This window comes from Lissotriton helveticus, chromosome 7 (assembly GCF_964261635.1).
Source record: "Lissotriton helveticus chromosome 7, aLisHel1.1, whole genome shotgun sequence".
Classification (NCBI taxonomy): Eukaryota; Metazoa; Chordata; class Amphibia; order Caudata; family Salamandridae; genus Lissotriton; species Lissotriton helveticus.
Genome location: NC_136068.1, coordinates 3,353,905 through 3,496,336, shown reverse-complemented (window position 1 = coordinate 3,496,336; position 142,432 = coordinate 3,353,905). Strand labels below are relative to the sequence as shown.

Below are 142,432 nucleotides of genomic sequence, written 5' to 3'. Positions count from 1 at the left end.
AAGACCACGCACACTGCTACTGCCGGCTGCGACCCACCCCAGGGACCCCTCACCAAGACCACGCACACTGCCACTGCCGGCTGCGACCCACCCCAGGGACCCCTCACCAAGACCACGCACACTGCTACTGCCGGCTGCGACTCACCCCAGGGACCCCTCACCAAGACCACGCACACTGCCATTGACGGCTGCGACCTTCCCCAGGGACCGCTCACCAAGACCACGCACACTGCTACTGCCGGCTGCGACCCACCCCAGGGACCCCTCACCAAGACTACGCACACTGCCATTGCCGGCTGCGACCCACCCCAGGGACCCCTCACCAAGGCCACGCACACTGCCATTGGCGGCTGCGACCCACCCCAGGGACCTCTCACCAAGGCCACGCACACTGCCATTGACGGCTGCGACCCACCCCAGGGACCCCTCACCAAGGCCACGCACACTGCCATTGACGGCTGCGACCCACCCCAGGGACCGCTCACCAAGACCACGCACACTGCCACTGCCGGCTGCGACCCACCCCAGGGACCCCTCACCAAGACCATCCACACTGCCACTGCCGGCTGCGACCCACCCCAGGGACCCCTCACCAAGACCACGCACACTGCCATTGACGGCTGCGACCCACCCCAGGGACCGCTCACCAAGACCACGCACACTGCCACTGCCGGCTGCGACCCACCCCAGGGACCCCTCACCAAGACCACGCACACTGCCACTGCCGGCTGCGACCCACCCCAGGGACCGCTCACCAAGACCACGCACACTGCCATTGCCGGCTGCGACCCACCCCAGGGACCCCTCACCAAGACCACGCACACTGCCATTGACGGCTGCGACCCACCCCAGGGACCCCTCACCAAGACCACGCACACTGCCATTGACGGCTGCGACCCACCCCAGGGACCACTCACCAAGACCACGCACACTGCCACTGCTGGCTGCGACCCACCCCAGGGACCGCTCACCAAGACCACGCACACTGCCACTGCCGGCTGCGACCCACCCCAGGGACCCCTCACCAAGACCACGCACACTGCCACTGCCGGCTGCGACTCACCCCAGGGACCCCTCACCAAGACCACGCACACTGCCATCGACGGCTGCAACCCACCCCAGGGACCCCTCACCAAGACCACGCACATTGCCATTGCCGGCTGCGACCCACCCCAGAGACCCCTCACCAAGACCACGCACACTGCCACTGCTGGCTGCGACCCACCCCAGGGACCCCTCACCAAGGTCACGCACACTGCCACTGCCGGCTGCGACCCACCCCAGGGACCCCTCACCAAGACCACGCACACTGCTACTGCCGGCTGCGACCCACCCCAGGGACCCCTCACCAAGACCACGCACACTGCCACTGCCGGCTGCGACCCACCCCAGGGACCCCTCACCAAGACCACGCACACTGCTACTGCCGGCTGCGACTGACCCCAGGGACCCCTCACCAAGACCACGCACACTGCCATTGACGGCTGCGACCTTCCCCAGGGACCGCTCACCAAGACCACGCACACTGCTACTGCCGGCTGCGACCCACCCCAGGGACCCCTCACCAAGACTACGCACACTGCCATTGCCGGCTGCGACCCACCCCAGGGACCCCTCACCAAGGCCACGCACACTGCCACTGCCGGCTGCGACCCACCCCAGGGACCCCTCACCAAGACCACGCACACTGCTACTGCCGGCTGCGACCCACCCCAGGGACCCCTCACCAAGACCACGCACACTGCCACTGCCGGCTGCGACCCACCCCAGGGACCCCTCACCAAGACCACGCACACTGCTACTGCCGGCTGCGACTCACCCCAGGGACCCCTCACCAAGACCACGCACACTGCCATTGACGGCTGCGACCTTCCCCAGGGACCGCTCACCAAGACCACGCACACTGCTACTGCCGGCTGCGACCCACCCCAGGGACCCCTCACCAAGACTACGCACACTGCCATTGCCGGCTGCGACCCACCCCAGGGACCCCTCACCAAGGCCACGCACACTGCCATTGGCGGCTGCGACCCACCCCAGGGACCTCTCACCAAGGCCACGCACACTGCCATTGACGGCTGCGACCCACCCCAGGGACCCCTCACCAAGGCCACGCACACTGCCATTGACGGCTGCGACCCACCCCAGGGACCGCTCACCAAGACCACGCACACTGCCACTGCCGGCTGCGACCCACCCCAGGGACCCCTCACCAAGACCATCCACACTGCCACTGCCGGCTGCGACCCACCCCAGGGACCCCTCACCAAGACCACGCACACTGCCATTGACGGCTGCGACCCACCCCAGGGACCGCTCACCAAGACCACGCACACTGCCACTGCCGGCTGCGACCCACCCCAGGGACCCCTCACCAAGACCACGCACACTGCCACTGCCGGCTGCGACCCACCCCAGGGACCCCTCACCGAGACCTCGCACACTGCCACTGCCGGCTGCGACCCACCCCAGGGACCCCTCACCAAGACCACGCACACTGCCATTGACGGCTGCGACCCACCCCAGGGACCCCTCACCAAGACCACACACACTGCCACTGCCGGCTGCGACCCACCCCAGGGACCCCTCACCAAGGCCACGCACACTGCCACTGCCGGCTGCGACCCACCCCAGGGACCCCTCACCAAGACCACACACACTGCCACTGCCGGCTGCGACTCACCCCAGGGACCGCTCACCAAGACCACGCACACTGCCACTGCCGGCTGCAACCCACCCCAGGGACCCCTCACCAAGACCACCCACACTGCCACTGCCGGCTGCGACCCACCCCACGGACCCCTCACCGAGACCTCACACACTGCCACTGCCGGCTGCGACCCACCCCAGGGACCCCTCACCAAGACCACGCACACTGCCATTGACGGCTGCGACCCACCCCAGGGACCCCTCACCAAGGCCACGCACACTGCCATTGCCAGCTGCGACCCACCCCAGGGACCCCTCACCAAGACCACGCACGCTGCCACTGCTGGCTGCGACCCACCCCAGGGACCCCTCACCAAGACCACGCACACTGCCATTGCCGGCTGCGACCCACCCCAGGGACCCCTCACCTAGACCACGCACACTGCCATTGCCAGCTTCGACCCACCCCAGGGACCCCTCACCAAGGCCACGCACACTGCCACTGCCGGCTGCGACCCACCCCAGGGACCCCTCACCAAGGCCACGCACACTGCCATTGCCAGCTGCGACCCACCCCAGGGACCCCTCACTAAGGCCATGCACACTGCCATTGCCGGCTGCGACCCACCCCAGGGACCCCTCACCAAGACCACACACACTGCCATTGCCAGCTGAGACCCACCCCAGGGACCCCTCACCAAGGCCACGCACACTGCCATTGCCAGCTGCGACCCACCCCAGGGACCCCTCACCAAGGCCACGCACACTGCCACTGCCGGCTGCGACCCACCCCAGGGACCCCTCACCTAGACCACGCACACTGCCACTGCTGGCTGCGACCCACCCCAGGGACCCCTCACCAAGGCCACGCACACTGCCACTGCCGCCTGCGACCCACCCCAGGGACCCCTCACCAAGGCCACGCACACTGCCATTGCCAGCTGCGACCCACCCCAGGGACCCCTCACCAAGGCCACGCACACTGCCACTGCCGGCTGCGACCCACCCCAGGGACCCCTCACCTAGACCACGCACACTGCCACTGCTGGCTGCGACCCACCCCAGGGACCCCTCACCAAGGCCACGCACACTGCCATTGCCGGCTGCGACCCACCCCAGGGACCCCTCACCAAGGCCACGCACACTGCCATTGCCGGCTGCGACCCACCCCTGGGACCCCTCACCAAGACCACGCACACTGCCATTGCAAGCTGCGACCCACCCCAGGGACCCCTCACCAAGACCACGCACACTGCCATTGCTGGCTGCGACCCACCCCAGGGACCCCTCACCAAGACCACGCACACTGCCAGTGCCGGCTGCGACCCACCCCAGGGACCCCTCACCAAGACCACGCACGCTGCCACTGCCGCCTGCGACCCACCCCAGGGACCCCTCACCAAGGCCACGCACGCTGCCACTGCCGCCTGCGACCCACCCCAGGGACCCCTCACCAAGACCACGCACACTGCCACTGCCGGCTGCGACCCACCCCAGGGACCCCTCACCAAGGCCACGCACACTGCCATTGCCGGCTGCGACCCACCCCAGGGACCCCTCACCAAGACCACGCACACTGCCATTGCAAGCTGCGACCCACCCCAGGGACCCCTCACCAAGACCACGCACACTGCCACTGCCGGCTGCGACCCACCCCAGGGACCCCTCACCAAGACCACGCACACTGCCACTGCCGGCTGCGACCCACCCCAGGGACCCCTCACCAAGACCACATACACTGCCATTGCCGGCTGCGACCCACCCCAGGGACCCCTCACCAAGACCACACACACTGCCATTGCCGGCTGCGACCCACCCCAGGGACCCCTCACCAAGACCACGCACACTTCCGGCTGCGACCCACCCCAGGGACCCCTCACCAAGACCACGCACACTGCCACTGCTGGCTGCGACCCACCCCAGGGACCCCTCACCAAGGCCACGCACACTGCCACTGCCGCCTGCGACCCACCCCAGGGACCCCTCACCAAGGCCACGCACACTGCCATTGCCAGCTGCGACCCACCCCAGGGACCCCTCACCAAGGCCACGCACACTGCCACTGCCGGCTGCGACCCACCCCAGGGACCCCTCACCTAGACCACGCACACTGCCACTGCTGGCTGCGACCCACCCCAGGGACCCCTCACCAAGACCACGCAAACTGCCATTGCCGGCTGCGACCCACCCCAGGGACCCCTCACCAAGGCCACGCACACTGCCATTGCCGGCTGCGACCCACCCCAGGGACCCCTCACCAAGACCACGCACACTGCCATTGCAAGCTGCGACCCACCCCAGGGACCCCTCACCAAGACCACGCACACTGCCATTGCTGGCTGCGACCCACCCCAGGGACCCCTCACCAAGACCACGCACACTGCCAGTGCCGGCTGCGACCCACCCCAGGGACCCCTCACCAAGACCACGCACGCTGCCACTGCCGCCTGCGACCCACCCCAGGGACCCCTCACCAAGGCCACGCACGCTGCCACTGCCGCCTGCGACCCACCCCAGGGACCCCTCACCAAGACCACGCACACTGCCACTGCCGGCTGCGACCCACCCCAGGGACCCCTCACCAAGGCCACGCACACTGCCATTGCCGGCTGCGACCCACCCCAGGGACCCCTCACCAAGACCACGCACACTGCCATTGCCGGCTGCGACCCACCCCAGGGACCCCTCACCTAGACCACGCACACTGCCACTGCTGGCTGCGACCCACCCCAGGGACCCCTCACCAAGGCCACGCACACTGCCATTGCCGGCTGCGACCCACCCCAGAGACCCCTCACCAAGACCACGCACACTGCCACTGCCGGCTGCGACCCACCCCAGGGACCCCTCACCAAGACCACGCACACTGCCACTGCCGGCTGCGACCCACCCCAGGGACCCCTCACCAAGACCACGCACATTGCCATTGCCGGCTGCGACCCACCCCAGAGACCCCTCACCAAGACCACGCACACTGCCATTGCCGGCTGCGACCCACCCCAGAGACCCCTCACCAAGACCACACACACTGCCATTGCCGGCTGCGACCCACCCCAGAGACCCCTCACCAAGACCACGCACACTGCCATTGCCGGCTGCGACCCACCCCAGAGACCCCTCACCAAGACCACGCACACTGCCACTGCCGGCTGCGACCCACCCCAGGGACCCCTCACCAAGACCACGCACACTGCCACTGCCGGCTGCGACCCACCCCAGGGACCCCTCACCAAGACCACACACACTGCCATTGCCGGCTGCGACCCACCCCAGGGACCCCTCACCAAGACCACGCACACTGCCGGCTGCGACCCACCCCAGGGACCCCTCACCAAGACCACGCACACTGCCACTGCCGGCTGCGACCCGCCCCAGGGACCCGTCACCAAGACCACGCACACTGCCACTGCCGGCTGCGTGTGTTGAAGCAGAAAAAATGGAAGAGTTGACATGGCACCCACCCCTGTGTGCCATGGCCTCAGGCCCTGCGTGAGTTATAAGTAAGCCACCTCTACAGCAGGCCTTACACCATAAAGCCTGCTTCACGATATCTCATGAGTAGATATGACCCTACGGTCCCCAAGTACATTCTTAGGAATTGTCAGTGCACAGGGAAGACAGAGAGAGGCCATGGGCTGGACACTCGTCATTACGAGTTACGTAGCTTCATGCTGGCTTCACTGCACCCACAGATGTTTCGAACCAAACATCTCGTCTTAATAAACACACACTTGTGCCATTTAATAATTGCATACAGTGGGCAACATAGAGGTGCTCCCTGAAAACCTACAGACTACTAGTGGTTACAGAGAGGTCTCAGTCAGCCTGCCACCACCAGACATGCTTCTGGCCTCCTGGGGCCCGGAGCAGGGTCTGCTCTGGTCAGAGGTGTCCACACCTCCTCCAAGCAGGAGTTGCATTCCAGGACAGGAACCTTCAAAAGGACAGGCTGCTTTTGAAATGCGACTCGGGGGTCCCCAGTTATTGGAAGATGCAAACCCCCCTGTCCAGACCCCACTTTTGACAGGAGGACAGGTGGGAAAACTAGTAAGATTAGGAGTGTCTTGGTGATACACTTTAGGACATAATAACTCGTCTTGAACCCTGATGAAGTCCAGTTGTAACTCAACTGACAAAATGTGTGTTGGCTTGGCTTGAAGTTGCTGTCGACCAAGAATTTTGTACAGATGAAATAATAGAGGAAAAGGAACATTTGTCTGAATAAAAGACACTGGACATTCATTTACGAAATTACACTTGTTGTTGTTCTGTTGAGTGGTTGGAGCTTAAGCAAAAGATTAGGAGCATGTCCACATTCAGCCAGGACCACTCCTAAGTTGGGGTCGATGATGTGCACCCCACTTTTCAGACTCCTCTATCTTGTGTTGAAGGGAATTAGCCGATCAGGTTCAGGGTTCGGCTTACTTTACACAGGAAGGGCCCGATTCACAGAACTAACTTAAGGCAAAATCCTAAACTTACTACCATTTTGGTATTCACAGAAGTTAGGAGTCCTAAGTGCCTTCTGTGAATACCAAAAGTCTTAAAGTTAGGAATTTCTCAGTTTAGGAGTAGTAAAGTTAGGAGTCCTAGCTTTACTACTTCTAAACTGAGAAAAATCACATTTTTAAGACTTTCGGTATTCACAGAAGGCACTTAGGAGTCCTAACTTCTGTGAATACCAAAATGAGTAAGCGCCTTCTGTGAATACCAAAATGAGTAAGTGCCTTCTGTGAATACCAAAATGAGTAAGTGCCTTCTGTGAATACCAAAATTAGTAAGTGCCTTCTGTGAATACCAAAATGGCAGTAAGTTTAGGATTTTGTCCTAAGCTAGTTTTGTGAATCGGGCCTGAAGTGGCCGTAGAGAGAGTGTAGACACTCTAAGGGTAGGTAGCCTATTGGCTACTACCTGTCACTCCAGTTACCACCCCTAAAGTGAATCTTTTGGTGGCACCCTCGACCCAGAATTTCAGATTCGACAGACCTAAAGAGGACGAGGACAAAGAGGAGCTGCCGGTCCCAAGAACTGAGTGCCTGCTGTGAAGCTTTGGCTCACAATCTTGCCTGCTGCTTCAAGCCTCGGCAATCGAGGCGAAGGGTCTCAACCTGCTGCTTTGAGGCCTCTAAGAACCCCAGAGGACCTCCAGCCCTTCGCAAATCACCCAGGAGCTCCCTTGGAGAAGAGGAGCTACTCTCCTGCAGCCCACAGGCACCGAACCGCAGACGCCAGTCACCGACTTACAGCTCCCTGGCACCTGTGACGCAGCAACCGACCAAGAAGACATACTCATGCTGTGAAGTCAGATCTGTCTCCCCACTGAGTGTGGAGGCTCCAGGACTGACCGGAGCTGAGCCGCACCAACCCCCGGGGACCTGGACGCCTTGCAACCAACCTCGACAGTAAAGAGTCCAGTCAGGACTCCAACCGCCCAGGAAGCAAGCACCCATCGAGGGACGTCAGCACCCACGAGGGACGTCAGCACCCATCGAGGGACGTCAGCACCCATCGAGGGACGTCAGCACCCACGAGGGACGTCAGCACCCATCGAGGGACGTCAGCACCCATCGAGGGACGTCAGCACCCATCGAGGGACGTCAGCACCCACGAGGGACGTCAGCACCCATCGAGGGACGTCAGCACCCATCGAGGGACGTCAGCACCCACGAGGGACATCAGCACCCATCGAGGGACGTCAGCACCCATCGAGGGACGTCAGCACCCACGAGGGACGTCAGCACCCATCGAGGGACGTCAGCACCCATCGAGGGACGTCAGCACCCACGAGGGACGTCAGCACCCATCGAGGGACGTCAGCACCCATCGAGGGACGTCAGCACCCATCGAGGGACGTCAGCACCCATCGAGGGACGTCAGCACCCACGAGGGACGTCAGCACCCATCGAGGGACGTCAGCACCCATCGAGGGACGTCAGCACCCATCGAGGGACGTCAGCACCCATCGAGGGACGTCAGCACCCATCGAGGGACGTCAGCACCCATCGAGGGGCGCCAGCATCCACGAGGGACGTCAGCACCCACGTGACCTGCTCCATGAGTTGCCGAGCACTCCTGAAATCATCCCTGCAAGCTTTTTGCTCTTGACCGCGAGGAGCACCTTTGCGCACAGAGCCCAGCCGACCTACCTGCTCGGTACTCAGCCCTTCCAGCCTGGGGAACACCGAACCGGCTGTGCTCCCTTTTCCCTAAGGCCCTGGTAACCCAAGCTCCAGTTTGGGAGCTCTCGAACTTGCCTAAAAGTCCCCCTGTGCAGCCAGTTTTTAGGTGGCACCGTGTTAATGTCGGTGATTGCGATGTCAACATACACCGGAATATATGTACATGTAACAACGCCAATAACGGTAAATACGATGTGAATGTACGCCATAATATTTACATGTAACAATGTCAATATCGGTAAAAATAAAGCCGATATATGTCATAAAATATATATATATACATATATATATATATATATATATATATATATATATATATATATATATATATATATATATATATTACCTACTGGCGGTCGCCAGTAGGTATATATAGTTAGGATTTTTTCCCTATGGGATTTTTGAAAATTCTATGTCTAATAACTTTGGCGTTTGTGGACGGAATTGGCTGAAATTTTCAGGAAAATGGCACATTTTGTTTCTGAGCAGCCCCTGAAAATTTTGGGGGGGTTCGTCAAGGGGGGGCCGAGAAAAAAGGGGGGTCCCAAAACGCGTTTTTCCCATGTTAATTTCCATAGGGCGGTTGGCCTCACTTTTAGCCCGAACGGCTGAATGGATTTGCACGAAACTTGGCAAAATTGTAGGGACTGGTAGCCCGATGTGCCTTTTGTAGGTCTCAATATATGTGCTCCAGTGGATTTTGAGAAATTAACGTTTAAAAAAAGATATATATCTGTAACAGCGGACCGGGCAGCGGCCCAGGACGCGTACTTTTCGCGCAACGGAGCTTTGTGAAGCGAAGCTGATTGGTTCTCTGGCGTCTGTCAACATTCCAAACAGTCCGTAGCGGCCGCCATCTTGTCTCTCGGTAGGATCGAGAGACAAGAGGAGGCCAAAGCGAAGGGGCAAATGACCATAAGGGGGAATAGTAGATCCTCGCTGACCCCCTAGGTTTGATGTGGAGGTTTTAAAAGGGCCCCCGCGGGGCAAAAAAAATAATAATAATAATCGAACGGCTGAATGGATTTGCACGAAACTTGGCAAAATTGTAGGGACTGGTAGCCCGATGTGCCTTTGCTAGGTCTCAATATATGTGCTTCAGTGGATTTTGAGAAATTAACGTTCAAAAAAAGATATATATCTGTAACAGCGCACCGCTTCGCGTACTTTTCGCGTTACGGAGCTTTGCGAAGCGAAGCTGATTGGCTCTCCGGTGTCTGTAAACATTCCAAACAGTACGTAGCGGCCGCCATCTTGTCTCTCGGTAGGATCGAGAGACAAGAGGAGGCCAAAGCGAAGGGGCAAATGACCATAAGGGGGCATAGTAGATCCTCGCTGACCCCCTAGGTTTGATGTGGAGGTTTTAAAAGGGCCCCGCGGGGCAAAAAAAAAAAAAATAATAATAATCGAACGGCTGAATGGATTTGCACGAAACTTGGTAAAATATTAGGGACTGGTAGCCCGATGTGCCTTTGCTATGTCTCAATATATGTGCTTCAGTGCATTTTGAGAAATTAACGTTCAAAAACAAGATATATATCTGTAACAGCGCTCCGCTTCGCGGAGATAAAATTATATCTGTATTACCTAGCTGTTGCTAACACCAGTTAGCGACGGCTAGTAGGAGATAGCGACCATCTTGGGTCCCACTTTGCATGTGAGTGATATTTATCACTAATGACATGCAAAGTGGGCATGCCAAGATGTTAGCGACTGGAAACAGTCGCTAACATCGCTATCTCCTAGGGACTGGTAGCCCGATGTGCCTTTGCTATGTCTCAATATATGTGCTTCAGTGCATTTTGAGAAATTAACGTTCAAAAACAAGATATATATCTGTAACAGCGCTCCGCTTCGCGGATATAAAATTATATCTGTATTACCTAGCTGTTGCTAACACCAGTTAGCGACGGCTAGTAGGAGATAGCGACCATCTTGGGTCCCACTTTGCATGTGAGTGATATTTATCACTAATGACATGCAAAGTGGGCATGCCAAGATGTTAGCGACTGGAAACAGTCGCTAACATCGCTATCTCCTATTATCAACTTTTGGAAATATTCGAGATAAGCGCGAATATCTCCAAAAAGTAACAGCTGCCCTGAGCAGCTCTTAGCCATGTTATCCAATGGGAGGTGGATAACATGGCTAAGAGCATTAGCTCGGTAATGCATGAATATCGCTGAGTTTTCAGCGATATTAATGCATTGCGGTCGTTTTTTATCGTATTTGCGATAAACCTTGATAATAGCAAGGTTTATCTGCGATAATTTCTGACGGTAAAAAAATCTTTGCAATGCATCGTTAGGGATAAATATCGCTTAACTTTGGTAATATGCCCCAACGTCTGTTAACGTTCGATTCGAAGGAAATCAGGAATTGTTGAAAAACATTGTGTGCGCCATCTTGTCTTTTTTCAAATGCCACACTTTTGTCGTGCACGGCAGCCATTTTAGATGCCTTGACCAGACCCACTCTGTGCACGCTGTCGATCCTTAGCATGGCTCCCCACCCTCGCAAGCATCTCACCCAGGCAGTGGTCACCCCCGCTCTCTGTCTTATGCATGGGTAATAAACCTCCCCCTATCTGCGCTGCTCTTCCCTGAGAATCACACCCTGTGCCCGCCCGACACCTCCCTTTCGCCCTATTCACTACCGCACCCTCTGACACTCCTTTTCCTCTGTGTCCGATTGTCCAGGCCGGTCCTAGGCTATCAGCTAGCCCTGCAGATGTAGTTTATGGCCACAGCTGTAAAGAATCACCCCTCTTCAAAGGAGTTATAGTAGATCAAGGCCCACACTCGATGAGATCCGTCACAGCAGAAGCGTTGCTATTATCTGAAAACCATCCTGTATTGTGATTGGGGAGGGGACCGAGCGTGAAGCGGAAGATTCCAGGGATGACTCTTTGTACATCAAAGTTTTTACAATTATGTGTCACATTAAAAATATATAGCACTCCGACAAAGTAGTAAGATTATAAAACTTTAATAATTTATAAATATATACAAGAAAACAAAAATAGTAATAACATATAAACATTTTTAGGGAAAAACAACGAAGTAGCGGTCGGCTGTGCGAATAGTCCCAACGCAGCACAACGTCCAGATTTCCGGCGTGGGGCGTCGCGGGGGGTGGGTCATCAGTAGCAAACTGTTGTGCGAATAGTTCCAAGGCAGCAGAACGCGCCGAAATCTAGATGACACGAAAGTGATGTCTAGTAAGTTGCCACCCAGCAAATAACGGCGTGGGGCGTCGCGGGGGGTGGGTCATCAGTAGCAAACTGTTGTGCGAATAGTTCCAAGGCAGCAGAACGATGGCACCAAGGTGATGTCCAGTAAGTTGCCGCACTGGTTTTGGTATCCTACAATGCTGCTCCGAATAACGGCGTGGGGCGCCCCGGGGGAGGCGGCGTGAACGGGCCTCTCCAGGTGGAGTCTCATCTGTTTTAGTGGGGCGCCCCTTTACCGTTTCAGTTGCCATTCCGTCCGCTTTTGGTCCACTGTGTCAAAATCCGCCATTCAGCTGAGTTGCGCCCACTCTTGCGGTGCAGCGATAGGCGGCTGCCACAGGACTCTCAAAATGGCGGCAGGCTCTTTCCTTTTTGGGCGTGGTCCACTGAAATGGCCCTGGGACACCTTGGAAATCGGACGCTTGTCTGCTAGGTCTTGGACCCCATTCTCGAAAGCGTCCCCTCCGCCTTGAGAATTCATCAAAAGTTTTGGGGGCCCTGACTCCTGCAGGCTTCTGGTGGGGAGCGGCTGCCATGATTGCTCGCGGAATGACCACGACGGAGCTACGAGATGGTGGTGCTCTCATGCTGACGCCAGTTTAGTCTGAAACATCCAGAAACAAGGTGGGGCTTTCATCGTTTGGGGGAAAAAAAAAGTTTTCATCCAATGAAAAGTGTTGTTTTTAGGTCATATGATCAAGCCTTCCATCATTAGGAAACCAAAAGTAAAATGAACCAATGAAAAGTTTTATAAACAAGTCACATGACCTGTTATGCGGCATAGGGTATAAAATGCGGAGAAAATACGTTGGCACGTGAGGCGGCGTCAGTAGCGGACCGATGTGCGAATAGGCCGAAGGCAATACAACGCGCCAAGATCCGGATGGCACCGAGGTGGTGTCCAGCAAGTTGCAGCACTGGTGTGGCCATCCTACAATGCTGAAAGTCGGCGTGGGGCGCCCCGTTGGCCTGTGAGTTTGCGTCAGTAGCGGACCGATGTGCGAATAGGCCGAAGGCAGCACAACGCGCCAAGATCCGGATGGCACCGAGGTGGTGTCTAGTAAGTTGTCGCACTTCTGTGGCCATCCTACAATGTTGAAAGTCGGCGTGGGGCGCCCCGTTGGCCTGTGAGATGGCGTCAGTAGCGGACCGATGTGCGAATGGGGCCAAAGGCAGCGCAACAATATTTTCTGACTGACACCACAAGACGCTGAGATGCCAAGATCCGGATGGCACCGAGGTGATGTCTAAGTTGCGGACTGATGTGCGAATGGGGCCAAAGGCAGCGTAACAATATTTTTTGTATGGAAGATACCACTAGGCGTTGAGATGCCAAGATTCGGATGGCACTGAGGTGATGTCTAGCAAGTTGCTGTACTGGTGTGGTCATCCTACAATGCTGAAACTCGGCGTGTGTCGCCCCATTAGCCTGTGAGATGGCGTCAGTAGCGGACCGATGTGCGAATAGGCCGAAGGCAGCACAACGCGCCAAGATCCGGATGTCACCGTGGTGGTTTCATAGTTGAGGGGGACTTCATCTGCAGTGGGGCGCCGAGATCCGGATGGCACCGAGGTGATGTCTAGCAAGTTGCTGTACTGGTGTGGTTATTCTACAATGCTGAAACTCGGCGTGGGGCGCCCCATTAGCCTGTGAGATGGCGTCAGTAGCGGACCGATGTGCGAATGGGGCCAAAGGCAGCGCAACAATATTTTCTGAAGAGAAGACACCAAAAGGTGCTGACATTCCAAGATCCGGATGGCACCGAGGTGGTGTCTAGCAAGCTATGCAGTTGAGTTGTGTGCGCACTTGCGGCGAATAGGTCGAAGGCAGCATAACAATGTTTTCTGAATAGGAGACACCACAAGGCGTTGAGATTCGGTTACCACCGAGGTGATGTCTAGCAAGTTGCCGCACTGGTGTGGCCATCCTACAATACTGCTCCGAATAACGGCGTGGGGTGCCCGAAGGGGGGGGAGCCGGCGTGAATGGGCCTTCCTAGGTGGAGGCTCGTCTGCTGTAGTGGGGCGCCCCTTTACCGTTTCAGTTGCCATTCAGCTGAGTTTCGGCTGCTCTTGATGCTACAGCGACAGGCGGCTGCAAGAGAACTCTCAAAATGGCGGCCTGTTCTTTGGATTTGGGCCTGGTCCACTAAAATGGCCCTGGGACACCTTAGAACTCGGACGCTCGATTTTTTTTTCCTTTCCTGTACATGCAAAAAAAGGTAAATGCCCGGTACGTTACACGCTTCATCTGCCACGATGAACTCTCCAGAGGAACCAAAAAAAAATATAGTTGTGGTAACTATACCATGCATCGTCATATGGAGAGGTGACACCAATTAATTATAGTGCTGCATAAAAGAGAGATTTGGAGGAGAACCCCTGACCTGCTAGTACATTCATCAAAGAAGTGGCACTGAGAGCTTCAGAGGCAAGGGAAACGGTCCCAAATATTTAGAAGAACTTTGGAAAGATTAAAATGACATGTTTAGATTGTGGCAAATTAATTTCATGTGGACAGATGAGTGTTACTCTAATAAATACAGCATATGAACATCATCATAGTCGATGGTTGGTAGAGACATTTTGACTATATCCTGGACCTGCCCGTCCTCGCCCAAAATGGAGCCGGAATAAATGGGACTCGTAACTCCTTGTTGTGTACTGGTTGCAGAACCTTGAAATCACGAGATACGTATGCAGTTTTGAAGCACATGGCGGGCGGGGACGAGAATTGATTGAATATTTCGACATCCCTATTGATATTAAGTTCTGATGTGTTATTGATTACTGTACTGTTGAAAGTTCGAATTAACGTCACCCATGGTACTTGCCCGCAAATGTATATCTAGATAATTTTATTGTAACTGGCCCTGTCGTATTTTAATTATAAAATGTACGTCCACCGATTCCGTAACTGTTAGACACCTTAGTTCTTGCAACCTAATGGCCCGCCCGTTACGTTCCTCTACAGTGTAAATGTCTATTCATCATATACGATTACAGTTTGCTCTGTGGCAGGCCCACGTGGTTATAGGCTCGTATTTGTATAATGAAATTTTCACAATAAAGGTTTTTAAAAGAAAACATGGTAGTAGTATATACATTGGTAAAGTTTTTAATAATAGTGACTGTTTTAGAATCATTAAAAGGCAAGTGAAATAAAGCAGACCAATTACATGAAGGGTAAAAGGTATAATACGAAGGAACGCAGTAAAGATAAATGGTCAAGGGCTGTTGTGTTTTCTATTCCTGCAACATAAAGTGATCGATAAGAATCTCATATTCAGGCGTATCGGCGACTAAGACAGCAGGTCGACCCTCTTTTGCTCAACGGCTCCGTCATGGGACGAAGAAACGCTCTTTTTCTCGAAAAAAGAATATATTTTACTTGCAGGACAGTTGTAAAATTTCCGGGAAAGTACATTAGCCTGGAACATTATAACATATATTTAAGAAAAAATAATGTTCGGAAGTAATGAAAAGCGTAATTTTTAGGTCATATGACCAAGCCTTTCATCATTACAATAAGAAAAGTAAAATGAACCAATGAAAAGTTTTATTAACAAGTCACATGACTTGTTATGCTTACGTTACGCGCTGCGCGCCCCGGATGACTTCCGGATGCGCTAACGCGGCGCGTCATATGACGCATTACGCGACAACGCAGGTACAGAATATAGTCAAAATGTCTCCACCAACCAGCGGTCGGAACACAACCCCTTTCAGCAGGCTAAATAGTTCTGTTAATGACAACAGAAGGGACAGGCAACAAGAACCATCAGTCAAAGAGGGGAGGGCTAGTTCTTCTCTACCGGGTTACATTGGGGCGCTACCGGAACTGATCGAATTGGTAGTCTACAGTGTTTCTGGATGTTTCAGACTGAAGCTGGGGTTAGCATGAGAGCAGCACCATTTCGTAGCTCCGTCGTGGTCATTCCGCAACCAATCATGGCAGCCGTTCTTTATCGTTATTTTGGGCGGGGTGGGTGGCGGAGCCGAGCTGTTTTGCAGCCATCATTGTGTGGAGTTCAGTTCATCTCACTAGTTTTGTATTTGTCATGAGGGGTTGTTCCTAATGTTTCTATTTTAGCGAGGTCAAAAAGAGATCCCATTAGTGGCCTACTGATTTTGCTCGATTCCTTTTCTTTTTTTTTACACGATTTTTCGTTATCTGCAAAGACTAAACAGAGTATTGCGACTCTGTGTTTGTTTGTAAATAGAGAATGAACCAAAGAGAACTAATTCTAAAACAGTAAATACTTGGATAACAATCAATCAAATGGAGAGAGAAGCAGGCACGACGGATTACAATGGGGGCAAAGGCCTGCGTTAACTACCTTTCACTATCTGCAAAGAGAGAGTACTCCTAATAGAAATGAGGGGGGGGGGCACCATTCAAAGCAGATCAGTGTGCATAAACACGAAAATGTTTTCACTTACCACGTACTTGACATTCGACAGCTTATGATATTTGCTATTAAAAAACCATTGAAATTCACTGAAAAAACCATAGGTTATAGACCATATATAGTTAGGAATTAGCATTTAAAAAACCTTATTTTACTCACACAAAACCATTGAAATTCCATATATAGTTAGTTGCACTAACTATATATCGCGCACCCGCAATCCACTGCTGATCATGTCACATATTACATCATTCATGACATGGTCAGTGACATCACTGATGACATCACTGATGACATCTCAAATGACATCTCTGATGACATCACTGATGACATCTCATTTGACATCATTCTTGTGCTAATACGATAAACCTCTTCAGACTCTAATATAACCTTAGATACACTCAGTGTATACAGACACTCACACACTGCCACTCATCCATGGAGTTACTCACACACCCAGTCAGTCATGCAAAGAAACAATCTCACCTCCATTTCTTCAACTATACAGTTAAACACACCTTACTTATTGAAACATATACTAACACATATTTACTCTCTTATACAATCCCTGATACAAGTTCACAATGATCGATACAACTACTCACTCATTCAGTGGCTCTCATGCACAGTTATTTATATATGCCAACTCTCACATGTACTGTGTTTTACATATGTACTTACTATGACATGTAGCATTGAGATATCCATTCACTCATCAATACACTCATGCACACAGTCAACTGCCCATGTAGCTGTTTCCACATGCACTCTTGAACTCATACACCTAGTGAATAAACTGCTCACACATCTATGCATAGAGTCACACACCTTCCAGCCACCCCTACACAAACTCAATCTCCCATAGAAATACTTGGGCAACCAATTAATAACACATATAGCCTCTCGTATAGCTAATGATCAACACATGCAGCAGTTTACAGAACAACAGACATAATGATGCACAAATTAAGACAGTTTAGTCACTAACCCATGCATTCAGTGAGACACATTTAATCACTCACTCATACAGTCAGTCACGCAGCTACTAAATCCTTCATCCAGACACTTATACATCCACTCATTCTTCAATATGTAAAACATATTTAAACTTTACAAAAACACACAGACACTAGATGATGTCATCAGTGATGTCATTTGAGATGTCATCAGTGATGTCATTTGAGATGTCATCAGTGATGTCATCAGTGATGTCACTGACCATGTCATGAATGATGTAATATGTGACATGATCAGCAGTGGATTGCGGGTGCGCGATATATAGTTAGTGCAACTAACTATATATGGAATTTCAATGGTTTTGTGTGAGTAAAATAAGGTTTTTTAAATGCTAATTCCTAACTATATATGGTCTATAACCTATGGTTTTTTCAGTGAATATATATATATATATATATATATATATACATAACTATGTCAATATCGGTAAATACAATGTCGGTGTACACCATATAATATGTATTCATAACTATGTCAATATCGGTAGATACAATGTCACTTTACGCCATAATATATATATACATAACTATGTCAATATCAGTAAATACGATGTCAACATACACCCTATTCCCCTATAAATGACCCCACCAATGTTCTAAAACATTACACAATTAACATAATTAATTAACAATTAATTAATTAATTGATAGCAATTAACAAGCAAAATAAAAACAAATAATAATACATTAATTCACACAATTAACACTATAAAAACATTAAATAAATGTTATATTAAAAATATTATATTAAAATTAATTTACTTCCCACCGTATTCCCCTATCAACCCACAACCCACTCCTAAAAAAATTACATAATTAACAATGATCAATTAATTAATAATAATTAACATCCAATTAATACATAATTAATAATAAATGAATTAGCACAATTAACAATGAAAAATATTAAAAAAATAAATATTAATTAACACAAAATATTAATTCATTAATTATAATTAAATTACTTCCCACCCTATTCCCCAATAAACCCACAACCCGCTACGGAACTTAAATGCAAAATGTACTTAAAATAAAATGAATAACTTCTAAATAAGTAATACATATATTAAAAAACAAATTCAATACTTGGACAAAAAAATTGAAAACAAACATTTAAAATACAATACATACTAAAATACATAACAATAACTAAAAACGATATTTTTAACAACTATATTTTTGCAAACGATATTAATGACTTCAATATTGTTAAAAACGATATTACTTGCCTTGGACTCGATATTCTTTACCACAATATTCTGACTGTTGATATTTTTGTATCTCGATATTAGTGCATTTCCAGAAAAAAATGATATTGTGACTGTTTATCTTTCTAGCAAGGTTGGCTAAGAGACATGTGTCCTCATGTAACGTAACTGGTGCTATGTAAAGCGCTCTGATACCCGATTCGGTTGGGGGTCAAGTTCGCGCTATATAAACTCTGCAAAAACCTAGCACTAGAGGCTAGATTCCTAGCTAGAAAAGGAGAGAGCAGAATTAGGTCCAGCACCCATCAATGGTGGCAGCTATTTAATACCTAGAGACAGAGAGAATACTTTTGGCCCTAAAATTCCCAAAGGGATTGTCCCCAATATGAGGAAGGTGATGATATCACTAAATGGTTTGCAGCCTTTGAGAGGGCCTCTGGAATGAGAAAAGTGAAGAAGTCACACTGGGGAACATTGCTCTGGGAAATGTTCACTGGTAAATGCAGGGACAGACTCCTGACCCTCACTGGGGCAGATGCTGAGGCCTATGACCTCACGAAGGGCACCTTCATTTAGGGCTTTGGATTCACCACTGATGAATATAGAATTAGATTCAGGGGACTCACAAACCTCGAGTCAGTCCTGGTTTGACATCATAGACTTCTCAGTGAAAACACATTTAAAAAAATTGTTGCACACTGAACCCAAAAGGACTGCGCCGTGAGGGACGTCTGAATACAAAAGGGGCATATCACAGCCCAAGACATTGTGACTACGAAATTTACAAACTAACGTGGATGTACAAAATGTCATATGCCGCGGTCTTCTGTTCTAATTAGAGAGCTTAACTGCATATAGGTTGTTTTTTTCCATTTGAAAACTCATTAGGGATAAACGATCTCCCATTGCAAGACTTGGACAATATTCTTTTACTACAATTGCTTGGTCGCCCATGCCAACAGTGATTCAAGCCTTGAAAAAGTTTCTATGAAACAAAACACGTGTCGGCTGCCGGTTCAAGGCTTAAAAGGAGGACAGTCACACCAAGCTACTCATTTTTGATTATATTGTGATCGCTTCTAAAAATTGTGACTTAAAGATTCTATCATATGTGTCTTTTAAACTGTTACGGCAAGAACAATATTGATGTCCTTCTGTTACTTTAAAATTAACTTGCTTCAACAACTATATGAATGAATGTGAAATTGAATAAGAGTGCCGAGGTTTATATTTCTGTTTTAAAAAAATATATATTTATACATTTATATATAGCGTGAACATGACCCTAGCGAGTATTAGAGCGCTTTACAAGTGAATATAGGACAAAGACAAAGTAAAACAGTTATTGTGTCCAGACACACATGGATACAAAAGTGCACACACAAAAAAATTAAATACAGCACAACATCAAAAGCAGGGGAGTTTGCTGATGAGAAAAGACTTCACTTCTTTCTTGAAGGAAGCAGTTGAAGGGTTAAGTCTGGTTTCTGGGGGCAAAGCGTTCCAGATCGGCAGCGTGACCCCAGAGAAGGCTCGGTTGTGTGCTTTCTTTTTGGAAAATCTTTGTGGTCTCAGCAGTAGTGTGCAGGAACTTATGCAAGATCCATCACCGCCAGAGAGCACCAACATCTGAGCCAAATATCTCGGGTTATTGTAGTGAGACCCAGTTGACAGTTTTAATGTCCGGGGAGATGTGGCCGTTTCTTTTAGATCCCACGAGGAGTCTAGCGGCTGAATTAAGGCGGGCTCTTCGAGGAGCCGTTGTAGACCTGGACGGGTCGCAAAGGGTGCACTCCCATAATCTATCCAAGGGATTGCTAGGGCTTGTGCTTCCGCTTTGAAGTCATTGGGGAGGGAGGAAGGGTGTTAATGTCCTCAGGATGCTCATTTGTAGGTTCGCCCCTTTGGTGACGGCACTCGTATGCTTCTGCACGTTAAGGTTCCTGTTGAGTGTTATTCACAGAGAGTCGATTATTTGGGGCGGGCAGTTGAGTGCTGGTCGTTGTTTCAGCCATTCCTCAGTAATGGGTGACTGGTTGGGAGGACCCATGAGGAGGACTTCAGTCTTGAGGGTGTTTCACTTGAGGTGGTTTTCTGCAAGGCAAGATTGAGATTTTAATAGAGTTGAGTTGAGAGATCTGATGTCCTCAAGGGAGGAGACTTTTAGGTACAGTTGTGTATCGTCCGCGTACATATGATCCTGTATGTTGGATGAGCTCAGAATTTCAGCAAGAGTTTCCATGAATAGGTTATAGAGAGTGGGTGAAAGGGTTGAGCCCACCGGGACTCATGTCATGAAAGGAATGGACTTAGATAGTGACTGATTGACCTTGAATCTTTGAGATCGGTTTTGGAGAAGTGTGAACCAGTTTAGAACGGATCCTGATAAGCCCAATCTATGTCTCAGGAGATCTAGTCGATTGTCGTGTTTAACCGTATCGAATGCCGAAGATAGATCAAGAAGGATTAGGAGGCAAGATTCTTTTTGATCCAGAATTGTTAGCACGTCCTCCACTATGTGAGTCGGAGCAGATTCGGCTCTGTGCCCCGGATTGGAAATTATCCAGAAGGCAGAATTGTTCGATGTGGTTGCAAAGTTGGATATGCACACATTTTTCCATGAGCTTCGCCACCATTGTAATGTTGGATATCGGACAGAAATTGTTTAGGTCCTTGAGGTCCGCAGAATTTTTTTTAGGATGGGGGACACCTGCCCCGACTTTGAGCAATCTGGCATAATGCCTTGCAGTAGAGGGGTATCAACAATTGTGGTCCATAGCGGCATTGTTGAAGTTTGATCTCATTGAAGAAGTTAGAGGGCCGAGTAGTGACGAAGTGGTTAGAAGAATTAATGGATTGCGCCTTCATTAAAGGTTTTGAAGGAAGAGCATGAGGCATTGCGTTTGAGGATGAGTCCTGGTGGGCAAATGGTTAAGGCCGTCAGGGAGAGGGGAAGGGTGGCGTTGGGAGAGAGTTTGATGCTCCAAGCTGTCTGCAGGTCAAACTTCATGTTTTCTGTCTTCTCAATAATGTGCCCATTTACAGCCATAATGTGCACCCTCTCTGGTTTTGCAGTATTTGACGGTTACAGAGTGAGTTGGTTGTAAAGTGAGGCGATGCGACTCCGAGGACCCCTCAGCCTCGGTGCTGGCAGGACGTCCTTGCCATTGGCTGAGCTGAGACACCTGGGCTCATTCATCTCAAGGTACTCAGATCACATGACTCGGGACACAGCACCTTTGCCTTGAAGCCTGACCGGCAGATTTAAAGCCCCGTGCGCCACTTTTACGCTGCCGTTGCGTCACTTCTATGATGCAGCGGCGGCGTAAACCAAGCGCCATGTTGCGCCTTAGTTACAACGTTACGCATCTTGGTAGATGCATCACGTTCTAAAGCCTTGCGCCACTTGAAACCTACGTCAGGTTTCATGTGGGCATAACGGCGGGGGGGTTTCCGTCACAGGAACGCCTCGTAAAAGTGACGCCGTGAAATCTACAAGATTTCACTGAGTCACTTTTACAGCCCATGCTGCATCAAAACCCTGCGCCTGCTTGAAGCAGGCGTAAGGAGTGACGCAGCATATAAGCCATAGGGCGCCCCCGAGCCTTGCTGGAGCTGTGTCGCGCTTGCGACACAACACCAGCAATGCGCCGCCCTTATGCCAGTGGATGCAACATGCATCTGCCCATCCGTGCGCCAAGGCACGCCGCATTATAAATGCAGCGCATCAGTGGTGGGGCACGGTTGGTTTCGCGTGTCGCAGGTTTTCTGGCGCATCCCTGCTGATTTTCAGAGATGCGCCAGACCTTGTAAATCTGCCCCCAGTTCCTAAACTTGCAAAGTTACATGTATCTTTTTGGTGGAGGTGCCAAACTGTGCAAAGGGCGTCTGTGTCGGACCTAAGCTACGTCACAGGGATGCCGTCTCTTAAGAGCCGGTGCAGCGCCTGGAACGACAGACAGCGCCTGGAACGACAGACACCCTCATTCGGAAGTCATTGTGGCGCTCCCTCGATCCTTCACTCAAGGGGTCCGAGCTCTTTGAGGCGAAGATTTGCCGGATGAGTTTACATTTCAGTTGTAATTATGACAATGTCATGGTGTCGTTGCTTTCATGGACCAGTGACGTGTCCTCGTCGTCATCTTCTCTTGTATTGGAAAATGTACTGAAAATGATTCAAACGCTGCCCTGGTCTGGCCGTCCTGGCCTGCCTGTCTGTCTGTCCATGCTTCTTGATGTCTCTGTCTATTCTGCTTCTTTTCTCTCTCTCTGTCCATCTTTCTGTCCTGGTCTCTCTCTGTCTGTTTGTCTATCTTTCTCTCTCTGTCCATCTGTCTTAGCCTATCTCTCTCTGCTTGATCTGCTCTCTCTCTCTGTCCATCTGTCCTGATCTCTCTCTCTCTGTCTGCTTGATCTTCTCTCTCTCTCTGTCCATCTGTCCTGGTCTCTCTCTCTCTCTGCTTGATCTGCTCTCTCTCTCTCTGTCCATCTGTCCTGCTCTCTCTCTCTCTCCCTGCTTGATCTGCTCTCTCTCTGTCCATCTGTCCTGATCTCTCTCTCTCTCTCTGCTTGATCTGCTCTCTCTCTGTCCATCTGTCCTGATCTCTCTCTCTCTGTCTGCTTGATCTGCTCTCTCTCTCTGTCCATCTGTCCTGGTCTCTCTCTCTCTCTGCTTGATCTGCTCTCTCTCTCTCTGTCCATCTGTCCTGCTCTCTCTCTCTCTCTCTGCTTGATCTGCTCTCTCTCTGTCCATCTGTCCTGCTCTCTCTCTCTCTTTCTGCTTGATCTGCCCTCTCTCGCTGTCCATCTGTCCTGGTCTCTCTCTCTCTCTGCTTGATCTGCTCTCTCTCTCTCTCTGTCTTGGCCTCTCTCTGTCTTCTTGAGCGGCACTGTTTCTGTCCATCTGTCCACTTGTCTCTCTCTTTCCATCTGTCAAGGCCTATCTCTCTCTGTCCTGCTCTCTCTCTCTCTCTGTCCATCCGTCCGACTGTCTTGCTCTGTCCATCTGTCCTGGCCTGTCCCCCGCTCGTCTCTTCCCCCGCCTCTCCACTTCCTTGCGTCATTTCCTTCCCTTCCTTTCACCTTATATTCTATTTTACGCTGGATTTCCAGGCATCGCTTCAATCCGTTCTTTTTGTGTCTGTCTTCTGTCATTATCCACATAAAATATTCCTCCCTTCTGTCTTCTTTACTCTCCCAACCTGCACGAAATGTGGACTTTCACCCCCTCCACCCCCATGTCCTGGACCTGGTTTGGGGTCAGTTGGTGGATAACGAGGAGTCAACATTTGCCACGATGAATAAACAGTCAATGTCCTGAGGTCTGTTTGTCCACGCTGGAGGGGGCGTGTGGGGTGGGCGGTCCTGCCCCCACCCCATAGTTTAAAGACACTCACGTACCTGCGCAAGAACACACAGCGACAGGCACAGTGACATAGCGCCAATACCGGCAACACTCCCCATCCCTCCCACAGCAATACTTCAGAGAAATAATCAGACAAAACACATTCTTTGTGGAGAAAATTGCTGCAGGTTTATTTGCATAACAAATATGCCAACATGGTGGGTTATCTTACGGGCGATCCCAGGGCAGGCAGCCCCTCGCCGCCTGCCCGCCTGATGAGCCAAATTACACCGTGGCCATAGCCAACCGCTGTATGCCAGATTTGGGGGAGGGGATAGGCCCTCCTTCCGGTGGACCGCCAGTCCACCCCCTTACTCACGCATCCCAGAAAGCGGGCGGAGCATTGCAGATAACTCCCGGTTGCCCAGGTCCGCAACCGCCCGTAGGACTAATGGGTAGCCGTCACTCCTCCAGGGTCCAACGCGAGGACCTCCCTGGGGATATTTGGCCTTTGCACTCTTGTGGTGCTCTTATAGTGGGTACCCCTCTGTACCTTACACCCTCTGGATCGCCCTGTAACTCCATCACAGCTCTGGGTGTGGCCACCATCACCCCAGGGCCCCCCTTACCACAATAGGCCTAGTTTCCTACACCCTGCTGATTCCAAGGCCTCCCCCAGATCAAGCAAGAATAGGTCCATTCCCACTCTGGGCAGGTGTACCCCATCTTCATTAAAAGACCCTTTGGACTTGGCATGCAGTAACCCATGCCGGATGAACCCAAAACCTCTTTGTTCAGTGAATTTACGCATGGAGCTGTTAACCCTCCTGCACGAGGTCTCCATGGCTTTCCCTGATTGCCCTCCTACACAGGAAAGTCAAGTCATTGCCTCCCAGGTGTATGCTCAAAATTGTTGGGAGGGGAGACACCCCCCCCTTAGTCTGTGTCGCAGCTGTTCAAGCGCATGCCTGGAACCCCCAGTCACAGGACACCCAGAAGGCCTTCCCCCCAGACCGTTGGTCCAGGCAACTTGAGGAAATGTTAGGTTGCAAAACTCCCTTCGTTGAGCACTGCACACTATTCTATACAACTAATCCAAAATTCTGGCCCGTACGGGGATCGGTCCCGCTACCTTGGTATTATAAGCACCACGCTCCAACCCACTGAGCTAACTGGCCAAGGCTTGCACATATTTGCCTCATAACACTCCACCCCAACAATCCTCAGGTGCATATGTTATATTCACCATTCGCCTGTACTTAAAACACTTAACCTGTCATCCGGCCACTCCCCTGGGTGGCTGTTGACGGATGTACCTCTTAACACATTGGAATTCACCTTGTCACCCCTGCATGATGCGCTCCACTGACAAGCCTGCCCAAAACGCTGGGCTTGCTGCCCCTTCAAAAGAGTGCTTGCAAAGTTGCCTGCCAGGACCCGCATGCCTGACATTTAATCATGCCTTCCCTACCCCTTCAATTCCAAAATGGTAAGGGACGTGCTTTCAGCATGAACCAGAGAGTACCCCTCCCCCAAAGGGCCCGGTAAGGGGCGACCAGACCCACTGGGCCATACATCTATCTCCCAGCTGGGTGTGACAGAATACCCTGCAGCCGAGCCTGGTCGGAATGAGCCCTTCTCCCTACCCCTTGAAAGAGAGCATCCCCCCAGCCCACATTCGTAGGCCAAAATTGGGGCAGTTGTCCCCTTGTTGGCTGACCGCTCTCAAGGATATTTTGCTGAACTGAAGCAACCTGTATCATGCAGCTGTGGATTGGAGGACATGGAGTAAACCTATGGTCAGTGTACCTGTACCTTCTTAACTATGGCTTTGATATAAACTTATCGGAAGTGCTTCAAATCAGAAATGATGAGGCTGTGCCCGATCTATAATGACCCGGGACCTGGCTAAGAGCATTGAAGTTGTCACCAGGGCCCCACCTGCCTGCAACTGTCGCTATCGTTCCCTAACCCTGGCCCCGAAATGATGCTCTACTCAAATTAATGTACTTTCTTTCAGATAACTTGTGGGCCTCATCTTCACAAAACATTGATAACTAGACTACCCACCATAGTTACCATGGCCACATTGATGCGGAGTAATTTCCCGAATTGTACGTTCTCGGCTGCTGTACATTGGAAACTCCCTCTACAGCTTATGGTGAAGTTGATTAACACAATTTATCCATTGGACCACTGCAACCTAAACAAGTGTTGCTCTACATTCCCTGAAAACCCAAAGCATGCAACTACCCCAGCCCAGCGGGAAGGCAAATTAAATGTGCAATGTCTAGCGTGGACTGTGCCCATCTTGATTTGGGTAAGGGAGTAGTAGCTAAACTGGTGCCGGGACTAGCAACTATACCCCACCTGTAACAGCTTTTACAAGGCATATTAGATGGCAAACCAGCAGAGAAGCCGTGCAAGGGTTCCCCCCCACTTTATATCTCGTCTGTGACTGTTTTTTTTACTACATCACCGCCCCATCCACAAGGAAGCGACACTGTGACTGAGGTTGTCTTCTCTATAAGTCTATACTAGGACTTCAGTTGTCCCTCAGCTCCATTGTGGTTTGAGAGGTAACTCCCATCCCTCCTTAACCAAACATAAGGGACCCTAACTGGATGTCCAAACAGAAGTTCAAAAGGGCTGTAACTAGCTCCCTTCTGAGGAGCCTCTCTCTAAGCAAAGAGAAGGCTGGGCAAAAGAATGTTCCATCTGCTCCTAAGCTTTTTAGGGAGACATTTTATCATGCCTTTGAGGGTTCTGTTGAACCTTTCAACTAACCCATTGCATTGTGGGTGATAGGGTGTGGCGAATTTATAATTCACTCCACACTCTTTCCACATAGCAGTCAGATAACCAGACATAAAGTTTGTATCTCTGTTTGATACTACCTCCTTAGGGAAACCCACTCTGGAAAAGATTCACATGAGAGCTCTAGCCACAGCAGGAGCTGCGGTAGTCCTAAGGGAAATTGCCTCTGGATACCTAGTGGCATGGTCACCACCACTAGTGTAAATCTGTGCCCAGATGCAATTGGAGGATCCATGGGACCAACAATTTCAATCCCAACCCTCTCAAAGGGAACCCCCACCCCAGGTAGTGGTATGAGGGGGGCCTTTGGAGTACCACCTGCCTTACCACTTGCTTGGCAAGTGATATAGGAACGACAAAACATCTTTGTGTCTTCTGATATGTGAGGCCAGGGAAAGTGACGGAGAAGCCTGTCCCAGGTCTTACTTCTGCCTAAGTGTCCTACTAATGGGATGTCATGTGCCAGTGTTAAAAGGAAGCCTCTAAACTTCAGAGGTAAGACCAACCTCCTGGTAGCACCAGGCTTGGGGTCTCTCCCCTCTGAATACAGAAGTCCATCATCCCAGCAGATCCTGTGGGTTCCACTAGCACTCCCAGCAGCCTCAGCAACAGCTTGCTGTCTGGGGTGTTCAATAGAGGGGCAGCTCAGCTGCTCCTGGCTCAGATCTGCCCTGGAAGGGCCCCCTGTCCCCAAGAACTCAACCTGGTCAGGTTCAAGTTCCTCTGAAAAAGTTCCTTCTTCAGGACTAAGATCATCTTCCTCAAGAGACTAATCTAGACTCTGAGTCAGGAGGGAAGACACTGCCTTACCCCTACTGCTCCTTCTCTTGGAAGGCACCTGGTCTATCTTTTCAGGATCCAGGGCCTGTTCAGGGGAAGACATTTTTGCCTGTGACCTAGTCATGGCAAACACATCTGCAGGGATGCCCAGCTTTTCTTCATGTGTCCTGAGTTCCACTTCAGCCCAAGCTGAAGTTTCCAAATCATTGCCAAGCAAGCACTCTTCGGGGAGATCCGAGCTAACCACAACTTTCTTAGGGCCTGTTACCCCTCCCCAGGTGAAATTCACAACTGCCAGGGCATGGTCAGTCCTGACATTGATAGCATTGGTCACTAGGTACATCTCACCAAGTATGATCTGTTCAGGGTCCACAAGATCTTGTATCACAGACTAGGCCAGAATCCATCTCAGATCCCAAGTTTAGCCCTACTATACCCTTGTTCTGTGTACCACCACTTGGAACTGAGCTAGTGGGAACAGTTGCCTGAGGGGCAGTGGTGGCTGAAGTTGATTCCTTGAGCTTTGGACAACTGGCATCTTTTGTCCAATGTGTCTTCTCTCTACATATATGACACCAGGGTTTCTTTTGGCCTTTCACCTTGTTAAACTGTGACTCCCCCCAGATGCAGGTTTTTGGGGCCCTTATTAAGACTTCTGGTATTTACCCTTCTCCCCATCCTTTACTGAATTTTTTGCATCTTGCTTTTTCTGGTCACCACCTTGATTCTGAGTTTTCTGCTTCACCCTGATTCTGACCCATTTGTCTGCCTTCTTACCCAATTCTTGGGGAGAGGTCAGATCAGAATCAACCAGGTACTGATGCAACAACTGATTTTGTAAATTATTAAGGATCTGCTCCCTCATAATTAAGTTAAACAATCTTTGATAATCACACACCTTACTGCCCAGTAACCAGCCCTCCAGAGCCTTAGTAGCACAATCAACAAAGTCAACCCAGTCCTGAGTCTGTGCTTTCTGGGTATCTCTCAACTTAAACCTTTATTGCTCAGTGGTTAAGCCAAAGCCTTCAATCAGAGCACTCTTCGGGGCTGTATAATCATCAGAATCCTCTTCTCTAACAGTGAGGAGCTTGACATTTGTCTGCAAAGGAGAGCCACAGGATTGCTGCCCACTGCTCCTGGGGCACCCTCTGAACTATACAGGCCCTTCCATTTGTGGATGTCATTCCCACTCTGATAGGGAGGGACTATCTTGTTCAGTGTGAGAAGGTGGCCTGGTATATTCTGTCCACTAATTAAAGTGGGCACCCTGTACCAGTCCACATGACCCTTATGATTTAAGAGGTCAAAGATAACCTTATTGAAAGCTATCCTAGTGGTAGCTGTGGAGAGCAGCCTTCAGGGTTAATCTCGAAAGAATGTAAAGCAGCTTGTTTTACTAGAATATCACCTCCCAAATGACTAAACTGAAAGGAGAACCATACAGTGTTTATATAAAAATATGTATTTATTAATATAACACTCTCTACTAGTCTCAATACGAGACTAGGGCACAAAGTACACAATACTGAATCAATAGAACATTCGTAAATAGCAAAATACACAGCGGGCTCCACGGGTAGACCGAACCATATACTAAAAAAATGGTATAACAACAATGACTTGACTAGACACAGGGCCTAGAGCACGTAGAATCGCTGGGACCCCAAGGAACCGCCCAGAGGAATGACACCGGGAGCCCGCGGAGGACGGGTGCAGTGAGGAAACACGGACGCATGCTCCGTAAAGTTGCGGTTGCAAATTTACAAGTTAAGGACACTTTTAAGAGGACTTCGGGCAAATGCTTTGAAACATAGGAAGGTCTAAGGCAAGTGAGTACTGAAGTACCCGTGTTACCTATCCCAGAGGAGCCGGGTGCATAGGGGTCAAGTGGTGTCAGAAACCTTCGTAGTTTTCAAAGGAGAGCTGCAAAGAAGTCCTGCTGCCAGGAGGGCGAAGATTGTCCGGTGGATTCCAAGCCTGGATTCTAAGTGAGAAGAACCTGAAAGCAGAGGGGACAGAGTCCGGGTCACTTCAGGTGACCAGGGGCTCGATAGTCGAATGCCCACCGTTGTCGAGTGCTTCAGGAGTAAAGAAGGGTTGATTGACTCTGCAGCCACGGGGACCAGCAGACGTCAAGGATGGCCAGGGTCCGCAGGTGAGCTGTCCCATGAAGAATGTCGGGTCAGTGTCTGAATGGGGCACCAACAAGCCTTGGCAAATGAAACCCACCCAGTCAAAGGAAACAGGTTACGGTGTGGACCAGCAAGGTCCAGGGAACGCTCCAAGCGCTGGAGAGTCAGGGCATGTCTGGAGAAACCAGGTAAACCCAAGAACAAACAAGGTGACCCTTGCCAGGACCCACAGGCCAACGGACCAGGGATCTCGAGGAGACCATAAGCAAGTTTGCAAAGTACCAGCCCACAGGACACTCAGTGAGTGAAGGATGGAAATCTTTGGTGCAAATACTGCTCGGGTCAGGACTACATGGATTCCAATGCACAAGCTCGGGGATTGTCACTAAGCATATGCAGCTGCAAATGTACGCGATGCTTAGGGGTTCGGGTTGCATAGTCCACACGAGAGATACTGGTCTCAGAATCGCTTAGAGGGCAGATCAACCTCAGGGACCTTCTGAACCCCACCTCCTGTGTTGCTGAAATCTTCAGAGTCCTCACGAGCTTGGGAGAAGCAAACTAGTCGGATGTGTTCAGGTGCCTGCCTTGCAGTGGAGTAACTCCTTTAGTGCAAGGGAGATTCTTCAGTCATTCAACGGCTACCATTGCCAAGAGCGCTGGGATGCCTACGGGTAGCCATGCGCTATATAAGTGATTTTATAATTACAATTACAATTGCAGCCAGTTGAAGTACTTGGTTTCTTCTTAGCAGAATCTTGTCCAGGTGAAATCTAAAGTCCTGTACTCAGATAACCCACTTTATACTCATAGGAAGGGGTTGGATGGATTCTGTGGACCCTCCTAGGGGTGGGACAGAACAGAGGGGTGGCTACACCCATGTCCTTTGCCCAGTTTCATGCCAGAGCAGGAGCCAATGGCTCAAAGAACTGGTTTGAGCTGGACTATGCACAGGGACATCAAATGTGCCTCCAGTGCAGACTTCAAAGCACTCTTGGAGTGCACCCACCCAGCCCCAATACACTAAAGCCTGTCTGGGAGGTGGTCACACCTCCCTGTGACAGAAAACCTATTGTCAGGTCTTCCTCTGCTCAAGGTTGGCTCAGCAGCAAGGGAGCAGAATTGTGTCTGTGGCGGGCAGCATCCATTTTGTGATGCCCAGGTCGAGAAAGCTGGTACCGGGTAGACCGGTGACCCACAGATGTCCCACACCAGTTACTGGCGGGGAGGTAGGATTCCAAGGTGTTTGACACTAAACACAACATTTTTCTAAGCAGCCGTTTTAAAGTTAGCATTTACCGCAAGGTTATAATGCACTTAAACATATTTATCTGTCTGCATCAAAGACAACCCCGAAGAATGGTCTCCGAAGGCTGCAGAGGGGCTCTGCTCATGCAGGGTCACCGTCTCACATAAAACCCAGCACCCTGCTTTCAGGATTGTTAAGGCCTGCCACAGGGGTGACTGATAGGTTTACATGTGCAGTGATTTAGATAGATATAGTGAAACTATATTTAAGTAAGGTGTGCATGCACCAGCTTACACAGTCTGCTGTAGCAGGCTGGACGTGTCAATTTGAGTGGCCTCTCAGGCGTGGCATAATACATGTTTCAGCCCACGGGAGGCCTCTGGGGGACCTATGCCCTGTGTACCTGGTGTACCATATACTAGGGACTTGCAATGGTACCCCAGAATCCAATCTAGAGTGTACCTAAAGTACATACTTGCAATTTAAGGGAGAAAGCAGCTAGACTGGGGTCCTGGATAGCAGGATCCTAGTCAGACTCGGTCAAAAATAGTGATACATCAGCAAAAAGTGGGGGTAACCATAAGAAGCAGATACTACTATCCTACAGTAGTCTTCTCCATAAGTCTGCACTAGGACTTCTTTAAGTTCTGGTTCCTCCTAGATGCAACAAGAGGTTTGATTAGTTTCACCTCTACGTTATTAAGGATATTCCAATTCCTATTGATAACATTATTTATCGGATTACTCAGATTTGAGAAGTGACTAACAGCGACGAACCTCTCACTGTTTTTACTCTCTTTGGCTTTGACCATCAGTGCCTGCTGTCTCGATCATAAAAAAAGGGGCCTCTTGAATGAATGGTTAACGAGCGTCTTGGGATAGCCTCCCTCTCCCAGCTTCTTTTTGAGGTTTTCTGAATGTCTTGAATTGATGAGTGATATCTCCATCGAAGACACTGTCCACATGAAATGAAGTCCCTTCGTGATTTAGGGTGTGGCTCTAATAATGTATTAATGTTTTCATTCTTTTGAGTAGGCTTGGCGTAAAGCTCAGTTGTGCCATGTGTTTCCACTGGATTTAACATGAGAATTACAAATTGTGTTTGGTTTTTCTTGGCGTGACGTGTCTTTGTGCATGGGAGAATCAATGTGTTGGTCCTGAAGAAGGCGGCTAGAAATTTGTTTGTGCTTCACCGAAACGTATTGACGAAAACCCACAATACGAACCTGTAAACTGATGACACAACGGATGATGATTCTGACACCTCACTCATGATTATTCACCACAGATCAGTGTGTCTGTCTCGACAGTTGGTCTTGCCTGAGTTTATGTCTGCCTTCCTTTTTGTTTAATATGATTTTATAAAAAAATTCAAACCGTACTGTGTACATTTTCACCTGTATGGTTTCTCTCATTTTAAACTTGTTTTTAACTCACTGTTCATTATGAATATCATAATGACACGGGATCGGCACACGTTAACGCCTTAGATGTAGAATAACTAATATGCTATGCTTGTGAAGTTGTGTGTCTTTTAAATACTGCTGCAGTACTGAAGTTAGAGTAAGGGTGAGTGAGAAGGGAATATAGGACATACATGCGGACTGAATATTTCCCAAGGGGAGATTGAACTTCATTACTTTTAGTGATGCTCTGTCCCCATTTTATGTGTGGCCCTCTCATAATTTACTGCATGCTACATACAAACATAAACATAATGAGGGTTGGCACAGCCCACCTCTAGGGGTGATCAGGAGTCGTAAACCCCACCTCTAGGGGTGATCAGGGATGGTACACCCCACCTCTAGGGGTGATCAGGGTTGGTACACCCCAACGCTAGGGGTGAACAGGGTTGGTACACCCCACCTCTAGGGGTGATCAGGGTTGGTACACCCCACCGCTAGGGGTGATCAGGGTTGGCACAGCTCACCTCTAGGGGAGATCAGGAGTCGTAAACCCCACTGCTAGGGGTAATCAGGGTTGGTACACCCCACCTCTAGGGGTGCTCAGGGTTGGTACACCCCACCTCTAGGGGTGATCAGGGTTGGTACACCTCACCTCTAGGGGTGATCAGGGTTGGTACACCCCACCTCTAGGAGTGATCAGGAGTCGTAAACCCCACCGCTAGGGGTGATCAGGAGCCGTAAACCCCACCTCTAGGGGTGATCAGGGTTGGTACACCCCACCGCTAGGGGTGATCAGGGTTGGTACACCCCATCGCTAGGGGTGATCAGGGTCGGTACACCCCACCTCTAGGGGTGATTAGGGTTGGTATACCCCACCTCTAGGTGTGATCAGGGTTGGTACACCCCACCGCTAGGGGTGATCAGGGTTGGTACACCCCACCTCTAGGGGTGATCAGGGTTCGTACACTCCACCGCTAGGGGTGATCAGGGTTGGTACACCCCACCTCTAGGGGTGATCAGGGTTGGTACACTCCACCGCTAGGGGTGATCAGGGTTGGTACACCCCACCTCTAGGGGGGATCAGGGTTGGTACACCCCACAGCTAGGGGTGATCAGGGTTGGCACAGCCCACCTCTAGGGGTGATCAGGAGTCATAAACCCCACTGCTAGGGGTAATCAGGGTTGGTACACCCCACCTCTAGGGGTGCTCAGGGTTGGTACACCCCACCTCTAGGGGTGAACAGGGTTGGTACACCCCACCTCTAGGGGTGATCAGGGTTGGTACACCCGACCTCAAGGGGTGATCAGGAGTCGTAAACCCCACCGCTAGGGGTGATCAGGAGTCGTAAACCCCACCTCTAGGGGTGATCAGGGTTGGTACACCCCACCGCTAGGGGTGATCAGGGTTGGTACACCCCACCTCTAGGGGTGATCAGGGTTGGTACACCCCGCCTCTAGGGGTGATCAGGGATGGTACACCCCACCGCTAGGGGTGATCAGGGTTGGTACACCCCACCTCTAGGGGTGATCAGGGTTGGTACACTCCACCGCTAGGGGTGATAAGGGGTGGTACACCCCACCTCTAGGGGTGATCAGGGTTGGTACACCCCTCCGCTAGGGGTGATCAGGGTTGGTACACCCCACCTCTAGGGGCGATCAGGGTTGGTACACCCCACCTCTAGGGGTGATCAGGGTTGGTACACCCCACCACTAGGGGTGATCAGGGTTGGTATACTCCACCGCTAGGGGTGATCAGGGTTGGTACACCCCACCTCTAGGGGTGATCAGGGATGGTACACCCCACCTCTAGGGGTGATCTGGGTTGGTACACCCCACCGCTAGGGGTGGTCAGGGTTGGTACACCCCACCTCTAGGGGTGATCAGGGATGGTACACCCCACCTCTAGGGGTGATCAGGGCTGGTACACCCCACATCTAGGGGTGATCGGAATTGGCACAGTTCATCTCCAGGGGTGATCAGGGTTGGTACACCCCACCGCTAGGGGTGGTTAGGGTTGGTACACCCCACCACTAGGGGTGATCAGGGATGGTACACCCCACCTCTAGGGGTGATCGGGGTTGGCACAGCTCATCTCTAGGGGTGATCATGGTTGGTAAACCCCACCTTCGGGTGCTATTAAGGTGGCAAACTCCATCACTATGAGTGACTAGGATGGACAAAGCCATCTCCAGGTCTGATCAGGTGGGCATACCTGTGGTACATTGAGAGGCTTGAGGTGGAATGTGACTGTGTCACTGCTACATCATGGTGGAATGTTATCTCATGGGAATGTTACCATTCAATTTACAATCAGAGCCTGAACCAAAGAGGATGGATGGGTGATTCTCTTGTAACCTGAATAGTAATAAACCTTCATTTAACTAGTTGTCTAATCAAACCATTTTTTTCTCTCCTCCATTTTCTTCAACTTCCTCTCCTGTACTATCTCCTTCTCATTCTTTTCCACACAATAGACATCCGCCCAATAAGACAACATTGAACTGTTATGTTGACTCCTTCTGAACGGTTTAAATGGAGTTTTCCCAGTAACTGAATGCGGAGTCAAGTAATACACTGCACATTTTCTGTGTACTTCTTCTTTCCACTCCACCTCATTGCCTCTGGCAAAACTGATAGTCTCCTTCAGGTCCCTGTTGATGCGTTCGACTATACCGCTAGCCTCTGGGTGATATAATGCACATTTGTTGTGTTTGATCCCTTTCACCACCAAAAACGAATCCATTTCTCTTGATACTAAGTGTACCCCATTTTGTGTAAGTAACACATTGTGAATTCCCTCACTACTCATCATTTCTTTGAGAAGTGCTACCATAGGTCTGGTTTCCACTCCCTGGGTAGAACTTGAGTCACTTCCGGCCAGCTCGAGAATATGACCATCAGTACAATGGCATACGTGGAACCTACCTTTGAGGGAATTGGCCCTATTATGTCAAGCGCAACTTCATCTCATGGTCCCCCCGGTAACTTCCTCACAACCAGGGGTTGAACTCTGGGTTTAAGTGCTTTGGGGCATATTATCAACGGCCAGCGATAATTATCGCTGGCCGTGCTTAGCCATAATTATATTATCGCAGGCTATCTCTGGTATTTATCGCCCAGGTAGCGTGAAATTAACAAAGCGTTACTCCAGGGCGATGTAAATTCCAGAGATAGGGAGGTCATCGCCCTTTTTCAGGCAAAATCGCTGGTTTTCCAGCGATGTTCTCTGCAAAACAGCGATAACCTTGCTGATACGACCCACAGGGATGTATCAGCCTAATCCACCCCCAATGTTAGGGACGGCTAAGTCAGGATTTTAGCAGACGTTCGATTTTGGCGAAAACAACTCTTTTCGCTAAAATCTAATGTGTGCTAAAATCATGTGGGCTGACTTGTAAATATTGCGATGCAAACATCAGCGATATTTGCAAAGTTGTAAAGTAAAGTAAAGTCCACATTTGTATAGCGCACAATCACCCGTAAGGGTCTCTAGGCGCTGGGGGCCGTCGGGAAGATTAAGCGAGCTATTGCCCAGAGTCACATGGTGCTGGGCTAACCTGCCGCCGGAGCCGGGGATCGAACCGTGGTCCCCAGATTCCAGCGTCAGTCGCCCTGGCCGCGGCGCCACACCTCTCCCCAAGTTGTCCATCCGAGGTACGGCCAGTGACGCCCAAGTAAATCTTGCACCAAACAGACCTCAACAGTTTAATCACCGCTGTATTATTTCATCCTCAACAGTCGCTTTTCTCCGCTCTTCTTCAGAAATGCCGTATCCTCTACGGCGCACACATTCGTGTCTTCGTCCAGTTTGCCGCCATCTCCACTCGACATTTCATCCTCAGGTGCCACCAACCTACACAAACCATCCACCACAACATTCCTTGCTGGAGTTCTGGACTTTTTTGGTTCCGTCCAGAGGTGTCAGGGATAACACCCGAAGACCCCGGAGTTCTACCTGCCTCGGTGCACAAACAAACAGAAACACGGGCTTCTCGATGGTGGCGTCAAAGACCAAAGGTTTATTACTGCAGGGACACAGAAGTCACAGAAACTACACATGGGCAGTATCTAGGAGCCTGTTCAATTTGTACAAAGAGGGTTGCTCCTTATATACTGAATATTGGGCTTCAGGCAAATTCTTTACATGTTAGCACATTCAAAAACCTTTGTATCTTAAACAATAAATATTTGGCGTTGCACAGGAATCGTCAACAATATCTGATGTCAAAACATTACGAACGAGGGGTTCCCACTATTCCATCATAATCCCATGTCAATTTCTCATTCAAGACCCGGACCGCCTCATCGTAAATTTCGTTACCTCCCCCTAATAAAGGCCCAGAAGGAAAGGAGCAGAGCCAGGTGCAGAAGATAGAACAGTAGGATAAGAGATGTTTGTGGGTCGTAAATGGGCAAGGCTACCAGCTTCGGCCGCCTAATCATGATCAGGCCAACGGACACGAGAACCAGTATAGCAGGACTGGCCTCAGGCTGGGGAGGCAGCTCTTGCTGAGTCATGCTGCCACAGCGTTGCTTGCCTAAGGTGCACGTGTCACTAGCAAGGTGAATTGCCTGCTAAAGCCTATGTGTCCTTAATTAAAAGAGGTCATTGCGTGTCCATTGACTATGTGAGGGCAAAGAATACAAAATGTCTGCCGTAATCTAAGATGGATGCCATGGGTAGAACAGAAATGTGTTTGTAACAGGAGTGCTCTTGCTCGTAGCATAGCGAAAACACCAGGATATACTAGATGGATCATTTGCGGTTCACTGATACCAAAATTATATATTTGCGACAATGTTAAAAACACGGGTTCAAATCGTCACGGAACCTCGGGCCCTCCTTTTGCCCTTACATAGGCAATTACTCAGTCTATGTCAGAATCTAACTCTATGCTCATTAGGTCAGTGACATGTTGTTGCATCATCATCTTGTCTCGTACCTTCTCCCCAAATGTAGGTGGTTTTCTGAAACAGGTTGCAGCACAGAGACTACACAAAGCGGGACCACATTGGATAATAAGGCAGCACGAGAACAGAAATACTAGGATGACACCAATGACCATCAGAACCTTCCATCCCCATGCTGATACCAGAGTCCAAAACCACTCCATGAAGGACCAGTTTCCCTTGTCTACGTGTATAGAGTCGGAAATCTTGTGTAGCTTAGAGATCGCTTCATAGACGGTTGGAGCATTATTGGGAATAAAAACACAGCAGCTCGATTGGATCATTCTGCATACCCCACCTCGATCTGCAAGTATTACGTCTAGAACCATACGGTTCTGCAACGTCATGAGACGATCCGCCTGAAGCTCAGCTGTTAAGTTACTAAGGGCACCAGCAGTTTCTGTAATAGTAGATTCAACTACCCGTGTTAGTTGACGTAGATTTCTACTATTGGCCATAGGCCCCCAAAACGGAAGGAAACCTTTGAAGAAGTCTCCAGCTTCCTGACCAGCGGTATCTTCCTTGCTGAAGACACCTCTTGCTACTCTGGTCTTGTGATAATCTGAAGAAGCAGTGTATGTCGGAGGTAACAATCGAGCAATATAACATGAACCTGAGAAGTCAGCAGGCAGCCATGTATACGCTCTGTCTTGACAGATGAAGTAAGTACCCCTAGCAGTAAGGAAGGCAGGGGAGGAGTTAGACGGAAATACGTAAGTCTCAACGCACTCACTCCTCCCTAGCTGAGCTCTCAGATTTCTCCCATTTCCTTGCACACAGACCTGACCTCAGTGAGGCACGACCCAGACTGAAGTGGAGCTTTTACGCTTGCTTTCTCCCAAACTAAGGCGATACTCTGTAGAGTTCCAACTCAAATACACCCGTAATTCATCTCTAGGGTAAGATGGAGTATTATTGACGTCTTTAATCGTGTCAATAATTCCCTGGACTAAAGCTTTGTTGGCTGAGTTGTATTTAGTGGACCGTGGTGGACGCGGAGGATAGGTCTCAAGGGCATAGGAAAAAATGGTCTGAAAGGCCTGGAATGATCCATTATAGCTAAAAGGCAAGACTAGATAGGGAATGCCTTTATCCATAGTGTGAGGTATCAAGCCACACACCCAGCAGTCTGTAGTATTAACTACCAGTTGGTGTTGATGCAAGAGCTGTACAAATGTATTGTTAATAAATTCTGAGCGTCGAGCTTGTTCGTGTTCAGGAAACGAGTGAAAAGAATGCATAGAAGAAACCGTAGAAGTAGTAGGATCAAGGGGAGGTACTGTAGTTACCGGCATAAAAATCAAATGCACACCAAAGATGATTCCACCCACCAACGTTATCAAAACAATTAAAAATGTAACTGCACATTGCATTAGAAAGCATTTGCTGTGAAGTATTCTGTACAGTCTATTTCTGCGAACATAAATTACATTCTTTCGTTGCAGCTCAGGAAGCTCCATCTTCTACAATCCGTTCGTGACAACTGATGATGTGTACGTAGATGAAAATGCCTCTATCAGCCCTGGGAGTTCCCAGAACTAACAGAAAGATCGACCTTGTGTCTGACCCCCGCAGATTTAACTAAGCACACAGCCACGACCCTACGGCTACCCAGACGGCAAGGCAAAATTTAAAACAACAAAATAATAGCAAACTTCCTGGCTGGAGGCAATATATCAAAAATTCAAATGTGAAAATAGGCAGTTTCCTGCTTTATTTGTCCATATTGCGAGATCGCAAGTTGTATCTCAGTTTTGCAGGAGCTGTCTGATCTGGAAACAATGTATTTTCAGCCGACGTTGCAATGTTCACGTTTGCAGATGACAAATGTTCTTTTGGTGCAGATGGCAAATGTTCAGGGTTCAAAAGAGCAGTTTCAGGAGGAGAGTCAGAGTTTGATGTATCAGTGATCAGTTCTGCATCACTGAAAGGGATGAAACTGGGTATTTGTTCTGCTTCAGAGGCACTGATTCCTTTCTTTACCCAGTTGTCGTAAGGAAGTGGCAGAGGCACACGTTTGACGTGTGTCGTGTGGATCCAATTCTTCCGTCCGGCCACACGAATAGCAGTTCTCGTCGCCAATAAGACTTGGAAGGGGCCAACGAATCTGGGCTGAAGATTTTTCGTTCTTGCAAAATTTCTAATGACTACTTGATCCCCAGGTTTCAGCTGATGACCTGGACTCTCCGGTGGCTTTGGCAATGCATCGAAAACCTGTTGGTGAATAAGGCTCAATTTAGCAGTCAAGTCGAAAAGGTAATCAATTAACATTGGGTATTCCAGCTGCTTAAATTCTTTCGGTCTAGGTACCCCCCAAACATTTGCAGGACGACCAAAAATTATTTCATATGGACTAAGCCCTACTCTAGAATGTACAGTTGCTCTTGTTGATAACAAAGCCAAAGGCAGTGCATCTGGCCAGGGCAAACCCGTGGACGCTTGTATCTTAGCAAGTTTCAGTTTAAGGGTGCCATTGTAACCCTCAACTAAACCCGCGGACTGGGGATGATTCGCACTGTGAAACTTTTGTCTAATCCCTAGGCCGGCACACACACTCTGCATAACTTTCCCTACGAACTCACTTCCATTATTAGACCATACAATCCGTGGCATTCCGAATCTGGGGAAGTATTCTTTAAGAAGGATTTTGGCAGTGGACAAAGCAGTATTGTCCTTCAGTGGGTATGCTTCGATCCATCTGGAGAACGCGCAAACTACCACTAGGACGTACTTTAGATTGTTGCAACGATCCATATGAATGAAGTCTAACTGAATCACTTCAAAGGGGCAGGAAGGAGGAGCGAAGTGACCTGCAGGTGTGGGGATTCCCTTGCCAGGATTATGCGTCAAGCATACCATACAATTTCTCACCACTCTCTCTGCACACTTACTAATCCCATCATTCTTCCAAACTGGAGCCAACATCTTACAAATCCCTTTAGAACTGATGTGCGCTGCTCCATGTGCCATCGTTACTACTGCAAGCACATACGCATCAGGCAACATCCAACGCTGTTGTTCCGACAAGTCAATCCAACACCCACTCGGGTCCAATTTACCCGTGATCTCTTTCCATGCAAGCTTTTCCTCCTCAGTCGCCTCTTTCTGAATTTCTTTCACGCTTTCCACTGTGTCCTCACACATTCCAGACTCAGAAATCCATCTTGCAGACGTTGCAACATACATTCTACTCATCATATTTCTAGCTGTCTGTTTTGCAGTCTCATCAGCAAAAGCATTCCCACGACCAACATCATCCGTGATTGCTTTATGAGCACTGCATTTCACAATCGCAACTTCAGTCGGCAAGGTTAGAGATTCCAACAAGTCATTAACTAGCTGACCATGTTGAATCTTAGTCCCATGGGACATAATGAAACCTCTCTCTTTCCACAAACGGCCAAAACTATGGGCTACGCCGAACGCGTACTGGCTATCTGTGAATACATTCACTCTCTTTCCCTTAGCTAAAACGCACGCTCTTGTTAGCGCGATCAATTCTGCAGCCTGGGCAGAATTCTGACTCACTCTTGCAGTCTCCACAATCGTACTCAAAGTCGTTACTGCATAGGCAGCAGTCACATCACCATTCTCCAATTTGAAGCAAGACCCATCAACATACAACGTGCCATCTGGATCTGATAACGGAGTGTCTTTTAAATCAATTCGTCCTTTTGTTTCTTCCTCAGTTCTGAAACAACAGTCGTGTGGTTCGGAATCACTCGACTCTTGACTAGTCGGCAACAATGTTGCTGGATTCAATACATTGCATCTTTTGATCTGAATATGACTCGCTAGCAATGTCAGTTCGTAACCTGATAATCTAGCACTGGTAAGGTGCTGCGTCTTGGTTCGGTTCATGAGTGTATCCACAGCATGAGGAACCATAACCACTAGCATGTTGTTCATTACTAAACCAGCAGATTGTCGAATGGAGGCCGCAGCTGCGGCTGTAGCTCTCAAGCAACTAGGCAACGCTCTAGCTACCGGATCTAACGTTGATGAAAAATACGCACAAGGGCGTTGTTTGTCACCAAATTTCTGTGTCAAAACACTCAACGCACAACCTTCTCTCTCATGGACATAGAGCGTAAATGGCTTACTGTAATCGGGTGTACCCAATACAGGAGCTGAACACAGTGCATTTCGTAACTCAGAAAAACTCTCCTGACATTCGGCAGACCATGGCACTGGACTCGGAACATTTTTCCCAGTCAAAGCTACCAACGGTTTTGCCAAAAGAGAAAAATTTGGGATCCATTGCCTACAATATGAGGTAATACCTAAAAAGGCACGTACTTCTCTCTGCGTGCTAGGAACATTCATCTGTGTAATTGCTTTTATTCTCTCTGGGGTCAACTTCCTTCCCTCCTTTGACAAGAGATGACCTAGGTAGGTCACTTCTTGGCAACAGTATTGCATTTTTGAAGGTGACACCTTGTGATTCAAATTTGACAAATGATGCAATAAAGAAATTGTAGCTGTTTTGCAAGTTTCCTTGTCATCGGCAGCCACTAGAAGATCATCGACATATTGTACTAAAGCAGAACCAGGAGGAAGTACAAAGGAGTCTAACTGGCTTTTTAATGCTTGACTATAAATGGACGGGCTTTCACAATAACCTTGTGGAGCACGTTTAAACCTGAAGCTTCGTCCTCCTAGAGAGAAACCGAAGATATCTCTGCTTTCCTCGGCTATCGGAATGCTGAAAAAGGCATTTTTCAATTCGATAACCGAAAACCATGTTGCTGTAGCAGGAATCAACGTTAACAATGCAGTAATGTCTGGAACCACAGGAAACTGTGGAATCACAATTTTATTAACCTCTCTAAGATCAATTACAAACCTATATACTGGAGGTTTTGTTGGGTCAGTTCGTTTCAGAATAGGCAGTACAGGACTATTACAGACATTACCTCTAGTTTCTTCTACAACGTCTTTCTTGATCAGATCTTGCACTATCAGTAGGAGCGCACGCTCACCTTCACTCGAGATCTTGTATTGTGGTATTCGTGGAAGTTTGGCATTTGCTTTCAAAGTTACTACATATGGTGGAATTTGTAAAAGACCTACATCATTAGGACCAGTCGCCCAAAGAGTATTAGGGAGAGAACGCAGCTCTGGTGGGAGCGCATCCATCGACAAGTACATCGGAGAAATTATTCTTTTACCTAACGTAAGCTGTACTCCTGCCGGAGAACAGTACAATGTCGCGTACAGGCGTTTTAACAAGTCTAAACCAAGCAGATTTTCATTACAACCTGTCGTCAAAATCAGGGGTGCTTTCAAGTGGCGGGGTCCAACAGAAATAGACAAAGGACCAGAAACAGGGTTGTGAACAGGGGCGCCTGAAAAACCTACTGAAACGTTTGTTGAGCCAGACAAAGGTGCGCCAGGGAGTTTCGCATGTATGATAGAACTTTTAGCTGCACCAGTATCCAACAGAAACGGTTCGACTATACCTGATGTTGCTACTGCGACATAAGGCCCACTCTGATCTACTGGAACTGATACTACTCCCTCTCTTTGTCCATGGCTGTCCTAGTACTCTCTTGGCTGAACTTCCTCACTAGCTTCATAGTAGTCTTCAACATGATACTGTTGAGACCTATTTTGTTGGGCAGATTGTCCATTTCGCTGATCGAAATGATTAGAAGGGCGATCACTTGTCTGTGGAGGCATAGCACCTCGTCCTCGACCTCTAGAGTTTTGTATAGAACTACCACGACCTCTCTGAGCTGTCGCAGCATTATTTTGCGCTAAGACTGGACACTCAGTCTTATAATGGCCTTCCATTTTGCAATAAGCACACTGATTCCATTGGTACTGTGGCCTCTGAGAATTATACTCCGTCCTTTGATATGACCCTTGCTGTGTATGAGAATTATTCATGCGAGGCGGATATGCTTGCTGTAAAAGAACTTTAGTTTTTAAATCTTTCGTCTTTTTATCTGATTTTTCTTTCTCCTCTTTATCCCTATTTTCATAGTACTGGGCAGTCGCAAGTATTTGCGCAGTCGTAGAGACAGCCCACGCACTTTCAGAATTCTTTAATTTACCACTAAGTTCTGGCAACAGATTGTGCACAAATTTATCAACAAATAATCTCTGGCCTCCTTCTGTGCTCATATCCTGACCACTATGATCCACGAAAGTCTCCTCGAATCTTGTGAAAAAGTCGGAGACGCTTTCGTCTTTCTTCTGTTTGCACGCGGACAATTTGTCCCAGTTAACGCGTAATGCAGGCATCAGGGTTTTCATTAAATCGATTATTCTACCAGGCAAATTAGCAATTAAGGGTTCAGGTTTAGAACCACCTATTTGTTGACCATCCGCTGCAATTATAGCTGCCCAATCACCACCTAGGGCAACTGGATGATTCTTTTTACGAATCTTAGCCCAAATTGGTTGCGGTACTACATTACCAAATAGCAGATCTATGTCAGCTAGATTCAATACACAAGCGTCAACTGTCTGAGCCAACTCTTTGTAGTATCCTGCAGGATTTTTACGCGGATCTGGCAAGGCCTGTTTCACTGCTAATACTTCAGCTCGCTTCCATGGAATATGTATCCATACTCTCTGGAATTGGGCTGGAGCGGCTGCAATACCAAGGTTTACATTAGCTTGCACAGCTTCACGCCAAATTGGTGGAACCTCCCTCATTGGGTATTGACGATTTTGTTTCGTACTACGTTTCTCTAACTCCCTCGGTGAACGAAGGGATGGGTCATTCCTATAACTTAAAATCAGTTCCATCGCTTCTTTTATATTTTGACCAACTATCATACCTGCAGCAAACTCTTTCTGAACATTAATTAATTCTTCCCTATTTGATTCAGAGTCATCCTCTTCCAATTCCTCACGTAGAAGGAAGCACATTTCATCGAACACATATCGTTGTGTCGGTTCGTTCCATTGCATAAATGTATTTAATACATCTTGTACATTATATCTTCCAACTTTCGAAACCCATCTAAGAGCAGTGGAATCTAATATTCCTCGCTCTTCAGTACTGGGAAGCTGACTACGTCTCTGCACAGAGTCAGAGGTAGGAGTCTTAATCAGAGTTTTATAGAAGGGAGATAGAATATTAGAGACAGAATCAGTGATTCTCCGACGAACAGAAAGCGGAGTCATAATATTAGCAGAAGCAGTAAATAGAGTAGCAGTTGGAACAGATAGAACAGGAACAGTAGGAGTAGCGGGCAAAATAGCCTGTGAACTAGCAGGTGTGAGCGATACAGGTATAGGTAAAGAAGCCGGCAACCCTGGAAGAGGGGGTGTCGAAAGAACATTAATATTGACCACAGGAGGTACAGGAACTTGATTCAGAGGAGCAGGAACACCAGGTTGTCCAGCAACCGGTAATTGAACATTTGGTATAGGTGGAGCCGTAGCACCCTGTGCATACGGTGGGGGTGATCGTAACAAGTAAGACAACAGGGGATCCTTTTCGGGGTCCTCTACTATCTTAGCTGTACTCGATGGCAAAGCAGGATAGCACTTGTCTATCGCTAAATTACGCTCTCTATTGGCCACCTCCATCGCTTTCTCAGACTCGTTGAGTTGCAGCTGCTTAGCAGACTGTTCTAAAGTCAACTCTTGCTTTTTCTGTTCTTTCTTCAACTTTTTAATTTCTCTCTGTTTAGATTCTTTTCGCCAATAACGGAAAGAATCAAACATTGCCGGCCGGGCTTTCTTCTTGAACAATTTCGTTTCTAAATTATCAAGAACTTGGGGTTCAAAACTACCATGCAGTGGCCAACTAAGGACACCATCTTTCTCTGTATAGTGGATCCATACCTCGTTATAAGAGATAGGGCCCACACCAAATTTGCAATATAGATCATAAAGGGGAGTTCCAATCGGAGGAACCGAACACGAGTCCTCCAACTGGGAATCACTGTTGCAACTAAAACAAGACAACATACAATTTTTCCGACTTACCATTTTATAATCCGGAACACAGAACAGACAAAACACAAACAAAAGGTGCGCACTCGAACCAAGAACTTAGGCCTACCAAAGCGAACAAATGTATCGATACCCAAACTAAACCAAATGATTATCTTAACCGGAACAACCAGTGATAATCTTACGAAACCAAACCAAACCAAAAACTAAAAGGATTATCCAAACAGGAGCAACCCTTACGAAGTAACCAACTAGCAACCACTTAATACTTAACTGAGGCACTGAAGACGTCACCAAGGAGAAACCCGTCACGTCTCGCCGTACTAAGGACTGCACCTCGGGTCCAAGACAGGGCGACGGTCAAAGCCACGGACCACTGTAGCCATCCGAACGGGAACCCTCGTGGAAGAGAACGTCGGGCCACTTTTGCGATATGCCGGGATCGATGAAGTGGGGCGCCTCCCTCTGGAATCTTCACACGAAGCTTCTCGAACTCTTCAGGCTTTTGGACCGGTACCGAATGACGTCGCCCCACGTTGGGCGCCAATTGGAGTTCTGCACTTTTTTGGTTCCGTCCAGAGGTGTCAGGGATAACACCCGAAGACCCCGGAGTTCTACCTGCCTCGGTGCACAAACAAACAGAAACACGGGCTTCTCGATGGTGGCGTCAAAGACCAAAGGTTTATTACTGCAGGGACACAGAAGTCACAGAAACTACACATGGGCAGTATCTAGGAGCCTGTTCAATTTGTACAAAGAGGGTTGCTCCTTATATACTGAATATTGGGCTTCAGGCAAATTCTTTACATGTTAGCACATTCAAAAACCTTTGTATCTTAAACAATAAATATTTGGCGTTGCACAGGAATCGTCAACAATATCTGATGTCAAAACATTACGAACGAGGGGTTCCCACTATTCCATCATAATCCCATGTCAATTTCTCATTCAAGACCCGGACCGCCTCATCGTAAATTTCGTTACCTCCCCCTAATAAAGGCCCAGAAGGAAAGGAGCAGAGCCAGGTGCAGAAGATAGAACAGTAGGATAAGAGATGTTTGTGGGTCGTAAATGGGCAAGGCTACCAGCTTCGGCCGCCTAATCATGATCAGGCCAACGGACACGAGAACCAGTATAGCAGGACTGGCCTCAGGCTGGGGAGGCAGCTCTTGCTGAGTCATGCTGCCACAGCGTTGCTTGCCTAAGGTGCACGTGTCACTAGCAAGGTGAATTGCCTGCTAAAGCCTATGTGTCCTTAATTGAAAGAGGTCATTGCGTGTCCATTGACTATGTGAGGGCAAAGAATACAAAATGTCTGCCGTAATCTAAGATGGATGCCATGGGTAGAACAGAAATGGGTTTGTAACAGGAGTGCTCTTGCTCGTAGCATAGCGAAAACACCAGGATATACTAGATGGATCATTTGCGGTTCACTGATACCAAAATTATATATTTGCGACAATGTTAAAAACACGGGTTCAAATCGTCACGGAACCTCATTGCTCCTGGGATGTATTCCACATTGAAGTTACCCACCCGTGACGCCACTATCCATCGAGTGATCCCCCTGACACAGCATTGATGCCTTTCGTATGGAAACCCCTCTCAGAGGCTTCTGATCCGTCTTCACCTTGAACTCTCAGACCCACAGAAAGCCCTCATCTCCTCGCCGTGCAGGACATAGCTAGGGCTTCCCTCTCAATCACAGAGTATCATCCACAGATGCATACATCATCCTGTCAATCTTGACTCCCTCTGACCCTTTCAGAACCCTCTCCATTGCCTCAAACACCGAAGCTGCTGACGCCAGCCCGAAGGGCATCCTCTTATACCTCAAAGGTGCTGCACAGCAGGAGGCCGGGGCCCTGGGGGTGGAGGAGGCCGGGGCCCTGGGGGTGGAGGAGGCCTGGACCCCGGGGGTGGAGGAGGCCAGGGCCCTGGGGGTGGAGGAGGCCTGGACCCTGGGGGTGGAGGTGGCCTGGACCCTGGGGGTGGAGGAGGCCGGGACCCTGGGGGTGGAGGAGGCCTGGGCCCTGGGGGTGGAGGTGGCCTGGACCCCGGGGGTGGAAGAGGCCAGGGCCCTGGGGGTGGAGGAGGCCTGGACCCTGGGGGAGGAGGTGGCCTGGACCCTGGGGGTGGAGGAGGCCGGGGCCCTGGGGGTGGAGGAGGCCGGGGCCCTGGGGGTGGAGGAGGCCTGGACCCTGGGGGTGGAGGAGGCCTGGACCCCGGGGGTGGAGGAGGCCAGGGCCCTGGGGGTGGAGGAGGCCTGGACCCTGGGGGTGGAGGTGGCCTGGACCCTGGGGGTGGAGGAGGCCGGACCCTGGGGGTGGAGGAGGCCGGGACCCTGGGGGTGGAGGAGGCCTGGGCCCTGGGGGTGGAGGAGGCCGGGGCCCTAGGGGTGGAGGAGGCCGGGGCCCTGGGGGTGGAGGAGGCCTGGACCCTGGGGGTGGAGGTGGGTGGGACCCTGGGGGTGGAGGAGGCCGGGGCCCTGGGGGTGGAGGAGGCCTGGACCCTGGGGGTGGAGGAGGCCGGGACCCTGGGGGTAGAGGAGGCCGGGGCCCTGGGGGTGGAGGAGGCCTGGACCGTGGGGGTGGAGGTGGGTGGGACCCTGGGGGTGGAGGAGGCCGGGGCCCTGGGGGTGGAGGAAGCCTGGACCCTGGGGGTGGAGGAGGCCTGGACCCTGGGGGTGGAGGAGGCCTGGACCCCGGGGGTGGAGGTGGGTGGGACCCTGGGGGTGGAGGAGGCCGGGACCCTGGGGGTGGAGGAGGGAGGGACCCTGGGGGTGGAGGAGGCCGGGGCCCTGGGGGTGGAGGAGGCCGGGACCCAGGGGGTGGAGGAGGCCGGGGCCCTGGGGGTGGAGGTGGGTGGGAGGATGAAGGAGGCCGGGCCCTGGGGGTGGAGGTGGGTGGGACCCTGGGGGTGGAGGAGGCCTGGACCCTGGGGTTGGAGGAGGCCGGGACCCTGGTGGTGGAGGAGGCCGTGGCCCTGGGGGTGGAGGAGGCCGGGACCCAGGGGGTGGAGGAGGCCGGGGCCCTGGGGGTGGAGGTGGGTGGGAGGATGAAGGAGGCCGGGCCCTGGGGGTGGAGGAGGTCGGGCCCTGGGGGTGGAGGAGTCCGGGACCCTGGTGGTGGAGGTGGGTGGGAGGGTGGAGGGGGCCGGGGCCCTGGGGGTGAAGGAGGCCGGGCCCTGGGGGTGGAGGAGTCCGGGACCCGGGGCCCTGGGGGTGGAGGAGTCCGGGACCCGGGACCCTGGGGGTGGAGGTGGGTGGGAGGGTGGAGGGGGCCGGGGCACTGGGGGTGGAGGTGGGTGGGACGGTGGAGGGGGCCGGGGCCCTGGGGGTGATGGTGGGTGGGAGGGTGGAGGGGGCCGGGACCCTGGGGGTGGAGGAGGCTGGGCCCTGGGGGTGGAGGAGTCCGGGACCCTGGGGGTGGAGGTGGGTGGGAGAGTGGAAGGAGCCGGGGCCCTGGGGGTGGAGGGGGCCGGGACCCTGGGGGTGGAGGAGGCTAGGCCCTGGGGGTGGAGGTGGGTGGAGGGTGGAAGGAGCCGGGGCCCTGGGGGTGGAGGTGGGTGGGACGGTGGAGGGGGCCGGGGCCCTGGGGGAGGAGGTGGGTGGGAGGGTGGAGGGGGCTGGGGCCCTGGGGGTGGAGGAGGCCGGGCCCTGGGGGTTGAGGAGTCCGGGACCCTGGGGGTGGAGGTGGGTGGGAGGGTGGAGGGGGCCGGGGCCCTGGGGGTGAAGGTGGGTGGGACGGTGGAGGGGGCCGGGGCCCTGGGGGTGGAGGTGGGTGGGACGGTGGAGGGGGCCGGGGCCCTGGGGGAGGAGGTGGGTGGGAGGGTGGAGGGGGCTGGGGCCCTGGGGGTGGAGGAGGCCGGGCCCTGGGGGTGGAGGAGTCCGGGACCCTGGGGGTGGAGGTGGGTGGGAGGGTGGAGGGGGCCGGGGCCCTGGGGGTGGAGGAGTCCGGGACCCTGGGGGTGGAGGTGGGTGGGACGGTGGAGGGGGCCGGGGCCCTGGGGGTGGAGGTGGGTGGGACGGTGGAGGGGGCCGGGGCCCTGGGGGAGGAGGTGGGTGGGAGGGTGGAGGGGGCTGGGGCCCTGGGGGTGGAGGAGGCCGGGCCCTGGGGGTGGAGGAGTCCGGGACCCTGGGGGTGGAGGTGGGTGGGAGGGTGGAGGGGGCCGGGGCCCTGGGGGTAGAGGTGGGTGGGAGGGTGGAGGGATGACCGCCCATGAGCTGACGGTCACTGCACCTGCTCTGTTTGCTGAGTTGGGTCACAGGAGTGATTCACTCGAGGGCGGCCTCTAAGGCCAGAACAGGAGCCAGGCAGTCTGACTCTAACCCTGGTACAACACTGAAGGTAAGAGACGTTTGTGCAGGGAGGTGTCTGCAGGTAAGAGGGGGGTCTGTGCAGGGAGGTGTCTGCAGGTAAGAGGGGGGTCTGTGCAGGGAGGTGTCTGCAGGTAAGAGGGGGGTCTGTGCAGGGAGGTGTCTGCAGGTAAGAGGGGGGTCTGTGCAGGGAGGTGTCTGCAGGTAAGGGGGGGTCTGTGCAGGGAGGTGTCTGCAGGTGAGAGGGAGGTCTGTGCAGGGAGGTGTCTGCAGGTAAGAGGGGGGTCTGTGCAGGGAGGTGTCTGCAGGTAAGAGGGGGGTCTGTGCAGGGAGGTGTCTGCAGGTAAGGGGGGTCTGTGCAGGGAGGTGTCTGCAGGTAAGAGGGGGGGTCTGTGCAGGGAGGTGTCTGCAGGTAAGAGGGGGGTCTGTGCAGGGAGGTGTCTGCAGGTAAGGGGGGGTCTGTGCAGGGAGGTGTCTGCAGGTGAGAGGGAGGTCTGTGCAGGGAGGTGTCTGCAGGTAAGAGGGGGGTCTGTGCAGGGAGGTGTCTGCAGGTAAGAGGGGGGTCTGTGCAGAGAGGTGTCTGCAGGTAAGAAGGGGGTCTGTGCAGGGAGGTGTCTGCAGGTAAGAGGGGGGTCTGTGCAGGGAGGTGTCTGCAGGTAAGAGGGGTCTGTGCAGGGAGGTGTCTGCAGGTAAGAGGGGTCTGTGCAGGGAGGTGTCTGCAGGTAAGAGGGGGGTCTGTGCAGGGAGGTGTCTGCAGGTAAGAGGGGTCTGTGCAGGGAGGTGTCTGCAGGTAAGAGGGGGGTCTGTGCAGGGAGGTGTCTGCAGGTAAGAAGGGGGGTCTGTGCAGGGAGGTGTCTGCAGGGAAGGTGGGGGGTCTGTGCAGGGAGGTGTCTGCAGGTAAGGTGGGTCTGTGCAGGGAGGTGTCTGCAGGTAAGAAGGGGGGTCTGTCCAGGGAGGTGTCTGTTGGTAAGAGGGGGGTCTGTGCAGGGAGGTGTCTGCAGGTAAGGTGGGTCTGTGCAGGGAGTTGTCTGCAGGTAAGAAGGGGGGTCTGTGCAGGGAGGTGTCTGCAGTTAAGAGGGGGTTTGTGCAGGGAGGTGTCTGCAGGTAAGAGGGGGGTCTGTGCAGGGAGGTGTCTGTTGGTAAGAGGGGGGTCTGTGCAGGGAGGTGTCTGCAGGTAAGAGGGGGGTCTGTGCAGGGAGGTGTCTGCAGGTAAGAGGGGTCTGTGCAGGGAGGTGTCTGCAGGTAAGAGGGGGTTCTGTGCAGGGAGGTGTCTGCAGGTAAGAAGGGGGGTCTGTGCAGGGAGGTGTCTGCAGGTAAGAGGGGTCTGTGCAGGGAGGTGTCTGCAGGGAAGGTATGGGGTCTGTGCAGGGAGGTGTCTGTTGGTAAGAGGGGGGTCTGTGCAGGGAGGTGTCTGCAGGTAAGGTGGGTCTGTGCAGGGAGTTGTCTGCAGGTAAGAAGGGGGGTCTGTGCAGGGAGGTGTCTGCAGTTAAGAGGGGGTTTGTGCAGGGAGGTGTCTGCAGGTAAGAGGGGGTTTGTGCAGGGAGGTGTCTGCAGGTAGGAGGGGGGTCGGTGCAGGGAGGTGTCTGTTGGTAAGAGGGGTCTGTGCAGGGAGGTGCCTGCAGGTAAGGTGGGTCTGTGCAGGGAGGTGTCTGCAGGTAAGAAGGGGGGTCTGTGCAGGGAGGTGTCTGCAGGTAAGAGGGGGTTTGTGCAGGGAGGTGTCTTCAGGTAAGAGGGGGGTCTGTGCAGGGAGGTGTCTGCAGGTAAAGGGGGTCTGTGCAGGGAGGTGTCTGCAGGTAAGAGGGTCTGTGCAGGGAGGTGTCTGCAGGTTAGAGAGGGGGTATGTGCAGGGAGGTGTCTGCAGGTAAGGTGGGTCTGTGCATGGAGGTGTCTGCAGGTAAGAAGGGTATGTGCAGGGAGGTGTCTGCAGGTAAGAGGGGGGTCTGTGCAGGGAGGTGTCTGCAGGTAAGAGGGGGTCTGTGCAGGGAGGTGTCTGCAGGTAAGAAGGGGGGTCTGTGCAGGGAGGTGTCTGTTGGTAAGAGAAGGGTCTGTGCAGTGAGGTGTCTGCAGGTAAGAAGGGGGTCTGTGCAGGGAGGTGTCTGTTGGTAAGAGGGGGGTCTGTGCAGGGAGGTGTCTGCAGGTAGGAAGGGGGTCTGTGCAGGGAGGTGTCTGCAGGTAAGAGGAGGGTCTGTGCAGGGAGGTGTCTGCAGGTAAGGTGGGTCTGTGCAGGGAGGTGTCTGCAGGTAAGAGGGGGGTCTGTGCAGGGAGGTGTCTGCAGGTAAGGTGGGTCTGTGCATGGTGGTGTCTGCAGGTAAGAGGGGGGTCTGTGCAGGGAGGTGTCTGCAGGTGAGGGGGGGTCTGTGCAGGGAGGTGTCTGCAGGTAAGGTGGGTCTTTGCAGGGAGATGTCTGCAGGTAAGAGGGGGGTCTGTGCAGGGAGGTGTCTGCAGGTAAGAGGGGGGTCTGTGCAGGAAGGTGTCTTCAGGTAAGAGGGGGGTCTGTGCAGGGAGGTGTCTGTAGGTAAGAGGGGGTCTGTGGAGGCAGGTGTCTGCAGGTAAGAGGGGGTCTGTGCATGGAGGTGTCTTCAGGTAAGAGAGGTCTGTGCAGGGAGGTGTCTGCAGGTAAGTGGGGTCTGTGCAGGAAGGTGTCTTCAGGTAAGAGGGGGTCTGTGCAGGGAGGTGTCTGCAGGTAAGAAGGGGGGTCTGTGCAGGGAGGTGTCTGCAGGTAAGAGGGGGGTCTGTGCAGGGAGGTGTCTGCAGGTAAGGGGGGTCTAAGCAAGGAGGTGTCTGCAGGGAAGGTGGGTCTGTGCAGGGAGGTGTCTGCAGGTAAGAGGGGGTCTGTGCATGGAGGTGTCTTCAGGTAAGAGAGGTCTGTGCAGGGAGGTGTCTGCAGGTAAATGGGGTCTGTGCAGGAAGGTGTCTTCAGGTAAGAGGGGGTCTGTGCAGGGAGGTGTCTGCAGGTAAGAAGGGGGGTCTGTGCAGGGAGGTGTCTGCAGGTAAGAGGGGGGTCTGTGCAGGGAGGTGTCTGCAGGTAAGGGGGGTCTAAGCAAGGAGGCGTCTGCAGGGAAGGTGGGTCTGTGCAGGGAGGTGTCTGCAGGTAAGAAGGGGGGTCTGTGCAGGGAGGTGTCTGTTGGTAAGAGGGGGGTCTGTGCAGGGGGGTGTCTGCAGGTAAGAGGGGGGTCTGTGCAGGGAGGTGTCTGCAGGTAAGAGGGGGGTCTTTGCAGGGAGGTGTCTGCAGGTAAGGTGGGTCTGTGCAGGGAGGTGTCTGCAGGTAAGAAGGGGGGTCTGTGCAGGGAGGTGTCTGTTGGTAAGAGGGGGGTCTGTGCAGGGAGGTGTCTGCAGGTAAGGTGGGTCTGTGCAGGGAGGTGTCTGCAGGTAAGAGGGGGGTCTGTGCAGGGAGGTGTCTGCAGGTAAGAGGGGGGTCTGTGCAGGGAGGTGTCTTCAGGTAAGAGGGGGTCTGTGCAGGGAGGTGTCTACAGGTAAGAGGGGGGTCTGTGCAGGGAGGTGTCTTCAGGTAAGAGGGGGTCTGTGCAGGGAGGTGTCTGCAGGTAAGAGGGGTCTGTGGAGGGAGGTGTCTGTAGGTAAGGGGGGGTCTGTGCAGGGAGGTGTCTGCATGTAAGAGGGGGGTCTGTGCAGGGAGGTGTCTACAGGTGAGAGGGGGGTCTGTGCAGGGAGGTGTCTGCAGGTAAGAGGGGGTCTCTGCAGGGAGGTGTCTACAGGTAAGAGGGGGGTCTGTGGAGGGAGGTGTCTTCAGGTAAGAGGGGGGTCTGTGCAGGGAGGTGTCTGCAGGTAAGAGGGGGGTCTGTGCAGGGAGGTGTCTGCAGGGAAGGTGGGGGGTCTGTGCAGGGAGGTGTCTGCAGGTAAGAAGGGGGGTCTGTCCAGGGAGGTGTCTGTTGGTAAGAGGGGGGTCTGTGCAGGGAGGTGTCTGCAGGTAAGGTGGGTCTGTGCAGGGAGGTGTCTGCAGGTAAGAGGGGGGTCTGTGCAGGGAGGTGTCTGCAGGTAAGAGGGGGGTCTGTGCAGGGAGGTGTCTGCAGGTAAGAGGGGGGTCTGTGCAGGGAGGTGTCTGCAGGTAAGGTGGGTCTGTGCAGGGAGGTGTCTGTTGGTAAGAGGGGGGTCTATGCAGGGAGGTGTCTGCAGGTAAGGTGGGTCTGTGCAGGGAGGTGTCTGCAGATAAGAGGGGGGTCTGTGCAGGGAGGTGTGTTAGACGGGGACCCTGAGGGTCGGCCGGATACTGAGGGAGAGATCCCCGAGGGGGACCGTCTCCGGCGATCGTACAGACAAGTTACTTCCCTCCCCACAAACAGGCACCACACCAAGTCGAGTTCAATGCTTTATATAAGGTTCTTAAGGCAAGGATATCAACGATACAGGATATCTCGGACCCGGGGGTCCTCTCACTTCTAGTCTCTGTAGGGAAAGGGGGTAGCGGGACAGTCTTGGTACCGGATCGGTACAGGTAGTGGTAAGGGGCGAGCTCACAATCCTCGAGCTGGAGGGTCTGTGGATCGGGCCGCGGCAGCGCCAGCAGGCCAAGATGGTAGTCTCACGAGGCAGAGGGCCGCGGCAGCGCCAGCAGGCCAAGTCGATGGTTTCACGAGGCAGAGGGCCGCGGCAGCGCCAGCAGGCCAAGATGGTTTCACTAGGCAGAGGGCCGCGGCAGCGCCAGCAGGCCAAGACGATGGTTTCACGAGGCAGAGGGCCTCGGCAGCGCCAGCAGGCCAAGATGGTTTCACTAGGCAGAGGGCCGCGGCAGCGCCAGCAGGCCAAGACGATGGTTTCACGAGGCAGAGGGCCGCGGCAGCGCCAGCAGGCCAAGATGGGTTCACGAGGCAGAGGGCCGCGGCAGCGCCAGCAGGCCAGTCACGGATGAGTTCTTCTCGGGTCTCTCGACTCCAGGATACCACTCCTTCCTGGTCTGGTACTGCCCCAGTTATAGGTCTGGTCCCCTTTGATGTCCGGACCCTCGCGCCTGGGGGCCGGGAGGTCCGGGATGAGGGAGTCCAGACACCCAGCAGGGGGGTGGAGCCAGCTCCCAGGGCGGCCGGGGGTGATCGACACCTGGCGGAGGAGAGCCGTTGACGATTCCTTCTCCCATTGACTTGCCAAGTGGTCACTCTGCCTCCTGGGGGGAGGTTGGTGCCCCGATGTCGGGGCCGGCCGGGCCCAGGGTTAGGGTCGAGTTGAGGCCACGCGGCCTCGTGCTGCAGTGCCCCAAGATGGCGGCCGGTTCGATGTCGTGGTGTGGATGGTGACCCGGGCCAGCTGGGTCCGGGGCTGGTGTCTTGTAGTGGAGGGATTGCAGGGTACTTCGGGTTGTCGTTTGGGGACTCTGGCTGGGGATGCAGGGAGAGCCAGGGTCCAGGTCCTACTGCGGGGAGGGGGGACAGCCCGACCATGCGGCCTGTCCAACATGCGTCCCCCCCAGCTGAAGGCGGGGAGAGTCAGCCATCTTCCTGGGGACTCTCCTCGCTGAGGCGGAAAAAGCGTGACAGGCCGTCGGCGTTGGCGTGGTCCTGGCCTGGACGATGTTCCACCGTGAAGTCCATCCCCTGCAGGGAGATGGACCAGCGCAACAGCTTCGGGTTTTCCCCCCGCATTTGCATCAGCCATTGCAGGGGTCGGTGGTCTGTTTGCACCCGGAAGTGGGTGCCGAAGAGGTATGGCCGGAGCTTCTTGAGTGCCCAGACTACGGCGAAGGCCTCTCTCTCAATGGTGCTCCAGCGCTGTTCTCGGGGCAAGAGGCGCCTGCTGATGAAGACCACCGGATGGTCGACCCCTTCGGCGTTGAGTTGGGAGAGGACGGCCCCCACACCATGATCGGAGGCGTCCGTCTGCACAATGAATTCCCGGCTGTAGTCGGGAGCCTGGAGCACGGGGGCCGTGCACATGGCGGTCTTTAGTTTCTCGAAGGCCGATTGGCAGTCCGGGGTCCAGTTGACGGTTTTGGGGCCCTTTTTGGAGGTGAGCTCTGTGAGGGGGCCCACGATGCTGCCATAGTCCTTCACGAACCGCCGGTAGTATCCGGTGAGCCCCAGGAAGGCCCGGACCTCCGTTTGGGTCGTAGGGGGTTGCCAGGCCTGGATGGCAGCAATCTTGAGTTGGAGAGGGGCCACTAGCCCGCTTCCCACTTGGTGTCCCAGGTAGGTCACGGACCCTTGGCCAACCTGGCACTTGCTGGCCTTGATGGTGAGCCCGGCTTGCTGGAGGGCGTGTAGAACCTCCCGCAGGTGGCGGAGGTGGTCGGTCCACTGGTGGCTGTACACAGCAATGTCGTCCAGGTAGGCGGCGCTGAAGTCTTCCAGGCCCGCCAGTACCTGGTTTACCAGCCGTTGGAACGTGGCCGGGGCGTTTTTCATGCCGAAGGGCATGACTTTAAAGTGGTAGTGCCCGTCTGGGGTAGAGAAGGCGGATCGTTCTTGGGCCCGAGGGGTGAGGCCGATCTGCCAGTAGCCCGCTGTTAGGTCGAAGATGCTCAGGTAGCGGGCGGCCCCCATCCGGTCAATTAGCTCGTCGGCCCGGGGGATGGGATGAGCGTCGGTCCGGGTAACTGCATTCAGCCCACGATAGTCCACGCAGAACCGGAGCTCAGGGGCCACGCCCGGGGCAGCGGCCTTGGGAACCAGGACAACTGGGCTCGCCCAGGGGCTGTCTGAGGGTTCGATCACTCCTAGGGTCAGCATTTTGGACACCTCGGTCTGGATGCAGGCTCGTACCCGGTCTGGTACGCGGTATGCCCGGTGTCGGATAGGAGGGCTGTCCCCGGTGTCCACATCGTGGAGGCACCAGGGGGTGACTCCGGGGGTGAGGGAGAACAGGGAGGCGAACCGCCTCAGGAGCGTTTGGCAGTCTTGGCGTTGCTCCGGGGACAGGGCCTCGGAGAGCTGGACCCCTTCCACTGAGCCATCCTGCTCGAAGGCCCTCAGTAAGTCCGGAAGGGGTTCGGAGTCTTCTTCTGTCCCATTATCGGTAGCCATCAGGAGGCTGAGCTCGGATCGCACAAAATGGGGTTTTAGCCTGTTGGCATGGAGGACCCGTAGGGGGTTCCGGGCAGTCTCCATGTCGATTAAATAGGTGACGGGCCCTTTGCGTTCGATTACCTTGAAGGGCCCGGACCATCGGTCTTGGAGGGCACAGGGTTCAACCGGGGACATCACCCAGACCTGTTGTCCCGGTTCGAACTCAATGGAGGACGCGTGCTGATCGTACCACCTCTTCATGTCCTCCTGACTGGCCTCGAGATTGGCTTTGGCGGTGTCTCGGAACCGCCGGGTCTGGTTGCGGAGAGCCAGGAGGTACCTGTAGATGTCCGGGGGAGTTTTCTGGGGAGGCTGCTCCCAACCTTCCTTGACTAGGCTGAGGGGGCCCCGGACGGGGTGCCCGTACAGGAGTTCAAATGGGCTGAAGCCGAGGGACTTCTGCGGGACCTCCCGATAGGCAAACAGGAGGCAGGGAAGTAGCACGTCCCACTGGCGTCGAAGGGGTTCTTCTAGGCCCATAATCATCCCCTTGAGGGTGCGGTTGAACCTCTCGACCAGTCCGTTTCCTTGCGGGTGATAGGGGGTCGTGAATTTGTAGGTGACCCCGCATTGGTGCCAAAGAGACTTCATATATCTGGAGATAAAGTTCGTGCCCCTGTCACTGACGACCTCCCGGGGGAACCCCACCCGGGAGAAGATCCCCATCAGGGCCCGGCCCACCACGGGGGCCGTCACCGTCCGAAGAGGGATGGCCTCGGGATAGCGAGTTGCGTGGTCTACGAGGACCAGGATGAACCGGTGTCCTTGGGCTGTTCGAGGGTCGAGGGGCCCCACAATGTCTATTCCCACTCGTTCAAACGGGGTGGTGACAACAGGAAAGGGTTGCAATGGTGCTTTGATTTTTCGGCCACTTTTTCCGCTGGCCTGGCAGGTGGGGCAGGCCTTGCAGTGGTTGGTGACATCCTTTCGCATGTGGGGCCAGAAAAAATGGGTCACCAGGCGGTCGTAGGTTTTATCCTGCCCCAGGTGTCCGGCAAGGGGGACATCGTGGGCTAAGTTCAGGAGGAAGTCTCGGAAGCGAAGGGGCACCACCAGCACCCGACTGGCCCCTAGTTCTGCCACTTTCTGCTCGCTGTAGAGCAGGTCTTGGTCCCAGTAGATCCAGTGGGCCCCCGAGGTATCCCCGGTGCTCTGGGCCAGGGCTTGCTGCCGGAGTCCTTCGAGAGAGGGACAGGTTTTCTGTTCGGCCCGGAATTGTTCCTGCGTGGGGCCTCCCTCCTGCCGCCATTGTGCCAGGTCAGGGACGTCCCGAAGCTGGTTGGATCCTTCTTCGGTTTGGGTCAATGGACTGGCTCCTGGGGCGGCCTCCTCTGGGATGAGCGCGGGAGGAGGTTCTGGCCACTCGGGCTCTTCTGGGCTGGGGACCGCGCGGGCGGTCATGGACCGGGTCGTGACGCAGACCCATTCGGGGAGGCCAAGCATCCCCAGGTGCTCCCTCCGTTCGACAGCTGCCCAGGGAGAGCTTTCAAGGTCGTTTCCTAGGAGGCAGTCCACGGGGGCATCATCGCGGACAGTTACTTTTAACATCCCTGTTACTCCTCCCCACTCGAAGGGGACGCAGGCCATGTGGCATAGGCTTTCGGAGTTGTCGGCTGATCGGACAGGGCAAAGAATGTTCGGCAAGATTTGGTCGGGAGTGACGAGGTGGCGTCGGACCGCCGTTACACTGGCCCCGGTGTCGCGGAGGGCTTCCGCCCGGCGGCCATTAATGTTGACCCATTGACCGTACTTCTGGGTGTTGGCGGGAAGGGGGGCCCGCGGAATCATGTCTCTCTCCCCTAAGCAGACCAGTGCCATGGCGGCGGGTGCCCATTCAGAGGGATCGGTCTCGTACTCTTCTTGGTCTTCCGGGATTAGTTCTTCCCCTAGGGCCGCCGCTGCAACTTGGCGGGGGGTAGTGTTCGGATTCTTTGGGCAGTTGGGATCACTGGCGTAGTGGCCGGGTCGCTGGCACCTGTGGCACGTAATGTTGGCCCGGAAACCGGCCCGGACGGCAGGGCTTCCTCGGCCAACCGGGGTCGAGGGGTTTCTGGGGGGTGACGAGGGGCCGGGGTCTCTCCCCCGACCCTGACTCCCTCCTCCCCCTCGGGGGCGATACGGTCTGGATAATTCGCTGGGTGCGTTCCGGCCAACTCGGGTGCTTTCCCACCGGTCGGCTTCGACGGCGAGTTGTCGAGGGTCGGTTAGCTTACTGTCCAGGAGGTGTTGCCGGAGCTCCACGAAGCAGTTGTTCGACAGGTGTTCCCATACGATAAGGTCAAAGAGTTGTTCGTAGGTGGTTACTTTGTTGCCCTTGATCCACCCCTCGAAGGCTCGGCTAAAAAAGTTCACGTACTCCACCCAAGTTGTACCCGGAATCCGTTTGCAGTCGCGGAACCGTTGGCGGTACATCTCCGGTGTGAGCCCGTATCGAGTGAGGAGGGCGGCCTTCATGTGGTCGTAGGAGGTCATCAGCTGGTCCGGGAGTTGCAGCAGGGCGTCCCGCCCTTCGTTGACAAACCTCCCCCATAATCCGGCTCCCCAATCGCTTCGGGGAATCCGGTGGGAGGTCATTGCCACCTCATAGGCTTTAAACCACTGCTGTATATCATCGTTCTTGTGGTATTCCCGGATGACATCTTTGGGGATGTGAACCTTGGGTTCGGTCGAGGCAGACGGGGTCGGTTGTTCGGGGAGCCCGAGGTCTTTATTCTGTTTCTGGATCTCCAGTGCTTTGAGATCGCGCTCATGTTCGTACTCTAGTTTCTTTTCCTCTAGCTCTCTCTGTCTTTGCTTGTCTTCTCGCTCTTCCCTGAGCCGTAAGTGTTCCAGGGTTATTTTTTGTTCTGCCAGCTTGAGTTCTCCATCCAAGCGAAGTCGGGCTAGTTCTAATTCGTGGAGTCTGGTTTTTTCTCTTTCTCGGATCTCTTCCAGGGAGAGACCCGCTCTTTCTTTAGTTGGTGCGGGGCTCGTTTCGGTCGTTTGTGTTCGGGGTACGGCCGTACCCGTTTCCGCCCAGGCTTCTAGGGCTCGTTTGAAGTCTTCCTTCGTACTCAGACCCGTGGTTGGGAGACCAAGTTCCATGCAATATTGCTTCAGTTCTCGGTGGTTGTAGTCTTCCAATTTTTCCATCTGGAATTTCTCCGTTGTTCCGCTCTCTGTTGTCATGGTGGTCGTGTGTCGTGGGTCGGGTGACTTTCTGTACGATTATGCGTAGGTTCGGATCCCGTCGCTGGCCACCAATGTTAGACGGGGACCCTGAGGGTCGGCCGGATACTGAGGGAGAGATCCCCGAGGGGGACCGTCTCCGGCGATCGTACAGACAAGTTACTTCCCTCCCCACAAACAGGCACCACACCAAGTCGAGTTCAATGCTTTATATAAGGTTCTTAAGGCAAGGATATCAACGATACAGGATATCTCGGACCCGGGGGTCCTCTCACTTCTAGTCTCTGTAGGGAAAGGGGGTAGCGGGACAGTCTTGGTACCGGATCGGTACAGGTAGTGGTAAGGGGCGAGCTCACAATCCTCGAGCTGGAGGGTCTGTGGATCGGGCCGCGGCAGCGCCAGCAGGCCAAGATGGTAGTCTCACGAGGCAGAGGGCCGCGGCAGCGCCAGCAGGCCAAGTCGATGGTTTCACGAGGCAGAGGGCCGCGGCAGCGCCAGCAGGCCAAGATGGTTTCACTAGGCAGAGGGCCGCGGCAGCGCCAGCAGGCCAAGACGATGGTTTCACGAGGCAGAGGGCCGCGGCAGCGCCAGCAGGCCAAGATGGTTTCACTAGGCAGAGGGCCGCGGCAGCGCCAGCAGGCCAAGACGATGGTTTCACGAGGCAGAGGGCCGCGGCAGCGCCAGCAGGCCAAGATGGGTTCACGAGGCAGAGGGCCGCGGCAGCGCCAGCAGGCCAGTCACGGATGAGTTCTTCTCGGGTCTCTCGACTCCAGGATACCACTCCTTCCTGGTCTGGTACTGCCCCAGTTATAGGTCTGGTCCCCTTTGATGTCCGGACCCTCGCGCCTGGGGGCCGGGAGGTCCGGGATGAGGGAGTCCAGACACCCAGCAGGGGGGTGGAGCCAGCTCCCAGGGCGGCCGGGGGTGATCGACACCTGGCGGAGGAGAGCCGTTGACGATTCCTTCTCCCATTGACTTGCCAAGTGGTCACTCTGCCTCCTGGGGGGAGGTTGGTGCCCCGATGTCGGGGCCGGCCGGGCCCAGGGTTAGGGTCGAGTTGAGGCCACGCGGCCTCGTGCTGCAGTGCCCCAAGATGGCGGCCGGTTCGATGTCGTGGTGTGGATGGTGACCCGGGCCAGCTGGGTCCGGGGCTGGTGTCTTGTAGTGGAGGGATTGCAGGGTACTTCGGGTTGTCGTTTGGGGACTCTGGCTGGGGATGCAGGGAGAGCCAGGGTCCAGGTCCTACTGCGGGGAGGGGGGACAGCCCGACCATGCGGCCTGTCCAACATGGTGTCTGCAGGTAAGAGGGGGGCCTGTGCAGGGAGGTGTCTGCAGGTAAGAGGAGTCTGTTCAGGGAGGTGTCTGCAGGTAAGGTGGGTCTGTGCAGGGAGGTGTCTGCAGGTAAGAAGGGGGGTCTTTGCAGGGAGGTGTCTGTTGGTAAGAGGGGGGTCTGTGCAGGGAGGTGTCTGCAGGTAAGGTGGGTCTGTGCAGGGAGATGTCTGCAGGTAAGAGGGGGTTCTGTGCAGGGAGGTGTCTGCAGGTAAGAGGGGGGTCTGTGCAGGGAGGTGTCTGCAGGTAAGAGGGGGGTCTGTGCAGGGAGGTGTCTGCAGGTAAGGTGGGTCTGTGCAGGGAGGTGTCTGTTGGTAAGAGGGGGGTCTATGCAGGGAGGTGTCTGCAGGTAAGGTGGGTCTGTGCAGGGAGGTGTCTGCAGATAAGAGGGGGGTCTGTGCAGGGAGGTGTCTGCAGGTAAGAGGGGGGCCTGTGCAGGGAGGTGTCTGCAGGTAAGAGGAGTCTGTTCAGGGAGGTGTCTGCAGGTAAGGTGGGTCTGTGCAGGGAGGTGTCTGCAGGTAAGAAGGGGGGTCTTTGCAGGGAGGTGTCTGTTGGTAAGAGGGGGGTCTGTGCAGGGAGGTGTCTGCAGGTAAGGTGGGTCTGTGCAGGGAGATGTCTGCAGGTAAGAGGGGGGTCTGTGCAGGGAGGTGTCTGCAGGTAAGAGGGGGTCTGTGCAGGGAGGTGTCTGCAGGTAAGGTGGGTCTGTGCATGGAGGTGTCTGCAGGTAAGAGGGGGGTCTGTGCCCGGAGGTGTCTGCAGGTAAGAGGGGGGTCTGTGCAGGGAGGTGTCTACAGGTAAGAGGGGGTCTGTGCAGGGAGGTGTCTGCAGGTAAGGTGGGTCTGTGCAGGGAGATATCTGCAGGTAAGGGGGGGTCTGTGCAGGGAGGTGTCTGCAGGTAAGGTGGGTCTGTGCAGGGAGGTGTCTGCAGGTAAGGGGGATCTGTGCAAGGAGGTGTCTGCAGGTAAAGGGGGTCTGTGCAGGGAGGTGTCTGCAGGTAAGAGGGGGGTCTGTGCAGGGAGGTGTCTGCAGGTAAGGGGGTCTGTGCAAGGAGGTGTCTGCAGGTAAGGTGGGTCTGTGCAGGGAGGTGTCTGCAGGTAAGAGGTGGGTCTGTGCAGGGAGGTGTCTGCAGGTAAGAGGGGGGTCTGTGCAGGGAGGTGTCTGCAGGTAAGAGGGGTCTGTGCAGGGAGGTGTCTGCAGGTGAGAGGGGGGTCTCTGCAGGGAGGTGTCTGCAGGTAAGAGGGGTCTGTGCAGGGAGGTGTCTGCAGGTAAGAGGGGGTCTGTGCAGGGAGGTGTCTGCAGGTAAGAGGGGGGTCTGTGCAGGGAGGTGTCTGCAGGTAAGGGGGGTCTGTGCAGGGACGTGTCTGCAGGTAAGAGGGGGGTCTGTGCAGGGAGGTGTCTGCAGGTGAGAGGGGGGTCTGTGCAGGGAGGTGTCTGCAGGTAAGAGGGGTCAGTGCAGGGAGGTGTCTGTAGGTAAGGGGGGTCTGTGCAGGGACGTGTCTGCAGGTAAGAGGGGGGTCTGTGCAGGGAGGTGTCTGCAGGTAAGAGGGGTCAGTGCAGGGAGGTGTCTGCAGGTAAGAGGGGGGTCTGTGCAGGGAGGTGTCTGCAGGTAAGGTGGGTCTTGTGGAGGGAGGTGTCTGCAGGTAAGAGTGGGGTCTGTGCAGGGAGGTGTCTGAAGGTAAGAGGTGGGTCTGTGCAGGGAGGTGTCTGCAGGTAAGAGGGGGGTCTGAGCAGGGAGGTGTCTTCAGGTAAGAGGGGGATCTGTGCAGGGACGTGTCTGCAGGTAAGAGGGGGGTCTGTGCAGGGAGGTGTCTGCAGGTAAGAGGGGGGTCTGTGCAGGGAGGTGTCTGCAGGTGAGAGGGGGGTCTGTGCAGGGAGGTGTCTGCAGGTAAGAGGGGGGGTCTGTGCAGGGAGGTGTCTGCAGGTAAGGGGGGTCTGTGCAGGGAGGTGTCTGCAGGTAAGGTGGGTGTTAGAAATGGGATCCCTGGTTGGCCAAGGCTTGAGCCAAGGCCAGGCAGAAATCACCACTTCTAGTTAGGGTAGGGAAGTCACCCGCCAAGACAACCCTTGCTCACCCCCTTGGTAGCTTGGCACGAGCAGTCAGGCCTATCTCGGAGGTCATGTGTAAAGCATTTGCGCACGCACCCCCAGCAACAACCTCTGGGCCCCCCCACAAAAGGGACTCCACACAAGATATATATGAAAATAGCTTTTGTATTGAAGCACACACTTAGACAGGAATAAGCAACTTACAAGGTGCCAGGGGCACGGGCAGGGTTTACAAGGGACTATACATAGGACAGGGCCAGGGGAACACTGCCAGGAATATGCACATGATGGAACTGGCATTTAAGACACATAACAACTGGGAGCTTCCTCGAACTAGCACTAGAACACCTTACACCCAGGAGCTTCAGGGAACTAGCGGTAGAACTCACTCTACCCAGGATTACATGCATGGGACATCGGATACTCAGGAGGGAAGGAAGGACAAGGTACATATCACAACAGAGGCATCATCAGAAGGCAACACGTAATACTCTCAGAATCACATTAACATTAATCGATACTTCCAACACGCAATGTCACGATGTTCAGGGCAGGCTGCAGGTAGCCAACAATAAACCTAAATGGGGCAGCTGCCCACGAAGTGCTGGGCAGCTGTAGAGCAAGGATGGGGCCATTGTGGGAGCCTCGCAGGCTCTGAAGAAAAGGCGCCAAACGGTGGAGCCTCTCGGGCTCGAGGGCACTGGGCGGAGCCTCGCAGGCTCGGAAGGGCAAGGGCCTCGTGGTGGAGCCTCTCGGGGCTCGGGAACACTGGGCCACGTGGGAGCCTCTCGGGGCTCGGGACACTGGGCCACGTGGGAGCCTCTCGGGGCTCAGGGGGCAAGGACACGGTGGAGCCTCCTCGGGGCTCAGGGGGATAAAATGTCGATGGAGCCTCTCGGGGCTCAGAGGCCAGAAATGCAGATGGAGCCTCCTCGGGGCTCGGGGGGCAGAAACTGTGGCAGGCGGGGTCCCCCTCGGAGGACCCGGCATCACTGGGGGCCCCATGGGCCATGACGGGGCCTAGCGGGGCCCAGGGACAAAGCGGCGGCCAGGCGGGGCCCCCCCTCGGGGGACCGGGCATCACTGGGGGCCCCGCGGGCCTCTAAACACATGCGTGCTCGCGCTGGAGGGGAGGGGCGGGCCCCCACAATAAGCCCCGAAGCCCCGCCTCCCCTCCTGCAGCACTCACCGGTCGGCGGGCAGACGCGCCGGTCTCTCCTCGCTCCCCGGGGCTCCCTCTCGCTCCTGTGGGCCCCGGGGGGGAAGCGGCACTTCTTCTGGGGGACGCAGGGGCGCGGAGTAGGCTCCCGCCGCTCCCTGCATGCTCGGCTCTCCGTCTCTCTCCGCCTCTACAGCTCCCCGGGCCGCCGGCCAATCAGAGCGCGGCCCGGGTAGACGTCATCAGCCCAGCCCGGGCCGGCAGCCAATCAGAGCGCAGCCCGGGGGCGGGCCTCACGAGGGGTCCCGGGCGGCGGCGGTGAACACTGGGGAAATTGACGAGGGCCAGGATCCCTCGATAAGGGCAGCAATGACGGGGACAAGCGAGGTAGGCACTCGCTGGGGGCTCGGGCCCCCTCACACGAACGGGCCACTGCCGGGTGGGCACCGGCTGGAAGAATAGAGCGCGCCCAGCGCTAGGAGCATAGAGGCAGCGCCTCAAGGCGCTAGGATAGCCAGGAAGCGCTCCCAAGCGCGGGAAGCATGAATGAAGCGCCCCAAGGCGCTCGGACAGCGAGAAACGGGGAATAAAGCGCCTCCAGGCGCTAGGGTAGCAGAAATCAGCAGAGTCTTGGTAGGGTCCAGGACAGCAGTAGTTCAGGGGCTGGGCAGGGCTCAGGGAGGCAAGCCTTTCCCCTGAGCCCAAGCAGCAGCATGCCCCTGGCAGGAGTCAGTCAGGACAAGCAGGAAAGAGAGAGAGAAGAGGGTACACCCTCCTTTTATACATGAGACCCCTTTTGTCTCAAAAGGGGCAGGCAGGGTGAGAACCAGCTAGAACTGGTTTGTAAGGAATTTCTTGTTACTGGCCAGGCTACGGACACCAGACTCACCCCCGGGGGGGTGGAGCCAGCATTGTGGGGGAAAGCCCAGCTTCATACAGGATACAGGCACAGCCCCTCCCTCACATCAGCATGTTAATTTCTCCATTCACCTCCGGGGCAGACCCACACAGACTCCTGGAGCCAGGCTCCCCAGCTGGCTCCAGCCAATCAGGCGCCAGCATACTTACTGCACACACACACCAATGTCTAGAAGTGGCACTTCCCTTCTAGACACCCACATGCTGCGTACATCATCTTGCAGCATTCAACCACACGAGTCCACACATACCAGACTCGAGCCTGTACCCCCCACGCACCAGGAACTATCAGGGACACACCCATTCCCCATGCATTCCTATGGGAGGGCAGGCTTCTCTCATCTGCACGCACTCAGAGTGGGAATCACCATCCCCAGGTCACCTATAGCAAGCAAAAACACCAGGGGGGGACCTGCCAGAAGGGCCCAGTCCAACACGACCCCCTTCCAGCCAAAACGCAGGGTAGGCCAATCACCACAGTGATGGACTTCCCTGCTTTGGGCGATAAAACATGGACGTGGGCCCGCACTTCCGGGACACCCTCCAGTTCTACGCCACGTTGATCTATAGAGGCCCAAAGTCTGTAAAAGAAAGAGAGAAAAAAAAAAGTAAAAAAATAAAATAAAAACAAGGGTCCAACCAGGCTACCCCCCGGCACGTCCTAGTTGACCCCGGCTAGGACCGGGCCCTAGGCCACCCAGATACCACTGGTCCATGCCAACCCGGAGTGGGGGGTGGTACCCCCTGGCCCACGACAGCCATTCTCCACTCCCCTTCTTCGTGTCGTTCCACTCTACCACTTTCTCTTCCACCTAGGGTCCGCACCCCCAGGCTGGCCAGAGGTCACGGGCAAGAATGCCCCACCCTACCTCTACTTCCGAGGTTCCGCGCTCCCCCAGGAGAAGCACCCTCAGAACACGCTCTTCTACCAGTTTCGGAACTTCCTCCCTCCACTGGTCTACCACCTGGGAACTAAGTCACCGGATGCCCAGGGGTCAGACTCCCTCTGACCCCCTTCCAGTTCCGCACCTAACATTCATTCAGCACGATGAGCCGCGACAACGTCAGCAGGGCTCCAAGTTCAGCTCTCCCCAAGGCAAGCCGCGACTCAGTCAGCAGGGCTCCCTTGTCCGGGATACAACTTAACATTCACTTCAGCATGATGAGCCGCGACAACGTCAGCAGGGCTCCAAGTTCAGCTCTCCCCAAGGCAAGCCGCGACTCAGTCAGCAGGGCTTCCTTGTCCGGGATACAACTTAACATTCATTCAGCAAGGGGGACACCTGACGCATAAAACACATTCAGCGGTGTACGGAACACATGATGCATCAAACACATTCAGCGGGGAAGGTAGGACACCTGACGTATAAAACACATTCAGCGGTGTACGGAACACATGATGCATCAAACACATTCAGCGGGGTAGGTAGGATACAATTATCGTTGCTTCAGCAAGCTCCCCATCCCAGAGAACTTACACTCCATTATTCAGCAAGCTCCCCCTCTCAGAGGACTTACACTCCATTATTCAGCAAGCTCCCCCTCTCAGAGAACTTACACTCCATTAATCAGCACACCTCAACATTCATCCACACATCCTCCCCTGGACTGGTAAGACAGTTTTTACTGCCCCTGATTCCTCAACCTGACCCATGTGGCACAGGTACCATTACTCTAGGGAAGGGACCAGGACCGCACATATTGGACACCATTTCGCTGCCACCACTGGATCCCACCCTTCTGGTGAATCCAGAAACATATTGCACTAGGGGGATGATCTACCCTCCCGAGCTAGGGACACCTAACTCACAGTGCACCATAACCACATTTTCCACAAGAACAGACATTTTTAGCAAAGTGCACCAGGACCACATTTTCCACAAGAACAGACATTTTTTAGCAAAGTGCACCCGAACCACATTTTCCACAAAAACAAATATTTTTAGCAAAGTGCACCAGAACCACATTTTTCACAAAAACAAATATTTTTAGCAAAGTGCACCAGAACCACATTTTTCACAAAACAAATATTTTTAGCAACTCAACCAATAGTTTCTTTTCTTTGCAACCATCTAAACTGCAGAGTGTTGTAGTGAGGCCGGTTATCACTGTGGTACCGCGCAAACACAAGTCCAAATCCCACCGCTAGCCACCAATGTTAGAAATGGGATCCCTGGTTGGCCGAGGCTTGAGCCAAGGCCAGGCAGAAATCACCATTTCCAGTTAGGGTAGGGAAGTCACCCGCCAAGACGCCCCCTGCTCACCCCCTTGGTAGCTTAGCACGAGCAGTCAGGCCTATCTCGGAGGTCATGTGTAAAGCATTTGCGCACGCACCCCCAGCAACAACCTCCCGGGCCCCCCACAAAAGGGACTCCACACAAGATATATATGAAAATAGCTTTTGTATTGAAGCACACACGTAGACAGGAATACGCAACTTACAAGGTGCCAGGGGTACGGGCAGGGTTTACAAGGGACTATACATAGGACAGGGCCAGGGGACCACTGCCAGGAATATGCACATGAGGAACTGGCATTAGAACACATAACCCCTGGGAGCTTCCTCGAACTAGCACTAGAACACATTACACCCAGGAGCTTCAGGGAACTAGCGGTAGAACTCACTCTACCCAGGATTACATGCATGGGACATCGGATACTCAGGAGGGAACGAAGGACAAGGTACATATCACAACAGAGGCATCATCAGAAGGCAACACGTAATACTCTCAGAATCACATTAACATTAATCGATACTTCCAACACGCAATGTCACGATGTTCAGGGCAGGCTGCAGGTAGCCAACAATAAACCTAAATGGGGCAGCTGCCCACGAAGTGCTGGGCAGCTGTAGAGCAAGGATGGGGCCATTGTGGGAGCCTCGCAGGCTCTGAAGAAAAGGCGCCAAACGGTGGAGCCTCTCGGGCCCGAGGGCACTGGGCGGAGCCTCGCAGGCTCGGAAGGGCAAGGGCCACGTGGTGGAGCCTCTCGGGGCTCGGGTCGCTGGGACACATGGTGGAGCCTCCTCGTGGCTCGGGAACACTGGGCCACGTGGGAGCCTCTCGGGGCTCGGGACACTGGGCCACGTGGGAGCCTCTCGGGGCTCGGGCCACTGTGCCACGTGGGAGCCTCTCGGGGCTCGGGACACTGGGCCACGTGGGAGCCTCTCGGGGCTCAGGGGGCAAGGACACGGTGGAGCCTCCTCGGGGTTCGGGGGGATAAAATGTCGATGGAGCCTCTCGGGGCTCAGAGGCCAGAAATGCAGATGGAGCCTCCTCGGGGCTCGGGGGCAGAAACTGTGGGAGGCGGGGTCCCCCTCGGGGGACCCGGCATCACTGGGGGCCCCATGGGCCGTGACGGGGCCTAGCGGGGCCCAGGGACAAAGCGACAACCAGGCGGGGCCCCCCCTCGGGGGACCCGGCATCACTGGGGGCCCCGCGGGCCTCTAAACACATGCGTGCTCGCGCTGGAGGGGAGGGGCGGGCCCCGACAATGAGCCCCGAAGCCCCGCCTCCCCTCCTGCAGCACTCACCGGTCGGCGGGCAGACGCGCCGGTCTCTCCTCGCTCCCCGGGGCTCCCTCTCGCTCCTGGGGGCCCCGGGGGGGAAGCGGCACTTCTTCTGGGGGACGCAGGGGCGCGGAGTAGGCTCCCGCCGCTCCCTGCATGCTCGGCTCTCCGTCTCTCTCCGCCTCTACAGCTACCCGGGCCGCCGGCCAATCAGAGCGCGGCCCGAGGATACGTCATCAGCCCAGCCCGGGCCGGCAGCCAATCAGAGCGCGGCCCCGGGGCGGGCCTCACGAGGGGTCCCGGGCGGCAGCGGTGAACACTGGGGAAATCGACGAGGGCCAGGATCCCTCGATAAGGGCAGCAATGACGGGGACAAGCGAGGTAGGCACTCGCTGGGGGCTCGGGCCCCCTCACACGAACGGGCCAATGCCGGGTGGGCACAGGCTGGAAGAATAGAGCGCGCCCAGCGCTAGGAGCATAGAGGCAGCGCCTCAAGGCGCTAGGATAGCCAGGAAGCGCTCCCAAGCGCGGTAAGCATGAATGAAGCGCCCCAAGGCGCTCGGACAGCGAGAAACGGGGAATAAAGCGCCTCCAGGCGCTAGGGTAGCAGAAATCAGCAGAGTCTTGGTAGGGTCCAGGACAGCAGTAGTTCAGGGGCTGGGCAGGGCTCAGGGAGGCAAGCCTTTCCCCTGAGCCCAAGCAGCAGCACGCCCCTGGCAGGAGTCAGTCAGGACAAGCAGGAAAGAGAGAGAGAAGAGGGCTCACCCTCCTTTTATACATGAGACCCCTTTTGTCTCAAAAGGGGCAGGCAGGGTGAGAACCAGCTAGAACTGGTTTGTAAGGAATTTCTTGTTACTGGCCAGGCTACGGACACCAGACGCACCCCCGGGGGGTGGAGCCAGCATTGTGGGGGAAAGCCCAGCTTCATACAGGATACAGGCACAGCCCCTCCCTCACATCAGCATGTTAATTTCTCCATTCACCACCGGGGCCGACCCACACAGACTCCTGGAGCCAGGCTCCCCAGCTGGCTCCAGCCAATCACGCGCCAGCATACTTACTGCACACACACACCGATGTCTAGAAGTGACACTTCCCTTCTAGACACCCACACGCTGCATACATCATCTTGCAGCATTCAACCACACAAGTCCACACATACCAGACTCGAGCCTGTACCCCCCACGCACCAGGAACTATCAGGGACACACCCATTCCCCATGTATTCCTATGGGAGGGCAGGCTTCTCTCATCTGCACGCACTCAGAGTGGGAATCACCATCCCCAGGTCACCTATAGCAAGCAAAAACACCAGGGGGGGACCTGCCAGAAGGGCCCAGTCCAACAGTGGGTCTGTGCGGGGAGGTGTCTGCAGGTAAGAGGGGGGTCTGTGAAGGGAGGTGTCTGCAGGTAAGAGGGGGGTCTGTGCAAGGAGGTGTCTGCAGGTAAGGGGGGTCTGTGCAGGGAGGTGTCTGCAGGTAAGGTGGGTCTGTGCAGGGAGGTGTCTGTTGGGAAGAGGGGGGTCTGTGCAGGGAGGTGTCTGCAGGTAAGAGGGGGGCCTGTGCAGGGAGGTGTCTGCAGGTAAGGAGGGGTCTGTGGAGGGAGGTGTCTACAGGTAAGAGGGGGGTCTGTGCAGGTCTGTGTCTGCAGGTAAGAGGGGGGTCTGTGCAGGGAGGTGTCTGCAGGTAAGAGGGGGGTCTGTGCAGGGAGGTGTCTGCAGGTAAGGAGGGGTCTGTGGAGGGAGGTGTCTGCAGGTAAGAGGGGGTCTGTGCAGGGAGGTGTCTGCAGGTAAGAGGGGGGTCTGTGCAGGGAGGTGTCTGCAGGTAAGAGGGGGGTCTGTGTAGGGACGTGTCTGCAGGTAAGAGGGGGGTCTGTGCAGGGAGGTGTCTGCAGGTAAGAGGGGGGTCTGTGCAGGGAGGTGTCTGCAGGTGAGAGGGGGGGTCTGTGCAGGGAGGTGTCTGCAGGTAAGAGGGGGGTCTGTGCAGGGAGGTGTCTGCAGGTAAGAGGTGGGTCTGTGCAGGGAGGTGTCTGCAGGTAAGAAGGGGGTCTGTGCAGGGAGGTGTCTGCAGGTAAGAGGGGGGTCTGTGCAGGGAGGTGTCTGCAGGTAAGGTGGGTCTGTGCAGGGAGGTGTCTGCAGGTAAGAGGGGGGTCTGTGCAGGGAGGTGTCTGCAGGTAAGAGGGGGGTCTGTGCAGGGAGGTGTCTGCAGGTAAGAGGGGGGTCTGTGCAGGGAGGTGTCTTCAGGTAAGAGGGGGTCTGTGCAGGGAGGTGTCTGCAGGTAAGAGGGGGGTCTGCGCAGGGAGGTGTCTGCAGGTAAGAGGGGTCGGTGCAGGGAGGTGTCTGCAGGTAAGAGGGGGGGTCTGTGCAGGGAGGTGTCTGCAGGTAAGGTGGGTCTGTGCAGGGAGGTGTCTGCAGGTAAGAGGGGTCTGTGCAGGGAGGTGTCTGCAGGTAAGAGGGGGGTCTGTGCAGGGAGGTGTCCGCAGGTAAGAAGGGTATGTGCAGGGAGGTGTCTGCAGGTAAGAGGGGGGTCTGTGCAGGGAGGTGTCCGCAGGTAAGAAGGGTATGTGCAGGGAGGTGTCTGCAGGTAAGAGGGGGGTCTGTGTAGGGACGTGTCTGCAGGTAAGAGGGGGGTCTGTGCAGGGAGGTGTCTGCAGGGAAGAGGGGGGTCTGTGCAGGGAGGTGTCTGCAGTAAGAGGGGGGTCTGTGCAGTTAGGTGTCTGCAGGTAAGAGGGGGTCTGTACAGGGAGGTGTCTGCAGGAGAGAGGGTGGTCTGTGCAGGGAGGTGTCTGCAGGTAAGAGTGGTCTGTGCAGGGAGGTGTCTGCAGGTAAGAGGGGGGTCTGTGCAGGGAGGTGTCTGCAGGTAAGAGGGGTCTGTGCAGGGAGGTGTCTGCAGGTAAGAGGGGGGTCTGTGCAGGGAGGTGTCTGCAGGTAAGGTGGGTCTGTGCAGGGAGGTGTCTGCAGGTAAGGTGGGTCTGTGCAGGGAGGTGTCTGCAGGTAAGAGGGGGCTCTGTGCAGGGAGGTGTCTGCAGGTAAGAGGGGGGTCTGTGCAGGGAGGTGTCTGCAGGTAAGGAGGGTCTGTGCATGGAGGTGTCTGCAGGTAAGAGGGGGGTCTGTGCAGGGAGGTGTCTGCAGGTAAGAGGGGGGTCTGTGCAGGGAGGTGTCTACAGGTAAGAGGGGGTCTGTGCAGGGAGGTGTCTGCAGGTAAGGTGGGTCTGTGCAGGGAGATGTCTGCAGGTAAGAGGGGGGTCTGTGCAGGGAGGTGTCTGCAGGTAAGGTGGGTCTGTGCAGGGAGGTGTCTGCAGGTAAGGGAGGTCTGTGCTCGACATGTCTGCAGGTAAGAGGGGGGTCTGTGCAGGGAGGTGTCTGCAGGTAAGAGGGGTCTGTGCAGGGAGGTGTCTGCAGGTAAGAGGGGGTCTGTGCAGGGAGGTGTCTGCAGGTAAGGTGGGTCTGTGCAGCGAGTTGTCTGCAGGTAAGAGGGGGGTCTTTGCAGGGAGGTGTCTGCAGGTAAGGTGGGTCTGTGCATGGAGGTGTCTGCAGGTAAGAGGGGGGTCTGTGCAGGGAGGTGTCTGCAGGTAAGAGGGGTCTGTGCAGGGAGGTGTCTGTAGGTAAGAGGGGGGTCTGTGCAGGGAGGTGTCTGCAGGTAAGAGGGGTCTGTGCAGGGAGGTGTCTGTAGGTAAGAGGGGGGTCTGTGCAGGGAGGTGTCTGCAGGTAAGGGGGGTCTGTGCAGGGAGGTGTCTGCAGGTAAGGTGGGTCTGTGCAGGGAGGTGTCTGTTGGGAAGAGGGGGGTCTGTGCAGGGAGGTGTCTGCAGGTAAGAGGGGGGTCTGTGTAGGGAGGTGTCTGCAGGTAAGAGGGGGGTCTGTGCAGGGAGGTATCTGCAGGTAAGGGGGTCTGTGCAGGGAGGTGTCTGCAGGTAAGGTGGGTCTGTGCAGGGAGATGTCTGCAGGTAAGAGGGGGCTCTGTGCAGGGAGGTGTCTGCAGGTAAGGTGGGTCTGTGCAGGGAGGTGTCTGCAGGTAAGAGGGGGGTCTGTGCAGGGAGGTGTCTGCAGGTAAGAGGGGGGTCTGTGCAGGGAGGTGTCTGCAGGTAAGAGGGGGTCTTTGCATGGAGATGTCTGCAGGTAAGAGGGGGGTCTGTGCAGGGAGGTGTCTGCAGGTAAGAGGGGTCTGTGCATTGAGGTGTCTGCAGGTAAGAGGGGGGTCTGTGCAGGGAGGTGTCTGTAGGTAAGGGGGGTCTGTGCAGGGAGGTGTCTGCAGGTGAGAGGTGGGTCTGTGCAGGGAGGTGTCTGCAGGTAAGAGGGGGGTCTGTGCAGGGACGTATCTGCAGGTAAGAGGGAGGTATGTGCAGGGAGGTGTCTGCAGGTAAGAGAGGGGTCTGTGCAGGGAGGTGTCTGCAGGTAAGAGGGGGGTCTGTGCAGGGACGTATCTGCAGGTAAGAGGGAGGTCTGTGGAGGGAGGTGTCTGCAGGTAAGAAGGGGGTCTGTGCAGGGAGGTGTCTTCAGGTAAGAGGGGGGTCTGTGCAGGGAGGTGTCTGTAGGTAAGAGGGGGGTCTGTGCAGGGAGGTGTCTGTAGGTAAGAGGGGGGTCTGTGCAGGGAGGTGTCTGTAGGTAAGAGGGGGGTCTGTGCAGGGAGGTGTCTGCAGGTAAGGAGGGGTCTGTGGATGGAGGTCTGTGCAGGGGGTCTGTGGAGGGGGGTGTCTGCAGGTAAGGAGGGGTCTGTGGATGGAGGTGTCTGCAGGTAAGGAGGGGTCTGTGGAGGGGGGTGTCTGCAGGTAAGGGGGGTCTGTGGAGGGAGGTGTCTACAGGTAAGAGGGGGGTCTGTGCAGGGAGGTGTCTGCAGGTAAGAGGGGGGTCTGTGCAGGGAGGTGTCTGCAGGTAAGGGGGGTCTGTGCAGGGACGTGTCTGCAGGTAAGAGGGGGGTCTGTGCAGGGAGGTGTCTGCAGGTAAGAGTGGTCTGTGCAGGGAGGTGTCTGCAGGTAAGAGGGGGGTCTGTGCAGGGAGGTGTCTGCAGGTAAGAGGGGTCTGTGCAGGGAGGTGTCTGCAGGTAAGAGGGGGGTCTGTGCAGGGAGGTGTCTGCAGGTAAGGTGGGTCTGTGCAGGGAGGTGTCTGCAGGTAAGGTGGGTCTGTGCAGGGAGGTGTCTGCAGGTAAGAGGGGGGTCTGTGCAGGGAGGTGTCTGCAGGTAAGGAGGGTCTGTGCATGGAGGTGTCTGCAGGTAAGAGGGGGGTCTGTGCAGGGACGTGTCTGCAGGTAAGAGGGGGGTCTGTGCAGGGAGGTGTCTACAGGTAAGAGGGGGTCTGTGCAGGGAGGTGTCTGCAGGTAAGGTGGGTCTGTGCAGGGAGATGTCTGCAGGTAAGAGGGGGGTCTGTGCAGGGAGGTGTCTGCAGGTAAGGTGGGTCTGTGCAGGGAGGTGTCTGCAGGTAAGGGAGGTCTGTGCTCGACATGTCTGCAGGTAAGAGGGGGGTCTGTGCAGGGAGGTGTCTGCAGGTAAGAGGGTCTGTGCAGGGAGGTGTCTGCAGGTAAGAGGGGTCTGTGCAGGGAGGTGTCTGCAGGTAAGAGGGGTCTGTGCAGGGAGGTGTCTGTAGGTAAGAGGGGGGTCTGTGCAGGGAGGTGTCTGCAGGTAAGAGGGGTCTGTGCAGGGAGGTGTCTGTAGGTAAGAGGGGGGTCTGTGCAGGGAGGTGTCTGCAGGTAAGGGGGGTCTGTGCAGGGAGGTGTCTGCAGGTAAGGTGGGTCTGTGCAGGGAGGTGTCTGTTGGGAAGAGGGGGGTCTGTGCAGGGAGGTGTCTGCAGGTAAGAGGGGGGTCTGTGTAGGGAGGTGTCTGCAGGTAAGAGGGGGGTCTGTGCAGGGAGGTGTCTGCAGGTAAGGGGGGTCTGTGCAGGGAGGTGTCTGCAGGTAAGGTGGGTCTGTGCAGGGAGGTGTCTGCAGGTAAGAGGGGGTCTGTGCATGGAGATGTCTGCAGGTAAGAGGGGGGTCTGTGCAGGGAGGTGTCTGCAGGTAAGAGGGGTCTGTGCAGGGAGGTGTCTGCAGGTAAGAGGGGGGTCTGTGCAGGGAGGTGTCTGCAGGTGAGAGTGGGGTCTGTGCAGGGATGTGTCTGCAGGTAAGAGGGGGGTCTGTGCAGGGAGGTGTCTGCAGGTGAGAGTGGGGTCTGTGCAGGGAGGTGTCTTCAGGTAAGAGGGGGGTCTGTGCAGGGAGGTGTCTGCAGGTGAGAGGGGGGTCTGTGCAGGGAGGTGTCTGCAGGTAAGAGGGGGGTCTGTGCAGGGAGGTGTCTGTAGGTAAGGGGGGTCTGTGCAGGGACGTGTCTGCAGGTGAGAGGTGGGTCTGTGCAGGGAGGTGTCTGCAGGTAAGAGGGGGGTCTGTGCAGGGATGTATCTGCAGGTAAGAGGGAGGTCTGTGCAGGGAGGTGTCTGCAGGTTAGAGAGGGGGTCTGTGCAGGGAGGTGTCTGCAGGTAAGGGGGGTCTGTGCAGGGACGTATCTGCAGGTAAGAGGGAGGTATGAGCAGGGAGGTGTCTGCAGGTAAGAGAGGGGTCTGTGCAGGGAGGTGTCTGCAGGTAAGAGCGGGGTCTTTGCAGGGAGGTGTCTGCAGGTAAGGTGGGTCTGTGCATGGAGGTGTCTGCAGGTAAGAGGGGGGTCTGTGCAGGGAGGTGTCTGCAGGTAAGAGGGGTCTGTGCAGGGAGGTGTCTGTAGGTAAGAGGGGGGTCTGTGCAGGGAGGTGTCTGCAGGTAAGAGGGGTCTGTGCAGGGAGGTGTCTGTAGGTAAGAGGGGGGTCTGTTCAGGGAGGTGTCTGCAGGTAATGGGGGTCTGTGCAGGGAGGTGTCTGCAGGTAAGGTAGGTCTGTGCAGGGAGGTGTCTGTTGGGAAGAGGGGGGTCTGTGCAGGGAGGTGTCTGCAGGTAAGAGGGGGGTCTGTGTAGGGAGGTGTCTGCAGGTAAGAGGGGGGTCTGTGCAGGGAGGTGTCTGCAGGTAAGGGGGGTCTGTGCAGGGAGGTGTCTGCAGGTAAGGTGGGTCTGTGCAGGGAGATGTCTGCAGGTAAGAGGGGGCTCTGTGCAGGGAGGTGTCTGCAGGTAAGGTGGGTCTGTGCATGGAGATGTCTGCAGGTAAGAGGGGTCTGTGCATGGAGGTGTCTGCAGGTAAGAGGGGGGTCTGTGCAGGGAGGTGTCTGTAGGTAAGGGGGGTCTGTGCAGGGACGTATCTGCAGGTAAGAGGGGGGTCTGTGCAGGGAGGTGTCTGCAGGTAAGAAGGGGGTCTGTGCAGGGAGGTGTCTGCAGGTAAGAGGGGTCTGTGCAGGGACGTATCTGCAGGTAAGAGGGAGGTCTGTGCAGGGAGGTGTCTGCAGGTAAGAGGGGGGTCTGTGCAGGGAGGTGTCTGCAGGTAAGGGGGGTCTGTGCAGGGACGTATCTGCAGGTAAGAGGGAGGTATGTGCAGGGAGGTGTCTGCAGGTAAGAGAGGGGTCTGTGCAGGGAGGTGTCTGCAGGTAAGAGGGGGGTCTGTGCAGGGACGTATCTGCAGGTAAGAGGGAGGTCTGTGGAGGGAGGTGTCTGCAGGTAAGAAGGGGGTCTGTGCAGGGAGGTGTCTTCAGGTAAGAGGGGGGTCTGTGCAGGGAGGTGTCTGTAGGTAAGAGGGGGGTCTGTGCAGGGAGGTGTCTGCAGGTAAGAGGGGGGTCTGTGCAGGGTGGTGTCTGCAGGTAAGAGGGCGGTCTGTGCAGCGAGGTGTCTGTAGGTAAGAGGGGGGTCTGTGCAGGGAGGTGTCTACAGGTAAGAGGGGGGTATGTGCAGGGAGGTGTCTGCAGGTAAGAGGGGGGTCTGTGCAGGGAGGTGTCTGCAGGTAAGAGGGGGGTCTGTGCAGGGAGGTGTCTGTTGGTAAGAGGGGTCTGTGCAGGGAGGTGTCTGCAGGTAAGGTGGGTCTGTGCATGGAGGTGTCTGTTGGTAAGAGGGGTCTGTGCAGGGAGGTGTCTGCAGGTAAGAGGGGGGTCTGTGCAGGGAGGTGTCTGCAGGTAAGGGGGGTCTGTGCAGGGACGTGTCTGCAGGTAAGAGGGGGGTCTGTGCAGGGAGGTGTCTGCAGGTAAGGTGGGTCTGTGCAGGGAGGTGTCTGCAGCTAAGAGGGGGTCTGTGCATGGAGGTGTCTGCAGGTAAGAGGGGGTCTGTGCAGGGAGGTGTCTGCAGCTAAGAGGGGGTCTGTGCATGGAGGTGTCTGCAGGTAAGAGGGGAGTCTGTGCAGGGAGGTGTCTGAAGGTAAGAGGGGGTCTGTGCATGGAGGTGTCTGCAGGTAAGGAGGGTCTGTGCAGGGAGGTGTCTGCAGGTAAGAGGGGGTCTGTGCAGGGAGGTGTCTACAGGTAAGAGGGGGGTCTGTGGAGGGAGGTGTCTTCAGGTAAGAGGGGGGTCTGTGCAGGGAGGTGTCTGTAGGTAAGAGGGGGGTCTGTGCAGGGAGGTGTCTGCAGGTGAGAGGGGGGTCTGTGCAGGGAGGTGTCTGCAGGTGAGAGGGGGGTCTGTGCAGGGAGGTGTCTGCAGGTAAGAGGGGTCTGTGCATGGAGGTGTCTGCAGGTAAGAGGGGGGTCTGTGCAGGGAGGTGTCTGCAGGTAAGGGGGGTCTGTGGAGGGAGGTGTCTGCAGGTAAGGTGGGTCTGTGCAGGGGTCTGCAGGTAAGAGGGGTCTGTGCAGGGAGGTGTCTGCAGGTAAGAGGGGGGTCTGTGCAGGGAGGTGTCTGCAGGTAAGGGGGGTCTGTGGAGGGAGGTGTCTGCAGGTAAGAGGGGGTCTGTGCAGGGAGGTGTCTGCAGGTAAGAGGGGGGTCTGTACAGGGAGGTGTCTGCAGGTAAGGGGGGTCTGTGCAGGGAGGTGTCTGCAGGTAAGGTGGGTCTGTGCAGGGAGATGTCTGCAGGTAAGAGGGGGCTCTGTGCAGGGAGGTGTCTGCAGGTAAGGTGGGTCTGTGCAGGGAGGTGTCTGCAGGTAAGAGGGGGCTCTGTGCAGGGAGGTGTCTGCAGGTAAGAGGGGGGTCTGTGGAGGGAGTTGTCTGCAGGTAAGAGGGGGGTCTGTGCAGGGAGGTGTCTGCAGGTAAGAGGGGTCTGTGCATGGAGGTGTCTGCAGGTAAGAGGGGGGTCTGTGGAGGGAGGTGTCTGCAGGTAAGAGGGGGGTCTGTGCAGGGAGGTGTCTGCAGGTAAGGTGGGTCTGTGCAGGGAGGTGTCTGTAGGTAAGAGGGGGGTCTGTGCAGGGAGGTGTCTGCAGGTAAGGGGGGTCTGTGCAGGGAGGTGTCTGCAGGTAAGGTGGGTCTGTGCAGGGAGGTGTCTGTTGGGAAGACGGGGTCTGTGCAGGGAGGTGTCTGTAGGTAAGGGGGGTCTGTGCAGGGACGTGTCTGCAGGTGAGAGGTGGGTCTGTGCAGGGAGGTGTCTGCAGGTAAGAGGGGGTCTGTGCAGGGACGTATCTGCAGGTAAGAGGGGGTTTGTGCAGGGAGGTGTCTGCAGGTAAGAGGGGGTCTGTGCAGGGAGGTGTCTGCAGGTTAGAGATGGGGTATGTGCAGGGAGGTGTCTGCAGGTAAGGGGGGTCTGTGCAGGGAGGTGTCTGCAGGTAAGAGGGGGGTCTGTGCAGGGAGGTGTCTGCAGGTAAGAGAGGGGTCTGTGCAGGGAGGTGTCTGCAGGTAAGAGGGAGGTATGTGCAGGGACGTATCTGCAGGTAAGAGGGAGGTATGTGGAGGGAGGTGTCTGCAGGTAAGAAGGGGGTCTGTGCAGGGAGGTGTCTTCAGGTAAGAGAGGGGTCTGTGCAGGGAGGTGTCTGCAGGTAAGAGGGGGGTCTGTGCAGGGAGGTGTCTGCAGGTAAGAGAGGGGTCTGTGCAGGGAGGTGTCTGCAGGTAAGAGGGGGGTCTGTGCAGGGACGTATCTGCAGGTAAGAGGGAGGTCTGTGGAGGGAGGTGTCTGCAGGTAAGAAGGGGGTCTGTGCAGGGAGGTGTCTTCAGGTAAGAGAGGGGTCTGTGCAGGGAGGTGTCTTCAGGTAAGAGAGGGGTCTGTGCAGGGAGGTGTCTGCAGGTAAGAGGGGGGTCTGTGCAGGGAGGTGTCTGCAGGTAAGAGAGGGGTCTGTGCAGGGAGGTGTCTGCAGGTAAGAGGGGGGTCTGTGCAGGGACGTATCTGCAGGTAAGAGGGAGGTCTGTGGAGGGAGGTGTCTGCAGGTAAGAAGGGGGTCTGTGCAGGGAGGTGTCTGTAGGTAAGAGGGGGGTCTGTGCAGGGAGGTGTCTGCAGGTAAGGGGGGTCTGTGCAGGGAGGTGTCTGCAGGTAAGGGGGGTCTGTGCAGGGAGGTGTCTGCAGGTAAGAGGGGGGTCTGTGCAGGGAGGTGTCTGCAGGTAAGGGGGGGGGTCTGTGCAGGGAGGTGTCTGCAGGTAAGAGGGGGGTCTGTGCAGGGAGGTGTCTGCAGGTAAGGGGGGTCTGTGCAGGGACGTGTCTGCAGGTAAGAGGGGGGGTCTGTGCAGGGACGTGTCTGCAGGTAAGAGGGGGGTCTGTGCAGGGAGGTGTCTGCAGGTAAGAGGGGGGTCTGTGCAGGGACGTGTCTGCAGGTAAGAGGGGGGGTCTGTGCAGGGAGGTGTCTGCAGGTAAGAGGGGGGTCTGTGCAGGGAGGTGTCTGCAGGTAAGAGGGGGGTCTGTGCAGGGAGGTGTCTGCAGGTAAGGGGGGTCTGTGCAGGGACGTGTCTGCAGGTAAGAGGGGGGGTCTGTGCAGGGAGGTGTCTGCAGGTAAGAGGGGGGTCTGTGCAGGGAGGTGTCTGCAGGTAAGGGGGGTCTGTGCAGGGACGTGTCTGCAGGTAAGAGGGGGTCTGTGCAGGGAGGTGTCTGCAGGTGAGAGGGGGGTCTCTGCAGGGAGGTGTCTGCAGGTAAGAGGGGGTCTGTGCATGGAGGTGTCTGCAGGTAAGAGGGGAGTCTGTGCAGGGAGGTGTCTGAAGGTAAGAGGGGGTCTGTGCATGGAGGTGTCTGCAGGTAAGGGGGGGTCTGTGCAGGGAGGTGTCTGCAGGTAAGAGGGGGGTCTGTGCAGGGAGGTGTCTACAGGTAAGAGGGGGGTCTGTGGAGGGAGGTGTCTTCTGGTAAGAGGGGGGTCTGTGCAGGGAGGTGTCTGCAGGTAAGGGGGGTCTGTGGAGGGAGGTGTCTGTAGGTAAGAGGGGGGTCCGTGCAGGGAGGTGTCTGCAGGTAAGGGGGGTCTGTGGAGGGAGGTGTCTGCAGGTAAGGGGGGTCTGTGGAGGGAGGTGTCTGTAGGTAAGAGGGGGGTCTGTGCAGGGAGGTGTCTGAAGGTAAGAGGGGGTCTGTGCAGGGAGGTGTCTGCAGGTAAGGGGGGTCTGTGGAGGGAGGTGTCTGCAGGTAAGAGGGGGTCTTTGCAGGGAGGTGTCTGCAGGTAAGAAGGGTATGTGCAGGGAGGTGTCTGCAGGTAAGAGGGGGGTCTGTGCCGGGAGGTGTCTGCAGGTAAGGGGGGTCTGTGCAGGGAGGTGTCTGCAGGTAAGAGGGGGTCTGTGCAGGGAGGTGTCTGCAGGTAAGAGGGGGGTCTGTGCAGGGAGGTGTCTGCAGGTAAGAAGGGGGTCTGTGCAGGGAGGTGTCTTCAGGTAAGAGGGGGGTCTGTGCAGGGAGGTGTCTGTAGGTAAGAGGGGGGTCTGTGCAGGGAGGTGTCTGTAGGTAAGAGGGGGGTCTGTGCAGGGAGGTGTCTGCAGGTAAGAGGGGGGTCTTTGCAGGGAGGTGTCTACATTTAAGAGGGGGGTCTGTGCAGGGAGGTGTCTGCAGGTAAGAGGGGGGTCTGTGCAGGGAGGTGTCTGCAGGTAAGAGGGGGGTCTGTGCAGGGAGGTGTCTGCAGGTAAGGGGGGTCTGTGCAGGGAGGTGTCTGCAGGTAAGAGGGGTCTGTGCAGGGAGGTGTCTGCATTTAAGAGGGGGGTCTGTGCAGGGAGGTGTCTGCAGGTAAGAGGGGGGTCTGTGCAGGGAGGTGTCTGCAGGTAAGAGGGGGGTCTGTGCAGGGAGGTGTCTGCAGGTAAGGGGGGTCTGTGCAGGGAGGTGTCTGCAGGTAAGAGGGGTCTGTGCAGGGAGGTGTCTGCAGGTAAGAGGGGGGTCTGTGCAGGGAGGTGTCTGCAGGTAAGAAGGGTCTGTGCAGGGAGGTGTCTGCAGGTAAGAGGGGGGTCTGTGCAGGGACGTATCTGCAGGTAAGAGGGAGGTCTGTGCAGGGAGGTGTCTGCAGGTTAGAGAGGGGGTCTGTGCAGGGAGGTGTCTGCAGGTAAGAGGGAGGTCTGTGCAGGGACGTATCTGCAGGTAAGAGGGAGGTCTGTGCAGGGACGTATCTGCAGGTAAGAGGGGGGTCTGTGCAGGGAGGTGTCTGCAGGTAAGAGGGGGGTCTGTGCAGGGAGGTGTCTGCAGGTTAGAGAGGGGGGTCTGTGCAGGGACGTATCTGCAGGTAAGAGGGAGGTATGTGCAGGGAGGTGTCTGCCGGTAAGAGAGGGATCTGTGCAGGGAGGTGTCTGCAGGTGAGGGGGGTCTGTGCAGGGAGGTGTCTGCAGGTAAGAGGGGGGTCTGTGCAGGGAGGTGTCTGCAGGTAAGAAGGGGGTCTGTGCAGGGAGGTGTCTTCAGGTAAGAGGGGGGTCTGTGCAGGGAGGTGTCTGTAGGTAAGAGGGGGTCTGTGCAGGGAGGTGTCTACAGGTAAGAGAGGGATCTGTGCAGGGAGGTGTCTGCAGGTGAGGGGGGTCTGTGCAGGGAGGTGTCTGCAGGTAAGAGGGGGGTCTGTGCAGGGAGGTGTCTGTAGGTAAGAGGGGGTCTGTGCAGGGAGGTGTCTACAGGTAAGAAGGGTATGTGCAGGGAGGTGTCTGCAGGTAAGAGGGAGGTCTGTGGAGGGAGGTGTCTGCAGGTAAGAAGGGGGTCTGTGCAGGGAGGTGTCTTCAGGTAAGAGGGGGGTCTGTGCAGGGAGGTGTCTGTAGGTAAGAGGGGGGTCTGTGCAGGGAGGTGTCTGTAGGTAAAAGGGGGTCTGTGCAGGGAGGTGTCAGCAGGTAAGAAGGGTATGTGCAGGGAGGTGTCTGCAGGTAAGAGGGGGGTCTGTGCGGGGAGGTGTCTGCAGGTAAGAGGGGGGTCTGTGCAGGGAGGTGTCTGCAGGTAAGAGGGGGGTCTGTGCAGGGAGGTGTCTGCAGGTAAGAGGGGGGTCTGTGCAGGGAGGTGTCTGCAGGTAAGGGGGGTCTGTGCAGGGACGTGTCTGCAGGTAAGAGGGGGGTCTGTGCAGGGAGGTGTCTGCAGGTAAGAGGGGGGTCTGTGCAGGGAGGTGTCTGCAGGTAAGGGGGGTCTGTGCAGGGACGTGTCTGCAGGTAAGAGTGGGGTCTGTGCAGGGAGGTGTCTGCAGGTAAGGTGGGTCTGTGCAGGGAGGTGTCTGCAGGTAAGAGGGGGTCTGTGCAGGGAGGTGTCTGCAGGTAAGAGGGGGTCTGTGCATGGAGGTGTCTGCAGGTAAGGGGGGTCTGTGCAGGGAGGTGTCTGCAGGTAAGAGGGGGGTCTGTGCAGGGAGGTGTCTGCAGGTAAGAGGGGGGGTCTGTGCAGGGAGGTGTCTGCAGGTAAGGTGGGTCTGTGCAGGGAGGTGTCTGCAGGTAAGAGGGGTCTGTGCAGGGAGGTGTCTGCAGGTAAGAGGGGGGTCTGTGCAGGGTGGTGTCTGCAGGTAAGAAGGGTATGTGCAGGGAGGTGTCTGCAGGTAAGAGGGGGGTCTGTTCAGGGAGGTGTCTGCAGGTGAGAGGGGGGTCTGTGCAGGGAGGTGTCTGCAGGTAAGAAGGGTATGTGCAGGGAGGTGTCTGCAGGTAAGAGGGGGGTCTGTTCAGGGAGGTGTCTGCAGGTAAGAGGGGGTCTGTGGAGGGAGGTGTCTGCAGGTAAGAGGGGGTCTGTGCAGGGAGGTGTCTGCAGTAAGAGGGGGGTCTGTGCAGGGAGGTGTCTGCAGGTAAGAGGGGGTCTGTACAGGGAGGTGTCTGCAGGAGAGAGGGTGGTCTGTGCAGGGAGGTGTCTGCAGGTAAGAGTGGTATGTGCAGGGAGGTGTCTGCAGGTAAGAGGGGGGTCTGTGCAGGGAGGTGTCTGCAGGTAAGAGGGGTCTGTGCAGGGAGGTGTCTGCAGGTAAGAGGGGGGGTCTGTGCAGGGAGGTGTCTGCAGGTGAGAGGGGGGTCTCTGCAGGGAGGTGTCTGCAGGTAAGGTGGGTCTGTGCAGGGAGGTGTCTGCAGGTAAGAGGGGGCTCTGTGCAGGGAGGTGTCTGCAGGTAAGAGGGGGGTCTGTGCAGGGAGGTGTCTGCAGGTAAGGTGGGTCTGTGCATGGAGGTGTCTGCAGGTAAGAGGGGGGTCTGTGCAGGGAGGTGTCTGCAGGTAAGAGGGGGGTCTGTGCAGGGAGGTGTCTACAGGTAAGAGGGGGTCTGTGCAGGGAGGTGTCTGCAGGTAAGGTGGGTCTGTGCAGGGAGATGTCTGCAGGTAAGAGGGGGGTCTGTGCAGGGAGGTGTCTGCAGGTAAGGTGGGTCTGTGCAGGGAGGTGTCTGCAGGTAAGGGAGGTCTGTGCTCGACATGTCTGCAGGTAAGAGGGGGGTCTGTGCAGGGAGATGTCTGCAGGTAAGAGGGGGGTCTTTGCAGGGAGGTGTCTGCAGGTAAGGTGGGTCTGTGCATGGAGGTGTCTGCAGGTAAGAGGGGGGTCTGTGCAGGGAGGTGTCTGCAGGTAAGGGGGGTCTGTGCAGGGACGTGTCTGCAGGTAAGAGGGGGGTCTGTGCAGGGAGGTGTCTGCAGGTAAGAGGGGGGTCTGTGCAGGGAGGTGTCTGCAGGTAAGGGGGGTCTGTGCAGGGACGTGTCTGCAGGTAAGAGTGGGGTCTGTGCAGGGAGGTGTCTGCAGGTAAGGTGGGTCTGTGCAGGGAGGTGTCTGCAGGTAAGAGGGGGTCTGTGCAGGAAGGTGTCTGCAGGTAAGAGGGGGTCTGTGCATGGAGGTGTCTGCAGGTAAGAGGGGAGTCTGTGCATGGAGGTGTCTGAAGGTAAGAGGGGGTCTGTGCATGGAGGTGTCTGCAGGTAAGGGGGGGTCTGTGCAGGGAGGTGTCTGCAGGTAAGAGGGGGGTCTGTGCAGGGAGGTGTCTGCAGGTAAGAGGGGGGGTCTGTGCAGGGAGGTGTCTGCAGGTAAGGTGGGTCTGTGCAGGGAGGTGTCTGCAGGTAAGAGGGGTCTGTGCAGGGAGGTGTCTGCAGGTAAGAGGGGGGTCTGTGCAGGGAGGTGTCTGCAGGTAAGAAGGGTATGTGCAGGGAGGTGTCTGCAGGTAAGAGGGGGGTCTGTTCAGGGAGGTGTCTGCAGTAAGAGGGGGGTCTGTGCAGGGAGGTGTCTGCAGGTAAGAGGGGGTCTGTACAGGGAGGTGTCTGCAGGAGAGAGGGTGGTCTGTGCAGGGAGGTGTCTGCAGGTAAGAGTGGTCTGTGCAGGGAGGTGTCTGCAGGTAAGAGGGGGGTCTGTGCAGGGAGGTGTCTGCAGGTAAGAGGGGTCTGTGCAGGGAGGTGTCTGCAGGTAAGAGGGGGGGTCTGTGCAGGGAGGTGTCTGCAGGTAAGGTGGGTCTGTGCAGGGAGGTGTCTGCAGGTAAGGTGGGTCTGTGCAGGGAGGTGTCTGCAGGTAAGAGGGGGCTCTGTGCAGGGAGGTGTCTGCAGGTAAGAGGGGGGTCTGTGCAGGGAGGTGTCTGCAGGTAAGGTGGGTCTGTGCATGGAGGTGTCTGCAGGTAAGAGGGGGGTCTGTGCAGGGAGGTGTCTGCAGGTAAGAGGGGGGTCTGTGCAGGGAGGTGTCTACAGGTAAGAGGGGGTCTGTGCAGGGAGGTGTCTGCAGGTAAGGTGGGTCTGTGCAGGGAGATGTCTGCAGGTAAGAGGGGGGTCTGTGCAGGGAGGTGTCTGCAGGTAAGGTGGGTCTGTGCAGGGAGGTGTCTGCAGGTAAGGGAGGTCTGTGCTCGACATGTCTGCAGGTAAGAGGGGGGTCTGTGCAGGGAGATGTCTGCAGGTAAGAGGGGGGTCTTTGCAGGGAGGTGTCTGCAGGTAAGGTGGGTCTGTGCATGGAGGTGTCTGCAGGTAAGAGGGGTCTGTGCAGGGAGGTGTCTGTAGGTAAGAGGGGGGTCTGTGCATGGAGGTGTCTGCAGGTAAGAGGGGTCTGTGCAGGGAGGTGTCTGTAGGTAAGAGGGGGGTCTGTGCAGGGAGGTGTCTGCAGGTAAGGGGGGTCTGTGCAGGGAGGTGTCTGCAGGTAAGGTGGGTCTGTGCAGGGAGATGTCTGCAGGTAAGAGGGGGCTCTGTGCAGGGAGGTGTCTGCAGGTAAGGTGGGTCTGTGCAGGGAGGTGTCTGCAGGTAAGAGGGGGCTCTGTGCAGGGAGGTGTCTGCAGGTAAGAGGGGGGTATGTGCAGGGAGGTGTCTGCAGGTAAGAGGGGGGTCTGTGCAGGGAGGTGTCTGCAGGTAAGAGGGGGTCTGTGCATGGAGATGTCTGCAGGTAAGAGGGGGGTCTGTGCAGGGAGGTGTCTGCAGGTAAGGGGGGTCTGTGCAGGGAGGTGTCTGCAGGTAAGGTGGGTCTGTGCAGGGAGGTGTCTGTTGGGAAGAGGGGGTCTGTGCAGGGAGGTGTCTGTAGGTAAGGGGGGTCTGTGCAGGGACGTGTCTGCAGGTTAGAGAGGGGGTTCTGTGCAGGGACGTATCTGCAGGTAAGAGGAAGGTATGTGCAGGGAGGTGTCTGCAGGTAAGAGAGGGGTCTGTGCAGGGACGTATCTGCAGGTAAGAGGGGGGTCTGTGCAGGGAGGTGTCTGCAGGTAAGAGGGGGGTCTGTGCAGGGACGTATCTGCAGGTAAGAGGGGGGTCTGTGCAGGGAGGTGTCTTCAGGTAAGAGGGGGGTCTGTGCAGGGAGGTGTCTGTAGGTAAGAGGGGGGTCTGTGCAGGGAGGTGTCTGTAGGTAAGAGGGGGGTCTGTGCAGGGAGGTGTCTACAGGTAAGAGAGGGGTCTGTGCAGGGAGGTGTCTGCAGGTAAGAGGGGGGTCTTTGCAGGGAGGTGTCTGCAGGTAAGAGGGGGGTCTGTGCAGGGAGGTGTCTGCAGGTAAGAGGGGGTCTGTGCAGGGAGGTGTCTGCAGGTAAGGGGGGTCTGTGCAGGGACGTGTCTGCAGGTAAGAGGGGGGTCTGTGCAGGGAGGTGTCTGCAGGTAAGAGGGGGGTCTGTGCAGGGAGGTGTCTGCAGGTAAGGGGGGTCTGTGCAGGGACGTGTCTGCAGGTAAGAGGGGGGTCTGTGCAGGGAGGTGTCTGCAGGTAAGGTGGGTCTGTGCAGGGAGGTGTCTGCAGGTAAGAGGGGGTCTGTGCAGGGAGGTGTCTGCAGGTAAGAGGGGGTCTGTGCATGGAGGTGTCTGCAGGTAAGAGGGGAGTCGTGCAGGGAGGTGTCTGAAGGTAAGAGGGGGTCTGTACACGGAGGTGTCTGCAGGTAAGGGGGGGTCTGTGCAGGGAGGTGTCTGCAGGTAAGAGGGGGGTCTGTGAAGGGAGGTGTCTACAGGTAAGAGGGGGGTCTGTGGAGGGAGGTGTCTTCAGGTAAGAGGGGGGTCTGTGCAGGGAGGTGTCTGTAGGTAAGAGGGGGGTCTGTGCAGGGAGGTGTCTGCAGGTAAGAGGGGGGTCTGTGCAGGGAGGTGTCTGCAGGTAAGGGGGGTCTGTGGAGGGAGGTGTCTGCAGGTAAGAGGGGGTCTGTGCAGGGAGGTGTCTGCAGGTAAGAGGGGGGTCTGTGCAGGGAGGTGTCTGCAGGTAAGGGGGGTCTGTGCAGGGAGGTGTCTGCAGGTAAGGTGGATATGTGCAGGGAGGTGTCTGCAGGTAAGAGGGGGCTCTGTGCAGGGAGGTGTCTGCAGGTGAGGGGGGTCTGTGCAGGGAGGTGTCTGCAGGTAAGAGTGGGGTCTGTGCAGGGAGGTGTCTGCAGGTAAGAGGGGGTCTGTGCATGGAGATGTCTGCAGGTAAGAGGGGGGTCTGTGCAGGGAGGTGTCTGCAGGTAAGAGGGGTCTGTGGAGGGAGGTGTCTGCAGGTAAGAGGGGTCTGTGCATGGAGGTGTCTGCAGGTAAGAGGGGGGTCTGTGCAGGGAGGTGTCTGCAGGTAAGGTGGGTCTGTGCAGGGAGGTGTCTGTAGGTAAGAGGGGGGTCTGTGCAGGGAGGTGTCTGCAGGTAAGGGGGGTCCGTGCAGGGAGGTGTCTGCAGGTAAGGTGGGTCTGTGCAGGGAGGTGTCTGTTGGGAAGAGGGGGTCTGTGCAGGGAGGTGTCTGTAGGTAAGGGGGGTCTGTGCAGGGACGTGTCTGCAGGTGAGAGGTGGGTCTGTGCAGGGAGGTGTCTGCAGGTAAGAGGGGGGTCTGTGCAGGGAGGTGTCTGTTGGGAAGAGGGGGTCTGTGCAGGGAGGTGTCTGTAGGTAAGGGGGGTCTGTGCAGGGACGTGTCTGCAGGTAAGAGGGGGGTCTGTGCAGGGAGGTGTCTGCAGGTAAGAGGGGGGGTCTGTGCAGGGAGGTGTCTGTTGGGAAGAGGGGGTCTGTGCAGGGAGGTGTCTGTAGGTAAGGGGGGTCTGTGCAGGGACGTGTCTGCAGGTGAGAGGGGGGTCTGTGCAGGGAGGTGTCTGCATGTTAGAGGGGGTCTGTGCAGGGAGGTGTCTGCAGGTAAGAGGGGGGTCTGTGCAGGGAGGTGTCTGCAGGTAAGAGGGGGGTCTGTGCAGGGAGGTGTCTGCATGTTAGAGGGGGTCTGTGCAGGGAGGTGTCTGCAGGTAAGAGGGGGGTCTGTGCAGGGAGGTGTCTGCAGGTAAGAGGGGGGGTCTGTGCAGGGAGGTGTCTGTTGGGAAGAGGGGGTCTGTGCAGGGAGGTGTCTGTAGGTAAGGGGGGTCTGTGCAGGGACGTGTCTGCAGGTGAGAGGGGGGTCTGTGCAGGGAGGTGTCTGCAGGTAAGAGGGGGGTCTTTGCAGGGAGGTGTCTGTAGGTAAGGGGGGTCTGTGCAGGGAGGTGTCTGCAGGTAAGGTGGGTCTGTGCAGGGAGGTGTCTGCAGGTAAGAGGGGGTCTGTGCAGGGAGGTGTCTGCAGGTAAGAGGGAGGTATGTGCAGGGAGGTGTCTGCAGGTAAGAGGGGGGTCTGTGCAGGGAGGTGTCTGCATGTTAGAGGGGGTCTGTGCAGGGAGGTGTCTGCAGGTAAGAGGGGGGTCTGTGCAGGGAGGTGTCTGCAGGTAAGAGGGGGGGTCTGTGCAGGGAGGTGTCTGTTGGGAAGAGGGGGTCTGTGCAGGGAGGTGTCTGTAGGTAAGGGGGGTCTGTGCAGGGACGTGTCTGCAGGTGAGAGGGGGGTCTGTGCAGGGAGGTGTCTGCAGGTAAGAGGGGGGTCTTTGCAGGGAGGTGTCTGTAGGTAAGGGGGGTCTGTGCAGGGAGGTGTCTGCAGGTAAGGTGGGTCTGTGCAGGGAGGTGTCTGCAGGTAAGAGGGGGTCTGTGCAGGGAGGTGTCTGCAGGTAAGAGGGAGGTATGTGCAGGGAGGTGTCTGCAGGTAAGAGAGGGGTCTGTGCAGGGAGGTGTCTGCAGGTAAGAGGGGGGGTCTGTGCAGGGAGGTGTCTGCAGGTAAGAGGGGGGGTCTGTGCAGGGAGGTGTCTGTTGGGAAGAGGGGGTCTGTGCAGGGAGGTGTCTGCATGTTAGAGGGGGTCTGTGCAGGGAGGTGTCTGCAGGTAAGAGGGGGGTCTGTGCAGGGAGGTGTCTGCAGGTAAGAGGGGGGTCTGTGCAGGGAGGTGTCTGTTGGGAAGAGGGGGTCTGTGCAGGGAGGTGTCTGTAGGTAAGGGGGGTCTGTGCAGGGACGTGTCTGCAGGTGAGAGGGGGGTCTGTGCAGGGAGGTGTCTGCAGGTAAGAGGGGGGTCTTTGCAGGGAGGTGTCTATAGGTAAGGGGGGTCTGTGCAGGGAGGTGTCTGCAGGTAAGGTGGGTCTGTGCAGGGAGGTGTCTGCAGGTAAGAGGGGGTCTGTGCAGGGAGGTGTCTGCAGGTAAGAGGGGGGTCTGTGCCGGGAGGTGTCTGCAGGTAAGAGGGGGGTCTGTGCAGGGAGGTGTCTGCAGGTAAGAGAGGGGTCTGTGCAGGGAGGTGTCTGCAGGTAAGAGGGGGGTCTGTGCAGGGACGTATCTGCAGGTAAGAGGGAGGTCTGTGGAGGGAGGTGTCTTCAGGTAAGAGGGGGGTCTGTGCAGGGAGGTGTCTGTAGGTAAGAGGGGGGTCTGTGCAGGGAGGTGTCTGTAGGTAAGAGGGGGGTCTGTGCAGGGAGGTGTCTGCAGGTAAGGGGGTCTGTGCAGGGACGTGTCTGCAGGTAAGAGGGGGGTCTGTGCAGGGAGATGTCTGCAGGTAAGGTGGGTCTGTGCAGGGAGGTGTCTGCAGGTAAGAGGGGGTCTGTGCAGGGAGGTGTCTGCAGGTAAGAGGGGGTCTGTGCATGGAGGTGTCTGCAGGTAAGAGGGGAGTCTGTGCAGGGAGGTGTCTGAAGGTAAGAGGGGGTCTGTGCATGGAGGTGTCTGCAGGTAAGGGGGGTCTGTGCAGGGAGGTGTCTGCAGGTAAGAGGGGGGTCTGTGCAGGGAGGTGTCTACAGGTAAGAGGGGGGTCTGTGGAAGGAGGTGTCTTCAGGTAAGAGGGGGGTCTGTGCAGGGAGGTGTCTGTAGGTAAGAGGGGGTCTGTGCAGGGAGGTGTCTGCAGGTAAGGGGGGTCTGTGGAGGGAGGTGTCTGCAGGTAAGAGGGGGTCTGTGCAGGGAGGTGTCTGCAGGTAAGAAGGGTATGTGCAGGGAGGTGTCTGCAGGTAAGAGGGGGGTCTGTGCCGGGAGGTGTCTGCAGGTAAGGGGGGTCTGTGCAGGGAGGTGTCTGCACGTAAGAGGGGGGTCTGTGCAGGGAGGTGTCTGCAGGTAAGAGGGGGGTCTGTGCAGGGAGGTGTCTGCAGGTAAGGAGGGGTCTGTGCAGGGAGGTGTCTGCAGGTAAGGGGGTCTGTGCAGGGAGGTGTCTGCAGGTAAGGGGGGTCTGTGCAGGGACGTGTCTGCAGGTAAGGAGGGGTCTGTGGAGGGAGGTGTCTACAGGTAAGAGGGGGGTCTGTGCAGGGAGGTGTCTGCAGGTAAGAGGGGGGTCTGTGCAGGGAGGTGTCTGCAGGTAAGGAGGGCTCTGTGGAGGGAGGTGTCTGCAGGTAAGAGGGGGTCTGTGCAGGGAGGTGTCTGCAGGTAAGAGGGGTGTCTGTGCAGGGATGTGTCTGCAGGTAAGAGGGGGGTCTGTGCAGGGAGGTGTCTGCAGGTAAGGAGGGGTCTGTGGAGGGAGGTGTCTGCAGGTAAGAGGGGGGTCTGTGCAAGGAGGCGTCTGCAGGTAAGAGGGGGGTCTGTGCAGGGAGGTGTCTGCAGGTAAGGAGGGGTCTGTGGAGGGAGGTGTCTGCAGGTAAGGAGGGGTCTGTGGAGGGAGGTGTCTGCAGGTAAGAGGGGGGTCTGTGCAGGGAGGTGTCTGCAGGTAAGAGGGGGGTCTGTGCAGGGAGGTGTCTGCAGGTAAGGAGGGGTCTGTGGAGGGAGGTGTCTGCAGGTAAGAGGGGGTCTGTGCAGGGAGGTGTCTGCAGGTAAGGAGGGGTCTGTGGAGGGAGGTGTCTGTAGGTAAGAGGGGGTCTGTGCAGGGAGGTGTCTACAGGTGAGAGGGGGGTCTGTGCAGGGAGGTGTCTGCAGGTAAGAGGGGGGTCTGTGCAGGGAGGTGTCTGCAGGTAAGAAGGGGGGTCTGTGCAGGGAGGTGTCTGCAGGTGAGAGTGGGGTCTGTGCAGGGAGGTGTCTGCAGGTGAGAGTGGGGTCTGTGCAGGGAGGTGTCTGCAGTTAATAGGGGGGGTCTGTGCAGGGAGGTGTCTGCAGGTAAGAGGGGGTCTGTGGAGGGAGGTGTCTGCAGGTAAGAGGGGGTCTGTGGAGGGAGGTGTCTGCAGGTAAGAGGGGGTCTGTGCAGGGAGGTGTCTACAGGTGAGAGGGGGGTCTGTGCAGGGAGGTGTCTGCAGGTAAGGGGGGTCTGTGCAGGGAGGTGTCTGCAGATAAGAGGGGGGTCTGTGCAGGGAGGTGTCTGCAGGTAAGAGGGGGGTCTGTGCAGGGAGGTGTCTGCAGGTAAGAAGGGGGGTCTGTGCAGGGAGGTGTCTGCAGGTAAGGTGGGTCTGTGCAGGGAGGTGTCTGCAGGTAAGAGGGGGGTCTGTGCAGGGAGGTGTCTGCAGGTAAGAGGGGGTCTGCCCTTCTAGCCCTAGGCTGCAGGAACGAGAGCTGCACAGATAGGATAAGTGTCTGAATGAAGGTTCTGTGTCTCCTCAGGTTGAGTGGACACTTCTGCTGCTTAAGCTCCCCCCCTTCACCTTTGACCCTGCGATGGAAGCCTGGAAACGTCTGTGGGCCCTGATACTCACCATCTTCCTGGGTGAGGGCAACTGGAAAGTGTGGCATGACGCTATATGTATATATATTTGCACTTACGAGGAGTTTATCTGTGTATGTTCATATAAGTGTGAGTATCTATGTATGTGCTGTCGAGGAGTTTATGTATCTGTAAGAAAGTGGATAACTGTGTGGGGTTCGATCACTACCCAATGAAGCAATAATCACCACCCATGTCAGGGGGACACTCAGAGTCACTCCACTAACCTCAGTTCAACCTCCTGCTAAGTACGCACAGAGCAGACAGGCGTGACCTAGGGCAATTGGTAAGACCCCAGGACCTCAAGGAAAGCATTTAAGGTCTCAGGGGGGGTTGGACTGAGGCCAGCAGCAGAGACCAGTCCAGGTCCAGTTGACACTAGTGAACTGGTCAGGTGCAGGAAAGGCCTCTTGCACCTTGTTGTATCCCTGTGGGTTGAACATATGGTCAGCCTTATGACCCTTGGAGTTAATGTATTTGCCCTGAGTACGAGAGTGAGTGGGACCAGTGCTTTATCACTCCTCTCAGGCCACGGTAGCTGGTCCAGCCCTCTTCAGTTCTTCCCCAGGCCCAGGAGTGTTATGAAGGGAGTTCCTGTGTTTGCCACATTCATTCTTGCCACTTGCTACTTGATGGGAATGACACCTGGACATGACCTAACTGATGGGGGTAAATCTCCCAGGGCCACCCTACCCACTTTCTGGATTTCCTAGACAGTGAAGGTCTTTGGCCATACTCAACTCATGCTCTGGGGAATGGGCGTGCGTGTGGGTGTAGTGTACTATGGTAATCCTAATGCCCTTTGACATCTTACATTAAAATACAGGGGCATATTACCAACGATTAGCGATATTTATCGCTAACTTGGCTTAGCAACGAATTTTTTATCGCTAAGCATCGCCAGAAATTATCGCTGAGATAACGTGCTATTAGCAACGTTTATCTCCAAAGCGATACATTTTCCGGCGATAGCGTGAATATAGCTTAGAATACAGCAATATTCACGCATTAGCGACAAAATGCTCTTAGCCATGTTATTCACCTCCCATTGGATAACATGGCTAAGAACTGGTCAGAGTAGGCGTTAGTTTTTGGCGATAGCGGGAATATTTCCATCGCTACGCCTGCCTTGCTATTAGGCGATAGCGACGTTAGCGACTGCTTTCAGTCGCTAACAGGTTGGGTACGCCCACTTTGCATGTCATTAGCGATAAATATCGCTGACATGCAAAGCGGAACCCAAACCGCTCGCTAACTGCTGTTAGCGACAGCTTGCTAATAGAGCGATAGAATTATCGCCGCTTAGCAAGCGGCGATAATTGCCTTTCGCCCTGCTTGGTAATATGCCCCACAGTTTTAAAAAACAACCACTCTACTCACAATAAACCCAGAGACAGATGTCTGGTAGGACAAAGCAGGGTTCATTGAGCATTAGTGAATAGAAAAAGGAATTGTTGTGGCAAAGTGTTCTGTGCCTTTCAAGTGTCCCCCACAGCGCCAGGACACCGTATGGTAACAGTGCGCTATACAAATGTAAAAAATAAATAGATGTGAAGCCCAGCACACCTGTCAAGTGGGATTTAACACTATAACAAGATTTGACATTGTAATGTAAAAGAAAGAGGTGTGGTTCTTATGACCTTGCTTTTCTTGCTATCCCCTTCCTCTCCAGGGCCTCTTGTTTCCTGTCTCCCCCTCTCAAATGATACCTCACCTTCTTTTTTCATTGCCTTCTGTCTTTTCTGTCTCTTCTGCTTGCTGACTGTCTCTTTCTCTTTGTAGTATTCCTGTTCCTGCTTGTCTCTCTAACACGCTCCTTCTCTCCCTCAATCTCTTCTTTCATGTCAATAACCAGTTTTATGTCTGTCCCACTATTTCCCATCTCATCTGTCCTTATCCTAGTCACTCCCTGCCTCCCTCTGTGCACCTCCACTGTTCCCTCTCATGATCCCTCTCGATACATCCCTCTCCAGGGCTCTTTCACTCTCCCTCTCTCACTCCTGTGTGCTTCTCTCTTGTGCTCCAGTGATCCCCACTTCTTCGACCCATCCTTTGGAGCACCAATCAGATGACTGGAGAGAGACCCGCCTACTGGGGAGGAAACTGCATGAACAGTATCTGGAGATAGGCCCGGGCCGCTTGGTGATGTTCATCGCACTCTCGCCGGTCTACACAGCAGTGGGGTGAGTGTGTCTGAGGTGCATCGAGAAAAAGGGACTCCCTGCTACAGATAACGGTTCATAGGGCAAGGAAAGTATCACCATTTTGCGTATGTCAATGAGATGGGATTATTTTATGTCTGCCTGGAGTTGGGTCAGAAATCCCTGCTCCTCAATCCTCACCCCTAAATGTGTGTCCTTTCTTTGTTTCTGAGCTCAGGTGACACCTTTCTACTCCTAAATGTGTGTCCTTTCTTTGTTTCTGGGCTGAGGTGACACCTTTGTACTGCTAAATGTGTGTCCTTCCTTTTTTTCTGAGCTTAGGTGACACTTTTGTACTCCTAAATGTGTGTCCTTCCTTTGTTTCTGAGCTCAGGTGACACTTTTGTACTTCCAAATGTGTGTCCTTCCTTTGCTTCTGAGCTGAGGTGACACTTTTGTACTCCTAAATGTGTGTCCTTCCTTTGTTTCTGAGCTGAGGTGACACCTTTGTACTCCTAAATGTGTGTCCTTCCTTTGTTTCTGAGCTGAGGTGACACCTTTGTACTCCTAAATGTGTGTCCATCCTTTGTTTCTGAGCTGAGGTGACACCGTTGTACTCCTAAATGTGTGTCCTTCCTTTGTTTCTGAGCTGAGGTGACATTTGTGTACTCCTAAATGTGTGTCTTTCCTTTGTTTCTGAGCTGAGGTGACACCTTTGTACTCCTAAATGTGTGTCCTTCCTTTGCTTCTGAGCTGAGGTGACACTTTTGTACTCCTAAATGTGTGTCCTTCCTTTGTTTCTGAGCTGAGGTGACACTTGTGTACTCCTAAATGTGTGTCCTTCCTTTGTTTCTGAGCTGAGGTGACACTTTTGTACTTCCAAATGTGTGTCCTTCCTTTGCTTCTGAGCTGAGGTGACACTTTTGTACTCCTAAATGTGTGTCCTTCCTTTGTTTCTGAGTTGAGGTGACACCTTTGTACTCCTAAATGTGTGTCCTTCCTTTGTTTCTGAGCTGAGGTGACACTTGTGTACTCCTAAATGTGTGTCCTTCCTTTGTTTCTGGGCTGAGGTGACACCTTTGTACTGCTAAATGTGTGTCCTTCCTTTGTTGCTGAGCTCAGGTGACACTTTTGTACTCCTAAATGTGTGTCCTTCCTTTGTTTCTGAGCTGAGGTGACACCTTTGTACTCCTAAATGTGTGTCCTTCCTTTGCTTCTGAGCTGAGGTGACACCTTTCTACTCCTAAATGTGTGTCCTTCCTTTGTTTCTGAGCTGAGGTGACACTTTTGTACTCCTAAATGTGTGTCCCTTCTTTGTTTCTGAGTTCAGGTGACACTTTTCTACTTCTAAATGTGTGTCCTTCCTTTGCTTCTGAGCTGAGGAGAAACTTTTCTACTCCTAAACGTGTGTCCTTCCTTTGCTTCTGAGCTGAGGTGACACCTTTGTACCTCTAAATGTGTGTCCTTCCTTTTTTTTCTGAGCTTAGGTGACACTTTTGTACTCCTAAATGTGTGTCCTTCCTTTGTTTCTGAGCTGAGGTGACACTTGTGTACTCCTAAATGTGTGTCCTTCCTTTGTTTCTGAGCTGAGGTGACACCTTTGTACTCCTAAATGTGTGTCCTTCCTTTGTTTCTGAGCTGAGGTGACACCTTTGTACTCCTAAATGTGTGTCCATCCTTTGTTTCTGAGCTGAGGTGACACCGTTGTACTCCTAAATGTGTGTCCTTCCTTTGTTTCTGAGCTGAGGTGACATTTGTGTACTCCTAAATGTGTGTCTTTCCTTTGTTTCTGAGCTGAGGTGACACCTTTGTACTCCTAAATGTGTGTCCTTCCTTTGCTTCTGAGCTGAGGTGACACTTTTGTACTCCTAAATGTGTGTCCTTCCTTTGTTTCTGAGCTGAGGTGACACTTGTGTACTCCTAAATGTGTGTCCTTCCTTTGTTTCTGAGCTGAGGTGACACTTTTGTACTTCCAAATGTGTGTCCTTCCTTTGCTTCTGAGCTGAGGTGACACTTTTGTACTCCTAAATGTGTGTCCTTCCTTTGTTTCTGAGTTGAGGTGACACCTTTGTACTCCTAAATGTGTGTCCTTCCTTTGTTTCTGAGCTGAGGTGACACTTGTGTACTCCTAAATGTGTGTCCTTCCTTTGTTTCTGGGCTGAGGTGACACCTTTGTACTGCTAAATGTGTGTCCTTCCTTTGTTGCTGAGCTCAGGTGACACTTTTGTACTCCTAAATGTGTGTCCTTCCTTTGTTTCTGAGCTGAGGTGACACCTTTGTACTCCTAAATGTGTGTCCTTCCTTTGCTTCTGAGCTGAGGTGACACCTTTCTACTCCTAAATGTGTGTCCTTCCTTTGTTTCTGAGCTGAGGTGACACTTTTGTACTCCTAAATGTGTGTCCCTTCTTTGTTTCTGAGTTCAGGTGACACTTTTCTACTTCTAAATGTGTGTCCTTCCTTTGCTTCTGAGCTGAGGAGAAACTTTTCTACTCCTAAACGTGTGTCCTTCCTTTGCTTCTGAGCTGAGGTGACACCTTTGTACCTCTAAATGTGTGTCCTTCCTTTTTTTTCTGAGCTTAGGTGACACTTTTGTACTCCTAAATGTGTGTCCTTATTTTGTTTCTCAGCTCAGGTGACACTTTTGTACTTCCAAATGTGTGTCCTTCCTTTGCTTCTGAATGCAGCGATGAGGGTTTTTAGACACAAAAACTCAGTAAGATTAAGGCGCTCTGCCTAGTGTATACGTCTGGGGATATTGATAGCTTAGTGGTAGTATGGTGCGTTCAGAGCGAGCGGAGAAGCCCTTAACCGCTCAAATATGAAAATCTAAAGAATTTCACCAAACTGAAAAACAGCGTTGCTCTCGCACACAAAACACATAGGGTTTGCAACTGGTAAGCAATTAAATTCGAAACACAACAACAGTATCACAAAAGGACAGATGCAAGTGTGTATGCCTCTGTTACTAGTGAGCACGCCGAGTTGTCGGTTGGTATTTGTATGCTTAATACGTGTATGCATTAGGCAGGGGATCCACTGAAAGTACGTTTAGTCCTCTGGAAAATTATGTCGCGCAGTTCTGGTGATTCGTTCAGATACGCGCTATCCCTCCTCCGAAGTTTCCCGGTCGCCGTTTACCGATGAACGGTAAACGGCGACCGACAACTCGGCGTGCTCACTAGTAACAGAGGCATACAATTACACACTTGCTCTCTGGTTCCTTCTTATTGACATACCTTCTACACGACTTACCGACTCCCAACGAATACTGATTGATGTCTACATTGATCATTTATTCTTCAAGACCTGCTCACATGCAGGCTTGCCACAAGCCCTGAAGAGTCGTTGTGAACTATATCCACACGACGAAACACGTGTCGGCTGTTTGTGGACACATTAAACAACCCACCTTGAGACACACATCCAAGAATCTGTGTAGGAGAGTAGGGTCTGCTATCCTATGGTCACCCCAAATTTTTGCTTTTTGCTTCACTGGTTTTCGACTACTGAGGCTGTGGGCCTGCTGATCAGACCCCCAGCCTGCTGTTCTCTCACTAAATTAATGATACATGTGCTATAGGTACATACCACAATTGGAAATGGACTCCTTGTCAGCCCCTGTACTATGTACTATAGGTGCTAAGGGCATAGGTGCCACCAAGGCCTACCAGGGGCTGCAGCATATCTTTTGCCACCCCTGGCTGGTTCTTAAATTGACACAACTGGCTGATCACTCAGCTGGGGTAAGGTGGTGTAATCACCCCTTACTTAGATATAGCATACCTATATCTAAACCTATATCTGGACACACATAAACCTGTGAGCCACTCCTATGGAAGGCCTCATCAATCCTGGAGGCAGCGTGCGTGGTTTAATGTGAGATGGAGCTCTAGCATGAGCTGAGCCTGTCTGCAGCTGTCGAGAACAACTCCCTAAGCTGTTTCAGGATAATGCCATACCATATACTCTTAAGTGCATTATAATCCTCGCGGTTATATAGCAACTTTGGTTTGGCTTTATCAAAACATGTCGTGTAAGGTGTCATACGATTTGGAATACTATCCCCTCGCCAGTTCTGGCGACGGGGATAGCATTCCACCCCTCTAGAGGGAGAAGACATGTTACTTTACTTAAATGCGGTTAATTTCTAAAAGGACCTTGGATCCACAAAATGGATGCTTCTGCCACAGACACAAGTCTGACCCCCTGAAGCTGACCGAAACTCAGCCAAGGGGGCCTGGACAAAGGGTTTCCTGTCGCAGGGAGGTGTCACACCCCCCTAGACAGGAGATAATGGATTGTAGCAGGGAGGTTTGAAAGAAACCAGACACTGCCTGGGGCGCACAAGGCTGCCCCTTGCATAATCCGGCCAAACCGGTTCTGGGGCACTCCAGCCCTCGTGCCAGGGCGGCCTGGATCAAAGGAAGGGGGTGTATCCACCCACTTCCTGGGTCCCACCCATAGGAGGGGACCTAGCAGGTAATCCAGCCCCCTAGATTAGTATAAGACTGGGAGCAGTGCCAATGCACTTCAGATTATCCTGATGAAACATAAGAAACGAAACTCTGGACCCTTCAACATCCTACTCGACGTAGAAGCCCGAAGAATCTCCCTTGTGGTCAAGGAGTGACCACCCTGTGCAAACAGGCACCATCCAGCCATCGACATCTGCTTTGTTGCAGTTCTCGCCGGAACTCGAGCAACAGAGATCGACGAGATTAAGCTTGCCTACCTCCTAACAGCCCGATCCACAGTCCCTGCAGAGCTGAGACCCGTGGAGGCGACCGGAAGCGTGGGGCACGCCATCTTGGAAAGACCACAAGACGCTGACCGTGCAGCCCACGAGTGACCCTCGAAGCTGTACACCGGGGTTTGAGAAGCCCCAACCCTGAGCCACTCTTGCATCGAAGTTCAGCCCTCCACACTTGACGAGTGCTGCGTGGGGCCCTTCTGCTTCTTTTGGCTCAACGTGTTGGCCCGGTCACTTGCCAGCCGGCTAGTGGCCCCTGTGCCGACGAAACTTGAAATTCGACTTGCGATTCTGGTTCCTCCAGATTTGCACCAGCTCCCCTGAAAAGGAGCCCCCACTCTGACCCTCCTGGTTCGAGTGAGAAGCAATCTCCTGGTTCCGCGTGGATTGCTTTTGCCAAGTGTTGTTTGCTCCAATCTTGAAGCCGACAGCGCCGACGGTGAGAGCCTGCGTGGGACAGATCGTGACCTGCTCCTGGATGTCGCAGATGCCCCAGAGCCCACGTGACCGCGGAGAGAAGCTCCTCAACAACCACCTGATTGCGCCCGACATTGCCTGGTTCCGTCCTGGTTCCACCCTGGTCACTGCTGAGTGACCCAGACTCTGTCCCCTCTGCTTTCAGGTACTTTTCGACTTGAGTCCACCCTTGGACTCCACCGGACACTTCCCTTTCACCCCGCCTGCAGCCCTTTCAGCTTCAAGCACCAAGAGCCTGCGTGACGAAACCCGACTCAACTTCGACCCTGTGCACCCGCTTCCTGTGGGTGAGGTAACATTGCAACGCCGGTGTTCCCACACTGGTACACATCTCTAGGGTCTGTGTCTAAAGTTTTGTTCCTCTAGGTTCAGCGGAAGTGTCCTTAAACTTTAACTTTGTAACTTTTACGCACCATTGGTTAACAATGATGCATGCGTGCACTTTCTGCACTGCACCCGAATCCCGCGGGCTTTTCCCGACTTCAGCATTGCTTGTCCCGACTGCTCCCAGCAATTCCCTAGGCCCTAGGCCTAACCACTGATCGATTGGTATCTCTTATACCATTTTTTTAGTATATGGTCTGAGTGGCCCCTCGCCCTCATCCATATTTGTGCAACTTTGTATGTTTAAACAGTGCTTTTGATTTAACGCTTGTGCCCCTTTATTCAAAAAGAATACTGGGGATTGTTTTTAGTAATAAATACATATATTTTTATAATATATACTTGTGTGGTGTCCTTTCATTTGATATTACAGGATTGTATGTGGTAAAACAGCTCGCTTAACACGACCTCTTAAGTTAAGTCTTTAGGCTGCTTAGTCCATGCTACCCCTAGGATAGCTTGTCTAATAAGGTTGACTTACAACCAGACACCATAAGGGATTGTTTGGTCTGATAACAGGTGGTTTCAGAATTGGAAACATCCCCTATCAGGCCAACTTCTCACAATCTGCATCTGTCCTTTTGTGATACTGTTGTTGTGTTTCGAAATTAATTGCTTACCAGTTGCAAACCCTATGTGTTTTGTGTGCAAGAGCAACGCTGTTCTTCCTTTGCTTCGGAGCTGAGGTGACACTTTTGTACTCCTAAATGTGTGTCCTTCTTTTGTTTCTGAGCTGAGGTGACACCTTTGTACTCCTAAATGTGTGTCCTTCCTTTGTTTCTGAGTTGAGGTGACACCTTTGTACTCCTAAATGTGTGTCCTTCCTTTGTTTCTGAGCTGAGGTGACACTTGTGTACTCCTAAATGTGTGTCCTTTCTTTGTTTCTGGGCTGAGGTGACACCTTTGTACTCCTAAATGTGTGTCCTTCCTTTGTTTCTGAGCTCAGGTGACACCTTTGTACTCCTAAATGTGTGTCCTTTCTTTGCTTCTGAGTTGAGGTGACACCTTTGTACTCCTAAATGTGTGTCCTTCCTTTGTTTCTGAGCTGAGGTGACACCTTTCTACTCCTAAATGTGTGTCCCTTCTTTGTTTATGAGCTGAGGTGACACTTTTGTACTCCTAAATGTGTGTCCTTCCTTTCTTTCTGAGCTGAGGTGACACCTTTGTACTCCTAAATGTGTGTCCTTCCTTTGTTTCTGAGCTGAGGTGACACCGTTGTACTCCTAAATGTGTGTCCTTCCTTTCTTTCTGAGCTGAGCTGACACCTTTGTACTCCTAAATGTGTGTCCCTTCTTTGCTTCTGAGCTGAGGTGAGACTTTTGTACTCCTAAATGTGTGTCCTTCCTTTGTTTCTGAGCTGAGGTGACACTTGTGTACTCCTAAATGTGTGTCCTTCCTTTGTTGCTGAGCTCAGGTGACACTTTTGTACTTCCAAATGTGTGTCCTTCCTTTGCTTCTGATCTGAGGTGACTCCTTTGTACTCCTAAATGTGTGTCCTTTCTTTGCTTCTGAGCTGCGGTGACACTTTTGTACTTCTAAATGTGTGTCCTTTCTTTGCTTCTGAGTTGAGGTGACACCTTTGTACTCCTAAATGTGTGTCCTTCTTTTGTTTCTGAGCTGAGGTGACACCTTTGTACTCCTAAATGTGTGTCCTTTCTTTGTTTCTGAGCTCAGGTGAAACTTTTGTTCTTCTAAATGTGTGTCCTTCATTTGTTTCCGAGCTGAGGTGACACCTTTCTACTCCTAAATGTGTGTCCTTCCTTTGTTTCTGAGCTAAGGTGACACTTGTCTACTCCTAAATGTGTGTCTTTCCTTTGTTTCTGAGCTGAGGTGACACCTTTGTACTCCTAAATGTGTGTCCCTTCTTTGCTTCTGAGCTGAGGTGAGACTTTTGTACTCCTAAATGTGTGTCCTTCCTTTGCTTCTGAGCTGAGGTGACACTTTTGTACTCCTAAATGTGTGTCCTTCCTTTGTTTCTGAGCTGAGGTGACACTTGTGTACTCCTAAATGTGTGTCCTTCCTTTGTTTCTGGGCTGAGGTGACACCTTTGTACTGCTAAATGTGTGTCCCTTCTTTGTTTATGAGCTGAGGTGACACTTTTGTACTCCTAAATGTGTGTCCTTCCTTTGTTTCTGAGCTCAGGTGTCACTTTTGTACTCCTAAATGTGTGTCCTTCCTTTGTTTCTGAGCTGAGGTGACACTTTTCTACTCCTAAATGTGTGTCCTTTCTTTGCTTCTGAGTTGAGGTGACACCTTTGTACTCCTAAATGTGTGTCCTTCCTTTGTTTCTGAGCTGAGGTGACACCTTTGTACTCCTAAATGTGTCACTCCTTTGTTTCTGAGCTCAGGTGAAACTTTTGTTCTTCTAAATGTGTGTCCTTCATTTGTTTCCGAGCTGAGGTGACACCTTTCTACTCCTAAATGTGTGTCCTTCCTTTGTTTCTGAGCTGAGGTGACACTTGTCTACTCCTAAATGTGTGTCCTTCCTTTGTTTCTGAGCTGAGCTGACACCTTTGTACTCCTAAATGTGTGTCCCTTCTTTGTTTATGAGCTGAGGTGACACTTTTGTACTCCTAAATGTGTGTCCTTCCTTTCTTTCTGAGCTGAGCTGACACCTTTGTACTCCTAAATGTGTGTCCCTTCTTTGCTTCTGAGCTGAGGTGAGACTTTTGTACTCCTAAATGTGTGTCCTTCCTTTGTTTCTGAGCTGAGGTGACACTTGTGTACTCCTAAATGTGTGTCCTTCCTTTGTTGCTGAGCTCAGGTGACACTTTTGTACTTCCAAATGTGTGTCCTTCCTTTGCTTCTGATCTGAGGTGACTCCTTTGTACTCCTAAATGTGTGTCCTTTCTTTGCTTCTGAGCTGCGGTGACACTTTTGTACTTCTAAATGTGTGTCCTTTCTTTGCTTCTGAGTTGAGGTGACACCTTTGTACTCCTAAATGTGTGTCCTTCCTTTGTTTCTGAGCTGAGGTGACACCTTTGTACTCCTAAATGTGTGTCCTTTCTTTGTTTCTGAGCTCAGGTGAAACTTTTGTTCTTCTAAATGTGTGTCCTTCATTTGTTTCCGAGCTGAGGTGACACCTTTCTACTCCTAAATGTGTGTCCTTCCTTTGTTTCTGAGCTAAGGTGACACTTGTCTACTCCTAAATGTGTGTCTTTCCTTTGTTTCTGAGCTGAGGTGACACCTTTGTACTCCTAAATGTGTGTCCCTTCTTTGCTTCTGAGCTGAGGTGAGACTTTTGTACTCCTAAATGTGTGTCCTTCCTTTGCTTCTGAGCTGAGGTGACACTTTTGTACTCCTAAATGTGTGTCCTTCCTTTGTTTCTGAGCTGAGGTGACACTTGTGTACTCCTAAATGTGTGTCCTTCCTTTGTTTCTGGGCTGAGGTGACACCTTTGTACTGCTAAATGTGTGTCCTTCCTTTGTTGCTGAGCTCAGGTGACACTTTTGTACTTCCAAATGTGTGTCCTTCCTTTGTTTCTGAGCTGAGGTGACATTTGTGTACTCCTAAATGTGTGTCCTTCCTTTGTTTCTGGGCTGAGGTGACACCTTTGTACTGCTAAATGTGTGTCCTTCCTTTGTTGCTGAGCTCAGGTGACACTTGTGTACTCCTAAATGTGTGTCCTTTCTTTGCTTCTGAGCTGAGGTGACACTTTTGTACTCCTAAATGTGTGTCCTTCCTTTGTTTCTGAGCTGAGGTGACACTTGTGTACTCCTAAATGTGTGTCCTTCCTTTGTTTCTGGGCTGAGGTGACACCTTTGTACTGCTAAATGTGTGTCCTTCCTTTGTTGCTGAGCTCAGGTGACACTTTTGTACTTCCAAATGTGTGTCCTTCCTTTGTTTCTGAGCTGAGGTGACACTTGTGTACTCCTAAATGTGTGTCCTTCCTTTGTTTCTGGGCTGAGGTGACACCTTTGTACTGCTAAATGTGTGTCCTTCCTTTGTTGCTGAGCTCAGGTGACACTTGTGTACTCCTAAATGTGTGTCCTTTCTTTGCTTCTGAGCTGCGGTGACACTTTTGTACTTCTAAATGTGTGTCCTTTCTTTGTTTCTGAGCTCAGGTGTCACTTTTGTACTTCTAAATGTGTGTCCTTTCTTTGCTTCTGAGTTGAGGTGACACCTTTGTACTCCTAAATGTGTGTCCTTCCTTTGTTTCTGAGCTGAGGTGACACCTTTGTACTCCTAAATGTGTCACTCCTTTGTTTCTGAGCTCAGGTGACACCTTTGTACTCCTAAATGTGTGTCCTTCCTTTGCTTCTGAGTTGAGGTGACACCTTTGTACTCCTAAATGTGTGTCCTTCCTTTGTTTCTGAGCTGAGGTGACACCTTTGTACTCCTAAATGTGTGTCCTTTCTTTGTTTCTGAGCTCAGGTGAAACTTTTGTTCTTCTAAATGTGTGTCCTTCATTTGTTTCCGAGCTGAGGTGACACCTTTCTACTCCTAAATGTGTGTCCTTCCTTTGTTTCTGAGCTAAGGTGACACTTGTCTACTCCTAAATGTGTGTCTTTCCTTTGTTTCTGAGCTGAGGTGACACCTTTGTACTCCTAAATGTGTGTCCCTTCTTTGCTTCTGAGCTGAGGTGAGACTTTTGTACTCCTAAATGTGTGTCCTTCCTTTGCTTCTGAGCTGAGGTGACACTTTTGTACTCCTAAATGTGTGTCCTTCCTTTGTTTCTGAGCTGAGGTGACACTTGTGTACTCCTAAATGTGTGTCCTTCCTTTGTTTCTGGGCTGAGGTGACACCTTTGTACTGCTAAATGTGTGTCCTTCCTTTGTTGCTGAGCTCAGGTGACACTTTTGTACTTCCAAATGTGTGTCCTTCCTTTGTTTCTGAGCTGAGGTGACATTTGTGTACTCCTAAATGTGTGTCCTTCCTTTGTTTCTGGGCTGAGGTGACACCTTTGTACTGCTAAATGTGTGTCCTTCCTTTGTTGCTGAGCTCAGGTGACACTTGTGTACTCCTAAATGTGTGTCCTTTCTTTGCTTCTGAGCTGAGGTGACACTTTTGTACTCCTAAATGTGTGTCCTTCCTTTGTTTCTGAGCTGAGGTGACACTTGTGTACTCCTAAATGTGTGTCCTTCCTTTGTTTCTGGGCTGAGGTGACACCTTTGTACTGCTAAATGTGTGTCCTTCCTTTGTTGCTGAGCTCAGGTGACACTTTTGTACTTCCAAATGTGTGTCCTTCCTTTGTTTCTGAGCTGAGGTGACACTTGTGTACTCCTAAATGTGTGTCCTTCCTTTGTTTCTGGGCTGAGGTGACACCTTTGTACTGCTAAATGTGTGTCCTTCCTTTGTTGCTGAGCTCAGGTGACACTTGTGTACTCCTAAATGTGTGTCCTTTCTTTGCTTCTGAGCTGCGGTGACATTTTTGTACTTCTAAATGTGTGTCCTTTCTTTGTTTCTGAGCTCAGGTGTCACTTTTGTACTTCTAAATGTGTGTCCTTTCTTTGCTTCTGAGTTGAGGTGACACCTTTGTACTCCTAAATGTGTGTCCTTCCTTTGTTTCTGAGCTGAGGTGACACCTTTGTACTCCTAAATGTGTCACTCCTTTGTTTCTGAGCTCAGGTGAAACTTTTGTTCTTCTAAATGTGTGTCCTTCATTTGTTTCCGAGCTGAGGTGACACCTTTCTACTCCTAAATGTGTGTCCTTCCTTTGTTTCTGAGCTGAGGTGACACTTGTCTACTCCTAAATGTGTGTCTTTCCTTTGTTTCTGAGCTGAGCTGACACCTTTGTACTCCTAAATGTGTGTCCCTTCTTTGTTTATGAGCTGAGGTGACACTTTTGTACTCCTAAATGTGTGTCCTTCCTTTCTTTCTGAGCTGAGGTGACACCTTTGTACTCCTAAATGTGTGTCCCTTCTTTGCTTCTGATCTGAGGTGAGACTTTTGTACTCCTAAATGTGTGTCCTTCCTTTGCTTCTGAGCTGAGGTGACACCTTTGTACTCCTAAATGTGTGTCCTTCCTTTGCTTCTGAGCTGGGGTGACACTTTTGTACTCCTAAATGCGTGTCCTTCATTTGTTTCTGAGTTCAGTTGACACTTTTCTACTCCTAAATGTGTGTCCTTCCTTTGTTTCTGAGCTGAGGTGTCACTTTTGTACTTCTAAATGTGTGTCATTTCTTTTCTTCTGAGCTGAGGTGAGACTTTTGTACTCCTAAATGTGTGTCCTTCATTTGTTTCTGAGTTCAGTTGACACTTTTCTACTCCTAAATGTGTGTCCTTCCTTTGTTTCTGAGCTGAGGTGTCACTTTTGTACTCCTAAATGTGTGTCCTTCCTTTCTTTCTGAGCTGAGGTGACACCTTTGTACTCCTAAATGTGTGTCCCTTCTTTGCTTCTGAGCTGAGGTGAGACTTTTGTACTCCTAAATGTGTGTCCTTCCTTTGCTTCTGAGCTGAGGTGACACCTTTGTACTCCTAAATGTGTGTCCTTCCTTTGCTTCTGAGCTGGGGTGACACTTTTGTACTCCTAAATGCGTGTCCTTCATTTGTTTCTGAGTTCAGTTGACACTTTTCTACTCCTAAATGTGTGTCCTTCCTTTGTTTCTGAGCTGAGGTGTCACTTTTGTACTTCTAAATGTGTGTCATTTCTTTTCTTCTGAGCTGAGGTGAGACTTTTGTACTCCTAAATGTGTGTCCTTCATTTGTTTCTGAGTTCAGTTGACACTTTTCTACTCCTAAATGTGTGTCCTTCCTTTGTTTCTGAGCTGGGGTGACACTTTTGTACTCCTAAATGCGTGTCCTTCATTTGTTTCTGAGTTCAGTTGACACTTTTCTACTCCTAAATGTGTGTCCTTCCTTTGTTTCTGAGCTGAGGTGTCACTTTTGTACTTCTAAATGTGTGTCATTTCTTTTCTTCTGAGCTGAGGTGACACTTGTGTACTCCTAAATGTGTGTCCTTCCTTTGTTTCTGGGCTGAGGTGACACCTTTGTACTGCTAAATGTGTGTCCTTCCTTTGTTGCTGAGCTCAGGTGACACTTTTGTACTTCCAAATGTGTGTCCTTCCTTTGTTTCTGAGCTGAGGTGACACTTGTGTACTCCTAAATGTGTGTCCTTCCTTTGCTTCTGAGCTGAGGTGACACCTTTGTACTCCTAAATGTGTGTCCTTCCTTTGCTTCTGAGCTGGGGTGACACTTTTGTACTCCTAAATGCGTGTCCTTCATTTGTTTCTGAGTTCAGTTGACACTTTTCTACTCCTAAATGTGTGTCCTTCCTTTGTTTCTGAGCTGAGGTGTCACTTTTGTACTTCTAAATGTGTGTCATTTCTTTTCTTCTGAGCTGAGGTGAGACTTTTGTACTCCTAAATGTGTGTCCTTCATTTGTTTCTGAGTTCAGTTGACACTTTTCTACTCCTAAATGTGTGTCCTTCCTTTGTTTCTGAGCTGAGGTGTCACTTTTGTACTCCTAAATGTGTGTCCTTCCTTTCTTTCTGAGCTGAGGTGACACCTTTGTACTCCTAAATGTGTGTCCCTTCTTTGCTTCTGAGCTGAGGTGAGACTTTTGTACTCCTAAATGTGTGTCCTTCCTTTGCTTCTGAGCTGAGGTGACACCTTTGTACTCCTAAATGTGTGTCCTTCCTTTGCTTCTGAGCTGGGGTGACACTTTTGTACTCCTAAATGCGTGTCCTTCATTTGTTTCTGAGTTCAGTTGACACTTTTCTACTCCTAAATGTGTGTCCTTCCTTTGTTTCTGAGCTGAGGTGTCACTTTTGTACTTCTAAATGTGTGTCATTTCTTTTCTTCTGAGCTGAGGTGAGACTTTTGTACTCCTAAATGTGTGTCCTTCATTTGTTTCTGAGTTCAGTTGACACTTTTCTACTCCTAAATGTGTGTCCTTCCTTTGTTTCTGAGCTGGGGTGACACTTTTGTACTCCTAAATGCGTGTCCTTCATTTGTTTCTGAGTTCAGTTGACACTTTTCTACTCCTAAATGTGTGTCCTTCCTTTGTTTCTGAGCTGAGGTGACACCTTTGTACTCCTAAATGTGTGTCCTTCCTTTGCTTCTGAGCTGAGGTGAGACTTTTGTACTCCTAAATGCGTGTCCTTCATTTGTTTCTGAGTTCAGTTGACACTTTTCTACTCCTAAATGTGTGTCCTTCCTTTGTTTCTGAGCTGAAGTGTCACTTTTGTACTTCTAAATGTGTGTCATTTCTTTTCTTCTGAGCTGAGGTGACACCTTTGTACTCCTAAATGTGTGTCCTTCCTTTGCTTCTGAGCTGAGGTGACACTTTTCTACTCCTAAATGTGTGTCCTTCCTTTGTTTCTGAGCTGAGGTGACACCTTTGTACTCCTAAATGTGTGTCCTTCCTTTGTTTCTGAGCTCAGTTGACACTTTTCCACTTCTAAATGTGTGTCCTTCCTTGGCTTCTGAGCTGAGGTGAAACTTTTCTACTCCTAAATGTGTGTCCTTCCTTTGTTTCTGAGCTGAGGTGTCACTTTTGTACTTCTAAATGTGTGTCTTTCCTTTGTTTCTGAGCTCAGGTGAAACTTTTGTACTCCTAAATGTGTGTCCTTCCTTTGTTTCTGAGCTGAGGTGACACTTGTGTACTCCTAAATGTGTGTCCTTCCTTTGTTTCTGAGCTGAGGTGACACTTGTGTACTCCTAAATGTGTGTCCTTCCTTTGCTTCTGAGCTGAGGTGACACTTTTCTACTCCTAAATGTGTGTCCTTCCTTTGCTTCTGAGCTCAGGTGACACCTTTGTACTTCTAAATGTGTGTCCTTTCTTTGCATCTGAGCTCAGTTGACACTTTTCTACTCCTAAATGTGTGTCCTTCCTTTGTTTCTGAGCTCAGGTGACACCTTTGTACTCCTAAATGTGTGTCCTTCCTTTGTTTCTGAGCTCAGTTGACACTTTTCTACTCCTAAATGTGTGTCCTTCCTTTGTTTCTGAGCTCAGGTGACACCTTTGTACTTCTAAATGTGTGTCCTTCCTTTGCTTCTGAGCTGAGGTGACACCTTTGTACTCCTAAATGTGTGTCCTTCCTTTGTTTCTGAGCTGAGGTGAAACTTTTCTACTCCTAAATGTGTGTCCTTCCTTTGCTTCTGAGCTGGGGTGACACCTTTGTACTCCTAAATGTGTGTCCTTCCTTTTTTTCTGAGCTCAGGTGACACTTTTGTACTCCTACATGTGTGTCCTTCCTTTGTTTCTGAGCTCAGGTGACACCTTTGTACTTCTAAATGTGTGTCCTTCCTTTGCTTCTGAGCTGAGGTGACACCTTTGTACTCCTAAATGTGTGTCCTTCCTTTGCTTCTGAGCTGAGGTGACACCTTTGTACTCCTAAATGTGTGTCCTTCCTTTGTTTCTGAGCTGAGGTGGCACTTGTGTACTCCTAAATGTGTCCTTCCTTTGTTTCTGGGCTGAGGTGACACCTTTGTACTGCTAAATGTGTGTCCTTCCTTTGTTTCTGAGCTCAGGTGACACTTTTGTACTTCCAAATGTGTGTCCTTCCTTTGCTTCTGAGCTGAGGTGACACCTTTGTACTTCTAAATGTGTGTGCTTTCTTTGTTTCTGAGCTCAGGTGTCACTTTTGTACTCCTAAATGTGTGTCCTTCCTTTGCTTCTGAGCTCAGTTGACACTTTTCTACTCCTAAATGTGTGTCCTTCCTTTGTTTCTGAGCTCAGGTGACACCTTTGTACTCCTAAATGTGTGTCCTTCCTTTGTTTCTGAGCTCAGTTGACACTTTTCTACTCCTAAATGTGTGTCCTTCCTTTGTTTCTGAGCTCAGGTGACACCTTTGTACTTCTAAATGTGTGTCCTTCCTTTGTTTCTGAGCTCAGGTGACACCTTTGTACTTCTAAATGTGTGTCCTTCCTTTTTTTCTGAGCTCAGGTGACACTTTTGTACTCCTACATGTGTGTCCTTCCTTTGTTTCTGAGCTGAGGTGACACCTTTGTACTCCTAAATGTGTGTCCTTCCTTTGCTTCTGAGCTGAGGTCACACCTTTGTACTCCTAAATGTGTGTCCTTCCTTTGTTTCTGAGCTGAGGTGACACTTGTGTACTCCTAAATGTGTGTCCTTCCTTTGTTTCTGGGCTGAGGTGACACCTTTGTACTCCTAAATGTGTGTCCTTCCTTTGTTTCTGAGTTGAGGTGACACCTTTGTACTCCTAAATGTGTGTCCTTCCTTTGTTTCTGAGCTGAGGTGACACTTGTGTACTCCTAAATGTGTGTCCTTTCTTTGTTTCTGGGCTGAGGTGACTCCTTTGTACTCCTAAATGTGTGTCCTTTCTTTGCTTCTGAGCTGCGGTGACACTTTTGTACTTCTAAATGTGTGTCCTTTCTTTGCTTCTGAGTTGAGGTGACACCTTTGTACTCCTAAATGTGTGTCCTTCCTTTGTTTCTGAGCTGAGGTGACACCTTTGTACTCCTAAATGTGTGTCCTTTCTTTGTTTCTGAGCTCAGGTGAAACTTTTGTTCTTCTAAATGTGTGTCCTTCATTTGTTTCCGAGCTGAGGTGACACCTTTCTACTCCTAAATGTGTGTCCTTCCTTTGTTTCTGAGCTAAGGTGACACTTGTCTACTCCTAAATGTGTGTCTTTCCTTTGTTTCTGAGCTGAGGTGACACCTTTGTACTCCTAAATGTGTGTCCCTTCTTTGCTTCTGAGCTGAGGTGAGACTTTTGTACTCCTAAATGTGTGTCCTTCCTTTGCTTCTGAGCTGAGGTGACACTTTTGTACTCCTAAATGTGTGTCCTTCCTTTGTTTCTGAGCTGAGGTGACACTTGTGTACTCCTAAATGTGTGTCCTTCCTTTGTTTCTGGGCTGAGGTGACACCTTTGTACTGCTAAATGTGTGTCCCTTCTTTGTTTATGAGCTGAGGTGACACTTTTGTACTCCTAAATGTGTGTCCTTCCTTTGTTTCTGAGCTCAGGTGTCACTTTTGTACTCCTAAATGTGTGTCCTTCCTTTGTTTCTGAGCTGAGGTGACACTTTTCTACTCCTAAATGTGTGTCCTTTCTTTGCTTCTGAGTTGAGGTGACACCTTTGTACTCCTAAATGTGTGTCCTTCCTTTGTTTCTGAGCTGAGGTGACACCTTTGTACTCCTAAATGTGTCACTCCTTTGTTTCTGAGCTCAGGTGAAACTTTTGTTCTTCTAAATGTGTGTCCTTCATTTGTTTCCGAGCTGAGGTGACACCTTTCTACTCCTAAATGTGTGTCCTTCCTTTGTTTCTGAGCTGAGGTGACACTTGTCTACTCCTAAATGTGTGTCCTTCCTTTGTTTCTGAGCTGAGCTGACACCTTTGAACTCCTAAATGTGTGTCCCTTCTTTGTTTATGAGCTGAGGTGACACTTTTGTACTCCTAAATGTGTGTCCTTCCTTTCTTTCTGAGCTGAGCTGACACCTTTGTACTCCTAAATGTGTGTCCCTTCTTTGCTTCTGAGCTGAGGTGAGACTTTTGTACTCCTAAATGTGTGTCCTTCCTTTGTTTCTGAGCTGAGGTGACACTTGTGTACTCCTAAATGTGTGTCCTTCCTTTGTTGCTGAGCTCAGGTGACACTTTTGTACTTCCAAATGTGTGTCCTTCCTTTGCTTCTGATCTGAGGTGACTCCTTTGTACTCCTAAATGTGTGTCCTTTCTTTGCTTCTGAGCTGCGGTGACACTTTTGTACTTCTAAATGTGTGTCCTTTCTTTGCTTCTGAGTTGAGGTGACACCTTTGTACTCCTAAATGTGTGTCCTTCCTTTGTTTCTGAGCTAAGGTGACACCTTTGTACTCCTAAATGTGTGTCCTTTCTTTGTTTCTGAGCTCAGGTGAAACTTTTGTTCTTCTAAATGTGTGTCCTTCATTTGTTTCCGAGCTGAGGTGACACCTTTCTACTCCTAAATGTGTGTCCTTCCTTTGTTTCTGAGCTGAGGTGACACTTGTCTACTCCTAAATGTGTGTCCTTCCTTTGTTTCTGAGCTGAGCTGACACCTTTGAACTCCTAAATGTGTGTCCCTTCTTTGTTTATGAGCTGAGGTGACACTTTTGTACTCCTAAATGTGTGTCCTTCCTTTCTTTCTGAGCTGAGCTGACACCTTTGTACTCCTAAATGTGTGTCCCTTCTTTGCTTCTGAGCTGAGGTGAGACTTTTGTACTCCTAAATGTGTGTCCTTCCTTTGTTTCTGAGCTGAGGTGACACTTGTGTACTCCTAAATGTGTGTCCTTCCTTTGTTGCTGAGCTCAGGTGACACTTTTGTACTTCCAAATGTGTGTCCTTCCTTTGCTTCTGATCTGAGGTGACTCCTTTGTACTCCTAAATGTGTGTCCTTTCTTTGCTTCTGAGCTGCGGTGACACTTTTGTACTTCTAAATGTGTGTCCTTTCTTTGCTTCTGAGTTGAGGTGACACCTTTGTACTCCTAAATGTGTGTCCTTCCTTTGTTTCTGAGCTAAGGTGACACCTTTGTACTCCTAAATGTGTGTCCTTTCTTTGTTTCTGAGCTCAGGTGAAACTTTTGTTCTTCTAAATGTGTGTCCTTCATTTGTTTCCGAGCTGAGGTGACACCTTTCTACTCCTAAATGTGTGTCCTTCCTTTGTTTCTGAGCTAAGGTGACACTTGTCTACTCCTAAATGTGTGTCTTTCCTTTGTTTCTGAGCTGAGGTGACACCTTTGTACTCCTAAATGTGTGTCCCTTCTTTGCTTCTGAGCTGAGGTGAGACTTTTGTACTCCTAAATGTGTGTCCTTCCTTTGCTTCTGAGCTGAGGTGACACTTTTGTACTCCTAAATGTGTGTCCTTCCTTTGTTTCTGAGCTGAGGTGACACTTGTGTACTCCTAAATGTGTGTCCTTCCTTTGTTTCTGGGCTGAGGTGACACCTTTGTACTGCTAAATGTGTGTCCTTCCTTTGTTGCTGAGCTCAGGTGACACTTTTGTACTTCCAAATGTGTGTCCTTCCTTTGTTTCTGAGCTGAGGTGACATTTGTGTACTCCTAAATGTGTGTCCTTCCTTTGTTTCTGGGCTGAGGTGACACCTTTGTACTGCTAAATGTGTGTCCTTCCTTTGTTGCTGAGCTCAGGTGACACTTGTGTACTCCTAAATGTGTGTCCTTTCTTTGCTTCTGAGCTGAGGTGACACTTTTGTACTCCTAAATGTGTGTCCTTCCTTTGTTTCTGAGCTGAGGTGACACTTGTGTACTCCTAAATGTGTGTCCTTCCTTTGTTTCTGGGCTGAGGTGACACCTTTGTACTGCTAAATGTGTGTCCTTCCTTTGTTGCTGAGCTCAGGTGACACTTTTGTACTTCCAAATGTGTGTCCTTCCTTTGTTTCTGAGCTGAGGTGACACTTGTGTACTCCTAAATGTGTGTCCTTCCTTTGTTTCTGGGCTGAGGTGACACCTTTGTACTGCTAAATGTGTGTCCTTCCTTTGTTGCTGAGCTCAGGTGACACTTGTGTACTCCTAAATGTGTGTCCTTTCTTTGCTTCTGAGCTGCGGTGACACTTTTGTACTTCTAAATGTGTGTCCTTTCTTTGTTTCTGAGCTCAGGTGTCACTTTTGTACTTCTAAATGTGTGTCCTTTCTTTGCTTCTGAGTTGAGGTGACACCTTTGTACTCCTAAATGTGTGTCCTTCCTTTGTTTCTGAGCTGAGGTGACACCTTTGTACTCCTAAATGTGTCACTCCTTTGTTTCTGAGCTCAGGTGAAACTTTTGTTCTTCTAAATGTGTGTCCTTCATTTGTTTCCGAGCTGAGGTGACACCTTTCTACTCCTAAATGTGTGTCCTTCCTTTGTTTCTGAGCTGAGGTGACACTTGTCTACTCCTAAATGTGTGTCTTTCCTTTGTTTCTGAGCTGAGCTGACACCTTTGTACTCCTAAATGTGTGTCCCTTCTTTGTTTATGAGCTGAGGTGACACTTTTGTACTCCTAAATGTGTGTCCTTCCTTTCTTTCTGAGCTGAGGTGACACCTTTGTACTCCTAAATGTGTGTCCCTTCTTTGCTTCTGAGCTGAGGTTAGACTTTTGTACTCCTAAATGTGTGTCCTTCCTTTGCTTCTGAGCTGAGGTGACACCTTTGTACTCCTAAATGTGTGTCCTTCCTTTGCTTCTGAGCTGGGGTGACACTTTTGTACTCCTAAATGCGTGTCCTTCATTTGTTTCTGAGTTCAGTTGACACTTTTCTACTCCTAAATGTGTGTCCTTCCTTTGTTTCTGAGCTGAGGTGTCACTTTTGTACTTCTAAATCTGTGTCATTTCTTTTCTTCTGAGCTGAGGTGAGACTTTTGTACTCCTAAATGTGTGTCCTTCATTTGTTTCTGAGTTCAGTTGACACTTTTCTACTCCTAAATGTGTGTCCTTCCTTTGTTTCTGAGCTGAGGTGTCACTTTTGTACTTCTAAATGTGTGTCATTTCTTTTCTTCTGAGCTGGGGTGACACTTTTGTACTCCTAAATGCGTGTCCTTCATTTGTTTCTGAGTTCAGTTGACACTTTTCTACTCCTAAATGTGTGTCCTTCCTTTGTTTCTGAGCTGAGGTGACACCTTTGTACTCCTAAATGTGTGTCCTTCCTTTGCTTCTGAGCTGAGGTGAGACTTTTGTACTCCTAAATGCGTGTCCTTCATTTGTTTCTGAGTTCAGTTGACACTTTTCTACTCCTAAATGTGTGTCCTTCCTTTGTTTCTGAGCTGAGGTGTCACTTTTGTACTTCTAAATGTGTGTCATTTCTTTTCTTCTGAGCTGAGGTGACACCTTTGTACTCCTAAATGTGTGTCCTTCCTTTGCTTCTGAGCTGAGGTGACACTTTTCTACTCCTAAATGTGTGTCCTTCCTTTGTTTCTGAGCTGAGGTGACACCTTTGTACTCCTAAATGTGTGTCCTTCCTTTGTTTCTGAGCTCAGTTGACACTTTTCTACTTCTAAATGTGTGTCCTTCCTTGGCTTCTGAGCTGAGGTGAAACTTTTCTACTCCTAAATGTGTGTCCTTCCTTTGTTTCTGAGCTGAGGTGTCACTTTTGTACTTCTAAATGTGTGTCTTTCCTTTGTTTCTGAGCTCAGGTGAAACTTTTGTACTCCTAAATGTGTGTCCTTCCTTTGTTTCTGAGCTGAGGTGACACTTGTGTACTCCTAAATGTGTGTCCTTCCTTTGTTTCTGAGCTGAGGTGACACTTGTGTACTCCTAAATGTGTGTCCTTCCTTTGCTTCTGAGCTGAGGTGACACTTTTCTACTCCTAAGTGTGTCCTTCCTTTGCTTCTGAGCTGAGGTGACACTTTTGTACTCCTAAATGTGTGTCCTTCCTTTGTTTCTGAGCTGAGGTTACACCTTTGTACTCCTAAATGTGTGTCCTTCCTTTGTTTCTGAGCTCAGTTGACACCTTTCTACTCCTAAATGTGTGTCCTTCCTTTGTTTCTGAGCTCAGGTGACACCTTTGTACTTCTAAATGTGTGTCCTTTCTTTGCTTCTGAGCTCAGTTGACACTTTTCTACTCCTAAATGTGTGTCCTTCCTTTGTTTCTGAGCTCAGGTGACACCTTTGTACTCCTAAATGTGTGTCCTTCCTTTGTTTCTGAGCTCAGTTGACACTTTTCTACTCCTAAATGTGTGTCCTTCCTTTGTTTCTGAGCTCAGGTGACACCTTTGTACTCCTAAATGTGTGTCCTTCCTTTGTTTCTGAGCTCAGTTGACACTTTTCTACTCCTAAATGTGTGTCCTTCCTTTGCTTCTGAGCTCAGGTGACACCTTTGTACTCCTAAATGTGTGTCCTTCCTTTATTTCTGAGCTCAGTTGACACTTTTCTACTCCTAAATGTGTGTCCTTCCTTTGTTTCTGAGCTCAGGTGACACCTTTGTACTCCTAAATGTGTGTCCTTCCTTTGTTTCTGAGCTCAGTTGACACTTTTCTACTCCTAAATGTGTGTCCTTCCTTTGTTTCTGAGCTCAGGTGACACCTTTGTACTCCTAAATGTGTGTCCTTCCTTTGTTTCTGAGCTCAGTTGACACTTTTCTACTCCTAAATGTGTGTCCTTCCTTTGTTTCTGAGCTCAGGTGACACCTTTGTACTCCTAAATGTGTGTCCTTCCTTTGTTTCTGAGCTCAGTTGACACTTTTCTACTCCTAAATGTGTGTCCTTCCTTTGCTTCTGAGCTGAGGTGACACCTTTGTACTCCTAAATGTGTGTCCTTCCTTTGTTTCTGAGCTGAGGTGAAACTTTTCTACTCCTAAATGTGTGTCCTTCCTTTGCTTCTGAGCTGGGGTGACACCTTTGTACTCCTAAATGTGTGTCCTTCCTTTTTTTCTGAGCTCAGGTGACACTTTTGTACTCCTACATGTGTGTCCTTCCTTTGTTTCTGAGCTCAGGTGACACCTTTGTACTTCTAAATGTGTGTCCTTCCTTTGCTTCTGAGCTGAGGTGACACCTTTGTACTCCTAAATGTGTGTCCTTCCTTTGCTTCTGAGCTGAGGTGACACCTTTGTACTCCTAAATGTGTGTCCTTCCTTTGTTTCTGAGCTGAGGTGGCACTTGTGTACTCCTAAATGTGTCCTTCCTTTGTTTCTGGGCTGAGGTGACACCTTTGTACTGCTAAATGTGTGTCCTTCCTTTGTTTCTGAGCTCAGGTGACACTTTTGTACTTCCAAATGTGTGTCCTTCCTTTGCTTCTGAGCTGAGGTGACACCTTTGTACTTCTAAATGTGTGTGCTTTCTTTGTTTCTGAGCTCAGGTGTCACTTTTGTACTCCTAAATGTGTGTCCTTCCTTTGCTTCTGAGCTCAGTTGACACTTTTCTACTCCTAAATGTGTGTCCTTCCTTTGTTTCTGAGCTCAGGTGACACCTTTGTACTCCTAAATGTGTGTCCTTCCTTTGTTTCTGAGCTCAGTTGACACTTTTCTACTCCTAAATGTGTGTCCTTCCTTTGTTTCTGAGCTCAGGTGACACCTTTGTACTTCTAAATGTGTGTCCTTCATTTGTTTCTGAGTTCAGTTGACACTTTTCTACTCCTAAATGTGTGTCCTTCCTTTGTTTCTGAGCTGAGGTGTCACTTTTGTACTTCTAAATGTGTGTCATTTCTTTTCTTCTGAGCTGGGGTGACACTTTTGTACTCCTAAATGCGTGTCCTTCATTTGTTTCTGAGTTCAGTTGACACTTTTCTACTCCTAAATGTGTGTCCTTCCTTTGTTTCTGAGCTGAGGTGACACCTTTGTACTCCTAAATGTGTGTCCTTCCTTTGTTTCTGAGCTGAGGTGTCACTTTTGTACTTCTAAATGTGTGTCATTTCTTTTCTTCTGAGCTGAGGTGACACCTTTGTACTCCTAAATGTGTGTCCTTCCTTTGCTTCTGAGCTGAGGTGACACTTTTCTACTCCTAAATGTGTGTCCTTCCTTTGTTTCTGAGCTGAGGTGACACCTTTGTACTCCTAAATGTGTGTCCTTCCTTTGTTTCTGAGCTCAGTTGACACTTTTCTACTTCTAAATGTGTGTCCTTCCTTGGCTTCTGAGCTGAGGTGAAACTTTTCTACTCCTAAATGTGTGTCCTTCCTTTGTTTCTGAGCTGAGGTGTCACTTTTGTACTTCTAAATGTGTGTCTTTCCTTTGTTTCTGAGCTCAGGTGAAACTTTTGTACTCCTAAATGTGTGTCCTTCCTTTGTTTCTGAGCTGAGGTGACACTTGTGTACTCCTAAATGTGTGTCCTTCCTTTGTTTCTGAGCTGAGGTGACACTTGTGTACTCCTAAATGTGTGTCCTTCCTTTGCTTCTGAGCTGAGGTGACACTTTTCTACTCCTAAGTGTGTCCTTCCTTTGCTTCTGAGCTGAGGTGACACTTTTGTACTCCTAAATGTGTGTCCTTCCTTTGTTTCTGAGCTGAGGTTACACCTTTGTACTCCTAAATGTGTGTCCTTCCTTTGTTTCTGAGCTCAGTTGACACCTTTCTACTCCTAAATGTGTGTCCTTCCTTTGTTTCTGAGCTCAGGTGACACCTTTGTACTTCTAAATGTGTGTCCTTTCTTTGCTTCTGAGCTCAGTTGACACTTTTCTACTCCTAAATGTGTGTCCTTCCTTTGTTTCTGAGCTCAGGTGACACCTTTGTACTCCTAAATGTGTGTCCTTCCTTTGTTTCTGAGCTCAGTTGACACTTTTCTACTCCTAAATGTGTGTCCTTCCTTTGTTTCTGAGCTCAGGTGACACCTTTGTACTCCTAAATGTGTGTCCTTCCTTTGTTTCTGAGCTCAGTTGACACTTTTCTACTCCTAAATGTGTGTCCTTCCTTTGCTTCTGAGCTCAGGTGACACCTTTGTACTCCTAAATGTGTGTCCTTCCTTTATTTCTGAGCTCAGTTGACACTTTTCTACTCCTAAATGTGTGTCCTTCCTTTGTTTCTGAGCTCAGGTGACACCTTTGTACTCCTAAATGTGTGTCCTTCCTTTGTTTCTGAGCTCAGTTGACACTTTTCTACTCCTAAATGTGTGTCCTTCCTTTGTTTCTGAGCTCAGGTGACACCTTTGTACTCCTAAATGTGTGTCCTTCCTTTGTTTCTGAGCTCAGTTGACACTTTTCTACTCCTAAATGTGTGTCCTTCCTTTGTTTCTGAGCTCAGGTGACACCTTTGTACTCCTAAATGTGTGTCCTTCCTTTGTTTCTGAGCTCAGTTGACACTTTTCTACTCCTAAATGTGTGTCCTTCCTTTGCTTCTGAGCTGAGGTGACACCTTTGTACTCCTAAATGTGTGTCCTTCCTTTGTTTCTGAGCTGAGGTGAAACTTTTCTACTCCTAAATGTGTGTCCTTCCTTTGCTTCTGAGCTGGGGTGACACCTTTGTACTCCTAAATGTGTGTCCTTCCTTTTTTTCTGAGCTCAGGTGACACTTTTGTACTCCTACATGTGTGTCCTTCCTTTGTTTCTGAGCTCAGGTGACACCTTTGTACTTCTAAATGTGTGTCCTTCCTTTGCTTCTGAGCTGAGGTGACACCTTTGTACTCCTAAATGTGTGTCCTTCCTTTGCTTCTGAGCTGAGGTGACACCTTTGTACTCCTAAATGTGTGTCCTTCCTTTGTTTCTGAGCTGAGGTGGCACTTGTGTACTCCTAAATGTGTCCTTCCTTTGTTTCTGGGCTGAGGTGACACCTTTGTACTGCTAAATGTGTGTCCTTCCTTTGTTTCTGAGCTCAGGTGACACTTTTGTACTTCCAAATGTGTGTCCTTCCTTTGCTTCTGAGCTGAGGTGACACCTTTGTACTTCTAAATGTGTGTGCTTTCTTTGTTTCTGAGCTCAGGTGTCACTTTTGTACTCCTAAATGTGTGTCCTTCCTTTGCTTCTGAGCTCAGTTGACACTTTTCTACTCCTAAATGTGTGTCCTTCCTTTGTTTCTGAGCTCAGGTGACACCTTTGTACTCCTAAATGTGTGTCCTTCCTTTGTTTCTGAGCTCAGTTGACACTTTTCTACTCCTAAATGTGTGTCCTTCCTTTGTTTCTGAGCTCAGGTGACACCTTTGTACTTCTAAATGTGTGTCCTTCCTTTGTTTCTGAGCTCAGGTGACACCTTTGTACTTCTAAATGTGTGTCCTTCCTTTTTGTCTGAGCTCAGGTGACACTTTTGTACTCCTACATGTGTGTCCTTCCTTTGTTTCTGAGCTGAGGTGACACCTTTGTACTCCTAAATGTGTGTCCTTCCTTTGCTTCTGAGCTGAGGTCACACCTTTGTACTCCTAAATGTGTGTCCTTCCTTTGTTTCTGAGCTGAGGTGAAACTTTTCTACTCCTAAATGTGTGTCCTTCCTTTGCTTCTGAGCTGGGGTGACACCTTTGTACTCCTAATTGTGTGTCCTTCCTTTTTTTCTGAGCTCAGGTGACACCTTTGTACTCCTAAATGTGTGTGCTTTCTTTGTTTCTGAGCTCAGGTGTCACTTTTGTACTCCTAAATGTGTGTCACTCCTTTGTTTCTGAGCTCAGGTGAAACTTTTGTACTCCTAAATGTGTGTCCTTCCTTTGTTTCTGAGCTGAGGTGACACTTTTGTACTCCTAAATGTGTGTCCTTCCTTTGTTTCTGGGCTGAGGTGACACCTTTGTACTTCTAAATGTGTGTGCTTTCTTTGTTTCTGAGCTCAGGTGTCACTTTTGTACTTCTAAATGTGTGTCATTTCTTTTCTTCTGAGCTGAGGTGACACCTTTGTACTCCTAAATGTGTGTGCTTTCTTTGTTTCTGAGCTCAGGTGTCACTTTTGTACTCCTAAATGTGTGTCACTCCTTTGTTTCTGAGCTCAGGTGAAACTTTTGTACTCCTAAATGTGTGTCCTTCCTTTGCTTCTGAGCTGAGGTGACACTTTTCTACTCCTAAATGTGTGTCCTTCCTTTGCTTCTGAGCTCAGTTGACACCTTTCTACTCCTAAATGTGTGTCCTTCCTTTGTTTCTGAGCTCAGTTGACACTTTTCTACTTCTAAATGTGTGTCCTTCCTTGGCTTCTGAGCTGAGGTGAAACTTTTCTACTCCTAAATGTGTGTCCTTCCTTTGCTTCTGAGCTGAGGTGACACCTTTGTACTCCTAAATGTGTGTCCTTCCTTTGTTTCTGAGCTCCGGTGACACTTTTGTACTCCTAAATGTGTGTGCTTTCTTTGTTTCTGAGCTCAGGTGTCACTTTTGTACTTCTAAATGTGTGTCCTTCCTTTGTTTCTGAGCTCCGGTGACACTTTTGTACTTCTAAATGTGTGTCTTTTCTTTGTTTCTGAGCTCAGGTGACACCTTTGTACTTCTAAATGCGTGTCCTTCCTTTGTTTCCGAGCTCAGGGAGACCTTTGTGCTTTGCCTCACATTGAGCGGTTAGTTGCTAAGGGACCTCACCCTCAGATTTCTTTGCATTGGTTGTAAGGCTTCCCACAGTGTAATAGTTGTTCAGGGCCCCAGAGCGTTTTGCAGGCCCCCTGCAGTGTGAGGGAAGCCTCTGCTCACTCTTTGTCATGATCTTTGGAGACGTGTTGCCCCGGTGGGTGTCACCCGGACCCGTGCTTCCAGTCCACAGACGGTCCGGACCTCAGGGTCCGGGGATGCCTCATTTAGTTAATTTAGACCACAGTAAAGCCTGGTCCACTCCGCCATTGACCCAGGGACAGTGGACGCCAGAGGTGAGACGCATCATTCTGGCTCTCAAGGGGCGTCATGATCATGGTAGACACGTAGGGTCAGATTTACAAGCCCCTTGCGGCACTTTTGCGTCATTTTTCCCATGTTAAAAACGACTAAAAAGTGGCGCAAGGGGCTTGTAAATCTGCCCTGTATTCTTTAGGGCATGCACATGTGTCAGGGGTCGCAGCAATCTAGGGCGCGCTTGTCACAGTTAGGTTTAATAACAACATTCTATTTCTTCCATCTCAGGATAGCCTTGAATGGTCTCGAGGGGTTCGTAAATAATGGCAGGGCGGTTCTTCGGGATTGCTACGAGCAACACCTCAGGGATCCAGTCGAAGAAATCAAGGCATGGATTGAAGCAAAAGACAGCACGGGTCGCGTCAAGGACTTCTTCAAGAAATTTGATTCCTAGAGAAGAAAAGGCTGCAGTTGAAGTGGCATCTATGAGAAGAGAACTTGAAGGTCCACTCCACGACTCCTTCCAGCTTCACTAGATCCTTTCCCGGCTCCATTGTTGAATCTCAGCCAGATTATGGACTGCCCCGATCTCCCTCCCCTCCGATAACCCAAGTATAATGATTTTTTGGTAACACCTCTGTGTCTTGCAATGGTCATTTATGTCAATACTCTGTGTTGGAGGGTGAATGGATGGTAGATTGACCCGGTCGTATGATTGTGCACTCTACAAATACGCTTAACATAACAGAGGTGTACAGGGCCTTGCGCGTCTGGCCACACATGGCCAAGGGTACGGATCAGTACTGGACAACGCCTGAAGGTTGCCGACCACAGGTGGTCAGTAACTCAAGAATGGACCGGAGGCCATCGGTGAGTGAAACCGTCACTGCCATAAGATAGATGCCAGAACCCCTTTTACCGGGCACCGGGGTCAGGCTGGAGCTACTGGTCCCCGCACTAACACTTTAAAAACATAACCCAAGCAAGAACATCACTGGAGGATACACAATTTCCATCACTGAGTAATACCTTGTAGAGTCAGAGCTTAGGTGAAAATACCTGCAGGGTCCAGAGTACGGCAGATCACAAGTGGCAATACTTATAGATTCTAGAGCAAAACAGATCACAAGTGATAATAGTTTCAGGTTCTAGAGCACAGTACAACGTAAATGAACAATACCCGCAGATTCTAGAGGGACCGTGACAGATCACACGTGAGCAACTCCTGAAGATTCTAGACACAATAGATCACAAATGAGTAACACCTGCAGGGCCTCAAAATGCTGCTGCTAGTATGTTTGCTAGGGCACCATATTCTTTCCAGTTCTGTGCAGTGGCGTTTTGTGGTCCTGAGGTCCTCGGTGTACCAGCCGTCTTGCATGGTGGTCCTTCCGTGTTTTTTGTTGCTGATGGGAGCGATGCTGTCAGTGTGGTTCATGAGCCAGGTGTTGAAACTCCTAACGTTCTGGTCCAGGTTGGTGGAGGAGTCGGGGTGGATGATGTTGACGGCTTCGATCCATTGAGTCTCAGAGACTTTGCCCCAGCTGCGGTGGGGGTGCAGGGCGGCATGGGTGGTCCATGGGCTGTGCTTTGAAGTGGACGATGGAGGGATCGGTCCATATGAGTTCTGTATTTGACACAGACATTAGAAGTGAAGATGAGGTCCAATGTCTGTCGGGTGAAGTGCGTGAGTTCATGGATGGGTTGGGTGAGACCGATGTTGTCCATGATGTTGAGGAGGTTGGAGGTGTTGGTGTCATTGAGGTTGTCGCGGTGAAAGTTAAGATCTCTGAGAAATATGTAGTCATTGGAGTCTATAGAGAGAGAGGCGATGAAATCAGCGATTGTGTTGCAGAAGCTGGGGCGAGGTCCCGGGAGGCGGTAGGAAAAGGTAGTCCTGATGGCAGACTTGTTGTTTATTTGGAGTCTGAAGTTAAGCTGTTCCCTGGACGGGGTGGGGTTGTCCGTTGTGGTGGTGCACTGGATGGTCTCCTTGTCATGACAGCGATTCCTTCTCCGGACTTGTTATTGCGAGGCCGGTGGATGCTCTTGTATCCTTCGGGCGCATCTGTGCAGCTATGGTGCTGTCAGGGCAGACGCAGGGTTCAGCCAGGTCCAGTCAGAAAGACAACATTGGGTTCGAGAATAACACAAAATATCAAGACATAACAAATCAAGAGCACCACAGATCACAGATGAGCAATAACCGCAGTAGAATACAACAGACCACAAGTGAGCAATATCTGTACATTCAAGGGCATGACAGATCACATGTGAGCAATACCCGCAGATTCTATAGCACGACAGATCACATGTGAGCAATACCCACAGATTCTGTACCACAACAGATCACAAGTGAGCAATACCCACAGATTCTGTACCACAACAGATCACAAGTGAGCAATACCCGCTGATTCTATACCACAACAGATCACAAGTGAGCAATACAAGCATATTCTATACCACAACAGATCACAAGTGAGCAATACCTGCAGGTTCTAGAATGCAACAGACCACAAGTGAGCAATATCTGTACATTCAAGGGCATGACAGATCACAAGTGAGCAATACCCACAGATTCTATACCACAACAGATCACAAGTGACCAATACCCGCAGATTCTATACCACAACAGATCACACGTGAGCAACACCAGCAGATTCTATACCACATCAGACCACAAGTGAGCAATACCCGCAGATTCTATACCACAACAGATCACAAGTGAGCAATACCCGCAGATTCTATACCACAACAGTTCACACGTGAGCAACACCAGCAGATTCTATACCACAAGAGATCACAAGTGAGCAATACCCGCAGATTCTATACCACAACAGATCACAAGTGAGCAACACCAGCAGATTCTATACCACAACAGATCACATGTGAGCAATACCCACAGATTCTGTATCACAACAAATCACAAGTGAGCAATACCCACAGATTCTATACCACAACAGATCACAAGTGAGCAATACCTGCAGATTCTATACCACAACAGATCACAAGTGAGCAATACAAGCAGATTCTATACCACAACAGATCACAAGTGAGCAATACCCGCAGATTCTATACCACAACAGATCACAAGTGAGCAACACCAGCAGATTCTATACCACAACAGATCACAAGTGAGCAATACCCGCAGATTCTATACCACAACAGATCACAAGTGAGCAATACAAGCAGATTCTATACCACAACAGATCACAAGTGAGCAATACCCGCAGATTCTATACCACAACAGATCACAAGTGAGCAACACCAGCAGATTCTATACCACAACAGATCACAAGTGAGCAATACCCGCAGATTCTATACCACAACAGATCACAAGTGAGCAATACAAGCAGATTCTATACCACAACAGATCACAAGTGAGCAATACAAGCAGATTCTATACCACAACAGATCACAAGTGAGCAATACAAGCAGATTCTATACCACAACAGATCACAAGTGAGCAATACCCACAGATTCTATACCACAACAGATCACAAGTGAGCAATACCCGCTGATTCTATACCACAACAGATCCCAAGTGAGCAATACAAGCAGATTCTATACCACAACAGATCACAAGTGAGCAATACCTGCAGGTTCTAGAATGCAACAGACCACAAGTGAGCAATATCTGTACATTCAAGGGCATGACAAATCACAAGTGAGCAATACCCACAGATTCTATACCACAACAGATCACAAGTGAGCAATACCCGCAGATTCTATACCACAACAGATCACACGTGAGCAACACCAGCAGATTCTATACCACAACAGATCACAAGTGAGCAATACCCGCAGATTCTATACCACAACAGATCACAAGTGAGCAACACCAGCAGATTCTATACCACAACAGATCACATGTGAGCAATACCCACAGATTCTGTATCACAACAAATCACAAGTGAGCAATACCCACAGATTCTATACCACAACAGATCACAAGTGAGCAATACCCGCAGATTCTATACCACAACAGATCACAAGTGAGCAATACAAGCAGATTCTATACCACAACAGATCACAAGTGAGCAATACCCGCAGATTCTATACCACAACAGATCACAAGTGAGCAACACCAGCAGATTCTATACCACAACAGATCACAAGTGAGCAATACCCGCAGATTCTATACCACAACAGATCACAAGTGAGCAATACAAGCAGATTCTATACCACAACAGATCACAAGTGAGCAATACCCGCAGATTCTATACCACAACAGATCACAAGTGAGCAACACCAGCAGATTCTATACCACAACAGATCACAAGTGAGCAATACAAGCAGATTCTATACCACAACAGATCACAAGTGAGCAATACAAGCAGATTCTATACCACAACAGATCACAAGTGAGCAATACAAGCAGATCCTATACCACAACAGATCACAAGTGAGCAATACAAGCAGATTCTATACCACAACAGATCACAAGTGAGCAATACCCGCAGATTTTATACCACAACAGATCACAAGTGAGCAATACCCGCAGATTCTATACCACAACAGATCACAAGTGAGCAATACCCGCAGATTCTATACCACAACAGATCACAAGTGAGCAATACCCGCAGATTCTATACCACAACAGATCACAAGTGAGCAATACCCGCAGATTCTATACCACAACAGATCACAAGTGAGCAATACCCGCAGATTCTATACCACAACAGATCACAAGTGAGCAATACCCGCAGATTCTATACCACAACAGATCACAAGTGAGCAATACCCGCAGATTCTATACCACAACAGATCACAAGTGAGCAATACCCGCAGATTCTGTACCACAACAGATCACACGTGAGCAATACCCACAGATTCTATACCACAACAGATCACAAGTGAGCAATACCTGCAGATTCTATACCACAACAGATCACAAGTGAGCAATACCCGCAGATTCTATACCACAACAGATCACAGGTGAGCAATACAAGCAGATTCTATACCACAACAGATCACACGTGAGCAATACCTGCAGGTTCTAGAATGCAACAGACCACAAGTGAGCAATATCTGTACATTCAAGGGCACGACAGATCACATGTGAGCAATACCCACAGATTGTGTATCACAACAAATCACAAGTGAGCAATACCCACAGATTCTATACCACAACAGATCACACGTGAGCAATACCCACAGATTCTGTATCACAACAAATCACAAGTGAGCAATACCCACAGATTCTATACCACAACAGATCACACGTGAGCAATACCCACAGATTCTATACCACAACAGATCACAAGTGAGCAATACCCGCAGATTCTATACCACAACAGATCACAAGTGAGCAATACCCGCAGATTCTATACCACAACAGATCACAAGTGAGCAATACCCGCAGATTCTATACCACAACAGATCACAAGTGAGCAATACCCGCAGATTCTGTACCACAACAGATCACACGTGAGCAATACCCACAGATTCTATACCACAACAGATCACAAGTGAGCAATACCTGCAGATTCTATACCACAACAGATCACAAGTGAGCAATACCCGCAGATTCTATACCACAACAGATCACAGGTGAGCAATACAAGCAGATTCTATACCACAACAGATCACACGTGAGCAATACCTGCAGGTTCTAGAATGCAACAGACCACAAGTGAGCAATATCTGTACATTCAAGGGCACGACAGATCACATGTGAGCAATACCCACAGATTGTGTATCACAACAAATCACAAGTGAGCAATACCCACAGATTCTATACCACAACAGATCACACGTGAGCAATACCCACAGATTCTGTATCACAACAAATCACAAGTGAGCAATACCCACAGATTCTATACCACAACAGATCACACGTGAGCAATACCCACAGATTCTATACCACAACAGATCACAAGTGAGCAATACCCGCAGATTCTATACCACAACAGATCACAAGTGAGCAATACCCGCAGATTCTATACCACAATAGATCACAAGTGAGCAATACCTGCAGATTCTAAACCACAACAGATCACACGTGAGCAATACCCGCAGATTCTATACCACAACAGATCACAGGTGAGCAATACAAGCAGATTCTATACCACAACAGATCACAGGTGAGCAATACAAGCAGATTCTATACCACAACAGATCACACGTGAGCAATACCCGCAGATTCTGTATCACAACAAATCACAAGTGAGCAATACCCACAGATTCTATACCATAACAGATCACAAGTGAGCAATACCCACAGATTCTATACCACAACAGATCACACGTGAGCAATACCCACAGATTCTATACCACAACAGATCACAAGTGAGCAATACCCGCAGATTCTATACCACAACAGATCACAAGTGAGCAATACCCGCAGATTCTGTACCACAACAGATCACAAGTGAGCAATACCCGCAGATTCTATACCACAACAGATCACAAGTGAGCAATACCCGCAGATTCTGTACCACAACAGATCACACGTGAGCAATACCCACAGATTCTATACCACAACAGATCACAAGTGAGCAATACCTGCAGATTCTATACCACAACAGATCACAAGTGAGCAATACCCGCAGATTCTATACCACAACAGATCACAGGTGAGCAATACAAGCAGATTCTATACCACAACAGATCACACGTGAGCAATACCTGCAGGTTCTAGAATGCAACAGACCACAAGTGAGCAATATCTGTACATTCAAGGGCACGACAGATCACATGTGAGCAATACCCACAGATTGTGTATCACAACAAATCACAAGTGAGCAATACCCACAGATTCTATACCACAACAGATCACACGTGAGCAATACCCACAGATTCTGTATCACAACAAATCACAAGTGAGCAATACCCACAGATTCTATACCACAACAGATCACACGTGAGCAATACCCACAGATTCTATACCACAACAGATCACAAGTGAGCAATACCCGCAGATTCTATACCACAACAGATCACAAGTGAGCAATACCCGCAGATTCTATACCACAATAGATCACAAGTGAGCAATACCTGCAGATTCTAAACCACAACAGATCACACGTGAGCAATACCCGCAGATTCTATACCACAACAGATCACAGGTGAGCAATACAAGCAGATTCTATACCACAACAGATCACAGGTGAGCAATACAAGCAGATTCTATACCACAACAGATCACACGTGAGCAATACCCGCAGATTCTGTATCACAACAAATCACAAGTGAGCAATACCCACAGATTCTATACCATAACAGATCACAAGTGAGCAATACCCACAGATTCTATACCACAACAGATCACAAGTGAGCAATACCTGCAGTTTCTATACCACAACAGATTACACGTGAGCAATACCCACAGATTCTATACCACAACAGATCACACGTGAGCAATACCCACAGATTCTGTACCACAACAGATCACAAGTGAGCAATACTGCAGATTCTATACCACAACAGATCACACGTGAGCAATACCCACAGATTCTATACCACAACAGATCACAAGTGAGCAATACCTGCAGTTTCTATACCACAACAGATTACACGTGAGCAATACCCACAGATTCTATACCCCAACAGATCACAAGTGAGCAATACAAGCAGATTCTATACCACAACAGATCACACGTGAGCAATACCCGCAGATTCTATACCACAACAGATCACAAGTGAGCAATACTGCAGATTCTATACCACAACAGATCACACGTGAGCAATACCCACAGATTCTATACCACAACAGATCACAAGTGAGCAATACCTGCAGTTTCTATACCACAACAGATTACACGTGAGCAATACCTGCAGTTTCTATACCCCAACAGATCACAAGTGAGCAATACAAGCAGATTCTATACCACAACAGATCACAAGTGAGCAATACCTGCAGTTTCTATACCCCAACAGATCACAAGTGAGCAATACAAGCAGATTCTATACCACAACAGATCACACGTGAGCAATACCCGCAGATTCTGTACCACAACAGATCACAAGTGAGCAATACTGCAGATTCTATACCACAACAGATCACACGTGAGCAATACCCACAGATTCTATACCACAACAGATCACAAGTGAGCAATACCTGCAGTTTCTATACCACAACAGATTACACGTGAGCAATACCCACAGATTCTATACCCCAACAGATCACAAGTGAGCAATACAAGCAGATTCTATACCACAACAGATCACACGTGAGCAATACCCACAGATTCTGTACCACAACAGATCACAAGTGAGCAATACCTGCAGATTCTATACCACAACAGATCACACGTGAGCAATACCCACAGATTCTGTACCACAACAGATCACAAGTGAGCAATACCCACAGATTCTATACCCCAACAGATCACAAGTGAGCAATACAAGCAGATTCTATACCACAACAGATCACACGTGAGAAATACCCACAGATTCTATACCCCAACAGATCACAAGTGAGCAATACAAGCAGATTCTATACCACAACAGATCACACGTGAGAAATACCCGCAGATTCTGTATCACAACAAATCACAAGTGAGCAAGGCCTGCAGATTCTATACCACAACAGATCACAAGTGAGCAATACCCGCAGATTCTATACCACAACAGATCACAAGTGAGCAATACAAGCAGATTCTATACCACAACAGATCACAAGTGAGCAATACCCGCAGATTCTATACCACAACAGATCACAAGTGAGCAACACCAGCAGATTCTATACCACAACAGATCACAAGTGAGCAATACCCGCAGATTCTATACCACAACAGATCACAAGTGAGCAATACAAGCAGATTCTATACCACAACAGATCACAAGTGAGCAATACAAGCAGATTCTATACCACAACAGATCACAAGTGAGCAATACAAGCAGATTCTATACCACAACAGATCACAAGTGAGCAATACAAGCAGATTCTATACCACAACAGATCACAAGTGAGCAATACCCACAGATTCTATACCACAACAGATCACAAGTGAGCAATACCCGCTGATTCTATACCACAACAGATCACAAGTGAGCAATACAAGCAGATTCTATACCACAACAGATCACAAGTGAGCAATACAAGCAGATTCTATACCACAACAGATCACAAGTGAGCAATACAAGCAGATTCTGTATCACAACAAATCACAAGTGAGCAATACCCACAGATTCTATACCACAACAGATCACAAGTGAGCAATACCTGCAGATTCTATACCACAACAGATCACAAGTGAGCAATACCCACAGATTCTCTAAAAGAACAGATCACAAGTGAGTAGTCCCTGCAGATTCTGTACCACAACAGATCACAAGTGAGTATTTAATGGTGGGCGGAATTGATCCAGCGGTAATTTCACGGTAATTTCTCAATGCAAAACCTCATTTACCACTATTTTACCGCTGAAAAGGTGCCACTGTGTATCACCTTCAGGAGACTTTACATAAACATGGAATATCAAAATGCAAATAATATTAAAACCAATAAAGAGAGTTGTGAGTAATTTTTAAAGGGTTTTATTTTCTAGTTCAGTGGTTCCCAAACTTTTGACTCCTGAGGACCCCCATTGAGTCACCACTGGAAGCCGGGGACCCCCAAGCAATTTGTAGGATTTAAATTTCAAACATTAAAACAGTAATTCGAAAAAATGAACACAAGTGTGCGCACAAAACAAATACTCAAATTACTAATGATTTTAGGGGAATATTTACAAGCCCCTATCACAATGGAAAATCACTTTCTGCGACGTTCCCGTGGCGATAGGGGCTTCGCCTTATTTACAAGGCAGCGTTAAGCCACTTAACGTGGCTTAACGCTGCCTTGTAAATAAGACCCCCGTTCACCCAATGCTTAGCATTAAAGGGGTGGGCAGTGGGTGTTGTGGTGGGCGTTTCCCCTGCAACACCCACTGATTTTGACGCTGCCCCCTATTTACAAGGGCAGCGTAAATGCGAGGCAGTGCCAAGATTGAGACCAGGGACAACTGGGTCTTAACTTGGGGAAACAAGGGGTAATGCCTAATTTCTACTCGTTTTTGCAAAACGCCTTGGATTGTTTATCTTCAGGAAAGTGACCCTTCCTGCACCTCAACAATCTTTAAAAAGAAAATGCCATTTTATAACTTACATGTGTGCTGCATTAAGCAGCACACATAGAAGTGACAAAACGACACTTCAAGATTGTAAATGTGCAGGAAGGGGGACCTTCCTGTACATAAACAACCTTCCCCTGGTAAGTGTAGGGCCAGAGCAGGGGAAACGCAGGGCTGCACCATATTCTTGTAAATATGGTGCAGCCCTGCGTTTCTGAAGTGGCGGAATGATTGTTAAGCCAAGGAGGCTAACGACACTCTTCGCCACTTCTGTTGTATTTTATATTGAAAGAATTTGCAAGAAAACAAAAAAAGTTAATGGGAAGGTTGGTGCTGCGTCTCCGTGACTAACTTTTCATTGGTTGGTTTTATTTCGCAGTACGAGGCACCTGCTCCTGCTGGGGCCAAACTGGAAACCCAAAGCAGCCCTGGCAAATGATTTGAGACCAGTCCCCTTACGGTGCACACTGAGTGCAGTGAGTGAGCCTGACCATTACAAAGGGGGCTTTGGATGGCTCTCCCCCCAAGCAATTTAGGAAACAATGGTGCAGTCTACAACACATATCGTTATATATTGAATTGTATTAGCTTTTAAAGAATAGTAAATGAAGACCTGACTATGCACCAGAATACGACAATCTTTCTGGGGGTTCTTCAATGATTCCCCCACTATCACCCTCCAACAGTGCTTCTCATCTCTCCATAGCCCTGCTCTGTCATGTGTATTTCATTTTTTATAGCATCTCTCATACAATTGTAGGATGTCAGAGCACTTTACATCACACACATATAGAGACAGTGAATCATACATGTAAATCAGTGTATAGAAAATGTTACATAAGGCAAAGGGGACTACAAGGTTTAGAATTCACATGTCATTCATACTGATAGGCATTTTTAAAGAGTGCTTGTTCTGGAGAAGCACAAACCCAGGATTCAGAAAATAACACAGTGGTTAGCATTGACTTTAACAATAAAAATGCAGTTCCACCCAAATAAAGCTTTTTAGCAGCATCAGGATAATGAAAGACTAGGAAAAAACATAAGTTATTAACTTGTACCTTACAGTTTGCAAGCAGCTCTTTGTTGACAGTTTATAGGTCACTGTGCTAGATTACAACTGTCAACTATGAACTGCAGAGTAACAAAAGAATCCCTGTGGCAAAAGCAGTAACCCACTGACCGATGCACATACAATACTGTTTCTTAAAATTCATTGTACACTTCCTTGCAGTAAGCATATTAACCCTCTGTGCTACATTGGATAAGTCAAAGCTGCCACCAGACAAAACTCTCACCTCTCTCCAGCAGGGACATTAATCACTGGCGTTATCTCGACACTTGTATTGTTCTTTGAAAACTGCTAATTAAACAAGATACTTTGCAGTGCTTTTAAAACTGCTGTCTGCGGACCCCCTGGGAATGTGTCAGCAACCCCTGGGGGTCCGCGGACCACAGTTTGGGAAACACTTTTCTAGTTAAAAGGTAAGTTTCTCTGACCCTTTATTCATTAGTCAAATATTCAATCAGGTTACAGAATTGAAAATAGGAAAAATAGAATTAATACAGGACATATTACAGGTTGCATACAAGGCATTCCATTAAAGAAGGGAATAAAGCATCAAATGTCAATCAGAATTCTTCAAAGAGTTCAGGAAAATATAAATCAAGAGTGAGTTTTGCAAGGCTAATCAATAACTAATAATTGGCAAAAATCTCCCATAAAGAGAAATAAGTGCATAAGACAAATACATCTTTTCAAAACTAGTTAATTAGTCAAAGCATAAACTTCGAGTTTTAGCATCTAAATCTAAACCTTTCTATCAGCTGTACTCCCTGCCCTGGTCGGTTCAATCTGCCACTCTGTGCTTCAGAGAGAGAGACAGCCCGCCCTTCACAAGACCACAGAGGAATGTGATCTGCCTTGCCAAAAATATGACGTGCAAGGACTTCTCTAAAGAATTATGAGCAAGAACCCCCACCTCCTTCTGTCTTTCCTCGGACGCAATCTCCTCCGAGTCTGCACCCGCGAAGTTCACGTACCTAACCCATATGATGTCTGGTCTCACCTCCTTCTTCTCCTCTCCTCCCTGTAAGACTTCTCAGGCTCTAAGGCTGACACGCCCCCTATGGGGTCATTTGATATACTCTAATGGGAAACATCCTTTACAACGCAACTTTTACCACGCAGTGCCTTTACGACGCAACTATTACAACGCATGTCATTACAACGCATAGCACTGGGGCGCGCTAGGATAGGGAATAGATTTAATTTACTATCCAACACCTACCCTACTATCCACGGGGACTGGAGTTGGAATAGTAAATTAAACTATTCACTATCCAGCACCCCTAAGCGCTATGCGTTGTAAAGGCATGCGTTGTAAAAACTGCGTTGTACAGGCATGCGTGGTAAAAGCATGCGTTGTAATGTCATACATCCACTCTAATTCTTGGCTGACTATACTAATAATGTTGCAGCTTTCAGTATAAACTTGCATTGTGATTGGTTAGCATAGACGACATGAGGGTCTCACCATCCTGTTCTCATTGGCAAATCCAACCCATACCAGTTTTAACAAAGGAAGCGCTAATGCTTAATACAGTCTTATGTATCACCATCAATAATTATACAAATATGCAACATTAAGGCATAAAAATGTATCAGTCCATTTCCTTCTTCCTTTCACATCGCACGGCGGAATGATACTTTCCACAAACACTGGTTCATTGGCACGATAACAAGAGTGTACAGTTCACTGTGGCCTTGACTCCTTTGGCTCTTTACTTGAGGCAACCTGGTTCTGCGCACGCGTCTCTCATTTCAGCACAATTCTCAGCCGCGCTGGATTCCCAGGCAGCCATTTTATGGTAGGTCGAAAACAAATCAAAGACAAAAGAGTATTCATTTTTTTAATAAAACCCATTTATGTTCACCTCCCCCATACTAGTACCCTGTATTAGTTATCACCCAGCAAAGGCTATTCGTTTAAAGCAGTTTTTCTACTGTGCAATGTACAACATAGCATAAACATGCACCAGTGCAAATGTTCAAAGCGCACAGTTAATACATACTCATACCAACATGCTCTAATGTTTTAGACAGCTTTTCATGCAAAATGTGTTTTGCCCCGCATGTAGTGTTGGTGCATGGTTAATTAATACACATTAAAAGAAGATGTGTTATGAACGGAATATGCATTGTGTAAATAGGCGACAAAGCCAAAGTCTCAGCAATGACGCTGGATGCAACAAAAGCCTTTGACAGGGTTAATTGGAATTATCTGACAGCCGTGCTCGAGAAATTGAACTTTGGGCTAACATTTAGTCGAACTATCAATCTCATATACAGTGATCCTTCGGCAAGTCTGGTGATCAACGGTAAATTGACTAGACCATTCCAAATTAAGAGAGGAACCAGACAGGGCGGCCCCTTCTTCCCCCTCCTTTTCGACCTGTATATAGAGACATTTGCTCAGTGTCTTAGGGAGGAGTCAGCCATTTTACCATTTAAGAGCGGTACTTGGGAGAGGAAGGTAGCCCTGTACGCTGACGATATTCTTATTCTTCCGTCAGATTTAGAGTCATCCTTCCCTCAAGTCATTAGTTTAGCTAGGGAGTTTGGCCGAGTCTCTGGCTATGAAGTCAATGCTGAAAAAACCGACATCATGACCTGGAACCTGCCCAAGGGTCGACATCAAACCAAAGAGCAGATGCGGTATTTGGGAGTTAAAATCATCCCTAATATAGAGAGGATTGCCAAGACGAATCTTTTGAACATTCTGTAGGAGAGCCAAAATCCAATGCAATCCTGGGCCCACCTTCCCCAGACTATCTTGGGAAGAGTCAATTTGATAAAGATGACAATTCTTCCAAAAGCAACATTCCTTTTTAATTCCATCCCATTACACTTTGAGAAACAAATAATTGATAGATTTCATCAGTCTATCAATTCATTTGTGTGGGCCTATAAAGCAACTAGAATATCTTGGAAAAAAGCTAAAACGGAGAAGAGAAAAAGGTGGTCTTGAACTCCCAGATATTCAGTATTACGCGAGGGCATTTCAATGAATCCACTCAAGAATGTTGCTAAAATCTCCAGAATCTTCAGGTGGAGGGAAGATGTTTATGGCCATGTTGGAACAGGCGGTGCTTCCACATGAAGGTTTTCTTTTCAAATATGGAGACAACAAATTCTTTAAAAAGTAAGGCTGAAGGTTTTATTGGGTATAGCTCAAATATGGGCTAGAACAAAAAAATGAATGGGTCTAGAATACCACTCAAGGTTAGCTCCATTGTGGGATTGCCCGGGGGCACCAAGTTGCATGAAAGATATGCTGGCTGTACCTTTAAAAACTGCAGGGTCAGCAATATGGGGAGATTTAGCGGCAGAGGGCTCTCTCCTACCTTGGGTAACACTTAATGAGAAATTGGAAGAGGGCATGTCCAGATTTAAATATCTACAATTAAAGAGCTGGTCCCTGAATCCTAAAAAACCAATTGGTCTGGGGAATACTTTAGAAGAACATCTGGTAAAAAAGCCAGCAGGGAAGAAGGAGGTATCATTCTTCTACTGGGCAATTGAGGAGGCCATCGATGGGGAGCTCAGACTAGCCGGTGATTTGTGGGAGGAATCCATTCCAGAGATAGATTGGGTGGAGTTATGGCAAACTTCCTACAACACCTTGTTCTCAGTTGTGAAGTTAGCCTGGCTGAGAAGAAACCATTACTTCACCACACATAGGGCCTATCTGTCCCTGGCAAGACTCTCCAAGATGTCCAATGGTCCACCGGCTAGATGTAAAAATTGCGACATGGAAAACGCCCCCGATACACATACGTTTTGGGTCTGCCCTGCCATTGCGAAGTGCTGGGGAAAAGTTGGGAATACCTTAACGACTATTTTAGGACGCACAGTGCACATTTCCCAGAGTTTAATAATCTTTGGGATACTTGGTGATATCACAGGCCCCAATAGAGGTTTTTTATTTTTGCCATGCTGCTGGCCAGACGGGAGATATGCAAGAGATGGGTTGAGCCCTCACCTCCCACACTGTCAGATTGGCTTTCTTCCTTGTACAGAACATCTAAGACTGATTTGGCCAGATTAAAAAATAGCAAAAAGAGAGCCATTTGGGACTGCCTGTTAAATTGGTCCCCAGCCTAGACAGCCTTACTATTTTGTTTTTTGTTTCTGATCACATTTTCTTTTTTTAGTACTTTGCCTGTCCACTGATTAAGCCTCATAGGAAGCTCTCAGTCTGTGCTGGACCCCATTACCAACATTCGGCCCCCGGGGTATTGAGATCTAAGGTGGGCCTTCAGTAACAGTCTTCGGTTCTTGGGAATCAGTAGAGAGCACAACCACCCTCTCGTTAACAACGAGAGGTCAGTAAAAGGAAGAAAGTTGGTTTGCTACTGGTAGGCGGATGACAGGGGGGTGGGGTTTTACCGCAAATACCTACCTCTCATAAATGAGCAACAGTGGCGACCTTCGGATTTCCAGTTAGCTGTGGTTGGAGGCGAATGAGGGGAAAACAAAAAAAAAGCCAAAATCTCTTAAAACAGGAACAGGGAGTGTAAATTACAAGGAAAAGGAGCTGGGAAGAGAGAACACATTCCACGATTATCTTCACAGCTAAAGTAGAAACTGCAATCACAAGTTTCTCTACACTGCAAAAACACATACATTGAGCACCATTATGTGCTACTTTAAAAGTTCAAAAAAAATTATCTAAATTAAATGTACATCCTATAGTGAGGATAAATCTAAACTTAACACATTAAACATCCACGATTAATGAATTAAGCATGTTTTTAAATGAAAGCCGTCCAGACTGAAAGCATTTTGGCCAGGCCTCATTTTTAGGTTTCATGTGCCATGTGTTTTCCACTTGCACCAAAATCTGGGTGTCATTTTAAATGCAGTCTGTCTGAAACACAAAAATAAACTGAATCCAGATGAAATCTGAGCTACATCAGATTTTGCGTAGTCGCGTTACGCAAATTCTGCGAAACGGTAAAAAATATTTGCAAGCTTCGCAGAATTCCGTGAGAATGCGGAATTGCTTGTTCTGCCCGTTCGTGATGTGTTTTTCCTGTTTGGGGACGCTGTTTGCATGCTCGGGGGGAAATATCTCGCAAACTTTCACTTGTCCCGCCTGCTCCCGATGCATGTTTCCTGTTCGCGAACGCGGATGTCCGCTGGCGTGTCCGAATGACGTGTTCGCGATTGCACACTCTCGCAGCACACGCGAACGGATAGGAAAACTCATCAGCGAATGCAGGGATCCCGGTACTTCGCTACCGCATGTGCAAACACGCATTTTCAAAGCGCGAACAAGGAAAAAATTCCGCTACGCAGCAGATCGCAGAATTTTCTGCAATTCCATGTTCTCTGCGGAACACAGAGTTGCCAAAATTCTGCAAATTCCGTGAGCATAGTGGAATTTACCACCCAGGGTTAGTGAGCAGTACCCACAGATTCTATACCACAACAGATCACAAGTGAGCAATACCCGCAGAGTCTATAACACAACAGATCACAAGTAAGCAATATCTGCAGATTCTGTACCACCACAGATCACAAGGGAGCAATACCTGCAGTTTATAGTGCGTGAGTGGTCAGTACCTGTTGGACTAGTGGAGAAGTGTGGCTCACTGGTTAGAGGAGGCAGACCTGGAAGCAGAGGTCAGCCCGGGACCAGGGTTCAATTCCCGGCTCAGCGGGGTCTTGAGTCCTAAAATGTCCACGGACTCGACAATTCTCGCTCCGGTGCCTACTCGATTCACGGGTTCACACTCTGCGACTCTGGGCAATAGCTTGCTTAATCTCCACAACGGCCCCTCGCGGTGGGATGCCTGGCTTTCACCTTGAGGATACCCTGCCGGGGTTATCTCACAGGGGAATACCAGGACGGGTTCCCTAAACAAGCGCTTAGAAACCGCTCGGTGATTTGCGCTATATAAATTCCTGTACATTTACATTTACATTACATTTACATTTACTAGGCCCTTTTTGCAGGGTCATCCCTGAACTTTTTGCCTTCTTCCTGTATTTTGTCTGACTTGTTTTTGTTGGTTTTATGACTCTGTGCACTTTACCACTGCTGATCAGTGCTAAAGTGCATATGCTCTCTATTATAAATTGATTTATGGATTAGTGAGTCCATGATTGGCTGGATTGGTTTACTTGTCAGACCCTAGTACAGTGCACTGCGAGTGCCAAGGGCGTGTAAGACCAATGCTGCTGGTGGACTTGCAGCACTGGTTATGCCACCCACAGAAGCAGCCTGTAAAAGTGTGTCTCAGGTCTGCCATTGCAGAGCATATGTGCGCTCTGGTACTGCCATGTTGTCTGGGCAAGTGCACCCACTTGCCAGTCCCTAAACCTTCCCTTTTCTGCATATTAGTCACCCCTATTGTAGGCCTACGGGCAGGGTGCATTGTAGGTAAAAGGTAGGGCAAGCCCTGATGTGTGTGGCATGTCCTGATAGTGAATTACAACCCTTTTCGTTTTTCACTATTGCAAGGCTACCTCTTCCCTATAGGCCAGAATGGGCAATTTGATTATAACATCTTATAATCCTAACTGACTCAGGGAACTAGGTAGAATTCAAGTTTAGTATGCCTGAACTCAGAATGATAAAATACATATTTTAGTGAAGTTGGTTTTAACATTCTGTGTTTGAAAATACCACTTTTAGAAAGTAGGTATTTTCTTGCCTGACTATCCAAGCCTGCCTCGGCTAGGTTGTGTATTCCTTGTCTGGAGTTTGAGTGAAAGGGCCTGGGGGATTCCAGGAGACAGGGTGAGTGGCACAGGGCTGAAAAGAGCTGTCTGCATGTAGATGGGTGGGAGGAGTTGCACCTGGGACCTGAATAGGGATGTGTCTGTCTTCCACAATGTTTTCTCCACTTCCTGTGGTGCGTCTGATGTCCCTGGAGCACACTGTCAAAGGAAAGAAGGAGTCTCCAGGACTGCACAGAACTGGTTTGGACTGGGTACTGGACCCTCTGCCGTCAAAGGACAAATGATTTGCTAGTATAAATATTGGGACCCAGACCCAAAAACTTTAGATCACTTTTGGGAAACAAGTAGAAACTTTTGCTCATTAGAGGAACTGAGGAACAGGCAATCCCTAAGCTGAGTGCTGTTTGGGGGATTGGCCTGCAGTGGTTGCCTGACTGCCAAAGAAAGGAGAAAGGATTTTGTGCTACTTTCAAATCAACTTGTAAAGGATCTCCAAGGGCTTGAGCTAGAGCGTGCCTCCTGCTGGAGTCTCAAGGACAACAGACTTTACCAACCAGCTCCCCTGCCGTCCCTTGCTGGGAATTGAAGTGCCTGCTGTTGAGCTGGGCCTTCTGGGAGACTGTGTGTCGCTGGGAGCACGACTCAAGATGAAGAAATGTGTCACCGCCGCAGCCGTTGTCGTCGCATCACCGGAGAAGAGTGTCGCTGTTGCAGCAGACGCCATCGCATCACCAGAGAAATGTGCCGCCGCTGTTGCCATCGCATCACCCGAAGTGCCTCACATCACCGGAGAAGAGTGTCGCCATCATAACAGATACAGTCGCATCACCAAAGAAGCGTGTCACAGGGCCTGTTGCTGCTCAGAAGAATCTTTGAGTCGCCGCATGGCCGTCGGGCATGCACGCATCCTTGTCGTATCAAGAAGAAGACGCCAGTCTGTTTCATTGCACCGGATCTTCATCGCATCATGGTGCTGCTGGTCGCATCGCCATGGAAGCGCAGTAAGAAATTGACGCATCACCTCCCCACGCGGAGAAGAACGGACGCGTCCCCTACGCAGCAGTAGGGTCCTGACGCATCCGTGTAAGGAACCAACACATCACCTTCCCTGCAACACTTTCGTTGTATAGCGCTACGCATCCAAAGGTACATTGATCTCAAAGTGTTGCATTTGACATCTTAAGAGAACTGAGCTATTTCTACCATTTTTGAAGTGCAGTATTGTGGATTTTTTTCGTTTGTGGTCTTGTGTTAAGTCTATATAAAATACTTATTTGTGTGGTGTCCATCTGTAGTGTTGTCACTGGGTTACTGTATGTGGTCACAAATGCTGTATACACTGCATTTGAGATAAGCCTGTCTGCTCGTGCCACGCTACCAAGGGGGTGAGCAGGGGTTATTTTAGGAGGTTACCCCCTTACTCTGACTAGACGCAAGGGTCACTATTTGGTGAAAGATACCTACCTGTGCCAACTAGAGACCCCCAAATCTAACAGTGCCACAGTGAATGTTTCTAAAAACCTGAATAATAAAGACTATAGGCTGGTAATGACTGATCTCGAAAGGTCATAGGTCACCAATTTTAAAAGGTATATGCCACCAGTGCACCCATACGGGGAACAGCGTCTACAACGGAACTTTTACCACGCACTACCTTTTCAACGCAGGTATTACAACGCAAGTCGTTACAACGAGTTGCGTTGGGGGGCGCTGTTGGATAGAAAATAGTTTAATTTTCTATCCAACACCTTTCCTCCTCTCCATGGGGACTGGAGTTGGAATAGAAAATTAAACTATTCCACTATCCAGCGCCCCCCAACGCAAGTCATTGTAAAGACTTGCGTTGTAATACCTGCGTTGTAACGGCATGCGTGGTAAAAGCATGCGTTGAAACATCATACATCCACCCATACTCAAAGCTTGCAAGCTTGACGTGAGTAAACGTGGACATTAGACAGCTCAGGTTGTGGTTCTGAAAAATGTGGATCCGTAATAGTACCGGACTCGAGAATAAAAACTTCGTCGAAATAGGACGAATTTGGTATCAAAAGACCGGAAATGACGAGTACATCAAGTACATGTATTTTCGGTATATTCGGGTGACAATTTCACCTCGAAATCGTCCTTTACCTTCTGAACCCTTAGTTGCATGTTGCCCTCTACATAGGCCTTAATCCAGTCGAATTTGATTCCACAAGGACACATACTCCTTAATCGACTTCTTCCTGACCCCAGTACAAGTTAGAACCATTGCCCCAGGCCGAGCTCGTTAGGTCAGTTCCCTCCCAGTGGCCAAGCAAGATAGTATCTAGGCCCAACCGGCCATAAAGCCATTTCAGCACGCACACCTGCCATATCTCGCTCACATCTTTCTCCACTCCTTTTCCTCACTTATTTTATGGTGGGGAGGTGACCATTTTTATTAGGGGTCCAGCGATATCTGATGAAATATTGGGCCTTGCCGGATGATTTGTTATGGGCAGCACGACGTGAAATATGTACATGTCATCATGACTCTGCTTTCTTTTTGTAATCAGTAACCATAAATGAAATACCACGCACCCAAGGAATGTTTCGCCAAAGGGTAAATATTGTGTATAAGAAGAGAAGCCTAACTTTGTGAAAGTGTGCAGTCTCCTGAATATACTGGTATTGTACTTCTAGGACCCTGTCACCTTGGTTGCAGCCAATAAACGAATCTTTGACTTCACCTGGAAGACTCTGAAGTTTCTGTGGGTCTGACTCAGGAGAACCCGAGGTCTTTGGTGTGTTGATCCCCTGGCACCGCTGGGTTACCGGTTCGGTACCGGTTCCTAAAAACCCAGTACCTCAATTGGCGCCCAGCGTTGGGGCGATTCCAGTGGTACCAATCAGCCTGAAGATCGTGAGGAGCTTCGTGTGAAAATTCCGGAGGAGGGCCCACCACCTCATCGACCCCTGCATGTCGACGTGGTCCGAAGGTCTTTACTGCGAGGTTCCCCGCTTCTCGACGGCTACAAGGACTGCTGCCCTGGCTATCGCCCTGATGTTGGACCCTTGACATTTTCGGTAGAGCGAAACGCTGAGACGAGTCTTCTGGTGAAGCCATCGATAATTTTCAGTTAAGTATAAGTGGAGCGTCTCCTAGTCCTTAGTTGGACTTACTTTGTGATATCTTAGAGATACATAAAGGTTTTTATTGGTTCTTGCAAGCACCATAACCGAAGGACTCGTGTTTTCACGAGCAATATCGTAATCGATAACTCCTTTGAAGTTTTGGAACTAGACTAGAGAGAAAGGATGCCTAGTCTTAGACTCGGGAATTTGTTTTGTCTTGGTGGTAATAATAGGGACTCCCGATTGGAGGACTCATGTCCGGTTCCTCCAGTTGGAACTCCGACTTACGAGCTGTACGCTAAACATGGGGTAGGCCCCATCGTTTACAACGAGGTATGGATTAAATACACTAGGAAAGACGGTGTTTTAAAATGGCCCCAATATGGTAGCTTTGATTCTGAAATCTTAGACAACCTTGAAGTTAAACTCTTCAAAAAGAAAGCCCGGCCGGCGATGTTTGACTCTTTCCGCATATGGCGCAAAGAAGCCAAACAAAAAGAAATTAAATTAGCTAAGAAAAATAAGAGAGAAGAGGGACTTTCAGTAATGCAAGCTGCCGTGCAGTTTAAAGATAATGAGGAAGAGCAGATAAATGAACAATTGCACAGGCAACGTAAAATGGCAATAGATAAGTGCTATCCAGTTTTGCCGTCTCTTCAGCAAGGGACAGCAAAAGAGTGTGAAAAAGACCAATTAATGTCGCAATTGTTAACTTCGCCACCGCCCTATGCGCAGAATGCTACAGCACCCCCGCAACCTTTAGTTGCACAAGCTGCGCCTCTGGCTTTTCCACAGCACCCACCAGCTGTTCTTCAACTGGCTCCTACTTCTTCGGTGCAGCCTCCTCCAGGCCCACCGACCACTTCTGCTTCATCTATGTCTTCTACGATTTTGCCTACTGTACTTTCTACAACTCCTAATGCCCCTTCTATGATTTTGCCTAGTACCACATCTATTATTCCTCACACCTCTTCTGCCATCTCTGCATCCGCTTTACCTCACCCCGTTCTTTCATCTGTTTGTTCTTCCGTTTCACCTTCCCTTCGGCAGAAAATGGCCAGTACTGTTACTAATCTTCTTTTACCACTTTTCGGGTCGCCTGCTACGACCCCTAACATAGGAAGAAGACAGTTGCGAAGTCAACTGCCCGATTATCAAGAGAGAGATTCCCTGAATAGTTTAGCTCGGAAATGGGTCATGGACACTGCAAAATATGATTTACAGTCTGTCATGGAAGTTTTCCATCAATGGGAAACAGCGACACAGAGATATGTGTTCGAACAGATGTGTGTTTTTCTTTGCGAAGATTTAGAAGACAATGATCAGGATTGCCTCCCACAAGAGATGTGTCGTATAAGGTTTAAGTTTAGTCTGGGTATGATTGTAGGTCCCGATGTGGAAGAAGCAGTTGAAATGCTATTATCACATCGAAGTAAGGGAAGTAGTTCTGGGTCACCATCAGAATCTAGCGCATCTAGTAGGAAAAAGGCACGACAATACCCTATGAGAGAAGTTCCCCCACAGTGGAGAGAGGGTGATGCGACAGCTGTCCCACCTGTCCTGCCCCACTTTCACCGAGTATGGGTACATGTTCCATGGAAGCGAGCTGAAGTTTTAGCACTCAAACAAACATTACCAGATCCGCGTAAAAATCCTGCAGGCTACTATAAAGAATTGTCGCAAACTGCTGGATCATGTATTATGAATTTAGCCGATATCGATATGTTATT

At 51.3% G+C, this 142,432-nt stretch overlaps 1 protein-coding gene across 1 annotated transcript; it reads left to right on the top strand.

Annotated features, from left to right (window-relative positions):
• The first annotated feature begins 49,508 nt into the window (after positions 1 to 49,508).
• LOC144766554 (uncharacterized) lies at positions 49,509 to 120,429 on the top strand. Its single transcript, XM_078650359.1, has 4 exons — positions 49,509 to 49,643; positions 90,961 to 91,063; positions 93,087 to 93,243; positions 120,084 to 120,429. Exons 2-4 carry the CDS (start codon positions 91,015 to 91,017, stop codon positions 120,247 to 120,249), a joined length of 372 nt encoding a protein of 123 aa, XP_078506485.1. The 5' UTR covers positions 49,509 to 49,643; positions 90,961 to 91,014; the 3' UTR covers positions 120,250 to 120,429.
• The last annotated feature ends 22,003 nt before the right edge of the window (positions 120,430 to 142,432 follow it).

What these genes read in the sequence shown, in the direction of transcription:
- LOC144766554 (XM_078650359.1), top strand. Translation starts at nt 91,015, where the DNA reads ATGGAAGCCTGGAAACGTCTGTGGGCCCTGATACTCACCATCTTCCTG. An exon ending in GATACTCACCATCTTCCTGG is followed by an intron (nt 91,064 to 93,086) that starts GTGAGGGCAACT and finishes CTTGTGCTCCAG; the next exon opens with TGATCCCCACTTCTTCGACC. An exon ending in CCGGTCTACACAGCAGTGGG is followed by an intron (nt 93,244 to 120,083) that starts GTGAGTGTGTCT and finishes CTTCCATCTCAG; the next exon opens with GATAGCCTTGAATGGTCTCG.